The sequence below is a fragment of the Podarcis vaucheri genome (assembly GCF_965113315.1).
Source record: "Podarcis vaucheri genome assembly, chromosome: 9".
NCBI classification, from domain to species: Eukaryota; Metazoa; Chordata; class Lepidosauria; order Squamata; family Lacertidae; genus Podarcis; species Podarcis vaucheri.
This window is the reverse complement of record NC_138767.1, coordinates 55,644,409-55,788,587: the sequence shown is the minus strand read 5'-3', so window position 1 is coordinate 55,788,587 and position 144,179 is coordinate 55,644,409. Positions and strand designations below refer to the sequence as shown.

The following is a 144,179-nucleotide window of genomic DNA, read 5'->3' as shown; positions in this document are numbered from 1 at the left end:
AGGGAGTAGAGAAAGGGAGAAGCACTGATGATGTCTGCAGGAGAATAGCAGAGTCAAAACCAAGAGTGGTTTTCAATGAAGCAGGTATTTTTGGATGCACAATAAAAAAAGAGCGAATATGCATTCCATTTTCTGCATATTTCTGTAGGGACAAACTTGAAAATATAAGCAGCCTGCTTTGTCATAATCCGTGTCACTTGAACAATTAGTGCCTTGCATACACAATCCTGAGTATACAACTAGGGTGCTGGTTCGAAGACCAAATTTTAAATCTGTCTTTTTAGGAAAAAGTTTTAGGGGGGTGGGGAACAACTCCCTTGTGGATTTGCCAGCTCGATTTTGCATGATGTGATCATTGCCCAGTTTAAGTAATTAGTTGAAGAATGTCCCATGTTTCTCAAGTTATCATGCTGAAAACTATTTCTAGACAATGCTTTGTGAGTTCTGCCTGTCAATGCTGCTGCTGCTCTGCCTGTGAGTATTGGGGAGGACTGCTCCCCCTTGAAGCCCATTTTCCACCTTGGGCCTGGGGGCGGGCCCCATACTCACAACCACAGGAAGCAAGCATGGGGCTAGGAATTACTGCTGTGGAAGGGCAAGGGAGGTAGGGCAGTGGGGGCAGATCTTATAGGCAAAGGGGTATGAGATATAGGCTTGTATCCCTTCCAATCAGACCCCATCTCGAGGGACAGGGTGAGCAAGGACTACCCACCTCTGTCACTGGTGTTGTGCACTGCCAGGTCTATAGGCAACAAAACCGCCACCCTGAGGGATTTCTTTACCTTGCAGGGGGTTGACCTGGCTTGCGTGATGGAGAGCTGGGTGCACGAAGGAAACAGTTACCTTACGAGAGATGGCACCCCCCGTTTCTCCATCCTCCACCAGTCACGGACCGTGGGGGAGGGGTGGCATTGTTAAACTGGGAAGATTGTTCTTTCAGGGCTCTACCATTGCTGTCAATCCCTGGCATTGTATGTGTCAGCCTGGTGTAGGGTTCTGAGGAGAGCTTGGCTGTCTGACTGGTATACTAGTGCACCAGCAGCCACCCTGTCAGACCTGCAGGAGGTGGTGACTGGCTGGGCCTCTATTGGTATGCCTCTCCTTTTAAAAGTCAACCACATCCTGGCCTTATTTAAAGAACAAACCTAGTACACAAACCAGGGACAAGCAAGCTACACAAAAAATCACAGATGCATTTGTTTCCACACTCATTAGTGATTTGTAAGTTTAGTCAGGCAGGAGTCATGCCACAGTCTGGGCCTCTCAGTCTGAAGCTCATATAATTAGCTTGTGATCGCTCATGACATTCTGACCCTTAAGCATAATAAGACAAAATAATAACCTTTCTTCTCATCTGTGGCGGGCGAATGGATGCATACATGTGACAGGGGCTTCATGCAGCCGCTAGAATGTGTTTGAATGGCTCCCCACAAGGGAATGTTTGACACACTTCATGCAGTGAAGCAGCAGGGATGTTCGCACCCCTCATAATGTGGGGTGAGGTGATCCATGCAGAGGTCCAGCATCTGAAGGCCCAGTTTGTGTGTCCTCTCCAAAAAAAACGAGGGTAGGGAAAACCATGCAAGAGGGTTTATGAATGTACAAAACTCTCTGTAAAACATTTGTCTCACATGAAGCTTCGGGGTAGAGTGGTAGAGCATCTATTTTGCATGCAGAAGATCCCTGGATCACTGCCTGGTATCTCTAGGTAGGGCTAGAACGCAACCTCAAACCTGGGAAAACCACTGCTGATCAGGGTAGAAAATACTGTGATAAGGATTTTTGGAGAGGGTTAGAGTTAATCAAGGGTTTGATCAAACTGTGCCAAACATGGATTCAGTTTCTGCTAAGGAGCCAGGCTAGCTTTGCAGAGCCAGCTGGATGGGGGTCGCTGGAAGAACCATTAAGAAGGTCATGGACAAATATTTCCTGGGCTGACAGAAAATGGGGAAAGCCCTTCTCTGAGGGGAGAGATACATACCCAAAACCTGGACATGAGTCTTCCCAACTGTGCTCCCTTGTGAGTCACGTGACCTGTGTGAAATCACAGAGCCCCCAAAATGTGCTTTTTTGGGGGGGGGAAGCATTTTCTTCCAGGGTGACACCATGGCACAAAATCGCACGAGATCACGGCACCCAAAATGGCCGCCATGCTTTCATGTGAGAAATGGGATTCCCATTTTTTTCTGCGACATTTGTGGGGTATGTAGTTAGCAGAGACAAAAAAGCAATCCCAGTGTTGGGAGGGGGGAAGTTTCCAGACTTGCATTGGGCAGTGAGGTAAGCGAACAGGAAAAAAGTGCCCTTTTTGCAAGCTGGGGAAGTTTAAAGCTACAGAGAGGGCAGACATGATGTTCGGAGTCTCTTGGAATCCAAGGCTGCAGCAATGGGAGAAACAGGAGCCTCTTGGGATGTGACAGACAGCTTGGCTGTACTCAGAGCAGACCTATTGGAATTAGTCACACCTGTTATTTTCAGTGGGTCTTCTCTGAGTAAAGCTTAGTTGAATGCAACCCTAGGGCTTTCCCCCTCTAGTTTCTGTCAAAGTCTCCCTCCTCAAACTTCTTTTCTTCCTTCCCCCAATGCATGAAAGAGCAGCTTTCTTTCTCTGTGCGTCTGATTGTCACCTAAAGAATATTTTCTTATTAAGTGACTCGTTAATTTAATGAAAAAGATAAATAAATTGTATTTTAATATTCTGTTGGAAGCCGCCCAGAGTGGCTGGGGAAACCCAGCCAGATGGGCAGGGTATAAATAATGAATAATAATAATAATAATAATAATAATAATAATAATAAGTAGCAGCTGGCCAGAGGAATCTTAACCCTCTTCATGCTCACAGTCCTTCCTCTGAAACATGCAGCTTGCTGAGGTCATTTTTGGTGAAAAGCAATGTGGAGGAAAGCATCATAGACCATCTCTGTGTAACATCTAGTTTGGTCCTTCGTAATCTCCACAATTCCACCATAAGCTACAAAGCTGCTTTTAGTTATGCTTGAGAAGGCTCAAACTATTTCTTTTGGACTCATAGAGAGGTTTAGAATGACACAGTTTAAGAATCTCTGGTTTAAAGGAATGATACCAGAAAACTACACCATCCCACAGGGAAAAAGTTTTAATGGGGGGGGGGTCCTCCATTTGTTTGACACAAGTGCAAACTTTGCTATAAGTTCTCCGGAAGAAAGCAACAACTTTTGATGTTAATAAACCAGCAATTTTAAAACCAGCTTCCCCATTTGCTTGTTCAACCATGCTGGATGAGGACAAAGGGCCCATTTGCTCGTCCATCAGTCTGGAAAGCTTGACATGCCTCTCCTCACCACATCAAATGAGGCCCCTTACTCCCATTTTGCTCACCGATCAAGGCGCCTCTCATTCCTTCCCAGGCCTCCCTCCTGCCTCATCCCACAGCAGGGGAGTGGAAGCGAGTCACTGAGTGAGAAGATGGAGAGAGCTACACAAGAGCTTACCCTGAAGATTTTAGAGGCATTGTTTACGCACAATTGAAACTGGTGTACATGAGTGCATCCCCTCCAACATTTCTCTGATGAAGAACGTCCCATTCCATATTGATAATCTTATACCCCACACATCTTACTGGGTTTGCCCAGCTACTCCGGGTGGCTTCCAACATACAGTGGTACCTCTGGTTAAGGACTTAATTTGTTTCAGAGGTACGTTCTTAACCTGAAACTGTTCTTAACCTGAGGTACCACTTTAGCTAATGGGGCCTCCCGCTGCCACCACACAATTTCTGTTCTCATCCTGAAGCAAAGTTCTTAACCCAAGGTACTATTTATGGGTTAGCGGAGTCTGTAACCTGAAGCGTTTGTAAAAATAAGAAAACATTAAACATTTAAAAAAACCCTTCCCTATACAGGATCACCTTCAGGCGGCTCGAGGGTCAGATAACTCAATACCCTCCAACGTTTCTCCAATGAAAATAGGGACGTCCTAAGGAAAAGTGGGATATTCCAGGAACAAATCAGAAACCATGACGGCTTCTGTAAATCTGGGATGTCCCTGGAAAATTAGGGTTCTTGGAGGGTCTGCAAGTGCACTGGAAGTGAAGAGCTGGCCAGGTGAAGAGCAGTGCATGAGAAACTTAGGAGCATCTTCCCATTTGGCCCCCTCACCTCCCTCTGCTTTGCCAAGTCAAAAGAATAAACAGGCCTCTTTTGAGCCTGCTGGCTTGGCCACTGTCTGACTTGACAAGCGCTGCAATGGAGGTGAGAGGTCTGACTTGGCAAGGAGTTTGCTTTTCCGGAAGCATCTACACCCATCTCTATAACTGGTGTGCGTCAATCTGTTTTCTCTTAGGCATGCAGATTTACTGAGGCAGGCGTTGATGGAGTTTTTGCATGCCGAAACTGAACATACAAGAAGCTATCCAACATCCTGATGGGGGAAGGCTGGTAGCTCACTTGCTTTGCCTAAAGAAATCCCCATAATGCCTTTCTTCACACTCACATCCCTTTCCACCATCCATCCAGGAAAGCAAGAGGTCTCAGAGTTCAAGGACACATTCCAGCCTGGCAAAACCACTCATGGAGGGTGCAAAGCAGGACTGGCGAGAGGCATTGCCTGGGAAGAGAGTGGGTGGCCAGGGAGGTGGTGTGGCCTAGAGGGAGACCTGAGGCCTGGCTGGATGCTGAGGAGTGGTGGGAGGCGCCAGCTATGGAGCCCCCAAGGGAAGAAGCCAAGGGGTTGATTGGTGGTGGGATGACAATGAGTAGTCAGAAGGAGAAGAAGGAGCACTTTTCAGGTGATATATTGCTGGCTGGATCCTGACAAGGAGGATGGGATTTGGCCTTTGGGTCTGACGTTCCCCATTCCTGCTCTATGGTCAGGTCTCTGAAAGACAACCACATTTGAGGACTTCCACCACTGCTGCAATCCTATGCACACATACCTGGGGCATAGTCCCAGTCAACTCACTGGGATTTGCTTCTGAGTAGACATGCACTGTGAACAACTGGCGGTCTTTTGGATTTGCCAGTGAGATGGATTGAAATCCCCTATTGACATTTGGAGTCCCGTCCTCCCTTTAAGGGCAGGGTATAACTGTCTAAAATAAACAAATAAGTTCCCGTGAATTGCAGCTAAAGCAATATTTTAAGGTGAATTTGACTCAGGTGACGCTTCTGAGGGATCTCAAGGGATGGAAGTGCAGCTTACACAGGTCTACAGTGGTACCTCGGGTTACATACGCTTCAGGTTACAGACTCCGCTAACCCAGAAATATTACCTCGGGTTAAGAACTTTGCTTCAGGATGAGAACAGAAATCGTGCTTCGGCGGCAGCGGGAGGCCCCATTAGCTAAAGTGGTGCTTCAGGTTAAAAACAGTTTCAGGTTAAGAACAGACCTCTAGAATGAATTAAGTTCTTAACCCGAGGTACCACTGTATTGATATTTCTGATTTAGGGCACTCCCTAAATTGTTGCTGAGGTTTGCTGAGTAGGGCAAGGATGTTCCTGCACAGAGGGCTTCTGAGGGAAGCAAAAAGAGCTTTGATTAGCCATGTTAAATTTGTCAGGAGGGAAATTTTCAGAGAGCAGAGCGTCCAGACTAATCTGAATGAAAATACAGAATGATATACAGCTGAGAAATGAAAGAGAAATGAATTGACCACAAAAAGGGTGCAGCTAGATATTACAGGGAACATGTGCCTCCCACTAATGCCTACTAAAAGAAGTCTGTGATATGATGCCATTGAATTTGTGGTTTGCCCACCCCCTTCGGAGAGCAACCAATCAACTGAACTGGGCTGACTCCAGGTTGGAGGAAACCCTTGGCAAGGTGCCTTCTGATAGGCCTCCTTGGCTGTCGGTGGGCCCCGCTGGGCTTACCTGGTCGCAGCAATGCAGCAAGTAGCACGGGGTTGGCTGAGCGTTGTCATGTTAATTTCCCACAATGCCCCAGAGTGATGCTACATTTAGGGGTATTGTGGGAAAGGGAAATGTCCTCTAGACCCAACTGCTTGGAGCATCAGTCTCTAGAGAAAAGAATCGCAAAGGAGCCCTGGAATCTGCCCAAGAATCCCAGGTGCTGGAACTGGAGCAGGAACAGGGAGATGCTGGATGCAATGACATCATCTCACCACATGCTTCTTTTCCTAGACACTACCAAGGGAGACAAATAGGTTGAAGGCAGCAGCCACGTGCCCCACACAACATCTCCTTAGGACACCGTTTCCCCCCATTTGCTTCCTAGCAACACGTAAATGAATGCTGCTTGTCGAAACCGAGAACGTGGCTTAGGACGTGCACTTCCGTTTTGTGAGAGGCAGATCACGTGGGGGCCTATTTGGCTGGGGAATGATGCCGAGCGATGTGGCAGAAAACTGACATGTGACACGGCTTTCCGCAAAATTGGCAGGCCCGCCATATGCTGTGAAATCTGGGGCTTTCGGCACAAACAGTACCGTTTCAAAAAGACAAGGTTTTGGCAATTAGCAATTTCTCTCACTGATGGTGACGTTTGTCACTCTAGAAATCATTCCTTTTAGATGTGAGCTTGGGCATCGACAGAAAATTGGGGAAAGCTGATCAGAAGGAAGCGGCTTCTGCTAAATGAAAAGAAGGGCACACAAGGCAAACGACAGTTTGGAATATTGAGCTGGGAAATTAAGCAATTTTGCTTTCCCACTAGTATAAAACAATTACTATTACTGGAGAAGCATTGGGACTAATATTTGAGCTGTGATTATGAGCTATATACCTTAGAAAAAAACAGACATCACATCTGATCAATGAACCTTTACCAAGTAGTTTCTAAAACTGTGTATCAAAAGCTCTCTTGAGCTTTCGTATCTGGTGACACCTGACACATATCTCTTAGCTACACATGGCTCTTAAGGCCTTATCATAATTTAAACTAACACTATGGTACTTCTTTTTCTTTCTTGGGAAAAAAATGTTTCTAGCCCTCATTATTGCAAAGAGAAAATTGTGAAATTGTAGAATTATCAGAAAAAGATGTAGAACACGAAGAGTCCAGATATATTTGTGGGGTTTTTTTGCATCTATCTATCATCTATATCTATCTATCTATCTATCTATCTATCTATCTATCTATCTATCTATCTATCTATCTATCATCTATCTATCTATCTATCTATCTATCTATATCTATCTATCTATCTATCTATCTATCTATCTATCTATCTATCTATCATCTATCTATCTATCTATCATCTATCATCTATCTATCTATCATCTATCATCTATCTATCTATCTATCTCTATCTCTATCTATCTATCTATCTATCTATCTATCTATCTATCTATCATCTATCTATCCATCTATATCTATCTATCTATCTATCTATCTATCTATCTATCTATCATCTATCTATCATCTATCTATCATCTATCTATCTATCATCTATCATCTATCTATCATCTATCTATATCTATCTATCTATCTATCTATCTATCTATCATCTATCTATCTATCTATCATCTATCTATCATCTATCTATCTATCTATCTATCGATCTATCTATCTATCTATCTTTCATCTATCTATCATCTATTTATCTAACCAGGGATGGAGAGACCTGTGGTCCTCCTCATGTTATTGGACTTAATCTTCCATCATCCTTTAGTGTTGTCCATACTGATTGGGGCAATGAGAGTTGCAGTCCAAAAACATCTGAAGCCACATGTTTCCTACTGCTGCCTTAGACATTCATAGAATTTTTCTTCTGGTACGATAGATATCTGAAGAGCAAAACTTTTCTATGAGGACATGACTCTTATGCACTGTCTCAAAAGAGATATCTTGTTTTCTATATGGTTTTTTAAAAGGATGATCGTGCCTTCCCTAAGTGGTCAGAAATAATAAGATACAAAACAAAGAAGCAGTCCGCCTTAGTTTGCACCCAGTAGTGTTAATTATACTAGAAAGTAATTAGAATGAGATGTGATTTCAAAACCTCCCCCCCTACAATTTTCTAAGAGCTGGATACTCTAACTAGACCCAAATTTCCTGCGTGTCAGAGAATCAGAATTCCAGGCCCTATTAAATTAGTGCTAAAATTAGTGTCGAGAGAGATGGCAGTGAAAGCAGGACACTTTCAATAGAAACAGAAGGAACTGTGTCATCGTCTCCAAAAGGCAATTTGTAAAGTCCAGCACTGTGGCTCTGCGACTTTCTCTCAGGGAATGTACGTGCTGCATCCCATGCTGTGCAACTTCACAGTGCAGCTGTTTAAAATCAAATTAGGATCTTTGCCATCTACCCTAAAGTCTCAGATCAGGGTCAACAGAGGAAGGCTAAAAGCATTATCCTGTGGCATTTTTCCCCCCTGCATCAATGCAATGCCATGGGAATCTGCACCAATCTCCAAGAGAGAACTGCTAAATGTCCGTGGTTTGCATGTGCCCATGGATCATGTTGAGAAAGGTAACTGTGAAACAGAAGGTGTTCGTGAAGGTGTTTGTCAACCATTTCCAGGATTGCAGCTGCTGAAAAATTTGCAGCCGTGATCCTGGAATTGGAGAGACTATTTCCAGAGGTTAGGAAGCCAAGTTACAGGGAACCAGGCAGAGGGCCTTCTCGGTAGTGGCGCCCTCCCTGTGGAACGCCCTCCCACCAGATGTCAAAGAGAACAACAACTACCAGACTTTTAGAAGACATCTGAAGGCAGCCCTGTTTAGGGAAGCTTTTAATGTTTGATGTATCATAGTATTTTAATATTCTTTTGGAAGCCGCCCAGAGTGGCTGGGGAAACCCAGCCAGATGGGCGGGGTATAAATAATAAATTATTATTATTATCATTATTATTATTATTATTATAAAGGAGTCCAAAAGTGGCACCATCAGAATGCTTGGTTTGGTGTGCTCTATGTCTTCTGAGTTAGAACTGTACCTCTCTAGACTGTTGGCGCTTACCATTCTGCAGAGTTTGCTTAGGCGAAATTCCAAAATACCCTCTCAAATGTACTAGTGGCTGCCACAGGCCAGTGACAAGTGCCAATAGCTGTGTGCCAGCTCTGCTTTGCCACCTCAAAGGACAAAACACCTGTATCAAAACTCCCGTCTCAGCTGCTCCTCGTAACAGGAATGGGTTTGATTTGTCCCATTGACCAGGTCTATGCCATTTTATGGTGGCCAACCACAGCTTTTGCAACAGCCTCTGCCGAGCCACTTGGTATTGGTTAAGGGAGAGCAAGGTTGACAACCAGAGACCACAATCATAGGTTCTCCAGGCATGGGGGGTGGGGGTGACGACAGAAATAATGTGGAGGCTTTTGACAGCATTCATGCTTACTAGCTAGGGTGGCGCTGTGGGTTAAACCACAGAGCCTAGGGCTTGCTGATCAGAAAGTCGGCGGTTCGAATCCCCGTGACGGGGTGAGCTCCCATTGCTCGGTCCCAGCTCCTGCCAACCTAGCAGTTCAAAAGCACTTCAAAGTGCAAGTAGATAAATAGGTACCACTCTGGCGGGAAGGTAAACGGCGTTTCCGTGCACTGCTCTGGTTTGCCAGAAGTGGCTTAGTCATGCTGGCCACATGACCCGGAAGCTGTACGCCGGCTCCCTCGGCCAATAAAGCGAGATGAGTGCCGCAACCCCAGAGTCGGCCACAACTGGACCTAATGGTCAGGGGTCCCTTTACCTTTACCTTATGCTTACTAGCCAGGCTATCATTGCTGATTGCTGAGTGGAAGAGAAACAGAAGTATGAAGCAAGTCATGTGCTTCCTATTTCTCTCTTTGCAGAGAGACTTTGAAATCTACCATTTATACATGGAGAGAACTAGCCTCCTGAGGTAGCCATATTTGACTGTGTGTGGACTGCCTATAGGGCTGTCACTGCACATAGATGGCAGAACTGAGACCTTGTCATGCCCATTTCTGATCCTGTCGGTGCCTCCTGCTGTTCTTCTTGTTGGTGATCAGATTTGCTGCAGGGATAATATAGCAGCCTACTTCACCTTTCCAATAAGGCTTTGGATCAGCAATCCCAGACTCTTAGGAGTTCTGTGGCTATTAGACCCCCAGGCTGCTTGTGTTTCTTTGGCTCTCCACCTTGTCTTGATTCCTCATCTGATGTCTGTCTGCCTGCATTTCCTGTCTGGCTGTTTGTCTGAGCTAGTTGACTGCACTAAGTTTTCTTATCTGTTTCCTGGTCTGTTGATCTGAAGGGTAGGAATGAGGTTCAACTGGTTGTTCTGGTCCTGGATTGACAAACTGGGCTTTATCCTGCAAAGGCTGTTGTTCGAGTGGCCATGTGTCCTACTTTGCAAAGGACAGACCTCTATTTCACACACATTATTGGACTGAGGTCTCATTTCACAGAAGGATTTAGTACTGGATCTTGACCTTTCAACTGATTCCACTAGATGTGGAGTTCAGGTGAGCATTACATGTTTTTTTAAAAGTGGAGCATCGCACTTCCATCGCACATGAAAGCTTATTAGCCACAAATGATACATAATGTCAGAATCAATTACCAAGAGATCAATGATGAAATGGCAGTGAGCATCTGATTTCAGAGGGGTTTAAAAGCTTTCCTAATACGCCTATAATTAAAGCCATCAAGCTTCTCTATGAAGTTGTGTATGACTATCTGCAAAGGTTTGCCAAATATATCATTTTTTTTTCTTGGCAGCTGCCACAAGCTCCCTCTTGTCATCTAACATTTTCTACTCTTACGGATGCGAAATTCTTGGGTAGTGACTGAACTCATACTTAGCTTTGAGAATGCACACAGGAGTCCTATGAATGGTACCCAAGTGAAGGCCTGGAGCCTTTAGTGAGTGATGCTTAACACAGTGTTCCCTGAGGAATAATTTTGGCAGCTAACTTAAATGCATATTTGGTACCCATGCCAGGAGTTTTCTAAAAAGGCCCTGTCTTCTAGACTGGAGACAGATGCACTATTATAAGAGTGGTGAAGGTGACTTGCTAGCACCATCACTGTCTCCAGATGTCTTCTGACCCCTTACTCCATCTCCCAGAAACTCTGCTGAAACAAGTTCGGCAGGTTTTCACCAAGGTTCACAGGAAAAACATTCCCTACTATCATGGGGAGGTAGCTCTCTCAACTATGGTGCATACAGCTGTTTGGGATGCCTTCTTCCTAGCGCTCACAATACCACTAGAGCCATGATACCATCAAGGTAGCTCTCTCCTGCTGCAATGGCTAAGAGTACCTACTAGGTGACACACCTTTGTCACATTGAGTTTCCCTGTCCCCATTCCATGTCCTTTGTTGTCAAAAGCATCTGGCCCCAGCCCTACCATTAGACAGTGTGAGACATTTCAGTTTTATGTATTGTTTCAGCTGGTATAAATTAGGTGGACCTCACTGAGTCCTGCCTGCTAGGTCCGAACCAGGAGTGTTTTGCATCTGGACGCAGACTGTGTGCCAAAATGCACTTTTATTTTTATTCATTTATTTTTGCAAGTAGAACTTCTGGTATTCTTCTGTTCTTTCTTGGTAGTTATTCTGTAAAAGAACTTTAGGATCAAAAGCAGAATGCTTGCAAGTATGAAAGCAAATCTTCTGGAATATGTTGAATACTCTTTTGCATTTTTGGATTGCATAAAAAGTTTGCTTTCAAAGAACAATATCTTATGAATGGGTATGCAATGCAGAACTACCAATTAAGTCAAACAACTGCTAAAAATAGACGATTGACCAGGACATGACTATTTTTGGTCTCAGATAATTAGAGTTCTGAGTTGCTGTTTTTCTGAGAGGGAGGTGTTATCTGTGAATATGTTAAGCAGGATTTTAAAATCAGTCATGGACCATGTAAGGAACAAATCTCTCTCCCCACCCCCACCCCCAGTTCCCCTCATTTAAAAACTGTTTACAATAGTAAACAGTTAGACTTCTCTAACTGTGCCTTTCACATGGAGTGGCAGTTATGTACTGTTAATTATTTTATCCTTTCTTAAGATCCTCTGAGGTAAGTGGTTTGTTATGCAACAAAGAGTCAAATTGCCACATGTCACATGAGAGGACGAGGAAACCAGGCAAAGCCTTAGATAAACTGGGATTCTGCTGGGTTACAGTTGTTGTTGTTGGGCACAGAAGCAGTGAGTGAACTCACCCTCCTTTTGGAGAGGACAATATATTAGCTCAGAAGTTCCCTATAAGTAACCCACACGAGTGCCACATTTCCTGAGCATCTGTGCTTCATGACACCTTCAGGCCTCCTAGATTTCCTCGTGGGGGCCTCCAGCTTCCTCTCTTGTCAACTCAGAACATAGAAAACTACCTACAATGTTGCTGCAAGATTGCAGAAGCCCATGTGAAATGGAATGGTAGCTTCGGTTGGGCCACATTTCACTTTGCAACGTTCAAAGTGCCATAGAAGCCTGATGATGCTGAACCACAAGACTGAACAGTCACCGGTCCAGCAGTTTGACCACTCAAGCATGTTGGTTCTCATGCCATGTGATCATACAACCGTGGGATCAGTTCATGTGACTTGGGGAAGATGATATTTTAATTAAGATGTCCTCAACTACATCATGTGTTTCATTCATGAGTTTGGTTGGCGGAATATTAGCTATTATTTGTATAACCAGTGCTTTTTGTTCTGCTGAAGTGTGAGGAAGCATAGTTCTGGTCTGGCTCCTCTCAGGTGGCCACCATTGTGGGCCGGCACTCTGCCTTCCTCCTTCTTGCCTTTACATACTTCTGAGAAGTGGTAAAGGAGCATTTCAAGTCAAAACAGAAGCTGGCCAGCGTGTGTGAGTCTTGCAGGAGAAATGGGACAGAAGCTGGCATCCAATCCATGGGCTGCCACTTCCTACCCCTTATTCAAACATTTGGCTCCACTTGGTGGATCTCAGGGATCTAATAAAAACAAAAAACAAAAAACCCCAAAACAAAATATATCTCATAAGACAGAAGTCTTACCACTCCTAATACAGTGGTACCTCAGGTTAAGAACTTAATTTGTTCTGGAGGTCCATTCTCAACCTGAAACTGTTCTTAACCTGAGGTACTACTTTAGCTAATGGGGCCTCCTGCTGCTGCTGCGCCACCGGAGCACGATTTCTGTTCTCATCCTGAAGCAAAGTTCTTAACCCAAGGTACTATTTCTGGGTTAGCAGAGTCTGTAACCTGAAGCATCTGTAACCTGAAGCATCTGTAACCTGAGGTACCACTGTGTGTGTGTGTGTGTGTGTGTGTGTATACATACATATATATGCTTTCGTAGATTTTCACGGGTACAGGAATGCAGGTTTTGGTGTCTTCGGGTGTCTTCCCGTGTAAGAGTCGGGGTGTCTGTGCGACGTTTCGACGAGGTCTCACTCGTCATCTTCAGGCTGGTGCTTTCGGCTTCTTGTTACTGGAACAGAGCAGAGTCTGGTGTTTGAGTTCCTATAAATACTGTTGAGGGGTGTGGTGTATAGCCTCCAACGTTCTGGGCAAAGAGGAAGTTCCTAGATTAGTGTGCCTTTTCTTCTTTTGTTCCTTAATTACTTGAGGGATATCTTGGGTGATTTCATGAGTGATATTCTGAATACCATTGGGTGGGTCATTAAGTGTAGATTAGTTGCTAAAGCTTTTGTGTCTTCTACACGAAGCCAAGCCAGAGCACAACTAAATGCAGCACAGCCATCTTCTCAGAAAAACTCTTCACAAGCTCAAGAGGTCAAGACACAAAAGCTTTAGCAACTAATCTACACTTAATGACCCACCCAATGGTATTCAGAATATCACTCATGAAATCACCCAAGATATCCCTCAAGTAATTAAGGAACAAAAGAAGAAAAGGCACACTAATCTAGGAACTTCCTCTTTGCCCAGAACGTTGGAGGCTATACACCACACCCCTCAACAGTATTTATAGGAACTCAAACACCAGACTCTGCTCTGTTCCAGTAACAAGAAGCCGAAAGCACCAGCCTGAAGATGACGAGTGAGACCTCGTCGAAACGTCGCACAGACACCCCGACTCTTACACGGGAAGACACCCGAAGACACCAAAACCTGCATACATATATATATATATATATATATATATATATATATATATATATATATATATATATTACAAATTACTTCACCAGCTACTCAGATAATGTGCACAAATTACATTATCTGCTACTCACATGGAACAGATAAGATCTCTTTTTGTTAAGGAAAGCCCATTTAGGATTCATCGACGAACCAACCAGGCAGCATCTTCAGTTCCCTAAGAGAGAAGGAAAACCAAGGCTCCTAATTTATTACGAAACCACTTGCATCTTGAATGCAGGACTTCAAAGTCAAGCAGCATGGCAAAGTCCATTTGCCTTTGAAGTCTTTGAAGTCTTCAAAGCAGCCGCTTCTCAGATATCAGAAACCGGTGATTTGCGGCAATATACAGCCCAGCGACAGACAGGCAGAGGGATGCTTTCGTGGCTGCTTTTTTGGAGACAAGTCTCATCTTGTCAGGTAGGAGGAAAACCCCAGCAGGTAGCTGAAATAATGGAGATGGAGGTGGTGCAAGGAGATTGTACAGATAGGCGGAGCATAGGATGAGGGCCAGAGCAGGACATTTTGCTGCCTGAGGCAAAGATCAAGATGACATATCCATCTCCCCATTTGATGTACAGAAGTCAACCAGACTTGCCGTTGACTTAAATTATTTAATTTAAATGTTTACAATCCACTCTTTGATAAGTGTGGCTTACAACACGCAAAACAGAATATAAACCAGTCCATAAATATCCATAAAGCATAAAATTGAAAACATCAGTAGGTAAGGTAAGGTAAGGTAAGGTAAGGTAAGGTAAGGTAAGGTAAGGTAAGGTAAAGGGACCCCTGACCATTAGGTTCAGTCATGGATGACTCTGGGGTTGTGGCACTCATCTCGCTTTACTGGCCGAGGGAGCCAGCATACAGCTTCCAGTTCATGTGGCCAGCATGACTAAGCTGCTTCTGGCGAACCAGAGCAGCACACGGAAACGCTGTTTACCTTCCCGCTGGAGTGGTACCTATTTATCTACTTGCACTTTGACGTGCTTTCGAACTGCTAGGTTGGCAGGAGCAGGGACCAAGCAACGAGAGCTCACCCTGTTGCGGGGATTCAAACTGCCGACCTTCTGATTGGCAAGTCCTAGGCTCTGTGGCTTAACCCACAGTGCCACCAGTGTCCGGACATCAGTAGGTACAGGTTGGTTAAAAGGAGAAATTCATATTGGCTGTTTGCAGCCATGCAGCATATTGGCTGTTTCGTGATGCCTCACTGCATTTTGGCTGCATGCTCCTGTTCTCAGCAAGGGAACACACATATGCTTTCAAACTGAGCAGGATTGCAGGGTCTGGGAAAGCAGAGCCTAGCAGAATGGAATCCTCTGCTCACCAGCTGGTTAGCAGAGGGTTCAGTCCTGCTGGCTGCAGGTAACTCTCTGGTAAAGCAGTAGCCAGCATGGCTGAAGTCTTGTCTTCTCTGCAGTGTGCAGGAGGTGGCAGAAGCAGAAACATGCTCTCCTTCCTTTCTTATTCCTGTCCTGACCGTATGTTCAATTAGGTGTAAAAATAGAAAATTTCATCCCACCCTGAATTGATTTGGGGCTGTAACTGGGCTGGCTACTTGGGCTGGCAGGAGGAAACATGTAGAGGGCCTTCTCAGTAGTAGCGCCCTCCCTGTGGAACGCCCTCCCTTCAGATGTCTAGGAGATAAAGAATTACACTTGACATTTCAAGTTCAACAAGAAAACTTTGAACCTATAGATATAGATAGATAGATAGATATAGATAGATGATAGATAGATAGATAGATAGATAGATAGATAGATAGATAGTCTATCAAAGATAGCATTCATGTGCAAGATGCTTCAAGTATCATCATCATGGGCCACTAAAAGAAAAATGCTTTCCTCCTAGTGAGGGCCTCTTTTAGAGTTTCTTTGGTAACCTACATATATCCATATATGACTGTCATTCTGTTTGGGATGACAGTTTGACATTCATATATGGATATATGTAGGTTACAAAAGAAACTCTTTAAAAAACCCACATTATTCAATGAATGACCCTCTTTATACTGGTCAAGTAACATGACATTTCAAGTTCAACAAGAAGACTTTGAAACTATATATATATATTTAAATATATATGTAGTCTATCAAAGGTAGCATTCATGTGCAAGATGCTTCAAGCATAATCATCATGGGCCACTGAAAGAAAAATGCTTTCCTCCTAGAGGACCTCTTTTTCATTAACTCATCAGCAAAGCTCCTGCTATGCTCAGTAGAATAGCAGTTATACCACGACTTTGATTGCTTAACAGTATGTGATAAAAACACTGTTCTGGCAATACGATTTAATGGACAGTGGGGAACCTTTATTCTTGCTCATTCATAAATACCTTGAGTCATTGGAGAGCCAGGTTACCAGAGAAGGGTGACTCCATTAGCATCCAAAAGCCCAGGAAGTGCATTGCCACAAAAAAGAGCAGCTTTGCATAAAATCTGCATATGCAAATATGTGGAGGCTCCCTGTGCAGCTTAGAACCCTGAATGAGCATAGGATAGACACCAATGTACTAGCCTGGTCCACAGAACTGCATTTTCCCAACAATAAAATCCTGTCAAGTTAGGTGCTGGTGTGCAGTATTGTTGGGGAGGTGTGTGTGTGTGTGTGTGTGTGTGTGTGTTATTAAATTTGTATACAGCCCTTCACCTGTAGATCCCATGGCAGTTCACAGCATAAAAATACAAGATAAAAACCACAAAATTCCCAATAAAAGCAAGAACAGAACAGAACAATAACACCCTCTCTCACAAACACATTTAAAAGGATATGTTAGTCAAAAGCCTGGTAGAAGAGGAACATTTTTGCCCGGCACCTAAAAGTGTATATTGAAGGCGCTGGAAAATATTCGCTTGGATCCTCTGCAGTTATCACGCAGCTGTAGCATGATAAAATGGCCGATTGGAAAAGGCATGTGCATGATCAATCCAGATCTATTGTCCCCTCCCTTCCCATCAAATCCAATGGAATTTTAAAACTGAATATGGCAAGATTTCTTCCTCATGTGCCTTCACCTTTGAGGCTGGGCTATCACACATGCCAGAAAAGATGCTTTTACAGAAACATGCCCCCTCCCCCCACTGAATACGTATTAATAATGTATAACCATAATTTGAAGATAATGCAATAATTGCTTGCTTGATTATGTAGCCAAAAGAATCATTTCTGAGACGTTTGATTTCTACATGGTGACTGCATTTTGTATAATTTGGTGTGTCTGAAGGGCTGGGAAGTGGGGTGGAGGAAGGTAAAAAAAAAGCAGATGCTCATCTATTTGTAATGGTCCAGAAAGCAGCGCTAAATTGAACTAGAATTACTTTCAACCTTTCCAAGCACCTAATTTGACTTTAAAAATAATCACAGCATAAATGGTCTTATATCACTTGGAGAAAATCTATGTACCATTTATGGATGAAGAGAACAATTTCCTCTGCTTAATAATCACTGAGTAATGTGGACCAAAAAATAAAATAAAAATCCCATAAATCATAAAGCACCTCATTTCTTCCCACTCCTGCTTTTTACCCTCTCCTCTGAGGACCATGTTTATGTATGCATTTCAGTGCAAGGAAGTCCAATTAAACTCACTGAAACTTCCTTCTGAGTAAACATGCACAAGACTGCAGTAAATCCCACCCATTTCAGCTAAGGAGGATGAACTATGTTTAACTCTACCATGAAACCAATGGGATTTTAAAGTCCTTAACTCTGACAGGATTTCTCCCTGTACTTGAATACATATGTGTTGGGCAGGGAGTTCAAACATGCTAGGGGTATGTTTATTTGGTAACTCCCATTGTGGATTGCAACTCAGTTGTCTGTTTCCTCCAAAGCAGATCTAAATAATAATAATAATAATAATAATAATAATAATTTATTTATAGCCCGCCCATCTGGCTGAGTTTCCCCAGCCACTCTGGGCAGCTCCCAATCGAGTGTTAAAAACAATACAGCATTAAATATTAAAAACCTCCCTAAACAGGGCTGCCTTCAAATGTCTTCTAAACGTCGGGTAGTTGTTTATCTCTTTGATAACTGAGGGGAGGGCATTCCACAGGGCAGGCACCGCTACAGAGAAGGCCCTCTGTCTGGTTCCCTGTAACCTCACTTCTCGCAGTGAGGGAACCGTCAGAAGGCCCTTGGTGCTAGACCTCAGTGTCTGGGCTGAACGATGGGGGTGGAGACACTCCTTCAGGTATACTGGGCCGAGGCCGTTTAGGGCTTTAAAGGTCAACACCAACACTTTGAATTGTGCTCGGAAATGCTAAAGACAGAGGGGGGTTTGCCCTGCCAGACTTAAAACTTTATTATGAGGCAGCAGCTTTCTGCTGGCTGAAAGAATGGCTACTTCTGGAAAATACAGATGTTTTGGACCTTGAAGGGAGTGACAATGTATTTGGGTGGCATGCATATCTTTGGTATGGCAAGGTAAAAGCGCACAAGGCATTTAAAAACCATATTGTCAGAAAAGCACTGTTTAATGTCTGGATAAGGTGTAAAGGTTATGCTTAAAATTCTACAAGGTAGGTTAAAGCAGTATGTGGACCGAGAACTCCCAGAAGTGCAAGCTGGATTTAGAAGAGGCAGAGGAACCAGAGACCAAATTGCAAACATGCGCTGGATAATGGAGAAAGCTAGAGAGTTCCAGAAAGACATCTACTTCTGCTTCATTGACTATGCAAAAGCCTTTGACTGTGTTGACCACAGCAAACTATGGCAAGTTCTTAAAGAAATGGGAGTGCCTGATCACCTCATCTGTCTCCTGAGAAATCTCTATGTGGGACAAGAAGCTACAGTTAGAACTGGATATGGAACAACTGATTGGTTCCAAATTGGGAAAGGAGTACGGCAAGGCTGTATATTGTCTCCCTGCTTATTTAACTTATATGCAGAATTCATCATGCAAAAGGCTGGGCTGGATGAATCCCAAGCCGGAATTAAGATTGCCGGAAGAAATATCAACAACCTCAGATATGCAGATGACACAACCTTGATGGCAGAAAGTGAAGAGGAATTAAAGAACCTTTTAGTGAGGGTGAAAGAGGAGAGCGCAAAATATGGTCTGAAGCTCAACATCAAAAAAACGAAGATCATGGCCACTGGGCCCATCACCTCCTGGAAAATAGAAGGGGAAGAAATGGAGGCAGTGAGAGATTTTACTTTCTTGGGCTCCATGATCAGTGCAGATGGTGACAGCAGTCACGAAATTAAAAGACGCCTGCTCCTTGGGAGAAAGGCGATGGCAAATCTAGACAACATCTTAAAAAGCAGAGACATCACCTTGCCAACAAAGGTCCGTATAGTAAAAGCCATGGTTTTCCCAGTAGTGATGTATGGAAGTGAGAGCTGGACCATAAAGAAGGCTGATCGCCGAAGAATTGATGCTTTTGAATTATGGTGCTGGAGGAGACTCTTGAGAGTCCCATGGACTGCAAGAAGATCAAACCTCTCCATTCTGAAGGAAATCAGCCCTGAGTGCTCACTGGAAGGACAGATCGTGAAGCTGAGGCTCCAATACTTTGGCCACCTCATGAGAAGAGAAGACTCCCTGGAAAAGACCCTGATGTTGGGAAAGATGGAGGGCACAAGGAGAAGGGGACAACAGAGAATGAGATGGTTGGATGGTGTTCTTGAAGCTACCAGCATGAGTTTGATCAAACTGCGGGAGGCAGTGGAGGACAGAAGTGCCTGGCGTGCTCTGGTCCATGGGGTCACGAAGAGTCGGACACGACTAAACGACTAAACAACAACAACAACAAGGTGTAAAGACTTTTTGGAAAATAAAACTCCAAGGTGGCTATCACCTATGGAGGCGAAAGCCTTGAAAAAACTTAACATGGAAGACAAATGGCCAAAATACTGGGAAATTTTAGAACAGGAGGGTGATAAATTGAAATTGCAGAGTTATGACAAGCTTAAGGAGAAGGTGCGGGACTGGCTACATTACTTTCAAATAAGAGAGGTCTATAACTTGGATAAAAAAATTGGTTTCCAGGTGGAAAAATCAAAGTTGGAAACAGAACTGTTAGAACCCAATGTAAAGATACTTTCGAGAATGTATAACCTGCTGTTGAAATGGAATACTGAGGAAGAAACAGTAAAATTGGCAATGATAAAATGGGCACAAGACATAGGCCATAACATTATGTTTGCTGACTGGGAGAAGTTGTGGACCACCGGGATTAAATTTATGGCATGTAATGCCTTAAGAGAGAATATAATGAAAATGATGCATAGGTGGTACATGACCCCAGTCAAGCTTGCAAAAATATATCATTTGCCCGATAACAAATGTTGGAAATGCAAAGAGATTGAAGGTACATTCTTTCACCTTTGGTGGACGTGCCCAAGGATCAAGGCCTTCTGGGAAATGATATATAATGAACTGAAAAAGGTATTTAAATATACTTTCCCGAAGAAACCAGAGGCCTTCCTCCTGGGCATAGTTGACCAATCGGTGTTAAAGAAGGATAGAACTTTTTTTATGTATGCTACAGCAGCATCAAGAATTCTCATCGCAAAGCATTGGAAGACACAAGATCTACCCACCTTGGAAGATTGGCAGATGCAACTAATGGACTACATGGAAATGGCGGAAATGACTGGCAGAATCCGAGACCAGGGAGAGGAGACGGTGGAGGAAGACTGGAAGAAATTTAAAATTTATTTGCAGAAATATTGTAAAATTTATGAATGTTAAGGACATTGAAATGAATTGCAGGGGCCTTAGCAACAAAGTAAAATGTAAGATTGGATTAACAACAGATAAATTAATAAGATATGAATTTGCTGAATTAATTTCTAAAAAGGGATACAAGAATGGGAGACGTGAGGAAGTCGGGAAAATAAGTTAATTAAAGATGAGAAACTAAGAAAGAGGGAATTTTTGTTTTTTGTTATTATAGGTGTTTTTATCTCTTTTTTCTTTTTCTTTTGATGTGTTCAATGTTTGTATTTTTGTATTGTACTGTTTTTTGTGATGTTGTATTTTCTTTGTCTTTGTATGCTTTTTTATTGTGAAAACTTAATAAAATATTTTTTTAAAAAAATGAATTGTGCTCGGAAATGTACTAAGAGCCAATGCAGATTTCTCAGGACTGGTCTTATATGATCCCGGGGGCCACTCGCAGTCACCAGTCTAGCTGCCGCATTCTGGATTAGCAGTCACCTTCAAAGGTAGCGCCACGTAGAGCGCATTGCAGTAGTCCAAGTGGGAGATAACTAGAGCATGCACCATTCTGGTGAGACAATCTGCAGGCAGGTTGGGTTTCATCTTGCGTACCAGATGGAACTGGTAGACAGCCACCCTGGACACAGAATTGACCTGCGCCTCCATGGACAGCTGCGAGTCCAAAATGACTCCCAGGCTGCATACCTGGTCCTTCAGGGGCACAGTTACCCCTTTCAGGACCTGGGAGTCCCTTTACATAGGACAAACTATTTAAAAGGCTGTCAGAGACCAGCCCTGTCTTCGAAGGGTTCCTGTTTTGAAGGCCACCCTGTTAAAGGTCTGATTTAAAGATTAAAAAAGAAAAAGAGAAGAAAGGAGAGCAGGAACCTTGTAGGTGCCCATCAACTGTTAGCGCCTGGAGAGCAGAATAAGCAGGCGCACAGGTCCCCTGGTCTTCCCCACCATGGTGAGATTTCTAAATTTGCACCTGCACTTATAAGTCAGTATGTGAGGATTTTATGATGGCCCCTCCTGTCAACTTTGATGGTTCTTCATCTTTAAACTGGACTTGGGCTAGAGGTTCTTCAAATGGAGAGTATCTTCTCCAAAGTATGACATGTGGCCATCTCGTGCCTCATTTGTTCTGCTTCCCCAGCATTTTGAACACTAAATTGGGTCAAGTCTGCCTGGCACCTAGTTGAGTTGTGGTCACTTCTGATCCCTGAGGAAAGGGAATAGGGAAGATGAGGTCATTAATACCAGTTTGTATACACAAAGACTGTTTGGTTGCGGAAACCTCCTGATCCTTCAAGCGCACATTGGAAGAAGCATTTAAAAGGCCAAAGCTTAGAAGAAGAATTAAGAATACATCAAAGTCCTGTAGTAATTAAAGTCAGAAATGAGCTTTTGTGGTCTAAAGGGAAAATGCTGGGTCCAGGAAGTGGTCAATTTGGTTTCATGAAGGATAGTTCTAAGCCTGTTGCTAAAAAGGAACTTGCTCTGGCCATGTGAAGGTGTGAAGCAGAAAAACAAGCAATGAATTATGGTCAGGCTAAAGATAACGTCAAAAACGAGAAATAATGCATCACAACTGAAGGGAAACAAGTGTTTCTGGTTGAGAAAGGACGGCTGTCTGGGTCGTTTTTTTGAGGGCTTCTGATTCTTGCAGGTCTCTCCCCACTCGGATGTATTTAAAGGAAGGTAGCATATAAACTTAACAGTTTGGACAAAATCCACACACACGTTGCTGTTTTGTAATGGTGGGGTAATGCACTACCACTGCCCTCCACATGCTGGGGGGAAAGCCAGAAGTAGCTGTACATATGTGGCCTCATTGCACTATGTAGAACCCTGCATCATTCATTAATTTTCTATCTCACCTTCCTCCTGAAGGAGCCCAGGGCAGAACTTTCCATGTCAGAACATTCCCTGCCAATGGCCACCAAAGCAGTCATGAAGGAGGAATGAAGCCAGGGAGTGTGGTCGCTGTTGTCTCCTTCACGTGACAGCAATCTCACATATGATGACACCTAAATATGGTCAGTGCTGTTTTTCTAGAAAAAGAGGTGTCGGAACTCACCACGAATATCTTCCTCATTGTCTTAGTATGGCAATGGTGCCCACCTGAGAGGTGCCAGAACAGAGTTCTGGCAAGTTCTGGCTGAAAACCCCCCAACCTGGTTATGGTTGCTATAATTCATTCCCAGTTTCTCTTGGTGGTGGCTGGCGCCTGTTGGGAAAGGTAGGGTAGAAGGCAAGGAGGCCAACAGTAGGTGGAGCCAGAGGAAACGACAGGAAGGAACAACTAGTACTAACAGCATCCCCATCCTCCTTCCTGCTGAGCCCTACAAGGGCAACACTGAGACTAAGATGGAGGAAGCTGACAGGCAGTTGGCAAACCCTGGGCTGGTTATAAGTAACCATTTGCCCGAATGGTTTCACTGGTTTCTCTCTTCTCTATAAAGCCAAGCCTGAGTCATACAAGACATTTGTTTGATGCAGTCATTATAGATCTGTTGATGGTGGCTTCTTAGTTCATACAACCTCCTGAATCGGCTATGTGGGCACATAAGACTTGCACACAGCTGGATTGCACCACAAGTCTATCTCCATCTTGTGTTCAGTTTCCAGCAGAGGCCAGCCAAACACAGGTTAATGGCTCCAGTGCAACACCCCAATCTTCCAAGTTGCCACGACGCAGCAGTTTTTTTTGTCTTCCTCCCTAAACAACTATTTGCTGGTCCAGCAGCTCATAGAATTGGAATGCCAGCTAATGGAATTAATTGATTGAGCAAGAATGGTGAGAAGCACATTAGTACAAAAATTACAAAAAAAAAAAAGCAATTAGAATGCTGGTTTCAGAAGAGAGAGACAAAAAATAAAAAAATCTTTCAGATAATTATTTTCCACTCACCTGTTAAAGTTGGCTTCACTGCCTAATAAAATGACAGAACAAATATTAAAAGAAAAAAAAGAATATCAATAAGCACACAGAGGGGAACAAAATATTGACTCAGAAGCAAGTGTTGGACAGAAAACGAAAGGCATGTGATGACTCCAATGAATCGTGAACTCCGTGGAGGTTTTATACATCAGGACAACCAGAATTCTTGTTAGTAGGCTTGCTGTGGCGTTAGCTGAAGGCAAAGGCCTCATATATACACAGACCAATGTCTGCATTATTACTGCCTTAAGTGTTTGGTCATGTAAAGTGCAGTCTGGGCTGTTGTTGTTTGGGTAAATAAAAATAAAATACACCCTAGTTAATTATGGAGGGCATACACACCACAGTAATAAAAGCCGAGAGGCTCCCATTGGTTGCTTTTTCTGTAGAATGTCCAGAGTGGACTTACCACTTGGTAATATTGTCATGGTGAGAGGGGAGACTCAGAGCATCCCTAAATTGTCACAATTTTGCATGAGGGAGTCAAGTGCATACGGAGAAATTTAAGTTTGCACAGCTCCAATTAGATTAAAGCACCCTGTCCTCCTTGCAAAACAAATCCCAAAAAAAGAAAACAGATTTTTCCGGTTAGGAAAGTGACAACAAAATGCATGGAAAGTGTGGAATGAGCAAGTGATTAACAGGAAACAAAGCAAGCAAATCAAGATGAATGCAGGGTGACTGTTCATTGTCAAATAACTTTTCCACAAGCAAATCACAGCAAATACTCAAAGAAAAGACCAGGTGTAATCTAAACTTGCATAAGGTTAGTACAAGCACATCAGAATGTAGCCCTCTGAGTATATAACATACATTGAAAGCAACCACCCCAAAGAATCTGTAGTTTACCCCTCACAGAGCTACAATTCCAAGTTTCTCAGTAAGAAGCTGAAGAAGGGTGGACAGGCTCCCTTGAGAGACAACTTGCTCACCGCCACTCTTTCCCAGCAATCTAAAATACTGTTATGAGATTGTGGGTGCCAGACCCCTCTAAAACCCCGGATTCAGCAAGAGTTAAAATCTAATATGCCAGGTTATCTTCCTGATAAGGTAATTACCTGGGTGACAAACACGGAAAGCGGCGCTCTGTGCCAGATGGCAAATGGGTGGGATCCCTTCTTCAACTCTTGGATAGTTAACAGGACAAAGCCTGAGTTTTAGAGCAGAGTCTGCTGTTATGTGGAAGAAAAGCTACAGGATAATAATAATAATAATAATAATAATAATAATAATAATTTATTTATTTATACCCCACCCATCTGGCTGAGTTTCCCCAGCCACTCTGGGCAGCTCCCAATCAAGTGTTAAAAACAGTACAGCATTAAATATTAAAAATTTCCCTGAACAGGGTTGCCTTCAGATGTCTTTTAAAGATAGGATAGCTGCTTATTTCCTTCACATCTGAAGGGAGGGTGTTCCACAGGGCGGGCTACCCTCTGTCTGGTTCCCTGTAACCTCACTCCTCCAATGAGGGAACCGCCAGAAGGCCCTCAGCGCTGGATCTCAGTGTCCGGGCTGAAAGATGGGGGTGGAGACACTCCTTCGGGTATACAGGATGGAAAGGCAGAGAGAGAGAGAGAGAGAGAGAGAGAGAGAGAGAGAGAGAGAGAGAGAGAGGATTTCTGCTAGAACCCAAGCCTGCAGCTATGGGAGAAGCAAGATCCTCTTGGGGGTATTAATGCTATGAACCCCTCCATCATAGGCTCATCATATTTATCTTATGTAAATAAAACTGTATATCATAAAGACACCACAGTCTCCAAAAGGAAGCACATGTTTTGAACTCCTGGAATCTTGCACTGACCAGCGATGGGGGTGGTGCACAACAATATGTTCTTCTTTGATATGTCATTAGATGGCAGACTGGCGAAAGAGGTGCCCCACATTAGCTGAGTAGTACATACAATTGAACCCCTACCCCCGAGTTTGTCTACTGTGTTCAGGGGAAAGTTCATAGAATCACAGAGTTTGAAGGGACCGCAGGGACCATCCAGTCCAGCCCCTTGCAATGCAAGAATCTTTTGCCCAACATGGGGCTTGAACCCATGACCTGAGATTAAGAGTCTCATTGCTCTACCATCTGAGAAGAAGAAGAAGAAGAAGAAGAAGAAGAAGAAGAAGAAGAAGGGTAGTAGTAGGAGTAGTTTGGACTTGATATCCCGCCTTTCACTCCCCTTAAGGAGTCTCAAAGAGGCTAACAATCTCCTTTCCCTCCCTCCCTCATAACAAACACTCTGTGAGGTGAGTGGGGCTGAGAGACTTCACAGAAGTGTGACTAGCCCAAGGTCACCCAGCAGCTGCATGTGGAGGAGCAGAGACGCGAACCCGGTTCACCAGATTACGAGTCCATCGCTCTTAACCACTACACCACGTTGGCTCCAGCTCCTGTGGCAGATATGCAAGTGTTCCTCAGCAGACCAACTGATATGGGAAAAGTTTTGTGAAGACCTCTGCCAGAGTCAGCTAAAGCAAGGGAAAAGGGATTCCTGAAGTATTGGGAGGATTGGACAGGAAGTCATAAAAGCATGACTCTTAGTTTAGGGATAGATGGGCAAACAATATAAGCTGTGTGAGAGAGGCTGAATTTTCTGGTAACTATGGAGTGGTGAGCACTGAGAAGTCTAGAAGCATCAACAAGAAGTGACGATCTGAGATGGCCGTGGGTCCAGTTAGGTTTTAGAAAATTCATCTCTGTCAGTAAAAACGTCTAATTGTCTAAGCTTGCTAGAAGCTTCTAAATAAAATAAGGATGCTCCAGGGAAAATTTGCCTAGGAACCTGTTTTCATTCGCCCCTCGTGACTGTGTTTACTGTTGCCTGCCACTTTGTATCCAAAACTCATATTTAATTGCTCACGAGTCTTTTAAATTCTCAAGGCTTTCTCGCTGAGGGCGATTTGCGGTACAATCGAAGCAAAGCCAATAAAAGGCTGTTTTTGATCATGCGGGAAACAAAGAAGCCCCTTTTTTCTCCTTCTGATTTAAAAGCGCAGCTAACTGCTTCTTTGGAACAAGATGGTGGGAGACAAGCAGATCAAGTTTGACAAGAGAAGAGGCTGGCTGGAGGAAAAGCAGCTATAATCATTTTGTAGGATTGGGCTCGTTGTATGGCCTAGTTTAGAGGCAGCCAGTGCGATGATTTCCATGTGAGGTGAGAGACCAACTTCTACCAGGCACAGCCAGCAGGGCCAATTGTGAGGCATGTCCAACAACATCGGGAGGGCATAAAATCATAGAATTGTAGATCTGGAAAGGGACCCAAGTGTCATCTAGTCCAACCCCCTGCAATGCAGGAAGCTCAGCTAAAGCATCCATGACAGATGACCATCCAACCTCTGCTTAAAGACCTACAAGGGTCCACAACTTCCCAAGGGAGGCTGTCCCACTGTCAAACAACCCTTACTGTCAGAAATTTCTTTCTGATGTTTAGTCAGAATCCCCTTTCTTGTAAACTTGAAGCCATTGGTTTGTGTCCTACCCTCCTGAGCAGGAGGAAACAAGCTTCTTCCCTCTTCCATGTGACAGCCCTTGAGATATTTGCAGATGGCTATCATGTTGTCTCAGTCTCCTTTTTTCCAGGCTAAACATATCACAAGGCTTGTTGTTTAGTCGTTTAGCCGTGTCCGACTCTTCGTGACCCCATGGACCAGAGCACGCCAGGCACTCCTGTCTTCCACTGCCTCCCGCAGTTTGGTCAGACTCATGTTTGTAGCTTCAAGAACACCGTCCAAGCATCTCGTTCTCTGTCGTCCCCTTCTCCTTGTGCCCTCCATCTTTCCCAACATCAGGGTCTTTTCCAGGGAGTCTTCTCTTCTCACGAGGTGGCCAAAGTATTGGAGCCTCAGCTTCACGATCTGTCCTTCCAGTGAGCACTCAGGACTGATTTCCTTCAGAATGGATACGTTTGATCTTCTTGCAGTCCATGGGACTCTCAAGAGTCTCCTCCAGCACCACAATTCAAAAGCATCAATTCTTCGGCACAAGGCTTGTTCCACATGTCAAATGACATTGGGAAGACACCACACTGGCAACTGCTGACCTAGTTAAACCCTTCTGGCTGAATAATGTGTATGTGAAAACCCATAAACTCCAAATGCTATACAGTGGTACCTCGGGTTAAGTATTTAATTCATTCCGGAGGTCTGTTCTTAACCTGAAACTGTTCTTAACCTGAAGCACCACTTTAGCTAATGGGGTCTCCCGCTGCCGCCACACCGCCAGAGCACGATTTCTGTTCTCATTCTGAAGCAAAGTTCTTAACCTGAGGTACTATTTCTGGGTTAGCAGAGTCTGTAACCTGAAGTGTATGTAACCTGAAGCATATGTAACCCAAGGTACCACTGTAGTCCTGTACATACATGTTTAAATGCTAACTGGGGCGGGGTGGGGACTTCACATGCCGAACCTACTGCCATTCCCATATTCCCATGTGGGCTGAATGTGCCTACCGTCCTTCCTTCAGTTGGCAATCTGAATTTCCCCGCCCTGGGGAGGTTATAACCATGTTCAGCAGCATGTGCTTACAACTCCCCCTTTGGAAACATCCCACACAAGGTGAGGAGGTCAGATGTGGAAGAGGAGGTATGTGCAGCACTGTGCCTTCTCCACTGACAGAATTTAAGAAACCTGAATAGGTCGTGACAGGTTAAAAAAGAAATATAGAGAGAGTTCTGGTTGGACCTCTGGTCATGTTTACAAGCCTCCACAAATGAAGGCTGGAATTGGAGAGCATCCTCTCTTTGTCAAGAAGAAGAGGAGTTTGGATTTGATACCCCGCTTTATCACTACCCAAAGGAGTCTCAAAGCGGCTAACATTCTCCTTTCCCTTCCTCCCCCACAACAAACACTCTGTGAGATGAGTGGGGCTGAGAGACTTCAGAGAAGTGTGACTAGCCCAAGGTCACCCAGCAGCTGCAGGTGGAGGAGCGAGACGCGAACCCGGTTCACCAGATTACGAGTCCACCGCTCTTAACCTCTACACCACACTGGCTTTCCACACAATTTAGACTCTTGAGTGTGCACAGTTCTGCATCGGGCAAAGAGTTTCCACTAAGTTGAGGAAGCTCCCCACTTCAGATCTTTACCCTCAAACTCATGGAGGGATGTAAATGGTATTCAGGTGATGCATCAGATAGGGTGAGGAGGGGTCCTTATCTGTGGGTCTCTGCCTCCTACTCCTGTGTTTATAGAGATGGAGAAGAAATTCAATTTGGTTTGCATTTTAATGAGAATCTATCTCATTCACGCTTCTCGGAGCAATGCACAAACCAAAACACAGCTATCCTTCAGAACATACACTTTCTTGAATTTTGCAATGCAGTTCTCCAATGAGTACAAAAAATGCATATGCTGAAAGCGTGTGTGCATTACTTAAAACAGCGCACAAAAGTGCATTAGAACAGGGAGCATTGATTGCAAAAATCTGCTAGTCGAAACTGCCTGCAAAAGCATGTACTCTGGGAGAAATTTGCACTAAAATGGTGGCCAATTTTCATGAGGGTGAAAGTGCGCCAGTTGTTGCAGAAATGTGGAGAACTGAATTTTAGCCTGGAAAAATGAGAAACTGGCAGAAACCAAAATCTGCAGATCTGCCCATCCCTGGGTGTTTGCTTACCCATGAGGAGACTGAATGCCCAAACAGGGCTCCTGTGGATTCTCCTCCTGGTTGGCTTCCCACCCAAACTTGTGCTGGAACCAGAGCATTTCCTTATTTCTGCAGCTGGTGGCTTAGAGGCCTAAGAAATGAATGGCATGGCCAAGCCCACAACTGCATCCCAAGAGTTTATGAGACCACACAGGAAGGAAAAGGAAGAGGTGCTGCCTATGACACCATTGCAACATGCAATACTCAAGGCTCTGCCAGTTCCATTTTGTGAGTTTAAGGTGCCCTGGTTTTTCATTTTTCTTTTCTTTTCTGGGGCTGTGTCTTCCTCCTCTCCAGTGCTCAGGTGCCTATGTCACCAGATATATAAAGCAAACCTGTCTTTTCTCCTATCCCCAGAAAAGGCTATACCATCACAGCAAGATTATTTCCGGAAGTGGACTTTGGTCTTTCGAATTTCAGCTGCACCCTGTGCGATGCCAAAATCTGGTTCCGATCTCCTCAGTGGGCAAACTGGTTGCATTGCCCTATACTGTGGTACCTTGTGTTACATACTTAATCTGTTCCGGAGGTCCGTTCGTAACAGGAAACCGCTCGTAACATGAGAAACGCTTTCTCTAATGGTGCCTCCCGCTGCCGCCACGCTGCCGGAACGCAACGTCCACTCGCATCCCGGGGCAAAGGTCACAAGAAGGAGCATCTGCAGTGGTACCTCGTGTTAAATACCATCCCCCGTCTGGCACTCCAATAACCTGGAAGCAGATGCCCTTTTTGCGACCTTTGCCCTGGGATGCGAGTGGAAGACAGAAGAGAGGTGGGTACAGCTATGCCATAGATTATGTATTTTGTGGTTTTATATCTTGATTTTATTCTGTGAACCACCCTGAGACCCCCGGGTATAGGGCGGTATATAGATAATAATAATAATAATAATAATAATAATAATAATGGATCCACAGCTCTCTTTCTCCCAACCTATCGTGGGAAGATTAACAGGATTTGCATTCAGGTGAGCTAGAGCTAAAGTGAAGGCATAAAATGGAGATTAACTCATGAGGAAAGGTTCACAAATAGCAGGCAATGACAAAATCATCATCATCATCATTCAGAAGAGGCAATGGTCTGCTGCAATATTTTCCGCAGAGGAAAATCACAAGGGTTTTTGAATAACGCTAGTACAGTATCAGGAACAGCCCTTAACATTCCTCCAAACTGCAGATGCAACAATTGTTTATTTTACGTCACTTTCCGAGCCCTTATAGCAATGATGTGGCCTCGCTATGCGTATGATAGTCATGTGCATCGATTAGAACTGTGGCACTTTTATCTCTCAAAACAACAACTCGCTCATTTTCTGTCACTCGCTGATGTCAGTTCTTTTTCCTCTAAGCAATGCAAGCAGGGGCCGATCCATATGACGGTGGTTTGGTATTCTTCTAACAAACCTTTCAAAGCAACCACTGTTCAAATGCTCCACTGTCTTTAGATGTAGTGCATGAAGCAGTAGCAAGAGGAAACGAAGAGTCCGTAAACAGAATTGCAGATAAAAACTGCACATCTGCTACCTGCTTGGTTCTCCAATGACTTTTAATTTTTTAAAACAATGTGTAGGGTTGTATTTTGTGTGCATGTGCACATGTGTACTTGTGTGTGTGGTGTGTACAGCAAGACAGAGAGATCCTTGCTCTGAGGAATTAACAGTCTAAAAATTTAATACAGGAGAGGCAGTAGGCAAGATTACCGCCAGATGACGTGTTTGCCTTATTGTGCGCTTCTACTTACCAGTAGCACAAAACTTGAAAAATCCCGATACTGTTTCTTGGCTCTCCAAGACCATGGCAAATCACATATGTAGAACAGGAAGGGTGGCAGACAGCCATGTGCTTACAGTGTTTCCGACTTTCACATGTGTTAAAGCCAAACACAATTTTATACATAGCAAGCCAGAGTCACAGAATTTATAAAATTGTGCAATGATTTCTGAAGAATGTCTGGCATAAAATTGTATCCAGGAAATCCCTGTAGTTCTTGAATAGCTGAAGTTCACAGTAAATATCATTCTGTCCCAATAATTGAGTTTCTATAAGAGCACAAATCTGCTTCTAGAGCGGAGTATTTATTTTTAAATTGCCCAGTTCTGTTGTTACACCAAACCATTGTTTAGTGTTACAAGAACGTGTCCTGCCTCCACTGGGCTTAAGCACTCCCCTTCTTCTCCTTTAGTGCTGCTGCAAGGTGATTGGAAGCTTCCACTTACATTTTAGAATAACAGCAGTTTAGTGTGTCATCCAAATCCTAAACTGTGGTTAACATTTAACCATGGTTAGCGAAAGCAAGATGACTTTATAAATATACCACCAATCAGTTAAGACTAACAGCAATATGTCTGGGTTTTGAGGCACAACAAAGTTCATTTCACCACAGATGGAAGAGAAAGATTCTGAATTCCTCCAGTCAGACTGGAGAAAGAGTAGTAGTATATGAGTTTGGCAAGAGGCTAAGTTCATCCTTGGAATGCTAAGCATTGATTTAGCCTAGAATCCAAACCAGCCCTGCCTTAACTGTTGTTTTGAAATGAAAGAACAAATAAGTGTTTATAATTTAGCAGCAAGAAACTTGAAAGAAAAGATCATTGTGTTAAGCCCACATAGTGAATCCAATGAATTAGGTCCAGTGTCTTCATGCAATATTGTCAAATGGAAAAATGCATCGGGTCAGAGAGAAAACAAAAATATGATTTGCTATATACACGAAGACTGTTGGAGATAAACTGATGTTAAAGATGACCATATGTTTGCGCTAGAGACCTCCAAATCCTATTATATGCCCAAGTTTGGATTAAGTAAAAACCCATGTGCAGCAAAAAAGGAAAAAAAGAAATCAAACAAATGGTAAGATGTAGGAGTAATCATGTATATTGTTTGGGTAGATGATTCTCTTCCAAGCCCTGTTGTTTTGCCCGTCTCATAGCTACTAATCTAATTTTCATGCCTTCTGTCTCCTCCATCACTGTGTTTTCAAGCCCGGATGTCTTAGTGTTTCCCCTTTTCACCCACAAGTAGATATATAGCTGACATATTTTGTAAGTGGCTTGACCTAGTTCTAACAGATTACTATTAAGTAAGTGTTAATGATAATAATTAATTGCATATAACAGTCACCAACGATGGGATATTATTGAGTCATCTGATTTAGCACGATTGCAGCTTTTTGACTCTGGATTTTCAATGTCTTCATTTGCAAAACTGCATTTTTAAAACTCAGAATGGAGTCCTAGTTAACCTGTATCATTACCATAAGATGCTTTCTGAGCCACTGCGTTTTTCAACCTCAAAACAGAAATGAAGTTACTCTCCTTTCACAATCTATAAACCATTTTGAGAGCAATTTTCCTTATTTAATAGGGGTTGCCGTTATGCTTGTGATTCTTTAATTTAAAGTCAAACACATTAGGCTCCCAAATATTAAAAATGATGGCAATTGAGAGAAGGGAAATTGGAAGGCTAGTACAGTGGCACCTCAGGTTACATACGCTTCAGGTTATATATGCTTCAGGTTACACACTCCGATAACCCAGAAATAGTGCTTCAGGTTAAGAACTTTGCTTCAGGATGAAAACAGAAATTGTGCTCTGGTGGCGTGGCAGCAGCAGGAGGCCCCATTAGCTAAAGTGGTGCTTCAGGTGAAGAACAGTTTCAGGTTAAGAACGGACCTCCGGAACGAATAAAGTACTTAACCCGAGGTACCACTGTACAGGCATTCCCAATGTGGAACATCTGTAAGGGATGGAGAAATATGGTACATGACTGTTCACTTCTAGCAAATGCAAGCTGGTATATAGGACTCCTGGCACATCTAAAAGTAGTGCAGAATAAGGAATTCAAGGCAAACTACTCCTGCTGAAATTCCCTCTTCTACACACCCAAAATTCACCAATCTGATGCTATCCAGATGTTGGACCACAACTCCCATCTTCCCTGACCATTGGCTAAGCATGCTAGAGCTAATGGAAATTGGGATCCAAAACACAGTTTGTGTGCACGCCAAAATGGGGGAGACTGTACCCAACTATTAAAAGGTGTGCGAGCCCTGTCCCCATTTTTACTAGGTCCCCATAGCTTATATTCGTCAGGGAATGAATCAGAAGCCTCCACTCTTAAGACTGACTCTCTTGAATCTTAGGTCCAAGTCAACCTCCAAACAGGATCTGAAACAGAAAAGGATGGAAGTCTGGAAAAGGCACCAATCACATGGATGCAGAATCCCCCAAGAAACTTTGAGCGGAGAGACCACAAGGGTGGAAAACGTCATAGAGGAGATTGACTGGAAATTCATTACTTATCATTGCCAACTGTTACTGACGCCTAACTCACATAACAACTTTGTTGTTCCTTTAGACATCTCCTAGTTTTGCATTATGCTGTCTGGCTTACATGGGCCTGCAGTCAACTTTCAGGAGTGGATTGGTGATGTGGAAAACCTACATGCCAGTGAGTGAGGGGTTTTCCTCCTTGTTCTAGTACCTAAAGTACTTCTGGTACCGGGCCTATCCATTCTAGTTCCTTTATAGTAAGAAAGAAAGATACACTGCTCCCTGTATTAGGAATGCAGAGGCCAGTCATGGGGTGCTGGTGAATGAACTTAATTCAAAACCAGATGGTTTTGAGGTGGCTTGCATATAATCCATCTCCATAACTGGTTTGTTGCAGTAGCACATGTGTGCAATTAAATATGGCTTTTCAATCCTTCACACATTTTTCAGTTGATCAACCATACTATTGAGCCTTTCCCTACTCTCTTTCACATTGCAGATCTCCAATATAGGTTTCCAGCAAGCTCAAACAGACCATAAAAAAGCAGGTTGATTAAGTACAGGGCAACGATGGAACTAGCAAAGTATATCACAGCATGGCTATGAATGAATGTATATTATTTACACTTTTATTTAAACTCTTTTAACAATACAACTTTTCAAACATCCACATATTTATACATACAGCTGCTTTGCATATATATATATATATATATTTATATAAAAATATTTTTCAAGAACCTAAAGGAGTTGAGGAGACATTATTGCTACAAACCTGAAAATATCAAGCTGCTGCAAAACTAATTTTTCAAAAAAAATTATAAAAATATAACTTTTCAGAACATTTAAAGGAATAAAGTCTTCCATCTAAGTGCCAATGAAGTACCGCGGTGTGGAAAATTATTATGCCTTCCGACAGCTATAGGAGCTAAAAAGGTGTTGGAAATATCCTTAGAAGTTGGGGTCAGGTGCAGAATAGAAGCCAAAGGCTTCCCTATTCTCAGAACAGGAAGATGACCTGCATGTGCAATGGGAACACCTGGCGCATTTCGGGAGAGTTTCCCTTCACAGAAGAGAATGGGAAACCCCTGCATATGTGGATTTTGGACTGAGCCCTTCTTCCCCCAAACTTCGGAAATGTGCAACAGCGTAAATAACTCCAGTGCAAGTGTCTACTGTGAAGACTGGCTAGCAAACATCTGTAAATAGAGCCCCAAGTGACATGGAGGAAAATGTAGCTATAGATCAGATCATACAGTAAAAGTGAGTGGTATTCAGTGTAATTTGAGGAATCCAGCAGTGTATTTTATTTTTTAAATTATCTTGCATTTGGGTAAATAGCAACTTCCAACAAAACAATGTAAACTCAACAAAAGGAGTGCTGAAATAACAGGGTGCTGAAATGCTGTTGCGCTATAAATAAATAGCTATTTCAAAATTGGTCTATTAACCACATGCCTTCTTCTAGATTTTCGCTCCTTTGGGGAAAACTGGATCTTTTAGAAAAAAACAAAGGGTCTAGAATGATTAAGCATCTTTTTATGGTCTAGGACAATAAGGATGCATTCTGGAACAACAGTAGCAATATCGATATGCCATTCCTAAATCTACCTGCTATACTCCGCTTGGCTCTAACATGAAAATCCACAAACCTCAAGCAAGTTATTTATCAAGTGTTGCCATCCCTGCAGTACATAATGTTACAGAGGGATAAGCCCTTCCCAAGGACGTGGCTATGTGGGCCTCTACAGAAAGCTTTCAAGGTTGTGTAGAAAAATGCAACCAGGAGATACTTGGGGAAGAATAAGGGAAAGAAAAGGACCTTTACAAACAATAATCACGTTGACGGTAATAAAAGCTGTGAAAAACAGAAGGTACCTAGTTCATACCATTAACACCTTGCCTAGTCTCTGATCAGACTACAAGAGCTTTACAGAGAACATAAAACTGTATGTTGTGAAATGCAAATAAGACACATTTCTTCACCAGACTGAGAAGCAGTAGTCAATGGGGACACAATTATTTTGATAACTTGGAAATAGCCACCCAGCAGAGAATTTTCTTCTTCCTGGCATATGCCGTGGAAGAAATGGGATGCAGAGACCTTCGAAAGTAGATGAAGCTATGAAAAATAATTAAAACCAACCACGGGACAGCCACTCACAGGTTACAAAATATAGGTACAGGTACATGAATGTGAACATATGCATTCAAAAATGAAGCATGAACATAATCTTCTCTCTGCGCCCCACCCACCCATGCCCCAACGTATCTTCTACCTAGAATGCAGAAGCAGCAAGAGGGGGACAAACCAGGTGAGAACTGCCACTCAGCTGTTGATAGACTCTTTTCTGCCATTTCTGCCATTGGCTATGATCATAGGAACTGGAAATCTGGAAGGTCACAGGTTCCCCACCCTTGTCCTAAAAGGTGGCCCAACATCTCAGATGCTCAAGCTGAGGTGCTACAATATTCAGGGTCTTTCCCTTCCCTTCTGGTCAAGTGGTCTATTTTGCTCCAGGATTTGGAATGTTATACGTTTGCTTTTTGCTTGCATTTCTAACATTTTGGGGTTGGGAAAGTAATGGAAATCGATTCAGATATCTGCATTTATTCATTTCCAAACATAAACACCTATTTTCTAGAATCAGAGCTCTCGGCGTCTGGCATTATATATAATATATACAGATAGATACATCCAGTGGCGAAGGAAGCAGAACCGGCACCCGGGGCGGCGCAAACCGCCTGGCGGGGCATGTGCACACCGTCCGTACAGCACATGCGCGTGCCGTATGTACGGTGGCGGGATTCTCTGCATGCACCTGCAGCGGCAGCGCAGGGATCCCACCGACGGCACCGCGTGGTTTCTTTGGAGGAAGGCACTCGGAGATCAACATGTCCGTCCGTATCCACCCCCAGCAAGCACGCACACGCAGAAAAACGCCAGGCAAATTCAAGTGCATTGAAATGCACGGGCGCATTCGCCTCTCCTCTACGCCCCCCCCCCCGAGGGAAAGAAAGGGGCAAGACTTTGTACCTATTTTTTAAAAATCTGCAAAAGCAAATGGATCCTTGTTCTCCTATTCCTCCAAGCAATGCCAGTGCAGAAGGAGCTGCTGGCTACGTGAAGGAGTCTCTCTCTTTCCTGTTTCAAGTCTGCAACTCCTCAGGGATGGAGGAGGAGGAGCCTCTTTTTTTGCTGCCATTTTCTCCTGGCCCAGAACTCCCCACACCACCAGCTGCACATGGGAATGACACAATCCAGCCCAGAGCAAAATAAGAATATATATTTTTTAAAAATGCAAACAATTCAGGAAGGACGGAGGAGAATCAGGCTAAAAGCACGGGTTGTTTTTGGTTTGCTTTGGGGTTTTTTGGGTCGGCTACGTTTGCCCCACGTACCATCCACTTTGTCAAAACACCCACCCACCCCCAACCTCAAAATGCAAGCAAAAGGAAGTTAAAACAGCAACAAGGTGCCTCCTCTGCTGCGACCATTTTTACACAAAGAGAATACAATTGGAAATGGATCCAAACGGGGGCAAAAAAGGGGGAGGAGAAAAAGCAGAACAAACATTTCATTTTCTTCCATTTGAATTCAAGCAAGACTTGAAATAAGCAGAGACTTCCTCCCCCCAAAAAGAGGGGTCCCCAGAACCCAAGGGCTGGAAGCAATGGGAAAACAAGAAACGCTCTCGCAAAAAGTTTCTCATGTCTCTTTCACTGAGTGACAGATGCCTAGGCAGATTTCTCTTTGTTCCTAAAGAAACAGGAACTCACCCTCTCTCCCCAATAGCACGTGTTACCCCGGCTTTCCTCCAAACAAATCCATCCCCTCCCACCAAAAGCTGTCATTTTACAAGCACTTGAAATCAGGTTTTATTTCTGTGGTGGGTTTTTTTTAAAGAAACCTAAATTTACAGAGTCCAAAATCGCTAGGGGTTTTTTGTGGGGGGAAGCAGATGTGGGGAGGAGTTTGCAAAAGAGAAAATTGGGAAAGTTGCCATTTTGGGATCAAGAGGGAACAGAAGCATGTAAAAGTAAAAGAAAGCAGGTTTGGGAGGAGAAACCTTCGAAAACTTTTTTTAAAAAAGGTTAGTGTGTGTGTGTCCTTTAAAGAAAGCCAGACCGGGGGGAGGGGGGAAGCAGCAGAAGCACCTCCATTCAGAGAGAAAAGGCAGGAAAGAAGTTGGATCTCTCTCGCAATGTTGCACTGAACGTTACCAGAGAAAAGATCCTTTTCCCAACTCCCTTGCCTCTTGCTTGCTTTTCCATAGCCTGGAAAACACTTCTTGTTCTGCCCTCCTCTCGCTTCTTTCCTTCTTTCCTTGTGGTGCTTTCCCCCCCTCTTCTCTCCCACCCACTCCCCGCTAGAATTTTTAATTTTATTTTTTGGGGGCAAAGTTGAAGAGTTTTTGCAGACACTGATCGGATACTCTCCATGCACACACACAAACCACCCGGTTCTCCACGAGGGCGCTCCATTCTCTGTACAAAAACTATTTCCTCCTCCTCTTCCACTGCCCCTGCTCCTGCCTGCGGCATTTTCCCTTTGAGTGACGGTTTTGCAAAAGGAAAAACCAAACCCCTGAACCTTCTTACAAGTGCTTCCAGCCTTCAGACGCCCCACATGCTTTTGCAAAAAAGAAAATGGAAGAAAAGTAAGAACCAAAGCCGAGCAAATCTCGTCCTCTCCCTGCCTCCTGCCTACTCCTCCAGGCTCCAGCCAGGACTTGGGAGTGGGGGCAATGGCATGCCGACGCCCCCCCCATGACTCCCAAGTATCCAGAGATGGGGGGGGGAGGGAGACGGGGAGAGGATGAGCTGCTCGCTGACAGCGAAGGGTGCAGTCGCGAGGGAGGCAAGGCGCTCTACTCTTTGCTTCTGCCCTGATAGCAAGAATTGGCACTGCACCTTTAAGAGGGAGGCGGCAACGTTGCCAGCCCCACCTCCTACCTAGTGCAAGAAGGAAAAGCCCAATAGGTGGGAGGGGGAGAGCAATGTGACCTAGGCTTGTAGCGTGCAAGAGAGACCAAGAGGCGCTGCTGCGTGGAGGATCCTTTGCCCGCGGCTGCAGGCGCGATGGCAACTCCTTGGGTGCCCTCTTGTCACCCCTTCAGAGATGGCACCCGGGGCGCTCTGCCCCCCCCCCCGCCCCCCTCTTCCTACGCCACTGGATGCATCTCTAATCCATACCAAAGATTTTAAACAGGTTGTTTTCCCACTCCCAAATCTGGTTCTACACTACAAACGCATTTAACATAGCAACTATACACAGATTCTAGCAAACAGTGTAACAACATTGTTAACCGTGATGGATAACCTACTTTTGTTTTTAACAGCATGTGATTTTCAAAAAGAGAGGTGTGTGTGGGGGGGAACAGAGCAAGAATATCATTGCAATGTTCCTACTACCCTCAGCGTAGTAGTGAATACGCTGCGAACAACCAGTAGTCATTTCGAAAACAACAACAGTGGTTTCTTCATCAAGGCTGGACGAGTCTCCTCTCAAGCAACTTCATGTGTGAGCAAGGGCTGAGTCGATGAAGCGCTGCTGCCAACCGAATTTATTCTCACCGAGTGATCTGGAGCATTTCCTTGAGTGCAAACGCCACTTGTAACGTTTGAGTAAATCTGGAGAAAGATACAAGAACGCGATCAGTACTGGACGACTGCAATGACAACAAACTACCTGCCCCATGGATCGCGATTACAAAAACTTGTGTCACGACCAATTGTTTGTTATCAGATTTTGCTCCCATTTACAATTGTAGAGATACAGTGGTACCTCGGGTTAAGTACTTAATTTGTTCTGGAGGTCCGTACTTAACCTGAAACTGTTCTTAACCTGAAGCACCACTTTAGCTAATGGGACCTCCTGCTGCGCCGCCGGAGCCCGATTTCTGTTCTCATCCTGAAGCAAAGTTCTTCACCTGAAGCACTATTTCTGGGTTAGCAGAGTCTGTAACCTGAAGCATATGTAACCTGAAGCGTATGTAACCCGAGGTACCACTGTATCCCTTAACTTACTTTATTATTTTATTTATTTGCACCTTTGCAGGAACTTCCAAGCATCTTGCCTGGATTTCAATTATCGCTTCACTCCATCTGTGAAAGTGTCAGGGGTTTCTACATGGCACATCTCCCCATCCAGACAAGCATTGCCAGGGGTTGGACTAGATGACCCTCGGGACCCCTTCCAACTGTACAATTCTATGAGTCTAAGCTAGAGGCATTTTTGTAATTAAAGGACACCTTCCAGCCACACACGAAAACTGGATCAGAACCAGGGGTGCATTTTGTCCATAGACCCGAGGTTCCCCACCCCGATACAAACCAAAAATAGCTTTCAAATTAGTTCCGTTTTTTAAAAAAACAGTAAGCTTTGGATTTAGTAAAAAAAGCACAGTGAACATCATTAGATGGCAACATTCGTAGGCTTCTCACTTCAGTCTAGATTATTTGATCTCTTTTGATCCATAAGGATCTCCAGTGTGACTTACAAAAAGTTTAAAAGTGCCTTGGAAGTGCTTCCATGCCATCTAACTGCTCTGGGGTCACCACTCCACAAACCCCAATCCTCGTTAAGAAACTGTGGCTGTTCCCTTCCAATTTTATCCCACTTGCTGTCCCTGATTTTTTGGTCAGTTGTCTGGCTGTGTACTTCCCCTCTACTCTGGAATTTCTGCAAGTAGCCAGATCTTCTCTGGAATTTCTGCAAGTAGCCAAGGCTTCTAATTTTGAGCCAAAATCTGCTAAGTGCCATTCCTGCATCAAGATATACAAAAACAGGAATGGTGTTTGGTGACAACTTCTTTTCATTTCTACTCTTTCAAGCAACCGAGAAAGGCATTTAATGCAGAGGAAATTGGGGGCAGGGAGACCCATTTACGGCGCGTAACGACATTAAACAAGGGCACTCAGCACCCATCTCCATCGAGAAGGCAGATTGAAAGGCTCAGTGCTTACATGGTTTGTGGTATCTGAAATCTGCTGCTCAATCAATTGTACAATTTGCTTAAAAGTCGGCCTCTTCACGGGGTCAGCATCCCAGCAGCTCTTCATTATCTCATACCTGCAAATGCGGTCAGAAATTTATCAACTGAGATTTCAGCCAGTCGGTGAAATGTTAAGTAACATGTAGAGCAACGATGAGCAATAAGGCATCAAAATGCATACTATTTTACTGCAGTTTTTAAAGCAAACCAAGTTTACTGGAATAAGTAGAAAGATTAAAAAATATAGTGATCGTGTGTGGAATCCTAAAAAGACAACAACAATCTGGTGCTGTATGGTGGCCTATGTCCTCAGTTCCGATCTTGCCTTGCCATATTTTTGAGAAGACCCCATATTACATTCAACCATGCAGGTGCTGTGAGTTGATATGCCTTTGTCATCAAAGGACATTCTATGGAACATCTCAACTTCTTTCAAAACCTATCTCTCATAGACACCTCGCTTTTCTGCTGTCAAGTAGCCCTAGCCCTTTGTTCCCATCCTTATTCTTTATTTAGTGCACCCTTTCCATTCACGCTCTTTGCTTCTGAGCAGAGATGCTAACCCATCTAGATCTATATCCATGGTCTAGCACACTGTCGGTGGGAAATAAAGAGCAGGACTTATGGGAACATCAAATCTTGAAGACCCTGCTGTCAAGGTCATCTGACATACAAGACGTAACCGGCTGTACTTTTGAATAAATAAGGTATACTATTCATTGTATCAAATTGTAGATTCCAACAGAAGTCTCATAAAGTTCAACGAAAAAAGCGGAAGACCCAGTGGATCAGTTCATTCTCTAGTCAATTCATTCATAAGGTCCATACATGTATAAGTGCCTATTCCACCTGTCTGTTCATAGAGTCCAATAATCCACATGAAGGGTTGCTACAGTTCCACAGAATCCTTTCACAGAGTCTAATGGGTATAGGCAAATAGAAATTTGATTATGAGCACTCTAGAAAATGTCCGGGTCTTCTGCTTTTTTCATTGAACTTTATGAGATTTCCATTGGAATCTACAATTTGATACAATGAGTACTATACCTTATTTATTCAAAAGTACAGCCAGTTACATCTTGTGCGTTTACTGAGTATGTTTCACGTAACCATAGGTTTGTTGTTGTTATTTTGCTAAGGTCATCTGACAGTCATGGCCTGCTGGCTATCAACAACATCCCATCAGCTACGACGAGAAAAATCAAACTGAAACTAGCTAACTTTGGGACACAAAATTCCACAAGTTTGTTTTCTCTGATCATCATCATCATTTGCTTAATTGTTTAGCTGTTGTATAGCCCTAATGCTTCTGTGATCATGTTGTACCAGTTGTAAGTTTCAAGACAGGTCTGGAAGGTCATGAGCAATGGCTTCCAAAATTTCAAAAGGTCATGTGGGGTGTCATCTGGGCAGAACTTCTAGGGGCTGCAGTGTAGTGAAGAGTCCAGTCTATGTCATTTCACCTCTCCAAAATCTAAGTGCAATTGTTCAAAATGAACAAATTTGGGAAGGGGCCATCACCTTAATGCTAGAACATGTGGCCCTAGAGAACTGGACCACTGCTTGGGCTACCCAGATCAAAATTCACAGATAATGTGCTTCATTTACTCACATTGCCAAATTCAGATTTTCTGGGTGCATGCTTTGGGTCATATTGCGGCTAGATTTTGTTTTTCTATTTTTAAAGAAATTTGAGTACAGATCATAATGCAAACTAATATCCCAATCTTACACGCATGTATCTGGGACATCAATAGTACTGATTTCACTGGGGCAAACTTCCAAGTAAATGAATCTAGGACCAGCAGTTAAGGCAGTGATAGGGGATTTTGTAAATATTCAGTTGCAGTTTATTTCATGACTACAACTTTGAGCAGGAGAACACAAATACACTGCTTAAATCAAGAAGCTTAAATCTAGAAGTTTGACATTTTCCACTTCAACGTTGTTATAAATTTGGCCTCTCACATTTCAGCAGGTGCAAATTCTGGAGTAAACATTCTGTATCCTTCCTTAATCCTTTTATAGAACTTGGAATCCACAGGCATTCCAGGATAGGGACTGCTTCCTGTTAACACAGAGCTGTCTGTTAATATATCATATCAGGTTTGGTTAAATGTGAGAAACAAAAGATCCAAGAAGTAATTGTTGCAGCTCTGTATAAACTACAAGAGTTGATAGTCATATGCGTCTTACCTAGGGAAAACAGTTCCCAAAGCAGGATTCCGTAAGACCAGACATCACTCTCAAACGTGTATACACATTCAAAAATGCTTTCAGGTGCCATCCATTTCACAGGAAGTCGTGCCTTTACAGAGAAAGGAAGGGAAAATGGAAAATGAGTGCATTAAGTGGGTAGGCAGGGGCTGAGCCAACCCCACTGCCATCATAAGACTACAACAGGCCTGATTTGGGTCCAGTCTATGTGCTACCTCCAGACTGGTTCAGGGATCTGCTTGCTCCTTCAACTTCTGCCCCATCCGGCTGGGCTGCAGACGCGGCTGCATTGCTCCATTAAGCCCCGCCAGCAGCCAGCGATAGGATTGCACAGCTCATTGAAAGTCATTCCTATTAGAAATAGCAGCTATAGTATAAGATGGGCATTCATTGCCATAAGACAATGTCACCAAGGCACTGGAAAGGGTTCATTTCAAAACCCTTTAGGTTGGAGCTTAATCCAGGTAACAAAGATGGAAGTGATATTATCGCCGAACTCTGAATATAATTGCACGTTGTATTAATTCACATTATTTTTTAATATATTAGTGGCCATGTGATAATTTTAGCTTATGAATTTTATTGTTTAATGTCTTAATTTGTGTATTAATGTACTTTTATAGCTCTGTTTAGAGTAGGTAATGTCTTGATAATACAAATGTTTTAAGTTTTTTGTATCAATCCAGTATATTTTCTTTTAAGTGTTGAATGTTTCTGTGTGCATTGCGGCAGCCTTTGGCTATGTGCAATAAAACTGACTGACTATATTCTGAAATGCATAGAACCCACCTAGAGGAAAATCCCTGGCCTGCTTCTACAAAAATGTAGCCAAACGTCTACATCTTTTGCATTGAAAGGCAGCTAAAGGAAAGACAAATATGGCAATCATGGCAACCAAACATACTCAGTATTGCCTATAGCAGTGGTGCCTTAAAGATGTCTAGGACTACCCCCCCCCCCATCAGCATCAGTCAGCCTGGCCACCACTGAGGGATGATAGGAGTTGTTGTCAACAACATCTAGAGAGCACAACGTATCGATTAAAAAAGAGTCACAACACACTTAGCCATGATGATGATCCTATTTATCCAATTGCTGTTTTATAGTATCCCATGGCTATGCTACAATGTACTTTGTGTTTTTATTTGTACAGAGTAGTTTGGACCGTTTGAAACTGTTTATAAATACAATGAAAAAATCTTATAAAAATAGAAACAACCTAAGGCCAGTATCCCAAGAGTTGTATTACTAGTTTTATGGATTCAAGTGGGTTTTAGGTATGTATCTTGAACAGCAGGGCCCCAGGCACCTGAAGGGACTTTTCAAAACATTTTGTGATATAGCTGAGAACTTCCTGTTAAAAGATAGTAAGTCAGACATCCCAATGGATTCTCCAATGGGCTTGATTAAAGCAGCACCTTGGAAGTCGATCTAACTCTTAATGTTGTTGTAGCCTATATAATTCCTAAATGATTACACGTTTCTAGTTTTCTCATCACAAAGCAGTTCGTTTTCTCTAATGAAACCCCTTTTAAGTTGGTTTTGGGCATTAGAGGGCAATCTTAGGTTAAAATCACCGCACTTCAAAGGATCACGTTTCATCAAATGGCTGCCATTGTATGGTACAACCACAATTCATTGTTTGGGTTCAGGAAACCAATTAGTGAGACTGTTTAGTGTAATTAGATGAAGTGGTAGCCTTGAATTAGAGCAATAATCTAAAAGCCACCATATCTTTGATCACCGAAGGATGATTGAATTGTTTTTTGCTGGAGGCAGAGGTAGGTGCTGTCTGCTGTCACTATTCGGGGTGATTGGAGTTCCCCTAGCATCAGCTTTGATATTATGCCAGAAACAATTATGGCGCATCCCTGGCTCCTGACAGCTGCAGCCAATTCGTCTCCTGACTCTTTCACACTATGAAACATCAGGCAACTCAGGACACGGAAACCCCTTAATCTAGGCAAATGAAATTCAATTACTTACTGCCCCCCTTGCAAGCTGTTGCCCTGTATGTTAAAAATCCTAGATGCAGATAATTAGTCTGAGGCTTCAAAATTAAACCTGGTCCTCACTTAAGTTTCTTCGCACATTTAGAGGCTTTTAAGGGGCTTTCATACTCTTGTTTGCTTCCCTGTGGTGCACGTATTCTGTCATCACACCTCGTGCCTGCATATCACATTGAATTTTTCAAAGAGGAAAAGGAGTGATGGTAAAACTTGAAGGAAAGAATGTAATATTCTTTGCCTGAGCCTCAGATGAGTCAGATTCTCCTTATCTCAGGAGACAGTTTCAACTGCACACATGGCACACAGGAAGAGATTACAGGTTTAATGAAGAGATTTAGTTGAGAGGAAGTTTATCTGAGGGGAGGCCATTTGCAGCAAACGAACCTATGACAGAAGGGACCTCCTCCATACCTTCTGTTCTGAAAACCAGCACGATTTGTTTCCACTGTCCATCTCTCCATTTCTATTCTAAGTTGGCCCCCCTAGGCAAAGGCTATTTGGCACACAGACGCTGAAAGGCATGAACTCCAGCCACTAAGAATCAAATGCAGTTCCACAACACACTTCACAGAGGTACAGGTTGCATTCAAACATACTTACATTTCCTTTGACCACATAATTTGAGTCGTTCCTGATATCTCTTGCAAGGCCAAAGTCACATATTTTTGTAATCCGCCCATGAGTAAGCAATATGTTTCTTGCTGCCAGGTCTCTGTGAATGCACTGAAGGGATTGGAAAAAAAATATACAATATATATATATATATATATATATATATATATATATATATATATATATACACACCAAATATGATTGTTTTGCATTGCACACCACCAATACAACTGTGCAGAACTGCACTTCTATTATATTTGGGCACCTTGGTCTTAATTTACTGGTCAAAGTCCTGTGGCTATAGCCAAATGACTTTTTGAGGATAGGAGAACCAGGATCTTATTGGATAAAGACTGGATTGTACCAAGGTAAGTACAGTAAGATCCTACAGTTAGTAAGCTCGCCTTGCTTTACTTTGTGTCCGTTTCTATTTCCATTTGATTCCACAAAGGGGAGGACAGCTTTCCTTCCCTAGTTCTCTTGATTCTGCCAACTCAGAATGTTGTTCACGGCACAGTCACTTGGCGGAAAGGTCCGTGGAAATCAATGGAATATGCTTCCAAGCAATGTCTTCAGAACTGGAATGTTTTCCGTTGGGGTCTTCACCCACTGCACCTACTTAATCTAGTTCACCATGATCCAAGGAAGAAAGAAAGGGATGCCCTCCACCAAGTGGCTTGGGTTGTTCTATGGTGTTGTTTAGTACAAACATTTAGTATGAAGCAGATAAAGTTAGGTGAGGAGCTTTTTAAAAAGTATATAAAAAGGCCAACTGTACAAAGCAGTTGCCCATAGTATCGCCCCAATTTAAAACACTTCCTCTGACTGATGGTCATAGTACTGAAGGCCAGCTCTGTTAATCTACAGAGATATAGACTCCTCCTGACCTGGAAGCCAAAGCACCATCCCAGGTCACAATATCATCATATATCCTCCTTTCCCCAAGCGACATGATTGGAAAGGGTCTGTTTCTCCAGGCTGAAGAACATAGCTGATTCCCTGCCCATATTCCACAACCTCTTATTTCCCCATGGGAGGTGTACCTGCTGGGGGAGAATTGTTATTTTACTCTCCCAAGGTGTAAAAACATCAAGAGCAGGAGCCAAATGCATCCCACCCGGCGATAGCTAGTTTCCCATCCTTTCAAAAATTACTCAGCAGTGAAAAAGATGCTCAATTTAGTGCTCCTCTAGGTGAACAAATTATTATTTCCCAACTTCTCCACTCACATTTTTGGAGGAAAGGAAGCTCATCCCTTTTGCCACCTGATAAGAAAAACTTAGCAAGTCTTCAATATCCAGAGCCAGTTCATCATCTTCTAAGATGGCAATGGTGACATCCTGATTAGCAAACGATCCTACGCAACACAAGTAGAGACAATACATAAATGGATTAATTATGGACATTTGGGAAGATAGCAGTTTTTCTATTAACAGAGCGCAGCACTTAATTAACACAGAAATACCCCTAAGCTGCTATTGAAACATGAAGCGATTCCGTATGAGCCCACCCAATGGAAAACTGCAAAATTGTTTTCCGTTTTAGTGTAGATTATTAAAGTTCTAATACACTGAATTAGGGATGGTGTTGTTGTTTTTTAATGGACATGTTCTGATAGGTAGGAGCCATTTCAAAAAAAGAACTTTCCTTCTTTCTTTTCCAATCCTGCTTGGCAGCTTACCTGGCCTTCCTGGACTCCTTTTAGTGGCTTTGGTGTGGATGACCTGAGAAACTCCTGGTTTCATGTCCATGTATTCATCAGTGGCATCACTATGTGGAAAACAGAAGAACTATGAGGTTGGATAATAAATATATGGGGAATCTGTTGGCTTGGGTCACTGGACCCCTAGCGGTTTGTATGATGAGGAGTGACTAGGGTTTTCAGCTATGTAGAGAAGATGACCTGAATGAACATATCATTTTTTTATTTGAGAGAGAATTATTTAATCCATATTTTCAACTGTCTCACAGTCTCGCATTCTAGATTGTCGGCTGACAAATTTGTAGTTGTACAGCACATAACTTCGCCAGGCTGCAAGACAACAGGAAGGAATGTCCAATGGAAACAAATATTCATTGGCTGTGTGGTTCCTAATCCCATACCATTCCCATCATCCCTGGCCACTGGTCTTGGTTGCTAGCGATGATGGGAGTTGTAGTCCAAAAACAGCTGGAGATCCAAGTTTGGGAAACACTGATCTAATCCACAGGGAACGGGGAGACTCAAGTCAAAAGTTTGTGAGGAATAATCTGAGCGCTCTCTTAAAAGACAGCCAGAATGGGAGTGCTAGACTTGAATCACAAAGTCCAGGATTGAAATTCCTTTAAAGCTTCTAAGCTTAACTGAGTAGTCCTGGGCAGGCCCCTTATCTTTCAGCCCAGACTACCTCACAAGGTAGTTGTGATAGTAAAATAGGACAGCCTCTATGTACACCTTCCTGAATTCCTCAGCGGAAGCATGAAATAGAAGCAATGTGATAAATAAAAGCTCTCCCCCAAACCAACCCCCACACAAAATGAGTACAAAGCTGTGAAAAGCAACAAAACAACTCCCCTCCCAAATGCACAAGCGCACAAAAGGTACACTGTGATTTCCTGGCAATGACCACAAATATTGGCACCACATCCTTACTACATGTGTTCTTTTTGATAGAGAAGGTTCTTGTAGACAGCTGTTTCTTCATGCTTTGGGCAAATAAAGGAGTCACGTTTCCTTCTCAGAAAATTCAAAAGGTCACCATAGCAGCAGTATTCTGTGATGACCAGAGTAGGACCTGCAGATGCAGAGGAAGTCAAAAGCAGTGGGTGAATTTTCCATTCTGGCTCAGGCATATTTAAAAACAGAAACAAACAAACAAACAAACAGCCCCTCGATTATTTGGCTACATGTACAAAAACGGGCCATTTCAAATCACACTATAGAGTAGTGTTTCAGCTTGAAAAGTCAGGGTGAAATTACATCAGCGGATTCTCTATTCAGGCACTGAGCCTTATTTCCAATTAAGACGATGTCATTCCCAATTAATTATTTTCACACATCAATAGGGCTGCAGTGTTAAGAAACACACATACACACAAATTAAGCAAGTCCTGTGATAATGGTGCAAACCAGACACATCTGTTTCATTCCGGAGCTCTTCCTGAAGGAAGTTATCTGTTCCAAATGTAAGCTTCTAACATTAATCCTTTTGATTCACTCATGTTTACAGTAGACTTCTCGCTCTTATAGTAATGTTTTGGAAATGATATAAAATATTATAGTTTTCACCGTAATTGGGGGAAGGGAGGGAGAACCATTCAGACAGAACTCTCTACTGAGACAGAAAGCTAGAAGCTCCAGACTTTTCAAATGATTAAAAGGGAAATTTAAGGGCAGAATCAAATCGTCTACGGTTCTAAAGTTTTTATATCAAAGATGTGTTTTTCAGAATGCCTGGCTGCCTCTAAGTCATTTCAAGTACCGGATGCCTGAGATTTCAAATATAGGGTTCTGTATCAGTGCTACTTATTCTGGATAGTTTCCTCTCCACTCACACAGAACCGGAACTATTTTCCACAATAGCAATAACTACACTTGTTTATGCTGGGTGAGGTATTATGAAAAGAGCACAAGCCTTCTCTTGGGGCTGTGAGGTCTCCTTTTCAGTATCCCAGTCAAGCTTGCCTTCTTTCAGGACACTCTGTTCCCTTTCCCCCGCACCCCCAGCAGACATCCGGCGGCCACTAAGTGTGCTCAGTCATCAAACTGCCCGTTGCTTCCTGCCCTCCTGTGGGTTTTTCCTTCGGTGGGTTTTGTGTACTTCTGCAAACCTTGGGGTCCCCCTGAGCCTGCGGATGCCTCCTCCTCTTGTGTGTAGAATGGAGCGTTTGATCTCCTTCAGAGTAAGCAAACACATGAAGAGTAGCAAGGATGGGCTGCTCCACCAAGCTCCCTCCAATGTGTCACCTGTACACAGTGTAGAGCAGCGGATCCCAATTAGCTAAGTCCCGTGGACCTCCTGTTTTTCAAGCCATGGACCCCCAACTTTTGAAATTTTTGCTATCTCTATGGTAGTTTTCATTATGTGAATGGTGCCATGGACCCCCTGGGGATCACAATCCACCAGTTGGGAACCACTGGTTTAAAGTTTAAGACTGATGCCCTGAAGCAGGGAAGCTCCCAGTGTAATTTGGAGCATTGGTTTTGTCCTGTGAGGACTATCCATGGGTAGAGGAGGTTCTCTGCTTCACACCTTCTCCCTCAAATTCATGGAGGGCTCTGAACTGCCATATGGGGCAGGGCTTGGCGGCACAGACCACTTCTCCTTTTTGCCGACACACAAGATGCCTGAATGCTGGAATAGGACACCTCTGTGTGAACTGTGTGAACATTACTAGCTTTCCCTCCAAGCCTCCCCAAACTGAGCAACAGGTTGAAAACTGTACCTCCAACTGTACAGGCTCCGAGTAGATTGACAATGTTAATGTGGTTGCCAAGGTAACTCAGGACTTTCAGCTCGGACATCAGGGCTTCCTTCTCAGTGAAATGGGCGCTGGCTGGAGAGAGAAAGATTAGAAATTCAGCAGATTTAAAAGGGGAGAAGGGAGTCGCAAAGGAACATGCCACGAGGCGTTCCATCTTGCTTCCTGGCCCGATGTGCTTTCAGGTCTTCCAAGAAGGCTCTGCTTAAAACTAGGCTTGCCACACTGGTTTCTGATCTTAGGAACATTTACTTGTAAAGGATACAATAACTGGGAGGAAAACTCTCTTTAATCTGATGCGTTACAGTGTTCTAACAAATGGGATACATTCTTATGGTCATACAATGTGCTCCATATTTTGGAGATCCTTGGATGGCAACCCCACCTCAAACTCCCTCCTGAAGTTGGGAAAATGGCTACTGGTGTGTGTGGGGGAAGGAGCGTTCCTGAAGATTCATTATGGAATTTCCTTCCCAAGGAGGTGCTTCCAGGCTCAAACTCTACCAGTTAGAATCACAGAACCAGAAAGGATTCCAGGTCATCTGGACCAACCCAGCATTCAATCAAGTATCTACAATGTTGGAAGCAGCTGTAGCATCCCTGACAGATGCCTGCCCAGCCTCTGCTTAGTGCCTCTGACAAAGGAGAACCCACCATCTCCAAAGGCAGCCTGTATTCCACTCTCAAACAGGTCGTACTATTAGGAAGCGCCTCCTACGTTTAGCTGAGATCCACTTCCCTGCAATTTCCACCCACCAATTCTAGTTCTGTCCTCTGGAACAACAGAGCACTAGTGTCCTAATATTTCCTGCATGGCAGCTCTTCAGATATTTGAAGCTGGCAATTTATGCAGGAATTTGGGGCTGAAGGCAATGTGTAGCGATGAGGTATGGTTTTCAACTTTTGGCGTGTATGTCGCTTTCGGAACCCTTGGGAAGACAAGGCAAGAGAGATATTTTTAAATAAGTAAAACTTGCAACGGAGGTGCTGGGAACTTACGTTTGAGCATCTTTACAGCTACTCTCATTGCTCCATCAGGTTTGAAGAGACCGTAGGCAGTGGCTTCAACCACTTTCCCAAAAGCTCCAGCTCCAAGAGTCTTGCCTAAAGGATTTTCAGAGTGTTTAAAAAACAACAACCAAACATTGAGCTGCTACCAAACAGATTAGCAATGCAACCTGATCCAATTCCTATTTTTTAAAGAAATTTAAAGCAGGGATAGGCCATTGTAAGATCCACAAATAGTGTCCCACCGAGTAGCTGTCAATTCCATTATTTCATGAATCTAGGTAGAGGGTGGGGGGCAGCAAATTTGTTACACAAAGTCCAACACTATTGTTAATATTTTGGGGCCCAAAGTTACAGTTCCTTATTTTCCCTCAGCTCCCCTTTGTTCCGCACATCTGACTTAACCTTTCCCTCTTTGACTCCATCTCTCCTGTCTCTACGTCTTCGCTATTTGACAACAGTTGCAGGTAAAAAAACAGTAACAAAGTACAGTGGTACCTCGGTTACATATGGTTCAGGTTATATGCGCTTCAGGTTACAGACTCTGCTAACCCAGAAATAGTACCTCGGGTTAAGAACTTTGCTTCAGGATGAGGACAGAAATCATGCTCCAGCGGCAGCGGGAGGCCCCATTAGCTAAAGTGGTGCTTCAGGTTAAGAACGGACCTCCAGAAATAATTAAGTACTTAACCCAAGGCATCTAAAAGGCATGCTGGGGTTTAGCTGTATGTGTGACGTAATTTGGAGGTGACTGTAAGCAGAACAACAAATTATGGAAGCAGAGTTACTTAGAACATGGCACAAATAATGCAGAGCTTTTCCTACAGGAAAGTTCCTCACCATTTTCCTCAGCTTGTGACAGGCCGCAGTGTAACACAATGCAAGTCTAGTGGGGGACCAGTCTGTGGGCTAGGGAGAACTCTTGACTGGTTTTATATTGGCCTGGTTCGCACATAACAACAAGCCAAACTATGGCTTAATGTACAAATACCTGAAGTAGAAAAATAAATTAAAAAAATAAAATCTTCCCCTGGTCCTGCTGTTGCCATGCTATCCAGAGCTAAGCCATGGTTTGGTTTGTGTTACATCCAAACCTGGGCTTTTGGTTTGTCTTGCTCCCAACAAACATGAGTTGTAACCAAGATTTGCTCTTGGTTTTCTACTTGTAGTTCATCTGCAGGAGACGTGCTATTAGCTCAGCTTTAGATAGTGCAGGAGCAGCAAAACAAGGGGAGAAGTGAAGTGACTGTGATTTCCCTTCCACACGCTTGTTTGTTCTTGGCAAGCCATGGTTACATGCAAAGAAAGGTCACTTGCCTAACCTTGCTCTGAAGAGGACACAAGCTCCTTACAGGATTTCTTAAAAAAAAGGAGTACTGGTCCTACATTCCCCACCCCCTTCCAGGAACAATGCCATTCTGCTGACACAGAGTTTTATAGGTCAAATACATGTAAACTAACCAAAACTTAGCCGGTTTCTCGGAAACTCCCATTTGTCATCATAAGGAAGCTGTGTGGGATCTATGTAAACATAGTTGTTTCCATTTATTTCGTCAACTACTTTCCACTGAACCTCATATTTTGGTTTCTGGAAGAGAGATACAGCCATGTTGAGTGCATAAAACCGTGAACGGAGGTAAAGGAAAAAATAAGATTGTGGGTGGTATAACCACAAGCATAATTCTTACCTGCAGATATTTGTACACAAGAATGATGACTGTGATGCACATCAGTCCTGCCGCTACTCCAAAGCCAATTAACAAAGGAGTGAAAAGGGTGTGGGTGCTTATTTGTTCTGGAAAGACACACACAAAAGAAGCCTGGCTTAAATTTTTGCATTAAGAGACTTGGCCCTTGACTCATCAAGGAACACAGTGCTTTATGGTATGAGCCAAAAGGTGTGTTCTCCGTCTCAGGGAGATTACAGCATGAACACAGTATGCCGTTTCAAATATCACTCGGGCTGCCAGTTACCTTTAATGGCAAAGTTGAAAAAAGCAGCACTCCTGGCAATGTCGTTGGAAGCTTCACATGCAACAGTGCCATTCTTGAACATGCTGGCATCCACGGTGCTTTCAACAACTATCTTCCCAAAAGGAGGAAAAGACGAATCTTTATAATTGGTCTTCACGTCTACTGGTGAAATGTTTGGTGAATCTGAACACCTGGAAGAAACAATTCACCCGGGTGAGCCAACTTGGTGGACAAGAGAGAAAATATCCAGAATGTTGATGCCAGGAAAATAGCAGCACCCTTTAGGTCAGTGATGGCCAAACCTGGCCCTCCAGCTGTTTTGGGACTACAATTCCCAAACCACTGGTCCTGTTAGCTAGGGATGGTGGGAGTTGTAGTCCCAAATCAGCTGGAGGGCCAGTTTGGCCATCGCTGCTTTAGGTGAAGAAATGCATCTTGTTTATATCTATATTAGCATTCCCTAATGCTGTACTAGACTGTCTAACATTAACATCTATGTACTATACATTTTGTTTTTTATATAATTTTAATTAATTTTTTGTTTTACACTTTAGAATATTCATTTAAACAACCTTAAAATGTCAATGACTTCCCTTCTTCTCTTTCCATGATTCATTTCGCATATCATAAATCCCTGCATATTTTACATAAACTAAACCATTCAGTACTCCATGACTGGATCGAACAAAACTTGTTTGCACTGTTGAATTTATCTTAATGCTGCCAACATTTTCAGGTGTACACAATTCCCCCCCCCCATATATTCAATAAACGTTTTTCAAACTTCCTTAAATTTATGTTATTCTTGTTCTCTTATTCTATATGTTAGGTCTGCAAGCTGTGCATATTCCACCATTTTAAGTTGCTATTCTTCTTTAGTTGGGACCTCACTCGTTTTCCATTTTTGGACTAACAAAACACGGCCCGAGAGTGGCATACATAAATATCCTTTTTTTGACACCCAGGAAATCCTCATGTACTATACATTTTGAGTGAGTAAAACCTCATCTTAAAAAGCTTTGCCCATTCAAAGAGGGAAAATATCTCATACTCTCCAGCATTTCCAAAAAGGTGAAACAAAACCTCTCTCGAAAAAATGTTTTCCTCTAATTTTTTGTCTGTCTCCCCCACCCACATGAGGCCTGAAGTGCATGTATAGCGTCTAACGTCAAATATACACATATTTCTCTAACACAACATGCCCCAAATTATGTAAATCTGCTTAAAAGCCTACTTTGCATCTCCCACAAAGTATGACTTTAGATTTCATGGTCTTATCCCATTTCTCTTCTCATTAATTTTCAGAATACATATAACAGGAAAACAAAGTGTGTCAACAAAATGCTCACAGCCTGTTATGACAATTCATTAAAAACGTTACAATAATCCAAAGGGTAATATATTTAATGTCAGATTTCAAAGTAGCATAAATGGTGGTGCATTCCCTATGGCTATTTTCCCCTTTGTGCCATGTTGCACTTTCAGCCAAGATGGCAGCAGGCACCATTTTCTAGGAAATCTCCTCTCTGAGCAAATTAAGACCGTTCACTCAATGCCCCATTACACTGAGACTCTGACTTTCCCATAACTATGCAGGGCCTTTGTAGAACTAAGATTCCGACAGATGCCCTTGACATATTTAGAGGGGAGGTATTGGGGAATTCCCCATATGGATCGCAAAAGTATACATGGATGCAGTCCGGTAGAGGACATCAAACACTACCTGCTTATTTGGCCCCTGCATACAACGCCTAGAGGAAAATTTATAGCGCCAATTCTTAATTGGCTTCCAGGTTGATTCATGCAAAAAGTGACTGCTGAACTCCTAGCAGATAAACATCTATATATTACACACCAGGTAGCTAGATTTGCACCTGCAGCCAAGAAGTTCTGTTCCACCTACGTGAATGCACTCCAATTTAAGTCTTAATGTTGTAAATTTCTTTTCATGTTGCAAACTGCTACAGGTTATGTGTATTATTTAAGATGAAAGTTTCCTTTTCTTCTCTGTTGTCCATTGCAAAGGCCTCTGGCTATATACAATAAAAACTGACTGACTGTCCAGTCAGCTTCTTTATATATGGATTGGAATCGGGCAGCTGTTTTGTGTCTTGCTGTAGGCAGCAAAATGTCTTGGGCTGGGCCTTAAGACTCTCTGCAGGAACCTCTGCTTCTGATACAGAGAAAACTAAGGCCGTCCTAAAAGTGGTTTTCAGCCAGCAGAATGCTCTTTCTTCATTATCTACTACAATGTCACAATTTAAAATCCTTTTTAGGACGGAACATATATGCAGAGTTGAGAAATGTTGCCCATTGCTGTGGATGAAAAATGCACACCTCAAAATTAAACTTAGGAAAGAATAACTTGTGAAAAATGATTCATATAGGAAACACATTATCTGCTAGCAAGAATGTCTTTAGAACGCTGTCAAAATAAGCAAGTGCTTTATAATCTTGTTTGCAAATCCTCTACCTGCACGGAAAGTACATACAATCTTCTTAGAAACTTGGTAATTACCTTTGTAGTTAATTCTCTTTCCCCCCACAAGCTTACAACACACATTTACCCTATAATCTACTGTGTGTAAATGAAAATCTAATTACCCTGTGTCCTGGAAAATTGTGTTATTACATGATAAATCCAAAAGATAATAGCCATACACGGGAGCTATTTTGTAATTGTCATTCTACGGGGTTAAATCATTAGGGCCAAGAACAGCCCGGCTGCAAGTGGGTGTAAGCCCTCTGAAGTTCATGTTTGGCCCTTAATGTTTAGTCATAAATTATAGTGACTCCTTCAAGAAAAGAGCAAGAAGCGAACCACAGAAAAGTCCTGCCATAAGTAAGGCTACTTAGGATAGTGAGTGTGTTAGAATGTGGAGTCCTCCTAGCCTAAGCCAGTTCGCTGAGAGATGCTGACTGGTCCCTCAGTTGCCAACCGATGGGCAAAGGAAACATGGGACCTATTCCAGTGAACCTTCCCACAAATATTCATGGAGGAACCAGGCCTGTTAGCCCTGCTCCTGACAAATCCATGTGCCATGCTTCTCAAGGGCCATAGGTGCAGTGAAAGGGACCTAAATGTGTACAGCTATGCATGTCCAGGGGTTATCTTTCAGAACTGCTCCCAATTGCAAAGAGTTGTGGTGGATATGTAAAAAAAAATAAGCTAAAGGCTTCTGAGAAATGATATATAATGAAATGAAGATGATGTTTATCCCCCAAAGACCTGAAGCTTTTCTCATAGGGATAATAGGGATGGACATGCCAAGGAAAATGACCAAATCATTTAGGTACGTGACAACAGAAGCTAGAATGTTATATGCACGGAAATAGAAAGAAGAGAAGGTTCCAACGAAGGGGGAATGGCTTAAAAAAATAATGGACTATGCCGAAAAGGCAAAGCTGACAGCAATATCAAGATATTGAAACGATGGACTTTTTATAGAAGAATGGAGGGCTTTTGTGGAGCATTTAAAAAAATAATAATACTGAAAAAATACAGTCAAATGAGCAGGATTCGAGATAGGGAGCAGTGGCAGAAAAATGATAAAAGTAATTGTATTAGACAGATTTTTGTAATACATAAAGAGTTTGAAAGACTGCAGTAGAAAAGGTTTTGAACATAAACACTGTTGAGGCATAGGTGGGAAGTCAATACATGAAATGATGTAACTGTTCCATTTGAAGTTAATTTGTAAAAAAAAAAAAAGGAAATTCATTATAAATTATATTATAAATAAAAACAATTGCAAAGAGTTGTATTTGTGTATGGCTCTGTGCACAACTACTGGAAGGGCATGGCTGGCTTCTGCTAGCAGGGGTGGGTTTTGCTCACTTCTCGTGTTCCCTGAGGATGTGTGTAGGAAGGTTCATCTGACTAGCTCCTACGTATGTTTCCACCTGAACAGCCCTATGGAGAAAGGGACTTTTGGTTAGTCTGTATTGATCTGATATGTAGAGATCTTTCCCATTTCAAGAGGGTTCTGGAAGTTTCTGTATGTGAAAGAAACAAGTAGCAGGTTCATGATGTCTGGGTTATTCTTTCAGAGAAGCTGAGTAGAGCTGGCCTAAACTGGGCCTCTTATCTCTTTCTGTCAAGGTCATGCTGACTATAAAAGTAAGGCCAGAAGGAGCCTGGGTTTCACTTTCTCTTTCTATCTCTTTCCTTCAGGTGTGGTGTTCTGTACATGGTATGCTTAATGCTAACATTTAGACTTATTATAAGTTATTGCAAGTTTAAGTTAAGTCTGCTGCAACTAGATTTCTTATGGACAGTGCCAATCCTGAAGGTATTGGATTTGTGACTATTATGCTCATCTGCCTTCAGTAGCAGTAAAGCTCTGCTGGATAAAACGTAATTGCCTCTGGTCTATTTTTTGGGAATCCTGCAATGTGTTCAAGTTGTTACTCTGCTAATTATACACTGGAATCTACCCTGGATCAATACTGAGTAGAATTTCAATGACACTTTTGTGGCAACACAACTGGCTGACAGCCTCTGTTAGGCACTGGGGGCAGGCAAGGTTGGGAAACCAAGCCATCAAACCCATTCCTCACTTTTCAAGTGACTCTCCAGTGGCTGATTCAGAGCTGTAGAGCACATGACGCACAGGGACAGCATTTCTTTACAGTGGTACCTCGCAAGACGAATGCCTCGGAAGACGAAAAACTCGCAAGACGAAAGAGTTTTTTGTTTTTTGAGTTGCTTCGCAAGACGAATTTCCCTATGGGCTTGCTTCGCAAGACAAAAACGTCTTGCAAGTTTGTTTCCTTTTTCTTAAAACCGTTAATACCCAGGGTGCATTGCTTGAAGAGGTGCAGTTGCAACTTGACTTCGAGGAGCAACTCATAGCACGCGGTGTGGTAGCGTTTTTTGAGGTTTTTTGAAGACTTTGGTGATTTTTGAAGCTTTTCCAAAACTTCTTTTGCAGCCATTTAGTAAGTTAAACTTTTAAAACTTTTTGGGGGGTTTTTGGATTTTGGGTTGGGGTGTTTATAATTCAAGGACTTGGTGTTGGGGAGGGATTTACAAGAATCTGGAAGCTTGTGTGTTTTTTTCTGCATTTTTATGATTTTTTGTGACCATTGGGGCACTCTGCTGTTGTTAAAAAAAAAAGATTTCTGGGTTTGGATTTCTGTGTGGTGGGGGGGTGTCAGGGAATTGTTGAGAAGGGGTTTGCAAGAATCTGGAAGCTTGTGTGTTTTCTGGGAGGTTTGGTGATTTGAATTTTTTGGATGTGAAACACTGATTATTATTTTTTTGGGTTTGCGAAGGTAGGAGCTGTGCTGCCATGGGGCCCAAGAAGACTGCTGCTGCAGAGGCCGGCGAGAGGAAGAAGGAGAAGGTTACGCTGGAAATGAAGAAGGAGATCATCCGGAAGCACGACGGTGGAATGCGTGTGACAGACCTCGCCAGGGAGTACGGGAGGAATCCATCGACCATCGGGACCATCCTGAAGATGAGGGAGAAGATCCTTGCGACTGATGTAGCCAAGGGAGTCACCAGGATCATGAAGAACCGCCCAGCTGTTCTGGAGGAGGTGGAGAAGTTGCTGCTCATCTGGTTAGAAGAGAAGCAGCGTGCAGGGGACACAGTGAGTGAGGCCGTCATTTGTGAGAAGGCCAAGGCCTTGCACGCAGACCTCGTCCGGGAACAGCCAGGAACCTCAGGCGAGCCAGAAGTCGTCAGCGAGCTGGTGGAGGAGCACGACCACGAGCTGACCACCCAGGAGCTGGTCGAACTGCAGGCAGAGGCTGAGCAGCAGCAGGCCTTGCTGGAAGAGGAGGAAGCAACTGAGGAACAGCTGTCCTCCAAAGAACTGAGGGACATTTGCCAGAAGTGGAAAGATGTGCAGGCTTTTGCACAGCAGCACTACCCTGACAAGGACCTGACACGTGACCTTGCGAACACTTTTGATACGAGGGTCATGTCGTCTTTCAGGGAGGTGCTGAAAAGGCGGATGAAGCAGCAGACCATGGACAGGTTCTTCAGCAAGAAGCAAAGAGTGGAAGAGGAACCTTCTCTGAGTTGTCCCCCAGAGTCTTAGAAAATGTGTGTACAGTACACTTTGGTGATTTTTAAATGCTTTTCTGTCGTGTTTCGAAACTTAAATTATTGTTCCTTCAATTTTTGAAATGCTCTTTACAGTATGTGTGACTTTAAAGAGCACTTAATAAACTCTTTTTGTACCAAATTTGGCTTTGTTTGGACTTTTTTTGACCATAGGAACGCATTAATTGATTTTCAATGCATTCCTATGGGAAACCGTGCTTCGCAAGACGAAAAATTCGCAAGACGAAAAAACTCGCAGAACGAATTAATTTCGTCTTGCGAGGCACCACTGTATTTCGTTTTATTAGAAAAATACTATCATTTGTATCGCCCTTGCCCTTCTACCCATATAAACACGACACTCATCTGAACATTTGTTTCTGAGCATATTAATTTATTGCACTGAAGATCTAACCCAAAGACAAAACACGCTGGAAATTATTTGCCTCATATAAAATTTAAGATATTAACAGATGCTAAAGAAACAGGTGGATTTGCCCTGCCAGACCTTAAACTTTATTATGAATCAGCCGCATTTTGTTGGCTGAGAGAATGGATGCTTCTTGAAAACATGGATGTATTGGATTTGGAAGGCTTCAACAATGTATTTGGTTGGCATGCATATCTGTGGTATGACAAGGTCAAAGCACATAAAGCGTTTAAAAACCATATTGTCAGAAAAGCACTGTTTAATGTTTGGATAAGATACAAGGACTTGTTAGAAAATAAAACCCCAAGATGGTTGTCACCAATGGAAGCAAAGGCTCAGAAAAAACTCAGTATGGAGGCCAAATGGCCGAAGTATTGGGAAATTTTGGAACAAGAGGGTGACAGATTAAAATTGCAGAGCTTTGAAAAATTAAAAAACAGAGTACGATATTGGCTCCATTATTATCAAATAATGGAGGCATATAATTTGGACAAAAAATTAGGCTTCCAGGTAGAAAAATCAAAATTGGAAACAGAATTTTTAGACCCTAAAGTTAAGAATTTGTCAAGAATGTATAACTTGCTGTTGAAATGGAATACTCAAGATGAAACAGTGAAATCTGCTATGATTAAATGGGCACAAGATGTTGGACATAATATTATGATGGCTAACTGGGAACAGTTATGGACCACTGGTATGAAGTTTACGGCATGTAATGCCCTAAAAGAGAATTTAATGAAAATGATCTATAGGTGGTACATAACACCAGTCAACCTTGCAAAAATCTATCATCTGCCCGATAATAAATGCTGGAAATGTAATGAAACTGAAGGCACAGTCTTTCACCTTTGGTGGATATGCCCAAAGATTAAGGCATTCTGGGAGATGATCTATAATGAAATGAAAAAGGTATTTAAATATACCTTCCTGAAGAAACCAGAGGCCTTTCTCCTGGGCATTGTCGGCCAATTGGTGCCAAGGAAAGATAGGATTTTTTTCATGTACGCCACAACAGCAGCAAGAATACTTATCGCAAAGTACTGGAAGACACAAGATCTACCCACCAGGGAAGAATGGCAGATGAAGTTGATGGACTACATGGAACTGGCGGAAATGACTGGCAGAATCCGAGACCAGGGAGAAGAGTCGGTGGAAGAAGATTGGAAAAAAATTAAAGTATATTTACAAAAACATTGCAAAATTAATGAATGTTAGAAGGATGCTGGAATGAAGTTATATGGTTTTAGCAGAAATGTAATAAAGAATTAAGTAAAAGCTGATTGATAATGGGCCAAAATGAAAAATTTAAGGTTAGACTGTTAAGATAAATTATAGAACAAAAATTGAGAAAGATGGAAAGAATTTGCTGAAACAACTAATTGAACTAGAATACCAAAAAGGGAGGTGCGAGGAGGTCGATGAAACAAGTAAATGAAAGGTAAAGATGTGTAATATTGGATGTGTGTTTTAGTGTTATTGTTTCTTTTTGCTGTATTGTTGTATTTTTTTATGTCTTTCTTTTTATGTATTGTAATGTATGTCCTGTTAATTTTTTTTTGTTTTTTTCTTTTTTCTGTAATTTTTAAACCTTTAATAAATATCATTTTTTAAAAAAATATTTGCCTCACTCACCTTTGCTCAGCTGCTGTGCAGAAATACCAGTCTATTTTCGGGGCAGGGTAGCCAGCCGCTACACAGTGAAGCATGCCATTGCTAAGCCTGTCTGAAGCAACAATTTCCGGTTTGGCTGAAAATAAAACGGACAGATATATAGTCATTCCTTAGATCTCCTTATGTCTGTGCATTCATACTTTGGCTCAAATACTAGAAATATGTTGACAACGTCTGCCAATAAATTAAGCATCTGCCCCCAAGGCAGTGGCAAATGCTTTGCCTACAAGTAAGCCCTACTGAACACAGTGCTACTTCTGAGTAAACATGTGTTGGACATGCAAAAAGAAACATAATATTCATCTTTGGAAACGCCCATCGTTTTCCCCAGGCATCAAAGCTTTTTGCAGTGTTTACCCCAGCAAGTCTTGCTAGTCAACAGCACTCGAAGGACAGAACTAGGTGTTCTTTGGTGGCTTTGTGTCCTGAAACCATGGGTGCTGCTTCTCTGCAAAATCCACCCCCCTGCCGCCAATATGTTACAAAGAAATCTTGCAAAAAAAGAAGGGGGGGACAACCAAGTCAATCTCAATAGGAATGTAAAGAATTTAAAACAGGAAGTAGAAAAAATACCATTGATATTCATAAACCTATACAGTGGTACCTTGGTTTTTGAATGGTTTGGCTCCCAAACAAATCAGCTCCTGCACACCGCAAAACCAGAAGTGTTCCGGTTTGCGAACATTTTTTGGAAGCGGAACGTCCGACGTGGCTTCTGCTGGACTGCAGGAATCTCCTGCAGCCAATTGGAAGCCACGCCTTGGTTTTCAAACTGTTTCGGGAGTTGAACGGACTGCTGGAACAGATTAAGTTCGAGAATCAAGGTGCCACTGTATAATCTTCCCACAGGTTCATATTGGTCTCAAGTTGACCTCTTGTTTTTACTTGAAACTGAGGTATTGGCGAAAAGGCTGATCCTTGAGACTAATTAAGTCCAGTTTTTAGCATGAGTAGAGCTTAGGTACCTTAAAGAGATTTCGGGGCAACTGCTCAACTGCTTTTTACAAAGAGGCATCCCATGAAGTCAAATGAAGTTTACGGGCTTGCTATGCTGTTACATACCTCACGTAAGTTTCTCCGCCGATTAAGGTTTGTGGCCTTCTGCTTCCTTTTCCAAGACATGACACTTTCTTTTATTACATTTAAGAAATCGCAGCACTGCTGCATTTAAAAGATTATTATCAGAGCCCATGGGGAAGACAGCAGCAATAAATAGGATTTACGGACATTTGTTCTAGCTGTCTTTGAAAAGGCATCCGAAGAACAGGTACACCAAGGAAAAGACTTTTGACAAAACTTTTCCATAACATCCTGTAAGGATTTACTTAATGGAGGACCTGGACAGCTCTAGCAGGAACTGAGGCCAATGCAATTTTGACAGTCCCACTCATTCCAAATCCTCAAGCACAAAACAAAGACTTCAACTTTGGGAGCACTCAGAGAAACACTTGCAAAAGCCCCGGGTTTTTGAGAGCGTTCAATTCAAATACTCGCCAAAAGCCCAGAGGACGCTTGCAAAGTGCCCTTTGCTACTGCCTCGCTTTCCTTCTCAAAAGCTGAGAATCTTACTGGTGCCAGAGGGAAGGTTAAGGTAGCAGTTGAGATTCTTCATGGGCCCTGTTGGAACATCTTCACTGGGCAAGAGACTGGGACTACCGGCCCCAGAATCTCTGTTTCTGTCAGTTCCAAAGGAAGAAGGCCCTCCAACATAGTCCCATCCTCAGTGGGGTAAAACTACTGCCTGTGCCTGAGAGAACCCACTGCAACCCACTGCTCTGCTGAAGGAAGGTTAATGAAGTACAGTGGTATCTCGGGTTACATACGCTTCAGGTTACATATGCTTCAGGTTACAGCCTCCACTAACCCAGAAAAAGTACCTCGGGTTAAGAACTTTGCTTCAGGTTGAGAACAGAAATCGTGCTCCGGCAGCACAGCAGCAGCAGGAGGCTAAAGTGGTACCTCAGGTTAAGAACAGTTTCCGGATAAGAACGGACCTCCGGAATGAATTAAGTACTTAACCTGAAGTACCACTGTATTATGGACAGAGAAAGGAGGAGGAGGCAGCAGAAGAGCTTGAAGGATTCAGGGGAGCAGAGCAGCAGCCTGCTCAAATGCTGTAGCAGACTAATGGCATACGCTATGGGCCAGGAGATCTTCAGCACAACTCTCAGCCATGAATTCATCCATAAGCCACTGTCTGGGCCAATGCATGCCAAGCACACACTCAAGGGAAGTGTTCTTGCCTCCATGGAGGTTACAAATTTTTAAAACTATAGTCGAGACGCAACAGGTCAGCTCTTTACCAGGCGTATAACTTCTAAACACTTGGATGATTTCTACGTCTTGAGATTATGCATGGAGGGGCCTTAGCTTCTGTGTGTATTATGTTACAGGAACTGAAAATCCTTCTTCCCCTCTGTATTTGCATGCAACACGTCAGTCAAAATAGCAAACCAACCAACCCTTTTGCAAAATCGCAACATGACTCAACTGAGTGCCGAACTCGCCGGTCATGCACATCCTGGTCAGAGGGAAAAAACAGCTTCAGGCAAGAGAAGAGCTCTCTTATTTATTCAACTCCCAAGCAATCACATTCATGAATACTGTTCCTCGCAACCCCCATCATGCCTAAGATAACTTGACTGTTCACTGGATTTTGCAGCCTGATCTTATGCTGGGTTGGGAACACAAGTTTACAGAGCAACAACCAAAACTGCCTGCCCTTGACAACAGTTTGGGAACTTCAGCCAGCTCCTCCTAAATGCCAATTTGCTACTGGGCTAAATTCAGGATGCACTGGTGTACAAAGCACTAGGGAGCTTGGGTCCAGGATACCTAAAAGGTTGCCTCTTTGCCTACTCAACCCCGTACCAAAGTGATTACTGCATTCTGCAGCAGAGGGCATTTTGTAGATACTAACCTTAGTGGGGTAGGAGAGCTGGGGGGGGAATTCACATCTGGCAACCAATGCACCCCTTTGGTTTCAGATAGGGCATAGGCAGATGAGTCTAAAAAGTCTGGGACACATATTTTAACGGCCCTGGCTAATTTACCAGAAGTAATGTATTTAGTGTTAACTCTGGAAGTGTATACCTGGGTCATGCTACCCACCCTCCTATTTACCTTTCAAAAAGCCACTGAAATATTGCTAATTGCATGCATAGCATCTCATCCAGTTTGTTCCTTAGTTCCAATGAAAAGCTGATGCAGACACGCCTTGAGGCTATAACTCCTTGATTCAGTTATGCCAGGGTACTTGGAGTGAAACTGACGTGAGACCTGTTTTTATCTATGGGACTAAACAAACTCAAAACCTAGGTATTCCCTTCACTACTTCTTTTTCATTTGCAACTAGCCTTGGTAAGATAACATGCACACAGACATCTGAGATGCAAGTCAATTAAGACAGAATATATATGGATTGAAGGAGACCGCCGGAACTGCATGTTTAACTACTATGTTGAGGTCTGCTGTATTTCACACACACGGTGTGTGCCTGTTTTAAAATTAGTTTTATGTCCTCCATTCCTACCACCAGGATCCAGGTACGACTGAACAAGTCACTGACTGCGACACAGTCCACTTTCAGATACCATTCTACCCAAAAGCAGCTGCAGCCATACTTGATACATAATAAATGTACCTATCTGCATAAGGACTGAGGGCCAAGTTCTGTTTGGCTCTCCTGTTTGTGGAACTGTCACCAAAGTTAATGGGAGTTTTGCAAATATATTCCCAGGAAACCGTTTCAACTGTTTATTCATTGGGCTTTTGGCAGCAAATATGGATTTCAAATAATTACAGAACTGGATGTATTTTCAGGATGAAAAGTCTTCCAAAGTTTAGAATACATTTTTAAATGCCTCATTAAAATTACTTATTGAAGAGCCTCCCCTTTCAGATTTGTTGGTCCTGGGGTGAAAAAGATGAGCCAAGGGAGTTTTGTTTAAGATTACTCAATTCATTTTCAGTCTCTTGATTCGTTCCTGGGTATGTAAACAAACTGGAGGATGAAATGAGTTCAGGATTTGTTGAAATGAGTTCGGCTAGAATTGTAAAGGTCACCTCTCCTTTGAGGTGGGCTTTTATATGCCCCTGAAATCAGTTTCCAAGCCCAACCAAGCTCAAGAGACTTTGGCCAGCATCTCCAGTTGCTCTTGTGTTGACTCAGAGAACGCTGGGGTGAACTCTGCTCATTTCTGAGCTACTTAAAAGGCTTGGCCACGGCTTCTATACGTGATGCGAGCACGAACGGCATAAGGGGACCAGACACTCATCAGTGGGTTAAACCAGGTCTACAACTTTATTAAACAAAACCAGCTAATTGTTTTAATCTTCCATAGTTTTGCACCCACTTGCCAAGCCATAAAAGCCATTTTAATCCTTTGTCAACCACTTTGGGTAAATAAATATTTTAAGCATAGGAATTGTGTGGTTCTGTTAACACCCCTAAGCGAGTAAAATAATATTAGCATCTCTTATTTATTGATAAGCACGATAATGTTGCTGTTAGCAATTGTACCCATTGCAAAAAAAAGTCGTCCCTCTGTTCTAATTAATCAGTATTCCCGTACCAATGCTGCCAAAAGTCTAAGCTGGGTTAACAGTGCAGAAGAAGCAAAAAAACTTAATTCCTCCAGTGCCAACATATTTGGCAGACCAAAAAATAAAAAAATTAAAATAATCCTATGCTGTCACCCAAGGGTGGGTGGACGGATTCTGAGCATGGGCAAAAGAAGGCTAGCTGGAGAGAGACATATATAATGACTCTATCCCAAGATGGCATCTGCTAAACAAGACATGCAACTTCGTGTCCAGTGGGTCCAGCGTCAGGTGTAACCCTGCTTGAACATTTCCACATTGGGCAGATAGAGTAGCTATTTGCCAGAGGGGCAGCACCACAAGCCTGGTCTCCTAGCAGTGACGTCACTGCCACATACTGAGATGGTGTGGGTGCAAGGGAGCTGGCAAGATTGGGGTGGTTTGATGGGAGCATTGGATTGGTTCGGCTGCATCGTCCACCCCTTACCGCCACCTTGAAATGCTCTGCAGTGGTGATGGCCCTGCCAGGAGGCCAGGTCCACTCCACCCACCCTCTCCACTGGTTGCTCCTAGCTGTCACACGAGAGTAGCAGAAGCTTCTGGTGCAACCTTCTGCACCAACTCATGTGCCTCTCTGTGTGCTGCAAACTGGAGTGGCAATGGCACATCCAGTCTTTCTATCCAATGTACACACCGAAGTTGTCAGCCCCACAGTGCATAGCTCTGGGCCTGGGGGTGACAAATTCCTCTCCAGAGTGCGATGGTGAGAACGTACATATTGCCACCGTGTAATCTTAAATATTTATTTGCCTCTAGTAATTAGGAGGGAGAAGGAAACTGGCAATAAAAGCAACGCAAATTGACTCAATGGTGCTGAAGTGACGACTACGGAGATGCAAAAGTAGGAAAGTAACTTCTTTAAGCTCTCTTCAACCGTGCTTGGAATCTGCCTTGCTGGTAGCTCAATAGCACTTAATAAACTAATGAAATTAGAGATTTAAAGCGCTTTATGGCTGATTATTGACAAGAGGATGGAACTATGCAAAACAGCTTAATGAAATGTTCAATAATTAATTTGTTGCAGCTGAAGCAGTGAGCAATACATAGCCATTAGCCTCATTGTTGCTTTTTTCCTGATATTGGGGATAATTAAAAACAGTGGAGTGAATCAAGCCAGTCCTGTAATTTTTTTTAAAAAAAATTGCTCCCAGAATGAGGCTGTGAGAGTAGGGAGTGTCATTTCAGAGGGTGAAACTTTAATTTTTGCCAATTTCTTCAGCGAGGGGTCTTAAAAACATGTTTTTGAGCGTGAGGAATTCAAATCTGCTTTTATTTTTGTGACTGGACAACATTTAGCTTGGTAAGTCTACGTTTGATGAAGAAGCACATAAACTGCTTTTGGGAAACCAAATAATTTTACCTTCTGAAAATGTCAGATAATGCTAAATAATAAAAATTATATTGATATAAAAATACCTGTAAGTACTTGGCAAGCATTTTTAATGATTTCTATGCAATTTTACACACATTTTACTTACCAAGCAAAACTAAATTGTATTAATTTAACCAAAATATATTTTGAAGTCCCCAGTCATGTTACAACTTTTTAGCACCCGTCATTTTTGGAAGTTGAAAGTTGAAAAATGCAATGGTATGGGAGGATATCTCTGCCCATGCTTGCTAGCACTGGTCCATGTTTGGATCAATGTTTCATTACATCCCTTTCACTATATTTGATGATGTCATCAGCAGAGGAAGAAAAGCAAGAAGAAGAGGAAGAGGAGGACGAGGACGAGGAAGAGATTCTAGGACTTGGGCTAGCAGTAATATTCAAAAATCCAATCACCCATGTAGATTTCTAATAATGTTGGGGTACTCGCTATGTCTTAGACCAGTGGTTCTCAAAGGCTGTGTCACACCACCCTGGCGTGGCAGGAAAGCAGGGCAAACGTGGCAGGAAGATTCAATATGAAAGATCAGAAAACAGAAAGGCTTCCTTGTGATCATGCGAAGATGAGTGTTTGTTTGTCTCAAATTAGACCTAATATAAATGAGATTACCTAGCAAAAGCAAGCTCACGCCTCTCATCAAGATTACATATATACTTAAGGTACATGTGCAAGAAGCTTGTTTATCATTATATTTTTGGAATGATTCATGTTCTTATGTATCTGCATTGTTTTATACTTTCTGAATGTCCCATGACCATATAATACAGCAGTTCTATGTTATAAATCAAACACTGCTAGTTGTTTCTCCCCTCACCCCAAAGTATTTCAATTTTTTTTAAAAAAATGGCATGGTGCGAGCAAATTTTTATTCTGAAAGCTGTGGCCCAGAGGAAAAAAAGTTTGAGAACCACAAGACTGAAGTTAAGATGATATAATCCAGTCCTTGGTTGAAGCCTGGGATACAAAGGTGATAATGAACACTAAATATGTGGATATGGGCTGTGTGCACTCTGAAACTGGCTATGATACAAGTGCACCAAGTAATCCTTCCTTAATTTACACGTTGATTCTAAAACCCTGTCAGTCAGAAGAAGCAAGGCAGCTGCACAGGGGAGAGAGACAGCTGCAACCTACAACAACCTTTTAGACCATGTAAGTCTTGCCGGCTGAGAACAGACAGTAGGGTGGTATTCAGCTAAGATGTACTCCGAATAGACCCGCTGAAATTAAGAAAACGTGACTAAGTTAGGTCCACTCATTTCAATGGGTCTACTCTTGGTGACTTCTGTTTCAGTGTATCTGAAGAAGTGTGCATGCACATGAAAGCTTATACCCAAAATAAACTTACGTCTCTAAGCTGCTACTGCACAATTTTTTAATTTATTTCGACTGCATCAGACCAACATGGCCACCTACCTGAATTTAGTTGAACACTGTGCACCATACCACTTCTGAGACTTTTAATCTGCCTACACACTATATCTGTTAAAGGGTAAAGGGGACCCCTGACCATTAGGTCCAGTCATGACCGACTCTGGGGTTGCGGTGCTCATCTCGCTTTATTGGCCGAAGGAGCCAGCGTACAGCTTCTGGGTCATGTTGCCAGCAATGACTAAGCCGCTTCTGGCGAACCAGAGCAGTGCACTGAAACGCCTTTTACCTTCCCGCCGGAGTGGTACCTATTTATCTACTTGCACTTTGATGTGCTTTTGAACTGCTAGGTGGGCAGGAGCTGGGACCGAGCAACGGGAGCTCATCTTGTCGTGGGGATTCGAAGCGCGACCTTCTGATCAGCAAGTCCTAGGCTCTGTGGTTTAACCCACAGCGCCACCCGCGTCCCATATCTGTTAAACTCACACATTTATCTCAAAGAATTCTGGGCACTGTAGTTTAGCCCTCACAAAGTTACAATTCCCAGCAACACTTGACAAACTACAGTGCCCAGAATTCTTTGAGAGAGGGGAATGTGATTCAAATGTTTATAGAGTTATATTGTATATGCAGAGATTGGCATGTTTGCTAGCATCTTATTCTGACAGCAGAACTAGGTTAGGTGGTTGTTTGCTTTAAGTAACCTAGTAGTAGTCCACTACATTTCTGCCAAATATGTAGGAGGGGAGGAATAATGTTTTCTGAATTTTGAAGGCCTTATATCTTGTAAAGTATTTAGTCTAAGCTCAGGAAAACTTGTCCATTGAAAATGAATGAGATATACAGTTGATTCAAGGCAGGGATAGCTAACGTGATCCCCTTCCAGAAGCTGTGGAATACAGCTCCCTTCATCCCCTGCCAGCATGTCCAATGGCTAGAGTTGACTACAATTGTAATCTAGCAACACCTAAAAGGCACCACATTAGCTACCCAATTTGCAGTAGTATATATTTATGAATGTTGAACCTTTTTTTTTTACATTTATAGGGCTAGTCAAGATTTCCTCAGTAGTTTGCAAACCAGAAAACAGTCTTAAGAAACAATGCACACTCTTTTCTGTTTTCCCTTCCCTTCCCTATGGTATCCCTAAAACCACAGTTTGAAACCATGGTCTGGCAAAAACATCACTCTGAGAGAACATGATTAGCCATGTCTAGCTAAACAATGGTTAACGTAAAGAAGTGGAGATAGAGGAGAATCGAAAACCAGAGTTTGGAGAGAACACTGCCGGCACGGAAAACTAAAAGCACGTTTAATGCCAAGAAGGGAAGAGAGGAGGGATTGTTCTTGAGATGAGAGAAAGGAAAGAGCGCTCACACCTGGGGCTAGCTCCCAATTTGCAAAACCATGTTTTACAAGGTGCCCATTAATCACTGTAATGCCTTGCATGTACAATGCGTTTTGTTAAACGCAGTGAACTGTGATAAAGAAATATTGCAGACTGCTCTTTTCTACTTACTGTTCACATAGACATTAAATGCTATAGAGGAGTTGGCATCTGAGTTGGACACAAAAAATGTGTATACGCCTCCTTCTGTTCCCTTCAGTCGAGTAAGGTGAAGCTCACTGGAATACCTAGAGGAGGAGGAAGCAATTTAGTATTATTACTCATATTACTCACAGCGCAAACAGAAAGGCCAGTCCTTAAGCAGAAGGCTGTGTCTCCCCAACTCTGGAAGAGAGTTGATACTTGGAATCTTCAGGGTATAATGGCAGTATGACAGCTCACTTACTTTGTCCAGCATCAGAGGTTGGCACAGCTGCTAACTGTCCAAGCCGTGAGGACCCACCACTAACCCCAAATGCCATCTGCAGCAATCCAGGCCCTGCAGTTGTCTCAAGGCAAGGCAAGGGAAACACACCAGCCACTGAGCACCAGAGCCTAAGTGGTTGTGGCTGGGACCGTTTTAAACCAACTCCACACACACATTGCCTCCGTGGACCTGATGTGACATTGGTCCAGAGAAAAGCTATGTTGGGGCCCCAGAAGCGTTGTGGAAGGATAGATGTGGCGTCAGCAACAGCACGATGACTTGACTGGCTTTTCTGCTGCCGCAGCTGCTGCCTACCATGGCCAGGGGGCCAGATCCGGCCCAATCGCCTTCTAAATCCGGCCCACGGACGGTCTGGGAATCAGTGTGTTTTTACATGAGTAGAATGTGTCCTTTTAGTTAAAATGCATCTCTGGGTTATTTGTGGGGCATAGGAATTCGTTCATATTTTTTTTTCAAAATATAGTCCGGCCCCCCACAAGTTCTAAGGGACAGTGGACCGGCCCCCTGCTGAAAAAGTTTGCTGACCCCTGGTTAAGACCAATGGAGGAAGAGGGTCCAGCAAGCTAAGGAATCAGTAGAAGTCCAGCAAACAAGCCTAGGCACTGGGTTTGATCATTAGGTTTAGTGGTCATCGGTCAGTAAGCTAAGTAGGAAATCCCCAAAACATACCTTCCTGTACATCATATCAAAAGGCGGCTGGGAATTGTCAGAATGATTTAGGGTGCTCTTCTGCTCTTCCCTCCCCAGAAAAGGGGTAGATCCCAGCAGCTTTGTCAAAGCATGCTTCTCTGCAATGTATTACATTACCTGTTTTTGTCTATGTTTGTGACCCGCACATAATGATCGGATGAATTTTGCAAGGTTTCATTCATGTACATCCATACTTCTTCTTCTGGCTTTGGATATGCCTCATACGACACGATTAAATCCAGGTTTTCTCCATCATTTACATTTACTGTTGTGTTTGCCGAAGTTGATAAATTGACATACCCTTTACCTGGTGGTTGTCATACGGAAAGATAAAAGTAATAATAATTATCTGGGTTTCTTTAAAAACGCGTATAATTAAACCAAGGTCAGCAGAGAATAAGCAAACTTTACTGACAAGTATGGTAGAAATTGCAACCTGTGGAAAAGCAGGTCTTATCAGCTAAATGCAAGACTGAGCGTCAATGACATTTTACTGAGTGAGGTGAACAATAACTCTATGCTTCACAAAGGGATCCTGAACTTCTGTACAGGCATTTTGCATGACAGGCCTAGATGTAGCCACTGAGTGGGACGCGAATGTCCACGGGACGTTATTTATTTATTTACTTCTGCATTTATTGGATTTAATTTATAACCTACCCCTTGAAAAATATACAAGACCTCAAGGCAGCCCACAGCACAAAATGTCATAAGAATACAACCAACGTAAATATAAAAAAGTAAACAATAAACACATCTACAACACCAACATGAGTCATCAGTAAAATGAGCTGGGCAATAGTACAAATAAACAGAAAGCTTCTTGAAAGTTATCTTGTTTTGCCATTAATGTTGCTTTATATGTCAAACTTCAATTGTACATTTATATTTTATTTTTCCATATATTTATATGTTTAGAATATTTTATTTTCCTGTTTATTCCACTGCTTTAAATATGGAACTTTATTGTACTCAGTATCAGAGATTCATTCGTCATGTTTTCTGCTGATATTTTGCAATATTCTATTTGATGTTTTGATCTGCTTTGATTTTTTTTTTCTTCAGAAAATGTAAAGCGGGGTATAAATGCTTTAAATAAAAGCTCTTATAAAGTCAGAACCAGCAACATGCATTGCATCCAGCAATCAATAAATCTCTTTTTGCCCAGGTGTGCCGTGTTCCCATCCTATTTCTGGGACAGTGATAATGAATTCGGTCCAGTGGAATATCCACAGAATCAAGAGATGCTGCAATATAACAGCTAGGTTTTATTCATTTCGTGTGTGAAATTAAAAGGTCTACGAAGCAGAGTGGTGGTGGTGGAGGAGGGGGGGTACCCACCCTTTTCGCCAATTACGGATAAAGACATGTTCAGAATACTCCTGCTAATTACAGTACATGAATATGCTCCTAATCAGTTTAGCACTTATGGTAATTTTAATATTTAAAAAGTACTACATGTCACTGCAATCCCACACTCTGGGCTGCTTTTCAGGAAAGTATGTTAATAAACAGGGCAATGTAAGCACCTTTGGTGGCTGGTTGGCAGAACTCATCTAGAGTTCATGAGACACAATGGATCAGGCTTTTTAGCGGGCTTTGGAAATCAAACCTTTCATGCTAAAATGTACTTTTTGGGCACACTCCAGCACACTTTGGGGAGCAGCTTCTCTCTCATATGGTCAATTACCAGATGAGAACTTGTTTCCTGCGTTTTCCATTTGCAGAGTAAAAAAATCTGCTAATGTATAGAAATTGGATCATCTCCGCTGCAGTGCCCATTTTACCAGGTTAGCCTTTCAAAAATTGCTACCAAGTCCTGCCACTGTATACTCTTTGCAAAAACCCTTTCAGACAAAAAGTCACACTGAGTTCAATGGGACGTACTCTCAGGTAAGCGTGTACAGAATTTCAGCCTAAGTACGCAATATGCAAAGGCCGGCACGTAACTATTTTATTGTGTGTTGCCTTTGGTGAAGAGATTTATAAATGGAATCAATCAATCAATCAATCAATCAATCCCCCATTCTGTAATATTACTCAGTGAACTTTACATAAAGATGCAACATGGTTACAATTCTATACTCTGACATAGTAGCGTAGTTCATGTATAAGGTGAAAAAACCTTGGTTATAGCTTGCTTCCCGGAGCAAGACAAACCATGAACCCAGGTTTAGACATAATGCTAAGCCAAACCAAGAGTTTGTCCTGGGTACCGTATCAGCAGCAAGACCATGGGAGCAGTGCTGCATCCATGATATCTGGTTCAGGAACCCCAATGTTCTCTCAATCAAACCAAGTCATGTTTTGACTTAAGTGTTATGTGTGAATCAGGTCGGTATACTACAGGAGAGCCTATCGCAGTGTGCAATTCAAAAAAATGGTTTACACAAAGCTACTTGATTATCTATGGCAAATGAAACTTTGTGAGAGTAGGAATGCAATCCTGGATCACAGATATACCTTTGCAATGCCAAACCCATTTACAGCACAGAGATGGCGTAAAGAATCCGTTCTGTGATTCTCTTTGTCTAGCGGTTTTTTCGTCTTGCGAAGCAAGCCCATTGACGGATTAGCGGATTAGCGCTATTAGCGGCTTCTCAGATCAGCTGATAAGCGGCTTAGCGGCTTAGAAAAAGGGGGGAAGGAAAAAAACCCCGCAGGAACTCGCAAGACATTTTCGTCTTGCAAAGCAAGCCCATAGGAGATTCGTTTTGCGAAGCACCTCCAAAACGGAAAACTCTTTTGTCTAGCGAGTTTTCCGTCTTGCGAGGCATTCGTCTTGCGGGGCACCACTGTAGATGTTTTTCATGTTGACTGAGGACTGACTGACACACTGGCCGAGGCTGACTAACCAAGAGATAAAGTAAAGGTCAGGGAAAAGATGGATGAAAAGATAATGGATGAAATCCACAATTTCCAGAAACAATCCCTCTGACTTCAAGGAGATGTGGAAAAATTAGAATACCTGGTTTGTGGATTGCAGGCTGTTGTAGCATGTAACGCCAAAAGTAGCTATGCTATCTTACTGGTAGGTGGGTCACTGTTGCCTACTGGGAGAGAGAGAAGTGAAGTGGTGGGAAAGCTGGTGTGGTGCAGGAGCACGAAATTGGTTCCACTGGTGCATTTTCACTGCACCAACCTCCCTGTCCACTCCCGGTGAGCAACAGGGACCCATCTGCTGGCAAGCAAGCATAGCAGCTCTGCCCCAACTGTTGAGTCACTTCCGTGTAATGCTTCTTCTTAAACTGCATAGGCAGGCATGAGGCCCAAAACTACTGAAGCTAGACTACCTTACTTAAAAATAGCATAGAGGCTATGACTTAGGAGAAATCAGACTGTACAATGACTGAGGGTTCTGCATTCCTACAATACACATGCATAATATGCTTGTGAATGTCCCAGTTCTTAATTAGGGCACCACTAAGGGTCTGTGTGGCTAATTTCACCTTTGAAAGCAGCAGTACTCTTGCTGAAAGGACAGAAACAATTCCTACACTCACATGTTGTGTCTTAGGTCCAGTTCACACTTTGCATCTTGCAGAGCAGGTGCACCTCCGTAAGACATTCTTATGAGGTCAGGGAACCAGGTTGTAATGGCAAGATAAACAAGAACAGCTCACACAGGTCTACAGTCCCACAATGAAGGGGTGTGCATGCATGGATGCATGTGAGTCATGCAGGGTCAACTGAATGGGCCTTTCCTATGGATTAGCATCCTTCTGACAGGAAGGTGCTGATCCTGTGAGAAGGGTCTATACGATCAACCCTGTCATCACATTATTTGTATTGTGCCAGCTGGGTGTACACACAAAGGACATCCTAGTGGCTTCTTAAAGGGGTGGTAACCACATAGGGAAACCCAAGGGTGCTCTCTTTTGTTGACCAGGAGCAGGACTTTCTGTTTCCACATGCTAGTGCACCCGTTTTCACACTGTAATGTACAGACATTGCAAAACTTGCTATTTGATTTTTGGCATAACATAATATAGTATTATATATATCTATATATTTCCAACCATCTCAGCCTGTATGTTATATTCTCCCCATGGCACAGACATCTTATGTATCTGCAGTATTACTATTTACCTAGTACTTTCAAGGTTATAGTGGAATTGATTGTTCCAAAAGTGTTTCTTCCTTGGCACACAAATGCTCCAGAATCATTAACTCCCACTGAACTGATGTTCAGCTTTAATTTCTTTTCATATCCATAAGCGCCCGTATTCCTGCTTCTCCCTGTAACAGTCTGTCGGCAAGGGGGAGAGAAAAAAATTAACATCCAAGATACAGTGTATACAGCATCTTTCCTAGATAAATTAAAAATAGATGTAATTATAACTTTGCCATATTAATATTCATAACTTAAAACCAGAATAATAAGCCATCATGACAAACCTGTCACTGGAACCTCTCCATATAAAACAACTACGTTCTCAGAGCTCTCTTTAAAAAAAGCTGAACTCACTTCCCCCACCACCACCCTTTTTTCCCTTTTCTTATTTCCTTTCTTCAGATCCACTCCTACATTCTTGGTAGTCTGCCTTCTAATTAGGAGACTCTGTAGACTCTTCCCAGTCTTACCTCAGCAGCAAGAAAAGCATTACAAAACCTTGTCTTTTTCCAATGTTGCTTCAATACACTAGGGGAACATGGGTCATGCGGTAGGGGCGGAGCCTACAACACCGCTCTTTCTCAGCACTGAGATGACATAGCCCCACTTCCCAGAAACACTGCTTTGGTAAGTTGCCGTATCAATGTCTCCTCCCATGTGGTCCAGAGACATTGCAGTGGCTCTTTCATCACCACTGAGGTAGCACTGGAGGGATTTCAGTCTTGGCCTGGCAAAATTCCACATCAGGGAAACCTGGATCTCCAACAATTGACATTTTTGGTCATGTAATTCTGGTCCACCAGCTACTGGTTGGTAGTAACCAGGGTTAGAATTGGGCACCAATGAACTGCTTGATTAACTGTCACCGTAGCAGCAGAGAATGCATGTTCTGGCCAAGGGAGGGAGCATCCATTTTTGAGACCGGCTCCTGGTTTCCTAACCACATTTAGCAGGAAATCCATGTTACCAGCCCACAGCTAAATGCCAATACTCTTTCATCTCTCATTCCAAATTTAGCAGACTGACTCCTCTAACACTATTTCTTAAAAATAGGGCTGAAAGTATCAGCCCTTCCCCAATATTTCAGTAGCTTTTAATTCATGCAAATGTGGGGCGGGGAAATAGAATGAACAAACAAAACTAAAGAGTGTGAATCTGAGTACATACGAAAACAAGCTTTTGTATGAAAAATTTATAATGCTCTTGGAACTGTCCCAGATCTCCCATCTGCAGGTCCCATATTTGACCGCATGCTGCTGAGGCTCAATTCACCCTTGGAGTGGGTGAGTTGCGATTTGCCAACAGATAAGCACTTAAGAGTCAGCAGCTCTGCTGAGAATGGGCTCCAGGGACAGATTACCCAGGACGTATCCCCCCCCCCCCCCGAGGCTGTGCGATTTATCTAGCATTACAGTGCTGCCCTAGTCCTTTTCTGGGTACACATGAATCACTGATTATATATTCTAATCACTGCCATTAACAGTTGACAATTAACCGTGGGATTGTACTCAGCAAGGTTAGACGTGACCTTCTAAGAAGTTTTCCATGCATGCTTAAATTACAAGATATGCCACTACCAGTGATTCAGAGCAGAGTGGGTGTTACCCAAAATAAAATAAAAATGAATTCCACATAGGTAAAGGGCCTAGCAGCACTGGGACCAAATCCCTTGGATGACTCTTCCCGGCCTGCTTGTTTTACTATCTCTGGCCTACTTGTTGCTCATCGACTTCTTACTCATGATGACCAAGCTCAAATTGGAATTGGGCTCAGCTAACAAAGCAATATCCCCTTAAAAATCAGAAAACAGGTCAGTAATTTTTAAGCCCCAAAGAGCTTTTTTCGACCTTCATTAGACACACTCAACAATTGTTATCAGGAGCATTATGGGGTTGGAATTCCTGCTATGAATCCCCATTAGCCTCAATCCCACCATATATTCTTAGCTGGCCGCTGCTGGAGCTATAGGTAGCTCTATTGTCCCCTGGCATTTGGGTCTTTGTTACACAGGCCAACTCTTCTACTATGAAGGGAGAATTGTTGCTGTTGTTTTTTACAACATTACAGTCATACCTCGGGTGGAAGTTGCTGCAGGTTGAACTCTTTCGGGTTGCACTCCGTAGCGAACCAGAAGTAATGGAACGCGTTACTTCTGGGTTTCGCCGCTCGGGCATGCGCAGACAGTCAAAAGGACGTCACATGCATGCGCAGAAGCGGCGAATCACGTCCCGCGCACACGTGGGTTGCTTTTGCTTCAGGATGCGAATGGGGCTCCGGAACGGATCCCGTTTGTATCCAGAGGTACCACTGTATGTATTTTCATGTTTTTATATTGTAAACCACCCCTGTGGTCTTTAGGTGAAGGGCGGTATGGAAATTAAACAAACAGAATAGAAATAAACACTACCACAGCCAGGTAACAGTAGCAGCAGGAGAAAAGGAACAGCCACAGGCAAGTGGGTCCCAAGGGAGTGAATGAGTGTGTGTGTGTGAGAAGGATTGAGGAGCTCTGGAGGCTGAGATTCGGATTATGAATCAGTGAGATCTGTGATTCCTTGCCAAAGAACTGTGGACTTCAAAAGCATTGTGACTTGACATCCAGGCCTTTCATGCGGTAGTAGTGCTGCTTTAGGCTCCTCTCATATGTCTGGCTTTCTCAAATTAAAGCCTGACCTACTTTTCTGCGTTGTTGCTCTTTGGTAAAGTCATGACCACATTCAACAGCAGCCTGCAGTCTTTGCTTGACTTCAAAAAGTTCTTGGCTGGGAACCTCTATGCATTTGAACTTTGCTGGGTTCCACTCCTGGGAATTGGTTCTTGCTCATGAATAACAGGGTCCTGATAGGTGATAACTACTGGATCAGCTTCTCACCTATGCCAGCAATTCACAGAAGAACTACCAGCCTCAGCAACCAGTGAATATGAGTTTGGAGCTTTCTCAACCACTGCCTCGATTCCTAAAGCCATTGTGCTTCCTCTCCCTGAACTCTCATTCCTCCTTGCCTTACTGACTGGCTACATGATTCAGACCTGCCCTTGCCGCCTGCTTCCTAGGCAGCCGCTGAATAGTTTTCCCTCTATAAAATGGTTCCTGGGATGCTAACTAGCATACAAACGCATTCCCAATGCAGTAATTTCAAAAAGCAAAGGAGATTCAGAGTCTAGCCTGCTTTACCTTAACAAAAGTATGTTTGTGTTAGGTTCCTTTCATGTATTAGCATGTAACATGTATTTACCCCTTGAAAATGGAAGTCTCTGTGAGGCCTGGCAAGGTGTTGTTTTTTTTAGCAGTTCTGCACTTGTGACTTCAAATGCACTCAGAGACATGGGCTTATATCAAAACTGGGTCTTTTGTCTAGATAATAATAAAACAAAAAGAATGAATGACAGCAGGGTTGAAAATATGGAAATGCAAGGATGGCCAGAAGGCACAAAACAAAGCAAGAAGTATTAAAGCAGGGAGGAAGAAGGATAAAGCAAGAATGAAATCTGAAGTTGCAAGAGGGCCCATGGTACCTACTGGGAGAGAATGACTTCCTACTTTAAATAAATCCTAAGAAGCAGATGAGAATTTTTGTGAGTAGCGTCCGGTAGCTGCTGTTAGTCAGAAGGAAAGAGACAGATCATGCAATTCCACGTAGGTTGCTGTCATGCCATGTGTGGCAGAAAGGGTAAAAAATCCACTGAAAGGCTAGGAATCCACTGAGGTATCTTATTTGAGACTTGTCAAGGCTACTGCTCTGGGTAACGACACTTCTCAGGAATACTGTTTTGTCATAACTAATGAAGAACGCACCCCCAATGCGATCCTGTGGTGTGTTTTTAAGATTGTTCTTTCAAGTACATTAGTTAAGACTGATGGGGTATAATGAACTCACCGCGCTGCCTTGAAAAATCCAATTAGCTTGCAGAGTGCTATCTACATCCTTGATTGTGCATGTAACTTCAAATTCTTCACCTTCTTTGAGAAGTTGGTTGGTTTTGGATAAGGAGATGGCTGGAAGGGATTTGTGAACTGGAAAACAATTTAGATGTGCATTGTTTTTCATTACATGCAGTGCCTCCAAGAGAGAGGAGGAAAAAAATCAAAAGTTATTAACCTCCTAATAAAATATTAGACCTCCTAGAGGTATTTTAAATTTCTGTAATGTATTTGAATTGTTCTTTCATGCCAAGTACATCTCTTAGTTAAAGTATGAAAACATTTATAGGCACCATATAGCATGCACAGATAAGCATACATAATATTTAATCCTGCAAAGACTGAAGCATAATCAGGAAACTCATTCCATGACTATTTTATAAGGTTACAACCCAAAAGCCTTTCCATCCACTGATGGAAGGTGAGTGTACCATCTGAAAGAAATAATTATCTAATTATTTTACCCTTGTTAACATGCAATCTTGTATAAAGGTATACCAACTATAATGGCTGCCTGAGCTGCAGGAAGAAGTTTGTACACAATAATAGCAGTCATCAATATGGTTTTACTAGATATTCCAGTAAAGAGGAATTACCTGCCCTCACAACTAGCGTGATAAATTCTGACAGCTTCTCCTCTCCATTTTGATACGCCACACACTGGTAACAACCAGAAAATGATCTCTGTACATTTTTTATGGTAATTCCTTTCTGAAGATCAGGAACTAACTCCATATTCCCAGGCAGAGGTTTCCCATGACACCTTTTCAAAGTGAAACTTGAAATGTCTGGATCTGTCACTGGACACTGAATGAGAGCATCACTATCTTCCATCGCGTATGTGACAGGCTCATGAAAAAACAGGACCGCTGGATCTGAAATGAAAACAAAAACATTTTTCCTGAAGACAATATATTAAATAATGATGATGATGATAACAACAACTACTACTACCATCATTCTTCTTCTTCTTCTTTTATCATTTATATGCCCCCATCTGACTGGGTTGCCCCAGCCACTCTGGGCGGCTCCTAACAAAATACTGAAAACAAAGTAAAACACAAATCTTCACACAAGTATGTCCCACCATCCAACAATTTATGCTGTTTCTGATTTTATTGTTTGGTTTTATTTATTTTTTAATTGTTGTAAACTGCTGTGATGTATCTTGATACCCTGGCGTATATAAATATTTCTATAAATAAATATACCGCTTAATATCGAGGTTTCCAACTGGTGTGCAATGAGGTCAAAAATTAAACAGAATAGATAAAATTGGTTAAAATTAACCATAACATCGGAAAAACTTGTTTAAAATCCCTGCTGGAACTTTAAAAAGTTTTCAGATGGCACCTGAAGTGCAGTAGGGAGGGAGCTTGTCTGACCTCAGGAGAAAGGAAGTGTCTACTGTACTCAGTGACTAATGTTGGATACCACTCTGATCAAATTTGGAGCCAACCTTTTTGAGTAAGGCATCTTTTCTGCTTGTTGTGCACCTTGATTTAGGCTAAGAAGATTCAGTTTCAAGCCAACAATAGCCTGCCAGGTGCCAACGGGAATTTCACACACAACGCATAAAAGCAATAGCCACCCAGTGTTGTTTGCTCCCATCATCTGATACACAGGAGGTATATGTATTTCACCCAAACATTGAGAACTGATGAATATACTGAGTGAATAGTCTTGTGCTAGGGTTGGATTCTATTGTCTTGTGGTCCCCTGTAATTCTACTTGTTTGTGAAAATGTGGACTTTAGTCCTTTTACAAGCAGAGCTACAGACTCAGGCAGTCACAGAGTCTGAATTTTTTGGAACTATTGAAATGTCCTTTTTCTGAAATTTAGGCAATTAAAGAATTCTGTACTAAAGAATCCTTATCCATTTTTAATCATCATTAAGATGCTTTCCAGCATAATTGAAAAACAAGAAAAAACTCCTCTGGGACTTATTTTTGCTGGGACTGTCCCAAAAACTTTATAAATTCATCTCCAAGTATACTTCAGACATTCATGACTTGAAAATAACAGAATGAAAATTATGAGGCTATTAAGTAATGGCTTGTCAGCTGAGTGGATTCTAAGCCTCCATGAACATTGCTCCTGATTAGCCTTTCTCAACCTGTGGGTCCCCATATGTTGTTGGACAACAACACCCATCATCCCTGACCACTGGCCCCAGTAAAAGGGGGGTCTTTTACTACCCACTTCATCCTTTCCTCTTTACTCTTGTAAACATCTCATAGGTCTCTGATCTCTCTGCCTGTCTTAGATCTTGATGTCATTGGCTAATCAGTGCTCTGTTACAGTGGGCCTCTTACTGTCACATGTGGTACCCACACATCAGAAGCTGACTGTAATTGGCTCAATTTGTCCTAATGTATTCAAAGGCCTGCTAACTTTAAGACCAGACAGATTTGGGGGAAATGAGAAAAATCTCCCAAAAGCATCCAGAAAGAACTTCCGCAAAATTAAAGTCTTATAACACTGTGATTATGACGAGGGATTTTGAATTAAGTCTATAGATAGATTGGGTTTTTAGCCAGAAACAGACTTAGTTGTTGCTCACTATTGGCAAACTGTGAGGCCAAAGGAAATACTAAAATTGTCTCCTTCTGGAAACTGGTGAGGTATTTTTAAGTTTCCAGGAGAACAGAGCAAATTAAATGAATGGAATTACTTTAGCTATGCTTTCCAGCTCATCCTACTGTGCGTTAGCAAGCCCTAATGGGGGAAATAAGATCACAGAATGTCAGAATTCCTTTCATAGTACAATTTCCTTTTGTTTATTTAGATTTCAGTATGAAAGGGAGCCCACACAGTAAAATTCACACTTCAGTACATTACCATGAATAGCTTTTTCCATCTCATTCACAAACAGAAATTCCTACGGAAAGTGTTACGAGATCCCTCCATAACCTTAATAGAAATTATTTTAACTGGTAGCAAAGGCTTATTCCATCTACTGCAATCCTCAAAACACCTTAACAGACATACTCCTCCCCTCCCACCACAATCCACAGGCTTGAGTCCACTCTGATTGGCACACAGCGCTTGCATGAGCAGGGTTCATTATTCCCATCAAAGGCTTTATGATGCATCTATATCCGTGTGCAGAACTGCCCCCTCCAGAAAACAGGGAAGCCACCTAATGCAGGAAGCATTCTGTGTTCATTTGGGAGTACTTTTTGAGGTAAAACGCTGAGAAAAGTTTGATTCTATGTTACTAATGTGGGGTGGCTATTGATTTCCTATCTGTGGATGGAACCTGCATCACACTGGTCGCATCTGCATGATGAAAACACATGGGACATATCAATGAGATGTAGCACCAACAGAAAATTTCCCATATGATCTGTCCCAACGATGCAGCAGCCATTCTACACTTACCACCTTGCTGAAGCTAAGCAGGTCTTAGTCTGGTCAGAGCTTGGATGAGAGACTTAATGGGAACCAAAGGCCAATTTGGGTTCCACAATGGAATAAATATGGATATAAGTGTAATAAAATAGGACAGACACGCCATACTCCCTGACTACCACCAAATAACAAACAGAACATTTTGCAAAGAAAATAAACTCTCAGTGACAGATGGGCAGCATGGATACATTTTCTTTCTGCGCAACTTCACAGAGCAGAAGAAATCAACAAATTGAAGGCCAAAATTCAAAGACATCAACCAAGCACCACAGAAAAAGTTTTGCAGACAGTGGTGGGAATGGTACCAGAAATGCACTACTAAAAATGCTTCTTGGTTCACACGTATTTCTGTTCATCACTTCCTGTCTTACATATATGAATGTAGTATCATAGTTCTAATACCACTAATCAGATGTTTCAAACCATCTCACATCACGGAAGCAAAGTTTTCCCATGAAGTAAGTTCACACATTCAACTGCCCTTCAGGATTATTGGAAAATCAACTAATGAAAAATTTAGTGATCTGTACACATGTGTGAACCAGTCCTTAAGTGTTACCAGCAGCAGATTATAAAAATTAGGGAAAACATGCACTTTTGGCGGTGCTTCCATAAATCCCTTTAGTAAGATAAAGGACCACAGAACAGCTGGCCACAACTCATTAGAAACTCATACTTCAGATCCCCTTATTTCATGATATTCTGAAGATGTTTGGGCTTTACATGGGCATCTTTCCAATCTGCTCAAGTAAAAAGCCCCAGCCTGAACATCAACAACAGGAACAATTGTGTCTCAAAGGGATCTTTCTGGAGCCTTCTGGCCCAGAACAAATCCCCAAACCAATGTTTCAAAATAGTGTTACTGGACCTCAAGTTTTACTGGTAGTAAAGGGGAAAGCATGCTGCTCAGATGTGCCTCTGATGACTATCATGCAGTATATACTGAGTTTTATCCTTCAAAACAAGTTTCAGCATTGATCCTTAGTTTAAACCCTATAAATACCGAGGTCAAAACTATTGGGCAGGGTTCAGCAGTTTCCACCTGGAAACTTGTTCAGATGTACATCTTCAACACTTGATGGCTACAACCTTACTAGATCATACACATTGGTGAATCAACCATTACAGTATTTCACTGCCGATATGAACTCCAGTACCTTTTGGCGTTACCTCCATTGGAATGTTTGTCAATGGAGTCAGCTCCTTTTGACATCTAGTCAACAAAATATACAGAAATCCCTAAAGTGGCTCACTTAAGGAAATCGGCAGAGCAGATACTTCTCCATAGACACTATGTGGTTTCTCATCAAATGAAAATGAGAAAAAAACTGTGCCTGATTATCCTGAAAGAGAGGAGACACAGCAGAAATAGTGCTGTTATGTAGCCACATGATCAGGAATGATGCATGCAAAGGAGAGATGCAAAGGACTCTGGCCCCCAACTGCAGGATCCAATAATTTACTTGTGGTAGGTGATACTGCAAGTAAATTCACTGATCCTACAGCTCAGGGATGGCTAAGCTGTGGCCCTCTGGATATGGCTAGACAATGATAGCCACCATCCCTTATTATTAGCCATGCTGACTTGAGGCTGTTGGAAGCTGCAGTTCAGAAACATCCTGAGGACCACAGCTTGGCCTCTAGGTGGATCTTCACTGTCCAGTCCTGATACAGGTGGCTACATCTACTCTTCCTTTCCACAACTATGTACCTATGAATATATGTACCTACCTAAACCGTACAATCCAATTTTGAGGCCCAGATCTCAGCATTTGCACTGAATGGAGAGAGTTGGATAACTACCAGGGAGAAGGCTTTTTTGGTGGTGGCACCCTCGTTGTGGAACAGCCTTCTCAGGGCCAGTCACTATCTTTCAGTCAGCAGGTGAAGACTTTTTGATTCACCTCATGTTGTCTGTTCCTCTCTGTGGAACAGAGTTAAATCTGTGTTTTAACTTAGCAGGTGGGGTGAGTTTTTGCTTTGCTGTGAAACTTTTGATTTTCTTGACCTATTTTGCATTTTCATTGTTTCATTACTTATTTACTGTAGGTCATCAAGAGAACTTTATGTTATAGGGCAGCATACAAATGTCATAAGCAAACAAGCATAAACGAAACTGTGGAGCAGGATGGAACGAAAACTGATCCAACTGCTCCCAACCAGTATCTGAGCTCACGTTTTCCCTGCTGGCATAGATCCAGCCACCCATCCTGTTGCCAAGAAGAATAACAATTCAAATTGTCTATCTACTGAGCATGTCTATTTGCAGGCCTCAAGAGCAAAAAGTCTGTGTTTTTTAATGTAAAAATGTGGGAGGATTATTTTTTGTGTGTGTGGAGGGGAGGAATGCCCAAGTTTCATAGGAGGGGGAAGCCTGTGATAGGCAGATGCCCTGAATTAGTATACATGCACACAATCCCAAGCACATTTGCTCAGAAATCCCACCATGTTCAATGGGACATGCTTCCTAAAAAGCGTGTTTAGGATTGCAGACTAAAAGGATCATTTCAATATGCCCTTTGACATGGCCCTAACTTCCCATAAAGACAAACAAAGGTTTTATGCCACATCCATCTCCGGAAGGCTTCTTGGGAGCAGTTGTTTGAGGGTAATGTGGTCTTAGATCAAGACTGCCGCGTCCTAGAATAATGGATAGAAAGTAGCCTATACCTATCAGTTCAGTGACAGTTTAACTGGTACACACCTAAGCATTTGTTCAGACAACCTTGTGGTGCAGCAGGTATCTGAAGGGTTCATCCGATACACTGGTTTCTTAGGTGTGAAAACATCATATCAAAAGCACCAATGTGATCAATATAAATGGAAGCACAAACCAAGTTTTCAGGTAAGGAGGAGGGGGAAAAAACAATAATATTTACCTTTAACAAAAACATAAATTGAGTTGTTCGAACTCTCTGTGTTTGTACATGTATATGTTCCTGTGTGGCTTGCTTCTGCTTTACTTATGTGTAACTCCTCCATTTTTGAAATGAGGGGCTTTCCTGATGGGTCCGAACTCCGAAAATCCCAGGTCACAGTGCCACCATCACTACACAACAGCTTTAACTCTTGTCCACTATTCACAACCCAAGTGGAAACTGCTGGAATAATAGAAGGTCTGGTACCACCTGCCAAAAATAAAATTTAGCGTTTAGTGTTTCGTATATTTCCTTTCATTGGTCTTTAAATAAAAATAAAAAATCATGTTGCACAAGCCTACATCAGTTTGATTTGTAGTTTAACTTCTTTTCAAAACACAATTCAAGTATTACCTCATGGCTGATGACTGAAATTTCTTGACTGCTAAACCAGGCTGTTTTTGGTGCTCCCACAACGGCGGCGGGGGGCTCCATGAAGACAGTCCCCGATATATCAAGAGTTGAAAGAAAGTATCTGATTTTGGGGTGGGATTAAATCTTTTCGGACAAGGCAAAAATTTCAGCATCAGTCTTCATTAACAAACAGATGCCCCGAGGCTACATCACAACATAGTACCATTACTCCGGACATTATGTAGAAAAAGGGAAAAGATGGCTGCCATCATGGGATGCCCATGGGGGCAGCCATTTTCTTTTCCATTCAGTTCCGTGGTAATGATCTTTTTTCATGATGTAGTTATTCCCACTGGGCATCTGTTTACTAATGAAGATGGATGTTGCTCGGCTGAACAATCTTGCCGGAAGTTAAAGCTGCAGAAAAATCTGCTGTTGGTTTCAAAAACTGAAAAGAAACTTATCGTCTGCTGCTTCATCTGGACGGTATCCCCCTTGCCACAAAATCATGAGAATCTCTCCCTTACACTGAAATGTTTTAGAAAGTGCCTCCCCACCTTCACTGTGAAGGTGAGGAAGGACTTTTAGTATAGCTTGATTTTTTTTCTCCAGCTCCTCCTTCAAGGCCAGGTTCTTAGAAATCCAGAAACATAAACAATAATGAGCTCTAAGAGATATAGTCACATCAGCACCATATATTTAAAGCACATGGCATCCCATAAATAACCCTGGGAACTGTACTTTGCACCTAAGAGTGACAATACTCAGCACCTTTAACAAACTACAGTTCCCAGAATTATTTGGGGGGAAGCAATGTGTTTTAAATGTATGATGTGAATCTGAAGGAAAACTGACCTTTTATTAAGCCTTGCTAGTCTTATGTACAATTAAGAGGACCTATCTAGAAAGACATCCAAATTATTGTTCTTTCATCCATTCTTTTTTTGTTTGAATATGGAAGAGTGGTATGTGTCCCTCAAGGTTTTACCTTCGCATTATGCCTACATGCTAACAAAGGAGGAAGAAATCTAGCTTTCCAGCTTCCTCTTCTGGCATTTGCACAGGAAGAGAACATCTGTAAGATATGCTCTCTAATGCTGTGTGGCTTTCCCCCCCTGCCCTACCCAGAGAGGTCAGCGATTGAACCGGGGACCTTTCGAATTCAAAGCATACGCTCTCCTACTAAGCTACAGCTCTGAATCAAAGGGAGTTAAATTAATTCTGGCCATCTTGGCAAGGTCTAAGTTCAGGTACCTGAGTTCAGCTGCGGTGTATGTCTTATCACAGTTAAGCCACACAAACAGTGTATGTTCCCTAGAAGGGGATGCTATGGGAATTCTTTTCTTTTCTTTTCAAGAGATAGTTTAAATCTGACAGCTTATGTATTAGCGTTTGCTTATGATTTGTAGATGCCCACAAAGTTTAAAAAACAAACAAAACCAGTGTAGCCCCATTTGGCTTACAGTGTGCTCATTTGATACCGACGGTAAGAACAATTCAATTAATTAATTATTGAAAAAAAGTTGATTTTTCTCAGCATTAGGGACAATGCCATCGGCTCAGCCTGCAAATGAAGTTTGCATGGATTATAGGGAAGTACCAAATTTATTTAACCGGCAACTTTAGCAGCACTTAGAAGTACAATGGATTAAGAGGGTGTCAGATAAACACTCCAGCTAGTGAGAAATCCAAAGGTAGTTAAATGCAGATGATAAGGCAGAGAGAGAAGGTCAGATTCTCTACAGAATCTAATCAACCCAATCAACAGAGACCCCTCCCAATCAACACAGATTGGGGGCCAAACTACATGTTACACTTAACATGTAGCATGATGCTATGTCTCTATTTTTTCCTTAAATCAATTACAGTTGCTTGGGGTGGGAGGGATTGTGTCAAAAATAACAGCATGCAGGGATGGTAAGACTTCTTCCCTCTTCTGTCCTCAACCCAACCCCAACCCCCCCCCCTAAAAATTCCTACTGGCACCCCAAGGGGGTGACTTTGGAGGATTTTGGTTAGGGAGTAAAGGGAAAAACCTCCTCTCCCTGTGTGTTTCGAACTCCCTCCCCCCAAAAACCCCCCACCTCCATGGCTGTAATTAAGCATGCAACATATTTTAACCTTAAGTATGATATATTTAGTAGCACATTGGATAGGACTAGGTTTTAAATTTCTGCTGAGTTGTAAAGTTCATGGAGCCTGTTCATACGCTCAATAACACATGTGGAATAGCTCCATTACCACAGCTACAATGGTGTGTGTGTGTGTGTGTTGTGAACTTGCCACACTGATGCCAGATCCTGGGAAGCGCCTGCTATTGCAATCTCTCCCTAATATTTAGAGAGGCATCCTGCCTTTTCCATAGGCAACTTCAACAACAACTACAGTGGAACCTTGGTTCTGAAACACAATCTGTTCTGGAAGTCCGTTCAACTTCTGAAACATTCGAAAACAAGGCACAGCTTCCGATTGGTGCAGGCGCCCAGGAAACAATAGCCGACAAACCACATCGGACGTTCGGGTTCCGAAAAACGTTCGAAAACCAGAACACTTACTTCTGGGCTTTTGGCATTCGGGAGCCGAAATGTTCGAGAACCAAGGTACATGGAAACACTATGAATGCATGAATCAGGATTAGCTGAGCCTGGGCCCATCACTCAACCTAATTCACCTCATGGAGTTACCAAGAGAATATTTTTAAAGTCAGTTTTTAAGGGGGCATTATATATATATATATATATATATATATATATATATATATATATATATGTGTGTGTGTGTGCGAGAGAGAGAGAGAGAGAGAGAGAGAGAGAGAGAGAGAGAGAGACAAAAGATGGGAAAGTATGTATCACTCTTATTATTTCTATATTCATTTTAAACTCTTATTCTTTGGAGAAAGTTTAACAGAAGCACATGCACACACTAAAACATTTTGAATCCTCCCCTCCCCAAAAATATGCATATTTGCTTTTATTTCCATGCATGCGTTCCTTTTATTTGCTGCTTTGGCATCCATAGGGAACAATAGCTTTCTTTCACTCTGTGCGGCCGTGTAATTTCCAAGTCATACATTCAAAGGCTTCTGTTTGGCTTACAATGAATCTTCTCTTCCAAGCCACCTCTAACAAGGTACTCTACATACGTCCTCCTGACAAGAATGAATCCAAAGTCACAGGACCGAGAGCAGCATTTGCAGTTCATCATGTGCACGTTTATGATTCCCAAGAAGAGACAGCAACAAAAACCACTTTATGGTATTAAAAGAAACACACAGCGCACATCATGGGAACATAGGAAGCCTCCTTATACTGAGTCAGACCAGTGGTCCATCTACCTCACTAATGTCTACCCTATATGAAAGACAGATGCTCTACTACTGAACTACAGACCTTCAAAATGGCACAAATCACACTTGCATTCATTGGAACACAATGTGTGCCCCACCAAGCTAAACAAAGACATGCAAGTGACCTGACAAGTGTCTGTCAGCTCTCCTGCTTTTGATGTTACAGGCAAACCACTGCACATTCAATGGGTGGCCATTCAGCCTGGGGTTGGAAGCAGAAGTAAAAAGCCACTTCGCTTTAATAAACATGCCCCAGATGAAACACTTTGCTTTCCCCCTTCATCGGCCACCTTGTTTTAGAGGTGGGATGATTATGCCCAGTTTGGTGCCAAAGTTCAAAACAAAGTTCAAAACAAAGTTCAAAACAGGGTAAAAGCAGTACAGCCCTACCTCAAATATAAGCTTGGCCTAGGACACAGAAGGACCCAAACATTTCTAACCCCCAGCCCAGCAGGACCCATAACACACAATGCTCCTGTTCCAACAGCCCCCAAAATGCAAAACCAAGTACTGGCCCAATAGAGAAAGATGGCTGCAGAGGTGAAAAGTCCTCCAGATGACACAAGAGAAACAAGCATACCCCACAATATGATGAAGACTAGAAAATGCAGCACAGGACCACCAATAAACATATTGCACATCTGTTATGATATATACAATATACAACCTTGACAGAGGAATGGTATCTTCGAATGAAAATGCAGTGCAATTATTACATCATGGCAATATAGTGCAGCGAAGAGGAGTAATAGGGCCGCAGTCCCACATGGGGCTTAAAAACTGTATGGAAACCAGCAGAACTTGAGTGCATATACAGTAAATCCCTGTAGCCATACAGACCACATAGAGGAATCTTCCACTCATGGACCTCCAATACCAAAAAGGAAGAGAACACAATGTGATTGAATGAGAAATGTAATTGTCATCAGGGCACTCACCACAATAGTTTGCTGATGGCCTCATCACATTGTTCCATGATCTCATGAGCCATTTACTGCCCCAACTGATACTGGTGACATCAGCTCCTTGCCCATGGGAATGTGCATCCTTAGACAACAGGGAGTTAAAGTTAACTATCCTGAAGAACCATTGATGGCACCAGCTCTTCCTGTGGGATTGCAGCTTTGGCTGCTGCAGTACCTCAGAACTGCGATAGGAGCATTTACTATATTAAATAACACCTCACTATTGAAAAACAGCACGTTGGATATCGGGAACAAAATTACCTTTTTAATCAACATTGAGATTTCTTGCTGTAGAGAAGTGGTGGGGAGCAGATGCTGACCTCCCCCCACTCCTGTGGGTCACTTTGACAGATGGAGTTTGCAGGACAACCCTCACTTTCAACAGAGCTTGTGTTGAGTGTCAAATTTAAAAGGCACCCAATGCAAGCCCTGTTTGCACACTTAAATACTCCTGATTGTGTCTTTGCAGCCACAACTTTACCTGCCGCACACCTGGCATCATATATGGCATCAGGTGCAGGGCAGGTGGCCAAAACTTTGGGGTCTTGTGGGCTAAATTAGGAGTCGTGCTGGGCCAGACTGGGCTTATGGGTCAGGGCTTCCCCAAAACTGCTGTACAGTTTCTAATCCGGTGACACTTTTTGATTTTGCCTGAGTTCTTTTAAGACTACACAGAACAGGCAAGTAATGCAAAGCCAGTCCTTTTGTTAGGTCTCCTATTAGTCTTCCATCAATCATGAAACCCTAAAGCTGGGTAGCTCAAAATTCAGGGCTGTATCCCACCCACACAAGCAAAGGGAACACAACAGTTCCTCAAAGGCCGCTGGGCTGCTTCATGTGGGAAGGCAAATCACCCCTATAGCCCTGCCCTACAATGCGGAGACCCAGCAAGACCCAGCCTAAGCTTCCCCCAGATTGGGGAGGGGTAGGATACCACAAAAGTACTTCACTTCACTGCTCACACCAACAATATAAAATAGCACAGAAGCTGCTCAGCTACACGGATGTCTTTCAGCCAAGCTTCTGAGCTCCCCGTGACTTGACGCTGTCATCCTCTGCTCCACAACTGACACTTGTGGTGCATTTTGCACATGGCTAACCAAGAACAATGTTATCAGAGGTGATTATCACCTGCATTTCTCATTCGAGTCAATGAGGGGCTACAGAAACTTCAGGTCCCTGTTGTTCCTACTTAGATTCGCAACACCAGGGGGAAAACAACAATGACCACAATACCTACTCGTTGTTTACAGTGGCACATCTGTACCTCCGCAAGGTCTCCCGGCAGAACAAAGCACTTTGTTGCCAAAATTAAACACAACTGACACCATAGCCTAGCAAGGCTTAATAAAAACAGGTCAATCATCCTTCAGTTACAGTTCCTGAGCTAAATATCCCAAAGGTTTTCAGATCAATAGTGGTTTCTTTGGAAAGTCTTAAAACTGGGGGAAGATAGAGAGACAGGATTAACAAGGACTCTGTTGTTTACCAAATGGGTTGTTTGCACCATCTGTGGAGATAATGTGATAATGATAATCTCCTTCTCTCTTTTAACATTAATCCTTTTATCTTTAAAAACTCTGAAAAGCAACAAGCCAAAATGCAAAGGGCCCGAGGAGGATAGCTGGGAGAATCGAGGTTTACCTCAGAAAGTACAATTTTTTTAAAAAAAACAATTAAGTAAAATAAAATAAAGGTGATGGTTCTTGCAGGAGGCATCGCTTACGGTGGTTGTTGGAAGAGCTGTAACTCAGTGGAAGAGAATCAAATTTGTATGCAGAACGTCCCACATTCAATTCATGGCATCACCAAGAAAGTCTGGAAAGGGTTCCCTGCCTGAAACCAAGGAGAGCCGCTTCTGCCAGTCAGTGACAGGCAATGTGGAGTTAGATGGACCTATGACAGTTTCTAGTGTTCCTATGATAAAAAAACATTCTCCCAGGGCATGGTGGATGAGATGTGGTCCATGAGGGAGTTTTAATGCAGCCACCAAAGCATGGAGGTTGAAGGGGCAGGTCGAAAGAGGGTGAGTATGGCCACGTTGCTACATAAGGGAGACAAAGCACCCAGAATAAAAAGGACAGAAGGCAGGTGAATGGGAGAACCGACTCCACCAAATTGCAGCTGAAGTTGTGTGCCAGTGTCTGTGGTGTGAGAGCTGCACATGTGTCTGTGGTTGTAAGAGCTGCGATGGCTTGTTGGAGCAAAGCCAGGATCACTTTTCACTTGCACCAGAAAGTCCTCAGCTGTAGACAGAAAAGACTTAGTGATTTTAATTCAATGTGCGCATATATATATAATGTGGTCACAAAAGGCACACAAAACACTCAAATAAATGTCTTTCAATCCTCATGTACTGCATATTCACTTGCACCAGAAAGTCCTCAGCTATAGACAGAGAAGACTTCCATAGTCGTGTTAGCGATTTTAATTCAGTGTGTGTTATATATACCGTATTTTTCGCTCTATAACACGCACCTGACCATAACACGCACGTAGTTTTTAGAGGAGGAAAATCCGTAGGCATGCCACCCGTAGGCATTCCCTCCATAACACGCACAGACATTTCCCCTTACTTTTTAGGAGGAAAAAAGTGAGTGTTATGGTGCAAAAAATACGGTATATAATGTGGTCACAAAAGGCACACAAAGCACTCAAATGTCTTTCATTCCTCACGTACTGCATATTCGGAGTGTGTGGGGGAAACCAACCCCATAGCAAACCTGGAGGAATAGAAAAGGTAGAAGAATTGGCAGTTATTTAGCCAAGGGATAGAATTACAAAAATGGATGCCAAATTGGTTCAACAAGCCTTCCCACACCCATGACATAACTTGAACATTGCAGCTGCTATATTTGACTGAGGATTCTTCTATCTGCCCCTACTGAGAGGAGCTTATAGTGAAGTGAGAAAATTTAATGTGCTCAACTTTATGCTCATTATAGACAACAACTTGTACTGGACACAACTCAATTAAATGTGGCGTGCGGAAGGTTTGTTTGCGCTTTTAATAGTATTGGTTTAAAACTGCTTTTAGCTGCTTCGTCCGCTGGTTTTATTTTGCGGTTTTTACTGATGTTTAGTGTTGATACTGAATTTACTATTTTTATTATGATTAGTTTGAAAGTCGCCTTGAGGGTATTCATGTCAAAAACGGATATACGTAAGCAATAGCAGGTAACAGGATGTGAAAGGAAACGCAAAAGTAGATCTATATTTGGCTAGAGCTCATGAACTGGAAGTAAAGATGAAGCTTTGAATCAAAATGTGAGTTAGACTGATTTCAGGGCCGTATTTATTGACTAGACAATCCATGCTAGATCTGCAACAAAAGGTTGCAGTGGAGCCTCACCTTCTGGCAGGAATGTTCCTGTTCTGGGTTCCTTCCAGACAGGATACTTTAAAAAGCTCAAGGAGACCAATGTACCCACATCCACACATATACACCTGTTTTTACCCTCTCCAATTGACCTGAATGAATATGCTAAACTCTCTTGATTTTTCCACCCCAGACAGAGGGGGGAGGGAGGATTTCCCCATTTGTCCCCATCCACCAAAAAAACCTACTTCTGCAAACCTCAGGTTCTCCCAAACTTGCATCTCTCTTGTTTCTCATAGTCCCCATTTTGGCCTTGCTGACAATCTCTATCTGAGCATTGTGGTGGGTTTTTGCAGCATGACACCCCATGCATCTTGCTCAATCAAAATGTCGCCTACTGAGAACACGTGAAAATTTTTGATCTCATATGAACCTACAAAATTAATGCCACTTTCTGAAATATACTCAGTCTTGTTCCAGATTAATAAAACTGCTAATCAACTAATTGTCCCCCCTCTTAATTTCCTTCCCAACCACTGTACATTTACATATGCAAAATATAAAATAATTAAGTTGCAACAATTAAAACAGATCAAAACTTACACTAATGGAAAATTCATCATTCAAATTTGTTGAGTTCTTACTTTTTCATTCACTGTAACCTTTACAGGAGAATTTGCTTAATGGTTTTGCATTCCCACTCTAGCCCTCAACTTATCTTTGGAGGCACTTTCTAAAAGCGCATTATCTCTTTACTTTTTTTATTTGAAAGAAGTGTTTATTGTAATGTGCCACAAGGGTGTGAGATGATGTTTTCTAGATTTCTTTAAGAAAGTAGCATCAATAAAAGGAAAGGAAATCTGGAGAGCCCCAAAGCTTTCCTCCCCCATAGCACCATATGAATCACCAGCCATTTAGAAAACACCAAATTCAACTGAAGTGCAGCTTTCTTGGTTATATGAATGCTAATTATTTCAAGGGCTGGCAGCAATTTAATCAAGATATTGAAGTTTCATTAAAGATATTCCGATAGTCTCCTAGATAAAGCCTTTACAAAAAGGAAAAAAAATAGCAATAACTACATAATTATTCTACTGTTGCTATTTTGTTATCTCTGGGTTTTTCCCTCTGCAATATATCTCATTTTGAGAAAAATGCAACAATGAATAAAACATGCAGATTAAAATAATCTACACAACTAAACTGAGGGTGAAAGAAAGTTAATATTATATCTCAACTCTAGTTGACAGTGGCTGGCCTCAAAAGGGCCTCCTACGTCTTTAATACCTGCATAGACATTTAGGGAGTGCAGAAGTAGGTAGCCATTTTAGAGTCTGTGTGGGCATCCGAGTCCAAGAACCCTTCAATCTGCAGTACAGAATGGCTGGCCAAAATGGGTTTCCAACTATGTAATAGTCACAGTCGGAGTAATGTTGGACACAACCTCTAATTACTTTACGATCTTCTTTATTTTTTGCAGGAGTAAGGGATTGCTCAGTTTGCCAACCCCAATTTCCAGACATAGCAGTAGCCGTGATTACAGGACTTGCTAATAACTTTATGTTCAATTTATAGAGAACTCTTACTACTTATAGCAAGTCCATACAGCTTGTTACCCAAAGCAATCTGGCCCCAATTATGCCATCAGATCACCAGGGACTTGACAGACCTCCTGTTCTTGCTGCCTATCTGAAACTGCAAAACAACACAGAACAAAAACAGTCATACATGTTTGGTAGGTTACAAGTTGTGAAAGTCTGATTGATAAGGTCCTTGAACACACAGTAAAATGTTTGCTTTGGCCCATATGCCTGATTCCCTTCAAATATCTGAATGGTTTTCCGTTGTAAATAATTTTAAACGTTTTTTGGAAAAAGGAAACAAACTGTTTCAATCTTGTCTTTTAAAATAAAATTCCATATTCAGAATGTTTATATTTCCGGTTATTTGTGGATGTGAAGAATAACCTGTCTGTAAACAGTTCTCTCTTACATAATCAACGAAGGAGTGGGATGAACACCAATCCACATGCCAGTTGCACAATATGTAGGCGCCATTTTGGTTTCGATTGCTCTAAAATTTCACTGAAATAGCGGAGATCGGAATCCAGCCTTTGTCTGCGAAGTGCAACTGAGGAAAACGTAATGGATTCAAACGCTGTTTGAGCCAACTATTGAGGACATCTTCTTTGCGGGGATTTTCTCCTGTCACGTAGTCAAAGGCTACACTCTTTTAGTCTGGGAAACTGACAAGTCATTATTTTGGGAAATGAACAAGGCAGTTCATGGCTCACTCCCAATCTCACCACAACATCTGCAATCTCACCACACTCAGTAGTTTAAACAATAAATACATTGTGGGGCTTGTTTTCTAGGCATAAACTAAAGTAAACCTGGAACATGACTGTCTCTATAGTGATGACGTAGCCAGCTGGAGCACTGATAGCAATTAAACTTCTTGACCAGGCAGTAAATGTAAAAAGAATTTTCTAAGCCTGCACTTTTTATGGAAGCCCCCAAATTGCCTTCCTTATCTTCTGTTTGAAAGCACCCACATTAATGCTGTGATCTCAGCTAGGGCTAAGAGGAACTCCTTGGAGTTTGTTGGAAATGTCAGTCAACCTGGAGCCTAAAGTGAACAGTACAACCTGCAGTAGCATTGCTGGGTTTATGTTTTCATGCCCCAAAGTTTGTTTGTTTATACATACATACATACATACATACATACATACATACCCCGCCCATCTGGCTGGGTTTTCCCAGCCCCTCTGAGCAGCTTCCTAGAGAATATTATAAACACATTAAAAATGCCTTCAGATGCCTTCTAAAAGTCAGATAGTTGTTGATTTTCTTGACATCTGACGGGAGGGCGTTCCATAGGGCGGGCGCCACCACTGAGAAGGCCCTCTGCCTGGTTCCCTGTAACCTCACTTCTCGCAGTGAGGGAACTGCCAGAAGGCCCTCGGAGCTGGACTTCCGTGTCTGGGATGAATGATTGGGGTGGAGACGCTCCTTCAAGTATACTGGGCCAAGGCTGTTTAGGATCTAGACAACAAAGCTGAAGGATAAGGCTAGCCACGGTGGTTATGCTCTGCCTCTACAGCCTGCTTCTGAATATCAGGAAATCACAAAAGGGGAGAGTGCTCGTGCTCAACTCTTGCCTGATGGCTTCCCACAAACATCTGGGTAGCCACTGTGAAAACAGAATGCTGGACTAATGGCAGGCTCTTATGTCCCACATCAATGCCCCACTGCACATACCTGGAGGTTTCTTAATGCAGCAGATAAGGGTTTGTATGTGTAGTGGAGATCTACCAATACTCTGGAGTGTCCTCAAGCCAGGTAGACCCTCGCCTTGCACACAGTTTATGGCGATGACCTTTCTGAGCTTCCCGGTTCCACTGTGGAAAGCGCTCTGTTCCAACCAGAACCCACAAAATGACAATTAAAACCAACCTGAAGGTCAAGCAATACCACCACTTTTGGCAACAATTATCTGAACCAAAGCAAAAAAATAAGTTTTGAATGGGTTCATCCACTGTGAGGACATCATGCTTTAGTGGTTCCCAAATTCCCCACAGAAGTTGCCTCTAAGAAAAGCCACTAATCATTTGATCACAATCCCTTGATGTGGAAGAGGTTTGTCGCTGTTTAGTCATTTAGTCGTGTCCGACTCTTCGTGACCCCATGAACCAGAGCACGCCAAGCACTCCTGTCTTCCACTGCCTCCCGCAGTTTGGTCAGACTCATGCTGGTAGCTTCAAGAACACTGTCCAACCATCTCGTCCTCTGTCATCCCCTTCTCCTTGTGCCCTCCATCTTTCCCAACATCAGGGTCTTTTCCAGGGAGTCTTCTCTTCTCATGAGGTGGCCAAAGTATTGGAGCCTCAGCTTCACGATCTGTCCTTCCAGTGAGCACTCAGGGCTGATTTCCGTGATCAGCCTTCTTTATGGTCCAGCTCTCACTTCCATACATCACTACTGGGAAAACCATAGCTTTAACTATACGGACCTTTGTCAGCAAGGTGATGTCTCTGCTTTTTAAGATGCTGTCTAGGTTTGTCATTGCTTTTCTCCCAAGAAGCAGGGATCTTTTAATTTCGTGACTGCTCTCACCATCTGCAGTGATCATGGAGTCCAAGAATGTAAAATCTCTAACTGCCTCCATTTCTTCCCCTTCTATTTGCCAGGAGGTGATGGGCCCAGTGGCCATGATCTTCGTTTTTTTTATGTTGAGCTTCAAACCATATTTTGCACTCTCCTCTTTCACCCTCATTAAAAGGTTCTTTAACTCCTCCTCACTCTCTGCCATCAAAGTTGTGTCATCTGCATATCTGAGGTTGTTGATATTTCTTCCGGCAATCTGAATTTTGGCTTGGGATTCATCCAGTCCAGCCTTTCGCATGATGAATTCTGCATATAAGTTAAATAAGCAGGGAGACAATATACAGCCTTGTCGTACTCCTTTCCCAATTTTGAACCAATCAGTTGTTCCATATCCAGTTCTAACTGTACTTTTCTTAAAAATCCCTCTGCTTGTTTTGTTAACTACACACCACCTGTGTAGCCTGACAAGCCACCTTCTAAACTGCTGTGATTAAATGCATGGATTCTGAATCACCATTTGGAAATGCCTGCCTTCTTTAATTATCCTTTAGTTTTTTTAAAAAAAAAAAATCAAATCCCAGTGTCTGGCATCAACTCCATATGAATATCATGGATCTCCTTATTTCTCACGAACACGCCTTTTATAATTTCTACTAATTGTGTAACACATTTTTAAATGTTGGCTCATAACGACGCTTTACGTAGGTGGCTGGTAGGTAGGTGAGATTTTGTAGATGGGGGGAGAGGCAGAAACGGGCAAAGCAACTATAATACTAATGCTACCTTTGGACAGGAAACCACTTTTGACAAACACTGACATACTGTGGTACCTCGGGTTACATACGCTTCAGGTTACATACGCTCCAGGTTACAGACTCCGCTAACCCAGAAATATTACCTCGGGTTAAGAACTTTGCTTCAAGATGAGAACAGAAATCGTGTTCTGGCGGCGCGGTGGCAGCTGGAGGCCCCATTAGCTAAAGTGGTGCTTCAGGTTAAGAACTGTTTCAGGTTAAGAACGGACCTCCGGAACGAATTAAGTACTTAACCCGAGGTACCACTATACCACTCTCTTGTTGTTTACCCAGCCAATGAAGAAGCATTATCAAGAGTTCAAGAACACATTCTCCAGGAACAATAATTATTAGGGCTTGTGAGTTGGGGTGCATGAAAAGAGTGGGAGTGGTCTGAGGCCTGTGGGGGCCACATTTGTGGCCCCCCCTGTGCCTGACTCTCCCCATCCCTGTGGAAGAGGGTCCGTTCAAATTCTACTAGATTTGACTTTTACCCAGAACCATGGAAAAGTGAATTATGTGTGTCAAAGATTCTCTCTGCTAGGATGGGAAGGAAGCAACCAAAAGGTGTGTGTGCTTGCAGGAATTCTTTCAACATTCCAATTGTGCCCATGTGTTCTAGGAAATTTCCCAATTCCAGCTTCCTTATCCCAAACAAATTCCTCTGAAGTCATCTTTCCACGGTACAGGAAATCAAAGCAACATGATTCAGCTTCTGCTGTCGTTCATACGAATTTTTTATTTCCTTTTTTTAAAAAAAGAGAGAGGGGAAAAACACTCTAGCCTTCATTAGATATCGGAACCGATGAGATTTGGTTCCTCTTTATTCCCAGCCAGTCTTTGTTTGTAATAGCTCACTTGATGCCATGAGGGACATCCGTTCTCGGTAAGTCGAACGCTGCCAAGCGAAGTCTACTACTCACAGGAAAGAAAAGGCACAACACATCCAAATACCTTTGTTATCTCTCCTTTCAAAGAGCGTTAACTCATTTGTCAGGCTTCCAAAATCAAACATCCCACTGGTGCTGCCAACCACAAAATGAAGCAGATTTGGAGCTGTTAGACTCTAGAAAGCTAAAGTCTTCAGCGACAGTCACAGGGAGCTTGCCATTCTCCGATCAAGTCAGATTTTTTTTTTTTTTAAAAAAGAATATATTATTCACAGTTCCAGTCTCCCAAACTCAGCTGCAGGTGTGACTATGAGATTTGCCTAATGGGATTTTCCCAGTGTCGGGTAGCTCTAAGAATTGTTCAGATAGAGGAAAACAGGAAAAAAGACGTAAACACTTGTCCAACCACCACTCTGCAGGTCCCGGATGCTTAGTAGTAACACTGATTAATTAAGTAAAATGCAGAGCTTGAAATGTGCAACTGATTATGTTACCAACGGAACATAATCAGTACTGTTCATAATCACTTTACGTTATTAAAATCATTTTAGTAAAACTACCATGAATGATAGATCGACATGTTCTTTGTACCTGCATGCGAAGAAAAAGGAAGTTTGAATCTTTTTCTTTTTTATTTTTGTATAATTGGTTCGTTTACAAAGATTCACCATAAGCCGGGAGACGGGAGTATTATTTCAGGTCTACTGTACAACCTGCCTTTGTGAACCCCCCCCCCCCAAATGTAAGCCATAATCATCCCCAAGACTGGCATTCCTATCTTAAACACATCTACTCTGAAGTAGTCCCACTGATTGCAATCAGGGTGCCAAAGACGATGTTTACATATGTCCTTTTCCTGCATTGTTAACCTGTACAATTCCGTCCTACATTATTTTTATACACATAATGTGACTGACTTGCATGAGTATTCTTTGCACACCATGAAAAACTAATGTGTGCGGGGAGGGGGGTCATTCTCACATACGTAGTCAGTTGACTCATGTGTTTTCAGGGTACACTTACACAGATTAGACGGTGTACTTCAAAGTGCCATTGTTAGCCTCCTTCCTATTAGGGAAACACAAGCATACATATCTTTGCAGAAAGACCACAACAATAGTGCTGTCAGCAAAATGAGTAGAGTTGCCAGAATAATAATGTATTAAAATACAGTACAGTGGTACTTCTGGTTAAGTACTTAATTCGTTCCGGAGGTCCGTTCTTAACCTGAAACTGTTCTTAACCTGAAGCACCACTTTAGCTAATGGGGCCTCCTGCTGCCGCCGCACCGCCGGAGCCAGAGTTCTGTTCTTATCCTGAAGCAAAGTTCTTAACCTGAAGAACTATTTCTGGTTTAGCGGATTGTGTAACCTGAAGTGTATGTAACCTGAAGCGTATGTAACCCGAGGTACCACCGTAGCCTGTTAAACATTAAAAGCTTCCCTAAAGAGGGCTGCCTCTTCTCTTTGGCATCTGGTGGGAGGGCGTTCCAAAGGGCAGGTGCCACTATCGAGAAGGCCATCTGCCTGGTTCCCTGTAACTTGGCTTCTCGTAGTGAGGGAACCGCCAGAAGGCCCTTGGAGCTGGACCTCAGTGTCCGGGCAGAATGATGGGGGTGGAGACGCTCCTTCAGGTATAATGGACCGAGGCCATTTAGGGCTTTAAAGGTCAGCACCAACACTTTGAATTGTTCTTGGAAATGTACTACATTGTTTTTACACAGAGGTTACAATATTGGCTCGTATTTATTATTATTAGTCATTACTTATACTTTTATACTGCCTATCCAATAAAGCAATCATAAAAACCCCAACCACAGCTGCTGCCTGAGTGCTGGAAGAGAAGGCTGCTCCCTGCTACAAGGCTCGTTTCCACCTGGCCTAGGGGGCAAGGCCCACACTCACCCTGAACAGCTAAAAGGCTCCTGGGAGGCCACTGGGACATTGCTGGGACAACTCTTGGGTTGGGGCAACTGGCTAAAATGTTTTAAACGGTTCTAATTTTGGTTCCCCTCTTTCATTTTTGTCGGGTTGGTGTTGGTTAAATGTTTAGTTGGGGTTGGCGGTGACTTTCATTTGGGTCTAACTGTAAATTGTTTGTTATTATTGTTATTGGTTTTTATTGAGTTATTGCTTGTGTAAGATTTTTTTTTAAAATGTTTGATGTTTTGTTTTGTTGTGTTGTGTATGTTGTAAGCCGCCCATACAACACATTTGAAACAGTATAAAACAACAGCTAACAGTTTTGAACATGCACAAAACAAGAGGCGTAGTTTTACTGTAAGATGCAAAAGGATGAGGGATATAATTAAAAGGCCAATTCTATACATACCTTGTGGGACATCTTTGGGAGAATGAAAAGACTAGGGAGTAAGCCCTACACAAATACTGAGTGGAGTCCCTAAGATGGTTGGATGGTACCTGGTATGCCTTCTTTTGGCAACTCCTGCAGCCCAGCTAGTGCCAAATATATTGCTTTCCTTTCCTTTGGACCACATCAGCAAGGCAGAGGTAGGGGGATGAGGTCTTGTCATCTAGGCAGCCCAGGACCTCCATACACAATGGCCAGGCTTGCGCCCTGGTACTAATGCATCCAAAACAACTCTGGAGGCAACAGTTATGAGTTACCAGTCTCTGCAGGTGCTGTCATTCTCCAGCGGTTTGACTTCACCCCTGGAGGTGAAGACAGGGACGGGTGCCAACAACCATACATGCCTATTCAAAAGCCAGTCCCAGTCAGTTCTCATTGATTTCAGCAGATTGCAGTCTGATGTGTGGCATCTTGGATACTGGCAGTCTTGTAACTTGAATGACAAGATGGGAGTGGTGATGCAATCCTCAAAGTGCCTTTTCTACTACACCCCTCCAGGTGTTATAGGACTCCCACCTGCCAACAGCCTCAGCTATCACAGCCAATAGACAGGAATGATGGAATTTGTAGCCCACCTGCATCTAGAGGTCCACCCTCGCATCCCAACTATCCAGCAGGGGAGAGGGGAAGAGATGTAGCCCACTGACAAAGTGCATACTTTGAACACCACATTTCCAAGTACAATCCCTATCCCGGGTAACTCCAGGTGTGACTTCTGCCAACCGCTAATAGACTAGTCTTACCAACCTGAACCTGGTGCCCTACTTGATTTACCTCACTTGCAGATATTGTAAACGTCAAAATATTGTACATGCAGGAATTAGCATGTGGATAGCTGATGGTTAGGAATAATAAAACAACAAAAAACTATTATAAGGTTAACTGTAAGGAACGAAATGTTAATTAGAAATAAGTAGGGAAATAATGCAGCAACAAGAACCGACGCATCAAGAACGGAGTGTCAGAAACCAATTTTTGGAAATTTTGTATTAAATTTGTTTTAATGTGGCCGATTTGGTAAAAATGTGGAAAAATCAATAAAAGCGATTTAAAACAACAACAACAACCTGGTACCCTACAGCTGTTGTCATTATTAGTTTCATTTGTGGATCTAGTTCCATGTTCTGGACTGCAACTTGCATCAGAACCCAAGCAGCCTAGGATGATGGGAATTATAGTCCAAAACAACTTGGGAGGGCACCAGGTTGGGGAAGAGTGGTTTAAACAATATGGACCTATATGGACCAACGTTTGGACTGTCAAAGGTAGATTCCTATAAACAACCTTAACCAGGTGAAGGATGAAGAAATGGAAGATGAGGAGAGAAAGGGTTCAACAAATTCACCACAGTCCATGGTGGCAGGCATTGCCAGTTACTTGAAGGAAGTGAGTGGCAAGTAAACAGTTTGATGTGGCTTGACCCCAACACATTAAAGGGCAATACAAGCCAAAACAATGGGACTTTTGTTTAGATACTTCAAACAGGAGAACTCCGGTTGTTTAGATAGTTCAGTTTTCAGAATAGGAAGGCCAGGATAATAGAGGATGAGAATGAATCTGAAGTTTACACTTGGGTTTTTGTCCAGTAGGAATAACAGGGGAACAGAATAAATGTAGGATGTCCCTCTCTTGGATGGGGAAAAAAGAAATATAGGTGGAGGGGAAAGTTGGAAACAAACTGAGATTTCACTAAACTGAGTACTACACAGAGTAAAAAAAAAAAAATCTATCGCTTTCAGGATATTAGAGCTAATTTCCTCTTGTCCTTTTAGAATAGCTGAGAGAGACTTGAGGAAATGAGTCAAAATCCTGGAAGATGTTTGTACTACACTAAAAAGACAAACAACATCTGTAAAACGGTGCTCAAATGTAAAGGGAAACACTGCGTGAGATGGCACTTCTCTAGAGGAGTGAAAATGACAGCAGGAGAAGAAAAGAACCTGCCTAAAGAGGTTTCACCTTGACTTATTAATGCCTCTGCTTATAAAATGCACCTCATAAATTAATGACACAATCCTATACAGTGGTACCATTGGGTTACATATGCTTCAGGTTACATATGCTTCAGGTTACAGACTCTGCTGACCCAGAAATAGTGCTTCAGGTTAAGAACTTTGCTTCAGGATGAGAACAGAAATTGTGCTCCGGTGGCACGGCGGCAGCAGGAGGCCCCATTAGCTAAAGTGGTGCTTCAGGTTAAGAACAGTTTCCGGCTAAGAACGGACCTCCAGAACGAACTAAGTTAATGCTGACTTCAGTGGAACTTAGGTGGGCATGATATTGGAGCCTAACAGCACAATCCTAGACATGTCTACTCAGAAGTAAATCCCACTGGATTTAATGGCGCTTATGCCTAGCTAGCTGCATATAGTATTACAGCCTCAGCTTTATGTCTCATGTGTAAATCCTGACGACCTTTCAGCCCTTCTTTCCTCCAACTCTGTCTATTTCCTCAGATTATTTCTGTCCCATCAAATCCCAGGTTTATTTCTAAATATTTTGAACAGCTTCAGATTCAAAGTATACCATTAAGACCCTCTAAACACAGCTATTTTATGTGTATATAATTTTATTTTTCCAATTAATTGACAAGGCCAGAGGTTTTCAACCTTTTTGAGTCCACAGCTTTCTTGACCAGCTCCATTCTTTCTGCGGCACCCCTGTGGGGCTCAGGAGCCCAGTTATGTCACCCCTTGCCTGCAGAGCTGGCAGCCTCTTGCCCTTTTTCAAACACTTTCCCTTGTGTTGTGTCCCCTCAGACTCCTCTCCTCTTTACTTGGGAGCCACCACCGCCACCTCTGGCCTCTGAGCTGCCCCATCCCTGCCCCAAAGAGAGGTACCTCCTCACACAGGCCCACACAGGCCTGCGAAGCACCCCTAACCAGTCCCAGAGGACCTGGGGAGCTGGTAGCCAGGTCTGCTGCAACAAACAGCTGTGCAAGCCTTTGGGAGTCAGAGATGCAAAAGGGCATCAGAGGAGGGAGGGAAGGCAAGAGGGACAGAGGCCAGTGTTGCCTGTGGCACCCCTGACTATCATTCAAGGCACCCCAGGGTGCCACGGCACGCTGGTTGAAAACCCCTGGGTAAGGCTATATCATTTACAATGGTCACATCCAAAAGATAGGTCGCTGTCCCCAAAGGGTTTACAAAATCGCATCTGGCCTACGGAAAGTAATACAGAAAGGAATCGAGTACAAACAGGGGGAGAGTATATATTCAATTCAGTTATACATACTAAAAACTTGGTTTCAGTGGGGGGAATAAGAGGGGATATGAAGATGGCTTCCTTCCCTAGCATGAAGGCTAAGATGAGGATAACAGTACAGTGGTACCTTGGGTTAAGTACTAAATTCGTTCCAGAGGTCCGTTCTTAACCTGAAACTGTTCTTAACCTGAGGTACCAATTTAGTTAATGGGGCCTCCTGCTGCCACCGCACCATTTCTGTTCTCATCCTGAAGCAAAGTTCTTAACCTGAGGTACTATTTCTGGGTTAGCGGAGTCTGTAACCTGAAGCGTATGTGACCCGAGATACCACTGTACAATCCTATGCAGATCTACTAAGAAAGCCACACTCAGTTCAGAAGGACTTACTCCCAAGCACCTGTGTTGAGGGTTGCAGCCTACGACAATTCAATGGAGGTCACTTCTGAGCAGATGAGCATAAGACTGGTATATTTTATATATCCATAGTTGCTAAAGGTCTCACAAAGTAGTAAAACAGTGGTGGCCAACCTTTTTAGGCAAGTATGTGACACGTTGCGTCTAAAGTATGCAATGCAGTCAATCTAGCATATCCAACGATTCATATAGTTCCCCCAGCTACACTGCCTCTGACTCCACCTAGTGTTGGCCTCCCTGCCTTCCAGCCTCAATGGGATGGAGGAGACCCACCTAAATGGTTTCTCTCGCGCACGCAAGTTTCAGATCCTGTGAGAATCCTCCTACTGCACAACAGGACAGGGAGAACCTTCAAAAACCTGCACATGCAGGTTAGGCTATATGAAAATCCGCCTAGAAGAAACGTAAGACACTCACACCAGGTGGAACAGGCACATGTGGGTACATGATTTTATTGTGGACGAAGGCAGGCAGCCTCAAACCAAGCCACCAGCTCATCGAATAAACTGCTGGCCCTCTTGTAAGAAGGTTGCCCAACAGCACACCTCCCCATGGCTCTCATTTGCAATGAATTTTGGAGCACTCAAGGCACAACAGAAGTCTTTCCCACTTTATCTTACCTTCTACAATCTCTGCCTCTCACCCAGGGCGCTTAGGGCTGGCAGTAGTGAACCCAGCCAAAAAAATAGGGGAGAACTAGTAAGCCAAGTCAATATTTGTGGACAAAAATGATGAGTGGAGGAGGAAGGCGCTGACATTACTGGAAAAATCCCAGACAGGTGGCTGTCTGGATGCCAAGAAATATGATGCTGGTACCTACAAACTTGAAATACTTACTTCGCTTTTTCCTGACATATCAAAACTCTTGACATTGGTTTCTAGATATTTTGAAATATTTTTCCACTATTGGACAGGTAAGGGAGGAAGGGCACAATAATGCAAATATCTCCACCCCACCCAAAACACCTGCCATGCTGCCAGTTCCAAATATTGCAATATTTCTGTTTACACTGTGCTATTCAACAAAGGACTGTAATTCAGAACACCTTCCATGATCATACAGTGAGAAGAGTTGGTAAGAGAGAATAAAGGTGTCTTATGTTGCACTGTTATTTTGTCATTCTTTGCTCTGTGTGGATTATTCAATCCTCTGAACCAGTGTTTTCTTTCCCCCCATAATGTTTCATGAACTACCAGAAAACAGACTGCCTCAGGAAGGGGCAGGCGCTCCTTCCTTGGAAGTAGAAGCTGGACGGTTATCCGTCAGGGATGTTGTAACTGCAAGATTCCTGCCCTGAGCAGGAAGTTGGGCTGGATGACTTCCAAAAACTCTTGCAACTGTAAAATTCTATAATTCTAGGTCATCAAATCTGGGAGATCCTCAAAGCTCAGCATGGCATCGGGTAGGGAAAAAATAAATTGCAGTGTAGACACTGGGTGGTATATTTTTTAAAAACCAGTTCCAATAGTGCAAGGACTTTTGGCTACACCATGGAACTTCTCCTACTTCTCTTCTCCCTGTGTATCCCCACCTTCCAGCAAATCTGTTTTGGAGACGATCCCACGCCCTGGAAAAACCTTCTGTAGCAGATTTAGGGAGGGAAGTTTACAATAAACGACAACAAAATACCATACCCAACTAAAAAAATAAATAGTAAGAGGTATAAGTAGTAAGAGGTAAAATACTGTGATGTTAACATATATGAGAGAGTGCTGGAGGGGAAATAGTTAAATAGGTTGCACAGACAGGACCCAGGGAGGGTGGAGTCAGTGGGACTATAAAACCAGTTCTGGGAGGAGTTCTGAGAGGAGTTAGTTGGTAGTTGGTGGGGGGTAGTTGGTGGGATTTAGTGGGTTGGCTGGTTGGGAAAGGCAGTTGGTAAAAGAGAGACAGTTAGGGCAGTGGGTTCTTGAGTGTGGGGAGGTAGAAGAGATAGAGAGAGGAAAATAAGACTAAGAAAGTAGAGAGCAACAACGTTTGGAATGCTGTAAAAGTTTTGTTTGTGTCTGAAATAAAATACACTCTTCTTTATTAATTGAGAACTTGACTGAGACTGAAGTGATTTTACCAGGGAGGACCTGGTTGGTGGCAGCGGATTAGTGGTGTACGGGTCAATAGTCCATGAGACGACTGGGAGCTCCGTACGAACACCACAAAGACAAGCAAAAAAAATAAATGATTAAAATCTCTCTGAATTCTTTTTCAGAGTGTCACTTGCCATCTAAAAGTCAACAGGGAGGGTTCCAAGCTAACCTCTCTAGGCAGGGACATTCACAGCTGTGGTGAGAAGGCTTGCAATCCTGTACACATAGTTGAGATGATGGAGGTGTTTGCAAGAGAGGCTCCTTGTACAATCCTTGTACAGTGCATGTGGGCAGGGTTCGAAATTAGCAGAGTGCCAGGCTCATTTCGCACCTAAGGATTCTCCATTTGCCAGCACCTCCAAAAGTCTGGGTGCCATTTTTTGGGTGCCTGGCTGACACTCAAGGATTACTGAAATGTATGTTCTTTGAAGCCTTGAAGTACAGTGGTACCTCTGGATATGAACAGGATCTGTTCCGGAGCCCTGTTCGCATCCTGAAGCGAACGCAACCCGTGTCTGCGCATCTGTGGGTCGCCACTTCTGCGCATGCACGTGATGTCATTTTGACCGGCAGCGCACGCGGCGAAACCCAGAAGTAACGCGTTCCGTTACTTCCGGGTCGCCGCGGAGCACAATCCGAAAGCACTCAACCTGAAGCAACTTCTGTATACAGACAATATATGGAGTTTAACAATAAAGAGTAGAGTGTGTTGAAAACTGAAGTATGGTACCTTTATTTTTATTGTAAACACCAAATTAAACATTTATTAACTATTTCTGCCAAAAATGTGGTATTAACAATGTGTCACTTATGTGAATTGTGTATTAATTCATGCTTATCAAAATTATAAATAAAAAGGGTTGCTGTAGCCATTCTGTTTTGGCACCCACAACACAGGTCCCAGAAGCCATCTGGCTCCTAACTTTTCTATCCCAGTTTCTAACACTGCATGTGGGCAAATATACAGGAAAAGGTGATAGGAAGAATTAGGTCATATAAGGCTTTAAAGTGAAAAACTATCCATTTGAATTGGCCCAAGACACGAGATTATGGAGAGAAGAGGCTTCTATATAGCCAAGCTTGAGAAATACTATATTTCTATAATAGAATAGAATAGAATATAACATAACATAATATATAAATATTTCTATAATATGCTTGTGTATTACTGGACAACTTTCCAAAATGCAGCATGCATCTGATGAAGTGGGTCATAGCCTATGAAAGCTTATGCTGTAATAAAATCAGCCTTTAAGGTGCTACAGAAGTCTCTAGTTGTGAATCCTCATTTGCAATTCTCAACCACGTCTCATGAAGCAGGTCGGATGAAATCAAAACAGTAAGGTGGCAGCTACATTCAAAGGTTCACGGAGGTGGCATGCATGGGTTTTTCTCAACCTCATCAGCACAGCCACCCTGCCAGGATGTTAAACAGAGAGACTGCGACTTGATCAAGGTCAGCCCATGAAATTCATGACCAACTGGGAATTCAACGAGTCCGAAATGTCCATGGTTTGAGGGAGAGAGGAAGGCCACAGTACGCAACCTTCCAGTTAAGGTATAAAATGGAAGGGGGAAAAAACTGTTTGGAAAGTTTGGAAGCCCACCCAGCCAAGGCCACAAAGATGCAAAATGTGAAAAATTTGAAGAGTTGAAGGTGTTAATAGCTCAGTTTCATAGGAAGGTTAAAGTTAGGTACTGTGCCAGTTCCCCTCTATTGAAAAGCGTGAAGCAGAACAGTAAACAAAGAAACTAAACCTAATGTAAATGTCTGCGCTATGTTTGCCTAGGTAGAGATCCATTAGGGCAGTGTGTCTCCTTCTGTATCTTCATGCTTCTCCTCCATATTAATAAATTAATCCAATGTGTCACTCAGAGAAAAAACAAACAAACGTTCTCTTCTGTGAGGCTCCAGAGAACACCCAATGCCCGAATATAGTTAACAAAGAAACAGGAGGCAGAAATAATCACTCCAGCAACCTCTTGTCCTTTGCACACCAACGCTTAAGAAGGTGTGTTGACCTTCCAAAGAAGCTGTAAGGCCAACCCTGTTTTCCCAGCTTTTCCCCAAAGAAAAAAAGACACACTATCGGATCCGACAGAAATCATGAGGCACCCATCACACATGTGGGGGGGGGGACCAAGAAAAGCTCAGTTGCCTTATCTCTGGTCTAGTATTTAATCTTTGCAATAATTAAACCATTGATGTCAATAATGGAGACCATGTTTTGAGGCAGAATGTTCAGAAATGCATTAAAAATGGATGTGGTTTTCACTATTAATATGGAGGTCAACAGGTGGAAAGAGCAGGCTTACAGCAGGGTTTGTAGTTGTATAGGGGGTGGTCTGCCCGGTTTAGCTCCATTTGCCTGCTTCTGCTTTTTATCCTCCTCCTTCTTGTTGTCACCACCATGACAGAGAGGCAGCTCTGTTTCGCCCCTTAGTGGGCTGGCTGGTAGGTCTCAGGGGGCAGAACACGGAAGGAGAATTCCAACTCACTGTTTCTCTGTGTTAATGGGACAGCACTGCTGAGATGACGGATTTAAGTAGATCAGCCTTTAGCTCATTTCACCTTAAAAACCTGCTGTCTAGTGACCCTCTTGCACACAGAGACACACACAGTACTGCCATAGGCCTGGCTCACATTTTGGGAAGACTGTGCAGCAATCTGCAGATGTGAATGGCACAGCGACAGATATACACCATTCCTCTCCACAGCAGTGAATACCCACACACAGTGCGAAGTGGATATTCCAAATGGAAGGCTATGTGCACAGAAATCCAATTTGTGTGATTTCTCTTTCACACATGAACACACACACAGCTACACGTGTTGTATATGGAGACTGCAACCCACTCCTCCAACCTAGAAATATATAGAACTGGTCTGTAAACATGTAAACCGGGCCAAGACTTGCACAATATGTTGCTGCACTATGCAGCCTGCCCATGTGGTTGCAGGGACAGAATGTGCTGTAATAGGTGCAGCAGTTTGCCACCTGTATTCCTATCAAGGGATAACTGCTACTTGCTCCTGGTAAGCAGAACATAAGGATGCAAGTTTAAGGTTACAGCTTCTCAGAGATGTACTGATGCCTTCTTAAGAAGTACCCAGCTGATAACAGTAATTCTAAGCAATGTTTCAGGCAAGGAATCAAGACCAATCGCTCCCTGTTCCTGGGTTAAGAATGCCAGCAATTCTTTCTTTCTTTTTGTGAACGTTAACTGGATCACTCTATCGGATGGATTCCATCAACTTTGCTCACAACAAACCACACCTTCTTCTGCGACATGTCCTTTGCCAGGGCAGAAGAGTAGAGATGTCACTAACATACCTCGCATATTCCTGTAGAAGGCATGTACTGTACAACCTTGGGTATTAGTGTGCAACCTGATCTAATATTAAGACTTTTCTTTGTTCGCATGGCACAACTTGAGATCAGCCTGAAACAAAGCATCTATCTCAGCGTCTTTAAGATGTTGTTTCCCGGTAGTTTTGCTCAATCCAACTATTATAAAAGCCTAAAGTTCACCTAAAGTTCAGTTCTAAAGTTCATCAGTAGCCAAAGTGGTCCCCATCAGATTATGTGGACCACAAAAGTCACCATTTCTAAGTCATGCATCAGGAGGGCTACCCATAATGAATACAGTGGTACCTCAGGTTACAGACACCGCTAACCCAGAAATAGTACCTCAGGTAAAGAAATTTGCGTCAGGATGAGAACAGAAATTGTGCTCCGGTGGCGCAGCGGCAGTGGGAGGCCCTATTAGCTAAAGTGGTACTGTACCTCAGGTTAAGAACAGTTTCAGGTTAAGAACGGACCTCTAGAACGAATTAAGTTCTTAACCCGAGGTACCACTGTAGTGCTAAGCCCAACAGAAATAAATGACACATAGATGCTAAAGTGTGTGAATTTAAGCCAATGATTTCAACAGGGCTTAAGTATTGTTTCAACTTCCTCCAATTTGTGTCCCTGGCTTTGTCTTGATTCTAATTACGCAGCTGTTGCTGCCGCACCATCCTCTGAAAGATCAGAATCTGTTCTCCCCATACCACCTGCCAATTGCAATTCAATTATAGCATTTTGCAACAATACAGCAGACACTAAGCAGTTTATCAATGGCTATTAGCCACAATATCTCAACTCCACAGCCCTCTTACTGCAATCACTAACAAACATAGCTGAATGCGCAGTGTCCAAAGACCTTCAGGATATCAGATAGATAAGCCCATTCCCTCTCCTACTTCTAGATTCCACTACCACCAACCACTAGGTCCAATTCCTGGCTATTTATTTGCTTATTGCCATTGGGCGGTTCACATAATCTGGTACTCACAAGATGTATTGCACAAAAACATGAGCCCTCTTCAGTTGTACTCAGCCCTGTACTCAGGTGCAGAGAACACATGGAGGTTCTTCTGAGAAAATGGCAGCTAGCCCTAGATGCATGATTGGTGCCAGTTTGAATGGGGGGGTCCATGCACAGGAGGATACGATCTCAGATGGCCTGGCGTTCTCCTCCTTGTGGGGACAGCTCTACAAAGACATCTCCTTAAAGGCATGCCTCCTTTTCGCATTGATGCCAATCAAACGCCAGCTGTGGATATGGCCAATACGTGTACAGATATCTAGGGTGTGGGGCTAACCAGGCAGCCTCTTCACATTGTTAAGCTATCATGGTTAAAAGCCATATTCAATCACAAAGCTCTTGAAAGGCAGCGGCAGCTTTTGCCAATGTAGAATTGCCAACACTTCTGCCGCACAAATTGTGTTGTGTGCTCATTTATTTATTACGATACGCTGTCTCCCACTGTTTCACCAATGGCGCTCAAGGTGGTAAACAACAATAATGTAAATACAATGCTGGGCTTGTGCAGCAATTTGCGTTACTCCTGCTGTGTGCAGTTGCTCTTGGGATCAAGCTATTAAGATTCTGCTTCGTAAACTGCTGTTTGTGCTCGCAGTCAATGTTACATCAAATAACCAAGTGCACGTTTATGGGAGTCCACTGGCAAAAGACAGGTGAGTGGTAGCTTGGTAAAGACTGGGCAGGTGTCTTTTGCTGCCAAAAGCTGCAGCTGGTCACCAGGTATGCCTAATAAGAAACAGGTGCAGCTGCAGCTGTTTTCAAATCACGTAAGGATCTGAGGTTACCAAAGGTGCCATGCGAGCTGGTTCTTATACCTCCAAGTTAATGGTTTTAAAACTGCAATGCAAACCATGTTTTACCTAGATGGCTCCATGCAAACTGACAGAACAGAGCAGAGGGATTTGTGACAAGGTCAACGCAGAACTGCAACTGGGACCAAAGGAATAAAATTACACTGCTGGGCTCCTTAATTAGCCATTGGGGAAACCCTGAATTAGGTGTGCTGGGTTAGACCACGAAACCATCAATGTATCTGTTGCACCAACAAATGTAGACCCAACAAACCCATTTACATTAACCAAGAACAGATATAAACAGCTTTGGTTTCTCCTTCACTAGAAAAGTGCTGGACACAGCCCTCAATCTCGTGCATTATTTCACCGCTGTACGCTTTGCAACGTTCATTTCAACCGCAAAGGCACGCTGTACTGATTAGGAGATAAGTTAGCCTCAAAAACACTCGCTCCCTCATGACAGACACGATACGGAAAAACCCATCAACTTGCTTAAAAAATAATAATACAGAAGTTTCAAAAGTTGTTCGCATAGGCAGTTTTGCAGGCATTCGGGAGAACTGTATATGGTTGCTGGAGTCTCCTCTCAGTGGCAAATTCTAATATTGCACCTGCGCAGGATGCAGCTCAGACTCCTCGTGAAATGGTATTAAAAGGTGGGGTTAAAAAGGTATTTTAAGAGCAACAAAACCAGCATGTTGGAAGTCTGTAGCTGCAGCCAACATAGAGCAACTTGAGAACATTTAAGCAATTATTCCTGTGCAACCAGCACTGTAAACCACTCTATTATGCCTCTACAATTATATCCAGGGAATACTGTGACTTCTGTATGGTGTTCCTAACCCAGATCCTTACTAATCCCAGACAAGCTTTCTATCTGTCACTACTCTATACGGAAACACCCTCTCCCCCCCAAAAGGATCATCTCAGCACTTCTTTTTGTTGTTGTTGACTAACGTCCTGCTCCAAAACACATTTCAATGTTCCGTATTTCCAGTAAATAACACTCCTAAAAGATCACAATAGCAGGTCTGCAAAGTGAATGAAGGGTTGTTTCTTTACATGTGAGATTGGCACTTCACACAGTTTGTATAACAGAATAATACACCATGCATGTGGCAATCCACGGACCTTTGCTCTGTGGATGTCCAGAGCCATTCAGACATCTCAGTTGATTTCACTCACAGATTTCAGCTGCACTGAGTTTCGGGTAGGAATTAGTGGCAAGGTTTAACAACACATTTCTGCTTAGGTTTCACTGCTGTACGAATACAATTAAGCCTCTTTGAGTGGCTTCTGACATGCACCTACCAGCAACAGGTACGTCCACTGGTAGTAGGCTGAAAAACGCATGTTCACTATATAATATGTCCTTTCTATGTACCAAATGGCTCTCACTGACAGGTGCCTGCAAAGGGTGGGAATCGCCTGACAAAGTCACCTTATGAGCTTGGGGAAAAGGAATGATCCGGCAAACAACGTGGCAGCAGTTGCCACTTTAAGACTCAGTATGTTGGCTCCCCAAAGAAACAGGTCATTTTATATGCCATATGCAGGTTCCGCTCTCAGCACATGTTGTCTGACACTAAAAAAAAAAGCAGTGGCAATAGCAATTGTGTGTGACAGTCAATACACATGACCTGCGGAGACATGGCTTGGGAGTTGGGATGAGCAAGATTCTTCAGCAGTGGCTACACAACCAAGTGGTAGGGGGAATCAACACAAACTATTGCAAGTACCGGCGAGTAGGTCCACTCTACTAACCTAACATGACAAAACTTATTTCTCAATATCAAAAGATTTGTAGAAATTACAACTTGCTTTTTATGCAATAATTAAAAAAGCACCCTGCATTTTCAAAGCAACATTTTTCTATAAATGCTCCGAGTAGACCCACTGAAATCAATGGGACAAACTGGCATGATTCCAAGTCCTATGGGCTTGCTTCTGCTCTAAGGTGCACAGGATGTGACTGCGTTGTCCCCTTGATTTTGCCACATAACTTGATTTTACCTCTAGGACGGGAGTGCTCCTTGCAGAATACCCGTTTCTCCAGAGAATTTAGGACAGGACTCACTGACGCGATACACTAGGGCGGTCATTTGAATCCTACTAAAACACGTTATTTGGAAAAAGCTCCTTCGCAATCAATGAAACGCTGTGTTTTGTTTTGTTTTGTTTTGTTTTGTTACCATCCCGACCCTTCAAAATATCATAACTTTAAAGTTGCGCATTTAAGTATCGCGGCTTGCAAAATAAACCTGCAGCGCCTTTCCTGACGCTTAACGCTCCTGCGGATCGGAGCGCTGGAGCCTAAGGGAAGGCGCATCCCGTGATTGGCACGACTGCAAATACTGACCTACAACTTAAACCGGGCTCGAGATCCCTTCCCAATGGGAAGCGGGTGAAGCTGACCTCGAGCTCCAACTGCCCTTCCTCTGGGAAAAAAGAAGCCGAGCTGTTTACCCAAACGCGCGAAGCCCTCCAAGCTGGTTGCCAAACAATCCCTTCTGCCCCCCACGCCCCCAATTTCCCCACTCTCCGCCTGACCCTCAGGCGTGTGCATATTCTGTGCTCCTCGATCCCCAGATCCCCGGCACGGATCTCGAGGGAGAGGCGCGAAACCCGAGGACGCGCCTCCCACCCGGGCACCGTTTGTGCCTCTCCGCGCGCGCCCCTCGTTCGGCTGCCGTGCGCAACCGTCCTCAGGTGCCGCCGGTGGCTTCCCGGAACGCCGCCGTTAAGAAGGGATCCGACCCGCTCGCTTCCCACCTGTTGATTCGCCCAGAAGAAGAGCCAGCAAAGCGACCGCCCAGAAAGCTGGGGAGCCTTCCATGGTGCCGCAGCCCGGCGTCCGATCCTCCAAGCGCAGAGGCTCTCCAGGCTGACCGTTCGGAAGAAGGGTCCCCTGCGCGCGTAAAGACACAGAGAGAGAGAGAGAGACGCGAGCAAAGCCAGCTCCGCGCGGGGAGCCGGACTCGCGCTGCCTCTCGCCTCCTGCGGCCACGCCTCTGTCTCTCTCTCTCTCCAACAGCCCACTGGCTCCGACAGACAATATTCCCGCGACAAACTCCAGGGGCTGGCGCGGGGTGGTGAGTGGGGGGACTTGCAATGTTGAGGGCTGAAGGGAGCCTATCAGACCTAGCAAATTATCTCTCCTTTTTTTCTGGAAGCGTTCTAATGTACACAGAGGAATCCTTTCCCTTTTCAGTTGAATAAATAAATAAACCGCTTTCTCCCCTCCAAGTCTCCCAGACACTCCAAGGGAGAGGTGTTAATTAAGAAGGTAGTACTGTAGTTGTTTTATGGAAAGGGGAAGAGGCAGAGCAGAAGTAGCTCTCCAACAATGAAAGCCACCATGACTTCCCTTCAAAACTCTACAAAGAAAACATTTATTTATAACAGTTGCTGTTATGGAGTCAGCTGTTCTTTATGAGATATATTGTGCCAAAATATGAACCCTTTTCTATTGTTTAGCACCCAGGTGTGCAGAACACATGAAGTTGTGCAACTCCAGAGGGGGAAAGTCTTGATCTGCCCCAAGTTAAGCATGTCTATGTTGCATTAACTGCAATGGAAGGGCTGAAATCAGTGGACATCAAAAGGGCTTGAGTTAGGCTAAATCATGTGCATTATGAACCATTGCTATTACGTATAATATTTTTACTGACGAATAGCCAATTCACACATGCACCAAATAGGCATATCATGGCAAAATGAGGGAATGGATGCAGAGTTTGGTATGTGATATGATTTGAAGATGTTTGTGTGTATGCATGTGTGACAGCTTCAAAGTGAGGTTTAGATTGTTCCACCTTAGGAAATTAATGTGAGTAACGTTGTGAATCCGGCTCACGGTTAACTATTCTCACACCACTGCACCGCATTCTAGTTCTGCTTAGATCCAGACCCAATTTATGCTCTTTGGCTTGTGCTTGTTCTTACTATTGCTCCAATCGCTTCCAAAGAAGCAGCAAACAAGAAAAGCAGGGATGGGGAACGTGTGTCCTTCCAGGTGGAGAAGCGGAGGCCTTCCATAGCTTAGGAAAACAGCTCCTTTCAACAAACCGTAGTTACGATTAACCATAATTTGAAAGTTAGGATGTAACACTAAACTGTGATTAAGCTAAAATGGAAGCAGAAACTTACGGTACGCAGGCTGAGACCCTACCTGCCTGCGGACTGTCTTGCCAGAGTAGTGCATGCTCTAGTCATCTCCCGCTTGGACTACTGCAATGCGCTCTACGTGGGGCTACCTTTGAAGGTGACCCGGAAACTGCAATTAATCCAGAATACGGCAGCTAGACTGGTGACTGGGAGTGGCTGCCGGGACCACATAACACCGGTCCTGAGAGATCTGCATTGGCTCCCAGTACGTTTCCGAGCACAATTCAAAGTGTTGGTGCTGACCTTTAAAGCCCTAAACGGCCTTGGTCCTATATACCTGAAGGAGTGTCTCCACCCCCATCGTTCAGCCCGGACACTGAGATCCAGCGCCGAGGGCCTTCTGGCTTTATTAGAGCAGGCATTTGTCCAGAGATATCGGTGGCCCTGATAAATAATTCCATGGGGCCTAAAATATGGGGAGGCAGGAATTAACGTACACACCATGGCTCTCAGTTTTATGAATTGGCAGGAGTAGATGGGTCTCAAAAGGCTGTATCAACAATGAGAGAGCAAAGATGTATACAAAAGTCCTATCTTCATTCATAGTATAATATTCCAAAGGTAGCACATTGCTTACTGATGGAAGAATTCAAAACAACTTGCCAGAAAAAAATCCATACAAAGATTGAGAGAAAGACATATTGCTGTTCATAACAATGCAGCCACTATCAGGATAAAAGAGAATTTCTCTTCCTCCCTCTTCAAGGCCATCAGATACTTGAAAGAAATTGCCAGTGGTGAGATGTTAGTTTTGTTGCTGTCCCAAACTGCAAATCTTTTTTCAAAGGTTAACAGCCTTATCCCACATAGTCTGGCAGCATCAGATGAAAGATTTGCCGTGTATGTAGAAACTGTCTGTCTCGCCATTTCTTTGCTCGTTTTCATTTTTTGACAGGGACTCTCTTTTGTCTGGTGGATCCATCCTTCTTTGCAAAGTAAAATATTGATATATTTACATCAGATAGAGTACTTCAAAACTCATTTCACATTAGGGTCAATCTCATCATACTTTTTTTTTTAAGGGGAGGAGAAGAAGAGGGGGATTAAAAAATTACCAAAAAATAAAATAAAAGTCATGACTAGCCCATATTTTGTGGTTATTTGTCCTAGATTCTGCAGAATGGATATGACTTAATCTCTTCAGAAATAAGGAAATCATTCAAAGTTCCTCCATGAGTCCAGTTGCCTGTGGTACACACATCACGATGACACAAATATCTCCTCACAGATCTATTCATTTTGTAAGATTTTAACAAATGCATTTCACTTAATTCTATTTTTGCAAATTCAAGTCAGATGCAAAACAAGAAACAACACGCACAAATCACCATGCAAAACATGGTGTTTTGGTGATTTTGGTTATTTAGAGCAGACCAGCACCACTTATGACCAAACAAGCAAAAAAATGTAGAGTGGGGGGAAATCAACAAACCTCCTTTTCTTGCCTGGTTGGGAATGCAAAGGAAAAGGGTGGGGTTGTCAATCCCTTATAGGTCAATATATGGCTGGTGGCCCACCTGTGAGTTGTAATATGCCTAGTTTAAAGGACTGCAGATTTTTTTTTAATTTTATGGAAGGCACGCATGACCAATCAGATTTCCGGGCCTTAAGGAATTCATTGATGTGGAAAGCGCAACTGGAAACAGACACGCTTATATTGCACACCCTCCACGTGCCCCCGTTTCCCAGGAATAGTCCAGGAATTATGGAAGCCGTCCTGTCTTCTGATTTGATTCCCGGAATGTCCCTATTTCCCCCGCCAGTACCACCACCACCGAGCTTGGGGAAGACGATGAGTCAGTGCTTGTTCTGAGTGGCGGCGGCGGCGGCAGCAGCAGTTGCACTGAAGCATCCTGTTGCACTGAAGCCAGCCTCCTCCCGTGGGCAGCTTGTGGGTCTGAGGAACAGGCAGAGCATAAGCCTGCCCTGGGCAAGAGGAAAGGGGGAGAGGACCAGAGGTGTTGTTGTTTTTTAATGCTTTGCGTGCCTACATCTAACCTTGCCCCTTTCTAAAATTTATTTATTGGTGTGTGCTTTTCTTCTTGTAAATCTACCAAAGAATAAAATCGAGATTAAGGGGTGTTTTCAGGACAGTGGAGGGTGTGTGTGTGTGTCCTGTTGGTTTGTGGTAGTGGAAATGCTCTGGGTAGGGGGCCAAAAATGGTGTGTGTGTGTGTGTGTGTGTGTGTGTGTGTGTGTGAAGGAGGGTCAGTTGTGGGATGTGAGAAATGTCCCTATTTTCACCGGAGGAATGTTGGAGGGTATGATATCGGGTTGTAAGATCTCTTTCCTTAAGTTTTTTTCCATTGTGTACAGGGAAAACATCAAAATAAAGTACTATAACCAGAAAGGTGAGTGGTGGGGAGGGCACCAAAACTTGCTTGGGTGTGCAGCTCAGGCCTGTGAGAGCTGGGTGTGAGACTCATTCTTTCTTAGAGTCCCTCCTGAGGGGATTCATCTGCAGAAGTCTAAAATGAGGTACAACTCACAATATGAACCTAAAGGTAAAGGTAAAGGGACCCCTGACCATAAGGTCCAGTCATGGACGACTCTGGGGTTGCGGCGCTCATCTCGCTTTATGGGCCGAGGGAGCCGGCGTACAGCTTCCGGGTCATGTGGCCAGCATGACTAAGCTGCTTCTGGCGAACCAGAGCAGCAAACGGAAACGCCGTTTACCTTCCCGCTGGAGTGGTACCTATTTATCTACTTGCACTTGGACATGCTAGGTTGGCAGGAACAGGGACCGAGCAACGGGAGCTCACCCAGTCACGGGGATTTGAACCGCCAACCTTCTGATCTGCAAGCCCTAGGCTCTGTGGTTTATGTAGGATTCTGCTATTCTTACTTATTTAAAATATTTCTACTCCACCTTTTTTGCATCTCTGAGATACCCAAGGCTGCTAACAGTCGCTGTTGCTCTTGTCCTTCAAAATATAGTATGCCTCTACACCACTGCAAAATACAGTTCATTGGTCAGATCAGATAAGTAGAATACTAGTTGGTTGACAACTCCATCTTATATATTCCGTAACAAAATTGGTCTGGGATTGTGGATGTCTAGCTTTCAAAAGTCACTGACTCTGGGTAAATTTTGCATTCTATATTTGTATTCTATACAGTAATCTAATGAAAAAGTCTGAGGTAATGATCACATCCATTTTGGATGGAGATGCCAACTGTTCCACAACAAGACTCTGGTGTGCAAGAAGGAGCCATAATGTTACAGGATGCCTTCGTAATCAAAGAGTCGCTTATTGCATATATCAAAATGGCTCACTTATTTTAACGTTGTTTGGTTTTGCTAATTAGCTATAATGATTTGCAGTTCAAACTAATGATTTCAGGGTTCAGAGTAGATAACTATTTTTGCAGCGTGACATCCATGTTGCATGGCATTTTAAACTATCTTGAGCAGCAGCTTAAAAGCACTTCTTTTCAATAAGTGTGTCTCTAATTCCTGTGTCCAATCAAACCGGGCAGCAGTGGATTTTTCTCTCCTTTAAAAATAAAACAACATTTTGTGTGATTATGTAACCCAATACATTGCAGAAAGGTAAGACGCCATTCTGAAAAATCAGTTACTGCAAAGTTATGCCTGAGACTAGAAGCGCGCAACTCTCAGGAAATTCAGAAGTATACTTCCTTCAGCAACTGCTAAATCTATTTTCATATTTTATGTGCTTGTAAATATCAGGTGTGCAGTGGCAATGGATCAGCAGTGGGAACCATTACTTTTTTAATTTCCTGACTGTGGAGTTATTAAATGTTCAGCTTGTGTATTTCATATATACTATATTCCCCAATGGAATTTTAAAACAGCATACAAGAAGACATATCAACAATCTTTAGATTTTATGAGGACTCATTCTACGAGTTTGTTGATGGGCTGACTAAGTTACCCTACTCAGTGGTAAGGAGGAAGAAGTGAGACATCTTTTTCGAGGCAAGGAGGACAAACATCCCATAATACACTCACCTTCCCTCAAATCCACCTATTCTCTTCTCACTGACAAATATTAGCTTTCAAGCCATTATTATTATTATTATTATTATTATTATTATTATTATTATTATTATTACTACACTTATATCCTGCCCTTCTTCCCAAAGGAGGGTGGGGCAGCAAACATATAAATAAAAGTATCATTAAACACATTCTAAAACAGTTTAAAACCGTCACATTCTGTCATCCAATGATTTCACAGCCACCAGGAATTGTGGGTAGTATTCTTACTCAAATTTAGACCCATTGAAAGTCATGAACAAGACTAAGTTAGGTTCATTAAATTCAATGGGTCAACTTTGAGCAAAAGTGTTGTTGTTTTTTTAAATAGCTGATAAATGCCTGGGTAAAAAGCAATATTATTAAATTCTACCCAGAAGTCAATAAGGGGGACAACTCCATCTCATCAGAGAGGGCATTCCACCAATGGAGAACTGCCACTGAGAAGGCCTTGTCATAGGTCAACACCAACTGGGGAGTCCCCAGTGGCAGAACCACCAACAAGGCCTCACCTGCAGATCGTTAGCTTTAGCTCAGTTGGAAGATCATGAGACTCTTAAACTCAGGGTCATGGGTTCGAGCCCCGCGGTGGGCAAGAGATTCCTTCATTGCAGGGAGTTGGACTACATGACCCTCATGATCCCTTTCAACTCTTCATTTCTATGATGGTTGATACTGGAATAGGCACTCTTTTAGGTACTTGGGTCCCAAGTAATTTAGGACTTCTTATACTATGGGTAACACATTGAATAGGACCAAGTACAGTGGTACCTCGGGTTACAGACGCTTCAGGTTACAGACTCCACTAACCCAGAAATAGTACCTTGGGTTAAGAACTTTGCTTCAGGATGAGAACAGAAATTGGGCGGCGGCAGTGGGAGGCCCCATTAGCTAAAGTGGTACCTCAGGTTTAGAACAGACCTCCAGAACGAATTAAGTTCTTAACCCGAGGTAACACTGTACCTCACCAGCAGGCAGTGTGGTGCTTTGAGGAGTGGTCACAAATGGTCCCATAGGGCTGTCTCACTTACCAGCCTAGCAAGGACATTCTGCACTAGCTGCAGCTTCCGGACCATCTTCAAAGACGGCCTCACAGACAGCACATCACAGGAGTCCAAATGGACAACTGAGGACAAGCTATCCTAGTCCATAAACAGTAATAGCTGGTGAATCTGCCTAAGCTGGGCAGAAGTGTCCCTAGTCATAGAAACCATTTGAGACTCTAGTGACAAACTGGAATTGAGGAATACTCCCAGGTTTTGAACCTGCTCCTTCACAGGGAGTGCAACTCTCCCCAACCCCCACCAGAACAGGCCATACACCTAATCCCAGTCACCCATCCACAACACTTCCATCTTATCAGGATTCAACTTCAGTGTATTGTCCCCCATCCAGTTGGTCACTGCATCCAGATACCAATTTGGCGCCTTCAGAGCCTCTTCTGATTATGATGAAATGTACAGATAGAGCCGCATGGACCTCCAAATCCCCAGCTTTGTGGCGCCCCAGAGCCCCGAAGCTATGAAGCTGGACAACAATATCCTCATCCTACTTCCTGGTACTGACCCTGCAGAACCACTGTAGTACAATATGTCCAAGTCCCATCCCTTGGAGTTGCTCCATAAGGACACCATAGTCCATAATGTCAAAAGTTGCTGAGAGGTCACGGAGGACCAGCAAGGTCACACTCTCCCTGTCCCCTCCCCAATAAAGTAGGGGTAGTCCTTGCTTCCTTCCTTCCTTCCTTGTCAATGATGGTGCTATAATAACAGCCACAGTCATGATAAAAAGAGCAACTCAACTGAAAGTGAAGTTCTGAGTGAAACTCTGACACCAGAACAAGACTCTCCACTTTTCTTGGATTCTGAATAGTTTGAAATCATGCTAAGGTGTTTTAAACAATCCTAGCAACACCTAGAGTCCGGTCTTACAAAATCCATTCCAAAAGACTTTCAGGTACCATGCAAATTTGGATGCTAACATCATTGTCTCCTGCTATGTCAGAGTTTTAGGTAATGTTCCACAGACATTATTGTGCCTTGTGATCCCTGGGAAGAGATAAGAAGACCCAGCAGCTGCTACTTGATACCATCAACCCTGAGGTGCTGTTGACAATTGTTGGGAATGGTAAACAAACCCTACTGTCCTTTCAGGTGTGGCCTTTTTCTTTAGTCTTTGAAAGGGCTCTGAAAGCACTCTGAGCTTTCACAAGACATCAACACTGGATATTTCCCTTTTTCTTCCATCTGAGCTGTCTAAAGAAATTAGGTTCTTTAAGAAAGCCCAGTGCTTTTCCCCACCCTGCATAATTGTGCTCTGTTAATTTTGTTATAATGGACATGTTCCTTTGTCTGATTTGAATTTTCTTTGGTAAATACCAAACTGAGCAGTTATGGGATGTTGTTGTTTAGTCCTTTAGTCGTGTCCAACTCTTCGTGACCCCATGGACCAGAGCATGCCAGGCACTCCTGTCTTCCACTGCCTCCCACAGTTTGGTCAAACTCATGCTGGTAGCTTTGAGAACACTGTCCAACCATCTCGTCCTCTGTCGTCCCCTTCTCCTTGTGCCCTCAATCTTTCCCAACATCAGGGTCTTTTCCAGGGAGTCTTCTCTTCTCATGAGGTGGCCAAAGTATTGGAGCCTCAGCTTCACGATCTGTCCTTCCAGTGAGCACTCAGGGCTGAATTCATTAAGAAATGGGAGTTAAGGAAATGGGAATTCCTCAAGAAATGGGACTTAAGGAAATGGGATTTCCTTAAGTCATGGGATAAAAAATACAAATCCTAGCGTGGATTTGCTATGTTCTTCTTCTGAGGCCCTATTTATTTACTTCACTAGTTGCATCCCACCTTGATGGTGAACTTCATAGCAACTTTGGACCCTGGTCTCCCAGGTCTTGTTGGACCATTTTGGTCTAGGGACAGTAGCTGTGGCGGAGTAGTTAGCCGCAATGATCTGCATCTCCAAACAACGAGATGGGCTGCAAGAACTACAACTAAGTGATGGTGCCCTGACCTCACTGCTGCTCTACCCCAGCCCAGCCCCAACCAGGAAAACAGCAGCGCCACTGATGTCCACACACAAACACTGCTGCTCCAAATGGAGACACAAAAGCAAAAGGCTTGTTAGTCCCATAAACCCTCCCTTTAATGTGTGCCTGAACTGCTCACTCTGACTCTGAGATGCTAGCCAAGGGCTCTTTTAACTTTCTACCCAACAGGGCTTCATATTTCTCCTTGTCAGTGTTTGACACAGGTCAGTTTTTATCCATCAAAATATAATAATATCATTGCCAGGGCAGCATTTCTTTGCGAGCAAAATAAATATATGACTGTATTTATATATATATATATTTAATTCTAAGTAAATATTAGGCATTTGGGAGACAGAGGAGAATTATTGCTCATTTGCTTATGATCACTGTGGTAGACATTTTTTTATTCACTGAGAAAATGCTATTTTCCTTTTTAAAAATTTTCAGTCTTCAGTGCCTTTCCTGCTTCGTGCTTCTGTAAGCCGTTACAATGAATAATGATTTCATAATCATCCCCGATCCAGTCCTTTTGAGGGTTCATGTGATTCTGACTACTGAGGAAATTAAAGACTAAGAAGGAGTTTGTCAACAGAGTTGGCTTCTCTTCCTTCACCACCAGCCTGAGGAAATCTAGATCTCTTGTGAAGATTTCAGTCATATTGTCACATAGAGAGTTCTTTAATACCAAAGAGTTTTGTTTTTTCTGATCTGTCGCCACAAGCCGGAATGTCTTTTCTTGTTGTGGGAGAAAATTGATTGTAAAAGTTAGGCTTGGCGCCCATACTTACAACCCATAACTGACTGAGAGCTGATGTAGCATACCGGCTGAGAGAGAGAACTTTGAATCATGAAGTCCCCATTCAAATCCTGACACTGCCATGACGTCACTAGGCAGCCTTAAGCAAGCCACCATCTCTTGGCCTCAGTTTCTGGATTCCGGATTAATTGCAGTTTCCGGGTCACCTTCAAAGTTAGCCCCATGTAGAGCGCATTGCAGTAGTCCAAGCGGGAGATAACTAGAGCATGCACCACTCTGGTGAGACAGTCTGCGGGCAGGTAGGGTCTTAGCCTGTGTACCAGGTGGAGCTGGTAGACAGCTGCCCTGGACACGTAATTAACCTGCGCCTCTATGGACAGATGCGAGTCCAAAATGACTCCCAGGCTGCGTACCTGATCCTTCAGGGGCACAGTTACCCCATTCAGGACTAGGGAATTCCCCACACCCGCCTGCCCTCTGTCCCCCAAAAACAGTACTTCTGTCTTGTCAGGATTCAACCTCAATCTGTTAGCTGCCATCCATCCTCCAACTGCCTCCAGGCCACATCAGCATTAAACAGCAACAAACATTTCAGTCACTATAATATCAAATGCAACACCATATACAGTGGTACCTCAGGTTAAGTACTTAATTCGTTCTGGAGGTCCGTTCTTAACCTGAAGCACCACTTTAGCTAATGGGGCCTCCTGCTGCCACCACACCGCCAGAGCACGATTTCTGTTCTCATCCTGAAGCAAAGTTTTTAACCTGAGGTACTATTTCTGGGTTAGCTGAGTTTGTAACCTGAAGCGTATGTAACCCAAGGTACCACTGTACTGTACTGTACTGTACATTGAACAATTATGGTTCCTTGCTGCCTTGCAGGGTTGTTGTAAGAACTACAACTAGATAACACATATCAAGTGTGCTGGACACTTGAAAATGCTATACAAATGTTATTATTGGACATATAAGCTTAACATTCTGAGTTATTTCCATGAAATACCCTTCAAAAAATAAGTTCTTGGAAGGAAAGGCACACAGAGGAATGGCAACACATACAAACACACAGCAAATTGCTGGAGGCCATTTTAAACTGATCAGCGTAAGACAGCAAGGAAGTAAATATAAATGTCACCGAAACAATAACCCAAATTAAAAGAGCACGCATTGTGTTCTAAATCCTACAGAAAATGTGCTAAAGATTAAGTTGCATATAAATAAATAAGACAACACACATCTGAAATTGGAGATGTGTAAATCATGCCCCGGGGGGGGGGAATGGTATTATGCAGGTTTAGGCATAAATTATCTAACTAGCGGATTCTTCTACTGATGCATTTTGGAAAGCCTAAAAGGGAGATCAATTTAAGGACCACATTTTTGTCAATTTTGTTTGTTTTAAAAAAATCTGGCCTGGGGGATGCTCAGATCCGTTAAGTGAATCGATACAGTAGGATCCAAGCTTGCTTCCAGAGGGATCAGCTATCAGTTACGATAAACAGATTTTGCAAAAAAGCCCAATTTTACCCTGTTGTTTTTAACAAACATTTTGGCTGCAACTTTCATTACTTCTACACCTTTAATAATTTCTCATTGTTGCCCATTAGAATCTTAGCTTTCATCTCAAAAACATCAACAAATATTGTAAAGAGCCACTTTATGATCTCATTTATAAAAGAGATGCAGGATCTGCAACGGCACATTAAGTTGTTGCTCTAAGTTGCTTCAAGTTTAAAATAGCTTTTAACTAAACTTCCCAATAAATATCAGTGAGAGTGGTGAATCATCATACAGTTCTGACATTTTATTTATTTTTTAAATAACAGCAGACCTCTGGCCAGAGGAGACTCCATACCCTCCAACATTTCTCCGATGAAAATAGGGACATCCTATTCTATTAATTAATTTATCATCATCATCACTTATACCCCACCCATCTGACTGGCTTGCCCCAGCCACTCTGGGCAGCTTCCAACATAGTATAATAATACATTAAACATTAAAAAGCTTCCCTATACAGGGCTGTCTTCAGATGTCTTCTAAAAGTTGTATGGATACTTATTTCCTTGGCTCGCAGGTTGCATTAATCCATACTTTCCAACATTTCTCTGATGAAAACAGGGATATCGTAAGGAAAAGCAGGACATTCTGGGATCAAATCAGAAACTGGGACGGCTTCTGTAAATATGGGTCTGTCCATCAAAAATAGGGAAAATTGGGGGGGGGGGAGGTCTGAGACTCTAATATATCTCATACTCTTTCCATTCATCATATTCTGTTCTCCCAGAGAGGACATACCTTACAGATGATCTTTATATCTTCCAGCTTTGAACCAGTAAAAGAGAAATGTAGTTCCCAAAGCCACTTAAGTGAGAACAAAATAAAAAAAAATTCCTTCCAGTGGCACCTTAGAGACCACCTAAGTTTGTTATTGGTATGAGCTTTCGTGTGCCTGCATACTTCTTCAGATACACTGAAACAGAAGTCGCCAGACCCTTATATATGGTGAGGTTGATGGATTTCCATTTCATGCGGCTCAATGTGAGTGCGGTTAGCTTATGTTTCATGGGTCTTAAACTAGTTTGTTCTAGGCTCAGATAATACTCACAAAGCATCACATATCTCCAGTGCCACTACCTATGTAGTGTTTGCATGAGATTCTGATATACAGACCCCAAAGCTGGACTATAATAACACTGAGTTGGGTGAGAACAATCACCACAACAAACTTGCTCTTTTGTAAATTTGTCGACGAGTTTATACAATGAAAAGTTTAGGCTCAATGCCTGTCCAACTCCACATCCTTCTCCAGACCTTCGAAGACATTCTCCATAATCTCACACTCAAGGGACTGATGATTACTCATGGGTGTGATGCACTTTGCACAAGAGCACAAATTATTACTTCACATTTTCAGGGCTGAGCCATGCACTGCAAATATGCTCTGGCTCAAATGAAACAATTGCCTTTTTTTGTGTGTGTGTCTGTTGCTTGAAATCCTTTGCTCTTTTGATTTAGATAGAAAAAAAATTGGTTTAGATAATGAAAAGTTAACTTGTTTTTTGTCGGGATGAATACTGCATGCAACCAGAAGCAAATGTTCCTCACCTTTAAAAAAAAAAATTGTGTGTGTTGTTTAGTTTGGAGACAAAGGTGTAATCAATACACTCATTCAAAAACTTATGTCTTGTGGTGTGACTTACCGTAATTTCTGAATAAGAGGCATGGCTTACAAATCATACGTGGCACCTCTTACATGGAACCTCTTCTGCCGCCCACAGATGTGAAGAGAATAATTTGTGTTTTTTAGTGAGGAGACAAAGGCACACTATTACTACAAGATTTCAATTAATCCTTGTGCTGGCATGTCACCAAAGTGCATACTGGGAACATGTTGTATATAATATAATGTTCTTCTTGTGTCGTGATGTATTCTTCTCTGATATCACATGTGATTTGTTTACAATGGAAGGTAGACCTGGACCTCGAGCAACAGTTGGAGGCAGGAACTGCCAAAGTAGATCAGGTACTAATGTGCATCGCAAATGTGCCTTTTCTGTTTCCTCAGGAAAGTTAGCATAAAATTACGGCAACAAACAACTGAGCGTGTGCAAAGATGGCAGTTTGACTGATAAGTCAAGCTAACCTTTGCCTACTGTTCAGGTACAGGAAATACAAATCAACTTGTAATTGATCTCGGTTTGAATTATGGAACAAACTTTGTTGGACTGAAGTCATGGCTTAAGATACATTCAAGATTTGACTTAAGAGCCAACCAATTTTGAGTTTTGGTAGCACCAGTAGTCTAGTCCAGTATGCAACTAAATTAGGGGCTCATCCCCACTTCCACTTATCCTGTGCACAGGTCCAAGCAGTTTCCCACCTGTCCCACACTTTTCTAGACATGGGTCTGAGTGCGTTTGCTCCTTTCCTTGGGAAAACCCACTATTTAGTGATAAATGGGAGCAAACGTCAGTATGGAGGAAACCTGACTGATGTTGGCTCTGATTCAGCAGTGAAGATTGAGTTTCCTTGGGGGAAAGCAGTGGGGCAAGTACAAGTCTGGGGGAGCCCTAGAATAAGTGACTGGAGATGAAAAGAGAATTTTTGAAAGGGATATCTGGAAAGAAACTACATGAAAGTCCCCTAGAGTTCAAGTGGACAGGTTACCAACCATTAATAACATTTTCCCTCATCAGGCACCATGTCTTGTAACCTGATGGAAATGATTCTTTTGCTTGCTGTTGTACCTTCAAGCAGTTCCTGAGCAGTTGCAATACATAAATCCCCATATTTGTTTGGAATGTGGCTTCCTGACTAATATACCAGCAGAATAGACCAAGCATGAAGCATGACAAAAACATGATTACTTAAAATGATCATAACTTTACGTTGTGCCGTCAACTCTCCCTTCCAAAGAACGCATTAGACAAGGAGACATAGCCTAATTTTCATTATCTTTGGATGCTCAGCAGTGGATCATATGACTGAATCTTAGGCATGCCTATTTCTTTCTTTTAAAGCAGCAGTTGCTTACTAGATACAGTCCATTCCAATCCAAATCTCCAAGTGGTTTCCAAACATCATAAATCACAACTTTTAAAAAAAGTTTGATATTGTTATTGAAAAATGAAATTTAGGAAAAGGTTACTAACGAAACTAGCCTAGTGCCTTGATGGCAACATGATTCTTTATTTTCTTAGGAAAATATTCTAGTAGGTATAGACCCTAATTCAGAGTCAGACGTGACCTGTTGCCCTGAATGTCTCTGTGGTGTCTGATCTGTGATGGCCGTTTAATGCTTTGAACCCCACCATCATAGGCTCAGGTTGTATATATGTGTAAATAAACCATATATCATAAAGACACCACAGTCTCCACTGTGTTTCATTTCCAAAGGAAACGCAAACCCTGACTAAGTGCCTGGAATCTCTCACTGCTCTGAGATTGCAGTGGCATGTAACATTATTTGCTGGAATTAGAATGTGGAATTTGCATTGAAAATTAAGCTTGCACAAGAAACCATATCTGATATCTGATCCCTCCCAGAAAGGTTTTTTTGTTTTCGTTTTACCCCAAATTATTTTTCAGCAAGCCATAGAGATGTAAGATTTGCCAGCAGTCTCCTGGATGATCTGTCTTGAACCTTGAGACCTACCCACTTTGCCAGCCTACAAAGTCATGTCAAGTTTGCTAACCATACAGATCACCCGTACTTTGTGAAACAAAGAACTCTCTCAGGGATTATGTCACTGGACAGGTTGAATGTATAAATTGCAGGATCACCAGTCCCACCCTCCTCTAGTTCTCAATCTTATAATTGTAAATAATTCTTGAGTCCCAAATTTTTTTTGTGTGTGTGTGTTTTTAAAAAAATTAAGATAGTGGTGGGAGAAATCTAATGAATTTAAAGCCAACCTCATGTTATATTGGAGTCTCATTATTTTTCTGCCTTTAGGCTACCTTCTGCAATACTGAATGACTACAAAATGGAAATATAAGCATATGGGTGAAGAAAAATGTATTTCAGCAACGCATGTTATCCTGAGACCTGACAAATGATACGTGTCCTTAGGGCTCTATTTATATAATTGCAAACACTTGGGAATTATGGACATTTGCATATGAAGTAAAAGTTCATCAAAGGCCTCCTAGGAACAGATGGCCAGGCTGGATCTCCGTGGCATAATCAACCCTGGTAAAATGTAGATATAACCTATGACAGAGAAAAGCATACGCTTGCCCTTTCTTTGAATGATCTCTTTGTTGGGTTGCAAATGCAACAATTCAAATTCACAGGGTAGACTGCATCCTAGCGCTCAGATCCTCGTGCTGCATTCCCCAGAAACTTCAGTCTTGCAGCTGAGAAAGATTTCTCCCTGTGATGCAAGAGTGTTTGTCGCCGGCTGCTAACCATGAATGACAAGCTTCAACAAAATGAATAACTGATATGGAATCTTGTGGCCCTCCAGCTGGTTTTTAACATTGCCATATATCACCAGCTAAATATATCACAATGTCCGAAATAAGGATGGGCTGGTGTTAAGTTGTGGGTGAACATATCAGACGACACAGCGATTCTTCAAACAGCTCTTGTTTATTCACAGCCCAGAACAGAACAGAATTGAAGGGTTCAGCCAGCCTGCTTATATAGAGCTCCACTAGAACACAACAGTAACCATTTTCTGTAACTATCCAATCACTGAACGTCACTTTTGATCCCTTATTTGCATATGTGGACCTGAGTGAAAACTATCTACAGTATCCCCCTGCTGGCCCAGGGTGAGAACTTCAGTACATAACAGCTGGTTTCATGGTTTTTCCTGCATCGTGATTTATGCCGGTGCCTGCTCTTGTGACTTGCTGCCCTCTGCAGGAGGCAAGGGACAATTGAGTCGACAGAGTTAACAGAGGTGGCAGGAATCGAGAAGAACATTGGCTGGCTTTATGGTTTTTCCCACATTGTGATTTTTGCATAGTACACGCTTCACGCTACATTGCTAAGTCAAAACTTATGAAACCGATATCGCAATATGGACCTCAAACCAGTTTTAGACAATATATCAATATATCACCCAGTCCTAATCCGGAGGGCCCTAGGTTCTTTATGATGACCATTTATAATATGATATTGCACTAGGTTTAAAAAATAAGTAAAGCATTATGAAAGAGCAGTCACATGTTACAGGGACCAGCAATAGTGCCTCCCCTGTTCCTTGCTAGTAACACATTGCAAAAAATGTGTCTGATGTGAAATCATCCATTAATGTTTCCCTACCCACAGTTCACTTCATTGGCTCTGTTTAAAAGGAAGCTTGATTCTCAGTGGTTCCCACAAACATGGGGCCAAGGGACCAGGGGGCCAAGGACTAGCTGATTATGCCTCACCTTAGCTATTTGCCCACCCTAAATGTGTGGTGTAGTGGTTAGGGTGATGGTCTAGGAACCTAGGAGACCAGGGCTCAGATCCCCACTAGGCTATGATTCTCGCTGAGGTGATCTTAGGTCAGTCAACTCTCAGCCTAAGCTACTTAGGGTTGTTATGAGGAAAAATGTGCATACTACCCTCAGCTCTTTGGAGAAAAAGTGGGATATAAATGTAATCATCAATAAAATAATAATAAATACATTATTGGTTAGCAATATAAATTTTAAAACAGATGGTGAAATTCCATCCCCAACTCTACAATTCCATGGTTCTATGACGCCCCCTCCTCAGTAAAATAAAATAATGAAGTAAATAGTTCCACACATTATTCAAAACTGCCTCTGAATTTCTCTCACATTCTTTAGGTGCAGGTATAAAATCCTTTGCAAGCTGGATAGGAAGCTGAAGAAGGAGGTCTCATAGTCAAGGCAGATTTTTCATTCAAATTATACATGTGAGAAACTAATTTACTTACGTTTATATACCAGCGTCCTTCCATCATGGAACCCAAAGTGGCAAATGTGCAGTTTCCAGGAGACTCCCATGCAGACACTGACCAGACTCAGACCTGCTTAGCTGCAGCAAGGTGGTGGAGATGAGCGCTGCAATCCCAGAGTCGTCCGTGACTGGACCCAATGGTCAGGGGTCCCTTTAGGTAAAGGTAAAGGTACCCCTGCCCGAACGGGCCAGTCTTGACAGACTGTGGGGTTTGTGCGCCCATCTCACATTTATTGGCCGGGGGCCAGCGCTGTCCGGGGACACTTCCGGGTCACGTGGCCAGCGTGACATCGCTGCTCTGGCGAGCCAGAGCCGCACACGGAACGCCGTTTACCTTCCCGCTGGTATTTATCTACCTATTTATCTACTTGCCCCCGGGGGTGCTTTCGAACTGCTAGGTGGGCAGGCGCTGGGACCGAACAGCGGGAGCGCACCCCGCCGCGGGGATTCGAACCGCCGACCTTTCGATCGGCAAGCCCTAGGCGTTGAGGCTTTAGCCCACAGCGCCACCCGCGTCCCTCCAGGGGTCCCTTTACCTTTACCTAATTGAATCTGGCCTCCATTTTAGCTGCAGCCTCACTGGCTGAGTGGGAAAGCCATTCTCTCACAGCCTTTGTTCTCCAGCTGATAAAAGGAGAAAGCAGTGGCTATTTTGCATAATTATTCTAATAATATTGTGCATATTATAATAGTAGTAAACCGATCCTTGTTTTGCCCTTGAGATTTCAGTGTAGCATTTCCATACATAAATATTGCATGCTTATAATTAAGGTTACGTCAGATGCTTATCTGCTTAAAGTTAAAAGTAGTAAACACAAGGAAGCAGAAATATTTTCTGAAGAGGAAAAAATACACCCCAAATATATGAAACTTTGTCTTGTTTTTTTGAAGTGGTTCCTCACCATATCGGAAGAGAAACAGCGGGTATAGGAACCTGCTCTTGGCTTAGCAGGACAGGGAAAATATTTTACACTATTCTGTAACCAAGATTTGAGCCCATACCGATGTCCTGAAAGCAACAAGTCTTATTCAGAGTGCACTAGGACAATACTTTTGTCCCATTTTGTAGAAATTCTCCCCGAATGGTCAAAATGGAAAGACACTTTTTAACACTGACAAAAACAGCCCACTTTCAAATCAGGCCTTATTATGCATCTGTTGAACAATATTGCAAATTTCTTCCTCTCCAGATAATTTTATATCACACGTTGCGCTTTTGTTTTAAGACACAAGAGACACAACAATAGTACGGTTGGTAAGGCTGCCTTGAGATTATTTAGCATGAAAGAATATTTGCATAAGTCAGGTAGGGCTTAATGACAACAGGATCCTGCTGGATATTGGTAGCTGGCAATACCGGCTATGCAAATATACCCAGATCCTGTCAACAGATGAATAAAGGCCAGTAACGGGCAATCTTTGTTTAATCTGTTCTTTCTCACACAGTTTCTATTAAGATGTCAGCCTGTGGCATTCTGCTCCAAAATAAATAGGTCGTGTTTGTCTGTTGCATTTCAGTGATATGCACCAGCTACTTGAAGAGGGTATGTTAAAATTGCTATTCATGCTGAGCTTCGTTACTGAGTAGGGTGGAAACCTTGTATTCCAAATGGGAAACTCAAAAGAATAGTCTACACCCTCCCCAACTATAGGATACATTGATTCCTGAAGCATATGCAGGTAGGATGGACACTTAGCATATCACCCCCAAAAAGAGGACACAGATCTGCATAAAATGTGCTGATTTGTATGGATAGCTAAACAATTACCATACCAAATCATTATGGAACTAATTGTTGTTGTTGTTGTTTAGTCATTTAGTCGTGTCTGACTCTTCATGATCAGAGCACGCCAGGCACTTCTGTCTTCCACTGCCTCCTGCAGTTTGGTCAAACTCATGCTGGTACCTTCGAGAACACTGTCCAACCATCTCGTCCTCTGTCATCCCCTTCTCCTTGTTTCCCAACATCAGGGTCTTTTCCAGGGAGTCTTTTCTTCTCATGAGGGGGCCAAAATATTGGAGCCTCAGCTTCAGGATCTGTCCTTCCAGTGAGCACTCAGGGCTGATTTCCTTCAGAATGGATAGGTTTGATCTTCTTGCAGTCCATGGGACTCTCAAGAGTTTCCTCCAGCACCATAAGTCAAAAGCATCAATTCTTCAGCGATCCGCCTTCTTTGTGGTCCAGCTCTCACTTCCATACATCACTACTGGGAAAACCATAGCTTTAACTATATGGACCTTTGTTGACAAGGTGATGTCTCTAATTGTTAATGGAACTAATTATTATACTTAAAACAGAAATACAATACATGGGGGGAACGCTGTAATCAGGTGACCTGTGTGCCTAAGTCTGCTGTCCAAATCCTAACTGCTGATGGCCAACCTCAAGACCTCCTAGGGGCAGCCCAAGGCACCTCAGCACCTGCTACCCCATGATGGGCGTACAAACTCCACAAGGAGTTTCTCCTGCAGGGTGGGAGTGGGATCCTTTCCAGACCCCCCTCCAGACCACCAGTGAAGTTTTGCACTGGTTCCTCCCTCCAGTAGAAGCTGATGCTAAGCCCCACCTGTCGTCATCTCATGGTGAGCAACAACGAGTGAGCTCAGTGGAGTGGGAGGCCAGCCAACCAACTGGTGTACTTGCCTGTAGGCAGAGTCCGTATCCAAAGTCAGGTCCAGCCATAGGGTTAGGAGAGCAGCAATTCACATGGCTAGGGGTCAGCGAATCTGGTGATCAAAGGTCAAGAGGAGCAAGAAGAAGCAAGGTCAGGCCAGGAACGGCAAGCGTTGTTTCCAGCATCTGACTGCTGCTGAGAACTCTGTTTAAGAAGGCTTCTCATCTTTTTTTTATTTTAATGATATTTATTAAAGTTTCAAAGAAAAGAATTACATGAATTTTAAAAAAGAAGAAAAACAAAAACAAAAATAAAAATAGAAGAAAAAATACAAAATACAAAAAGATAAAAAAACACTTAAGAAAAAATACATCAGTCTTTCCATACCTTACATTCATTTCCTTGTTTCCCTGACCTCCTCACGCCTCCCTTTTTTGTATTTCAATTCAGTTAGTTAATTCAGCAATTTCTTTCCCTCTTTGTTTTTATCTTAGTCCTTTAACATAATATATTATAACTTTGGATTCTCATCTGTTTACAATCCATTTTTACATACACCTTTATAACATTGCTGCTTAAACCACTTAACTTCATTCTGACATCATTCTAACATTCATTAATTTTGCAAGAAGGCTTCTCATCAGCTCCTTCTCCTCCGTGTCCTTGAAGAGACAGATCAGCTGCAGGTAGACTCACTCCTCCTTCTCCACCTTTAGGCTGCTGTTCAGCAGGAAAAGCCCGTGGCGTCACCATACCACTGGATGGTGGAACACCTCCCCTCTTGCCAACTCGGCAGGAGCGGAGGCATTTTGTGGAGTTGGAGGCTGAGGAGACCAGTGGCAGAGCTGGGTGGTGGAACTGGTGTGCCACCCCTTGGGAGGTGCTTCCTGAGGTGACCACCTCACCCAACTTCATGGGTGTGCCAGCTCTGAGGCCTCTACTCTCCCTTCTTCTGGTTCTTTATCTTTCAAGTGGACTTGGACTGGTCTCCTTCAAAGAGAGGACTGTTGTCTTGTACAGTAAGCATTTGGCGATCGTATATGGAGGACATTGACTACCCTGGAAGGAGATTCTTACTAGTGTACTTCAACATTTCTCTGGTGAAAATAGGGACGTCCCGTTCCATAATTATAATTTTACTATTTATACCCCACCCATCTTACTGGGTTGCCCCAGCCGCTCTGGGCAGCTTGCAGCATATATGAAAACATTTTTAAAACTGCCCTATGCAGGATTGCCTTCAGACAGCTTGGAGGATGGATAATTCCATACCCTCCAACATTTCTCCAATGAAAATAGGGACATCCTAAGGAAAAGCAGACATTCCGGGATCAAATCAGAAACCGGGATGGCTTTTCTCAATTAAGGAGGGCCTTGGAAAATAGGGACACTTAGAGGGTATGCTACAATTTAATCCATTAATTCACAAATCCAGCCCCGTGGAGAAAATTAGCAGAGCAACAGGCTTAACACTCACAACTGAGAAGAACAAATGAGAAATGCAAAACACAAGAAGCATAAAGCGGGGGAGGCTGTGTTGTTGAAGAGTGTAGACTGGAAATACCTGTGGCTAAAGCAGGATTTGGTAGGCCTTTCCGTAAGAATAGTCAAGTAAATAGTATTCCAAATAGTATTAGTATAATTCTTAAAAAAAATTACTACTATTACCCTTTGTATACTGTGTTAATTTTATGATGTTAGCCGCCTTGAGGCCAGCTCCGGCTGGGGAGGGCAGAGAACAAATAAAAAAATATTTCATTTGTTGTTGTTGTTTTCCTTATTCCCTGAAATTAACGGATTCCCAAACTACTTTCTATTTTTCACTGGCTAGCTTGTTTAAACTGTAGGATGCTCCAACGGCATATATATTTTCAGACAGGCCCTTAGTCTCCTGGTTGTATATTTTGCTGTCACAGGTACTGTAGCAGCATACAAGCAAAACAACCAATTTTTCAGTTTGCTGTTAGTTATAATCAAAATATTTCTCAACTGCAACACAAGATAAGAGGCTGGCAGTTATTAATTACAGAGGCATATTAAAAATTACAGAACGGGCGGGTTTAGCTTAACTGCCTTGCTATACAGCACTTCACAATAAACACCAGCACAGTTGAGAGAACATTGTGTTTTCAATTAATGGCAGGACATGCTGCAGATGAGTGCTGCTGTCTAGGCTGGGGGTGCCCACTGTTCTCCAGACACTGGTTTTGGAGGGTCATAAATACACTTGCCACACAACTGGCCTCTTAGTCTTTTTGGACTGGGGAAGTGTGTAGAAAATCCATAGAGTAATATGTGGAAATGTGTACTATGTCTTGGATATTAAGATAAATACCTTTTTCAGGGATCATAGGCAGATGCAAGGATGAGAGTACTTCCTTTAGTTAATTGTTCTTAGGACCCAAGCCTATGTCTCGGCCTTACATTTTGACAGATTACTTTTCTTTTTGTGTCTATTGATTAAAATTCGGCAGTCACTCATTGCTGGGATAAAATAGCCGGAAAACTTGATAATCTCCGATCCAGACAATATTGGTCTTTTCCAAGTGAAGAAGGTCAATTCATCAGTGAAATAAATAGGGAAAATAAGCTAAATGTGCACAGTTTCTGGTCTTACACGATGTTGCCTCCTCCCCTCCATTTTTCTGGGTTGTAAGAAGTTTTCAGAGGCAGTCATGAAAGGGATCCATGTCCTTGCGAGGAGACCCCATTGGAAAGTGTATGTTCTATAATATATGGCTAATTACAAATATAAAGGTTAGCGGGAAGGAACTTGGAGAGGTAGTGCTGGCCTTTATTTTATAGACATATTTTCAGCATGTACATGCTGCTCAGTTTTCTCCGGAGCGCTTGTGAGCAATAGGAATACAATTTTAAAATACCATTTTTAAAAAATTAAATAAATCACAGAATAATACAAACAGCATTCAAATTCCAGCAGACAGATTCACCAGAAAATTTTCCATGCCAAAGAGCAAGCTGTTCCAATCTGTGGGTTGCAATGTTCGCAGGTCTCCATGTGGCACTGGAAAGACTACCAAGGTGCCAGGAGAACCTCTCTGGGGATGGATTTCCATAATTTAGGGTGCCACCACCAAGAAGGCCCTTTGCCTAGAAGCTATGTGTCACATGTCACTTGGCGGTTATAGGAGACAGTGGGGCTATGTTGCTTTGTCATGATGCTGCTGCTTACTGAGAGGCCAGGCAGGGGAGGAGGACTGCAGCGGGGGCATTGTGGCAGAGACAACCCAGTGATCCTGCTGCTGTGACCATGCTGCAACCACACCATGCTGAGCCCCACTGCCTTGCCCCCCTCCCCTCTTGCTAAATGGTGTTTGGAAGGCTAAAGAGTGGTGCAGCCCCATGCATGTACCAGCTGCTACTGCTTGGAGGTCTTAGTCTCTCTTTTATTGTGGTAGCCCTTTTTTCAAATCCTTTATTATTTTATTCACATAATATACATTCTTTACAACAAACAACTACAAAATAAACAGACAATTCCAAAATAAAATCATATGTAACAAAACCATGTTTTCATTTACACTGATCTCCCCTCCAATACCTTTACTTCATATTTCTTGCTGCTTTCTGCTTTCCTTATAGGAACTTTATAAAAATTTAAATCTCTTAAATCCTATACCAATCTTTAACAATTTCAATTAATCCCTTCACCTCCCTCCCCCACAGCCCAGTACTTCCCTCCACCCCTGTGTGATCTTCTTTACCTACTATTATTTTTGTTATTGTTGTGTTATTCACTTTATTTGTTATTCCATCCTTAATATATTATATTAATATAATAATTATATATATATATATATATATATATATATATATATATATGTATTATTCTTATTTTATTATCACAGCACTGCACCTCTTGCTAGTCAACTATAAAAGCTCCTGTTAGATGTCACTGTCTTTCTCCCTTAACCTCATGTTCCTTGCCACATGCACATACCCAGGTGGAAGCTGGGAGTGACTTGCATTTTTGGCTCAAGAGACCCAACAGCTTGTTAAGCAAGCACCTTCACCTACCTCACTTTGCAAAATGTGGAGAGGAGTTCGCCCCTTTGCTCTGCACAACAAGGACTGTATATCCTATAACAGTGTGAATGCAGAGAGACACCAGGTACAGGAAACTGATCTTTATGTAGGTCGGTAAACTGGTTCAGTAGCCCACTACTATGGAGTAGTTTAAGATGCAGTAGAACAAGGAGTAATTCATGCCACAGGAACTGTGTGTGCCTCAGGTATCCTATCTGTCCTACCTCCTCTGTTGGTACAAGGTACAAAAACTTTGGACTGAAGGATGGTGCTCTTAAGGAAGTATCAAAACTTGGGGTACCCTATTTGAAAGGTTTCCCAACTTTGTCAGGATCTGCTGCTTCAAAACCAGTCAGGTTCAAGAGAGAGTGCCAAGTTAAAGAAGCAAAACATTGGTTAATAAGCCTGATCATTTTATTTGCTGCAACAAAGTTTCTACTCCCAAGCAAAGCAAAGAAGAAGCACCCAGAACATCTACTTTTAAAAGTTCCTAAAAGGTGGCGCCGCGATGGGGTGAGCTCCCGGTGCTCAGTCCCAGCTCCTGCCAACCTAGCAGTTCAAAAGCACGTCAAAGTGCAAGTAGATAAATAGGTACTGCTCCGGCGGGAAGGTAAATGGCATTTCTGGTTCGCTGCTCTGGTTCACCAGAAGCGGCTTAGTCATGCTGGCCACATGATCCAGAAGCTGTAAGCCGGCTCCCTCGGCCAATAAAGCAAGATCAGCGCCGCAACCCCAGAGTGGTTTGCGACTGGACCTAATGGTCAGGGGTCCCTTTACCTTTACCTTAAAGTTTCCCATAATGCATTTTAAAAAGCATCATCAACATGTCGGAAAATATGTCTGGAAAGAAGTGTGGTGACAAGCATAAATGTGAGTCCCAGACGCACCTCTGTCACTCAAGGCAGCGATTATATACAGTATCTGTTTTTTCACCTTATAAAGAAAGTATTTACATTCCCCTTTATTATCTTGAATCAGTTGGCTCTATCTCTTCTTGCTGTGCCTGGTGAATTGCATACACTATCTTGTGAGTATGATGGGCTTCTGTCTGGCCCTTTCTAATAATAATAATAATAATAATAATAATAATAATAATAATAATAATAATAATTTATTATTTATACCCCGCCCATCTGGCTGGGCCTCCCCAGCCACTCTGGGCGGCTTCCATAAAAACCAAAAATACAGTAAAATATCACACGTTAAAAACTTCCCTGAACAGGGCTGCCTTAAGATGTCTCCTGAATGTCAGGTAGTTGTTTATCGCTTTGACATCTGCTGGAAGGGTGTTCCACAGGGCGGGCGCCACTACCGAGAAAGCCCTCTGCCTGGTTCCCTGTAGCTTTGCTTCTCGCAATGAGGGAACCGCCAGAAGGCCCTCGGCGCTGGACCTCAGCGTCCGGGCAGACTGATGGGGGTGGAGACGCTCCTTCAGGTATACTGGACCGAGGCCGTTTAGGGCTTTAAAGGTCAGCACCAACACTTTGAATTGTGCTCGGAAACGTACTGGGAGCCAATGCAGGTCTTTCAAGACCGGTGTTATATGGTCTCGGCGGCCGCTCCCAGTCACCAGTCTAGCTGCCGCATTCTGGATTAGTTGTAGTTTCCGAGTCACCTTCAAAGGTAGCCCCACGTAGAGTGCATTGCAGTAGTCCAAGCGGGAGATAACCAGAGCATGCACCACTCTGGCGAGACAGTCCACAGGCAGATAGGGTCTCAGCCTACGTACCAGATGGAGCTGGTAAACAGCTGCCCTGGACACAGATTTGACCTGTGCCTCCATGGACAGCTGTGAGTCCAAAATGACTCCCAATGTATGATATTGCCCAATCTGCCAGTCAGAAGGGGAATCCTGAGTCTATGCTGTCACATCTCGAGGATGATGGCTGACCCTAACTCAACCACATGGCTACTCAGGTCTTCTCCCCTCCATCAACAACTTTATTACCTTTGGAACTAAATAAAACCATTTATTTTGCTATTTGGGTTGAATTTCTGGGTTTCAGAAAATGGGGTTCCCTTGCCTTATTCTGGTAAGATGGGTTTCTGATGCTCAGGTCCTGAGTGTTGTTGCTTAGGTAACCAAAACGGCACAACTCACAAATGGCAGGTATTACCAGGCTCCAAGTTTTGCAAAAGTACAAAGAAATATAGGGAAATGACCATGGAGCATAGAGTTGGGAGAATGAATGAAAGGAGACGGCTAGAATCTTGAACAGCAATCTACACTGCAGTGTTTTGTTGGATCTCACACCTGTAGATGCCCAAATGCTACCTTTTTGCATTTGAGCCCAATAACAGCAATTTTCAATATCCAGCACCTTTTCGGCATTGCTTTCCAAATATTTATAGTGCTGCGCTTCACTGCTTAACAAAGGGAACATTCCTAGTTTCTGCTGCGGGGAAGAGATGTCAGGACAGGGTGGGGGCAAGATTCATGTCAACAAATTTGTCAGTGTGTCTGGCTGTGAACCAGAAGGCTGGCTGTGGCAGTATTCTTGCATCGCAGGCGGTTGGACTAGAACTGTAGAATTCTACAGTTCTATGATTCTATGATCAAAGGCCAGTTCAAAGGAAACACTGTTTTTAAAAGTAATGGGCCGGATCCAGGCAAAGGCTACAGTGCTAACCATGGCCAACTGTTCTGGTTGATTTCTGCAGAACCTATGTGCACCTTTGTCTAGATACAACCTAAAGTACTTTAAGAGCATCTGCTGTGGTTACAGATAGAGTTTGCTTACAAACTTCCTTTGTTTTTTTCCCTTGCGTGAGTCTGGCTTATATTTATGGGCAGCCTTGTAGGTTCTCACTTCGCTTAAACAGACGGAGGAAACGAGGAAGTTTAAAAGCATTCATTGTCCACTTGCCCTTGTGACATTATTGGTTGCCAAAGGGCCTGGGAGGATTAAAGTGAAGCATTTATGCCCACCGAGTCTTTCAAATGCTCTTTCGCGTTTTATGTCTCCAATGCCGGAGTCAGAGGCATCAACCATTTTATAAGGATAAAAGGAAGCGGATTCAAAAACACTAAACATGAGGGGGGAAACCGCTAATTATTTAACTTTAGAATGGGGTTAGAGTATTAGGATGGAAAATCATAAGATGAAAAATCACACACACAATCAAGATTGCTTGGTACCAAGTGAAGGCCCTGTGTCCCTCAACATACCTTTGGGATGTCCTATAAAAAAAACAAAGACTATGCTACCCATTTGAACACTTTTAACATGACTAGAGTAAGTCTGCAGCCAAATTCCTTGAGCTTGGATACTCAGTAAATCCTCTTTCAAGTCCACCCCACTATTTTTAAACTAGGGTACATTAAGATGGCCCAGAAGTTAAACTGGAGAGAAGGTTCCCTGGCTTTCCATCTTTTCTATTAGCATACAACTCAGCGGGTGGCACTGTGCCCTAAACCACTGAGCCTCTTGGGTTTGCCTATCAGAGGGTCAGCGGTTCAAATCCCTGTGATGGGGTGAGCTCCCGTTGCTTGGTCCCAACTCCTGCCAAGCTAGCAGTTCGAAAGCACGCCAGTGCAAATAGATAAATAGGTACTGCTGTGGCAGGAAAGTAAATGGCGTTTCTGTGCACTCTGGTTTCCGTCAAGGTGTCCCGTTGCACAGAAGCGGTTTAGTCATGCTGGCCAAATGACCCAGGAAGCTGTCTGTGGACAAACACCTGCTCCCTCAGCCTGAAAGTGAGATGAGTTCCACAACCCCATAGTCGCCTTTGCCTAGACTTAACCGTCCAGGGGTCCTTTACCTTTTTACCTTACAACTCTGCAAAACACTGATTTACTTTGTTGTGAAATAGTTTAGCCTAGAACCACCACTAGATAACAGTGAGGTCTCCGTGCAAACATCTAGCCTTGCTTTATTGTAATTATATAGGCCAAGTCTGAACCCAGGTATTTTGTTGCCAAAGGCATGTTAACGTTCCGTCTCCCAATCTTGTGTTATATCTCATGATGAGCAGCATAACAATAGCACATTCAACAATAAAGAGTTGACTGGGATACAATTTCTTATTTTCATTTTCAATCACATACCCACACTACTCACTTTACAACAGTGGCTCATCCCCAGTGTCTGCTGAGGATTGGAAAGCTCTCAATCCTCTCCTAGGGAATGCGGGGGATATATCAATCCAGCTCTCTCTCTCTCTCTGACATTTTCCTTGGAAGCAAAGTAAGCATAGGGTTAGAGTGGTCACTTGCATGTTATTAAAGAAGAGGGTATGCAAAAGATTCGCATATATTTATTCCTATGCGCAAATGCAAGTGGAGGAGGAGTTGCTCGAATTTTCATGTTGATAGTCAGATGAGACCATCCCTCTGAGCCTCCTGAACTTTTTCTACAGAAGGAGACCCTCATGCATGTTAAAAGTGTTGCCAACTTTTCAATTGCCCTCTGCTCCTCTGCCTGTACATGCCCTGCAGGTTTTAGCAGGAAATCAGAGTTGTTTCCATGAGAGAGCCAGTGTGGTGTAGTGCTTAAGAGCAGTGGACTTGTAATCTGGTAAACCGGGTTCGCGTCCCCGCTATTCCACATGTGGGCTAGTCACATTTCTCTGAAGTGTCTCAGCCTCACTCACCTCACAGAGTGTTTGTTGTGAGGGAGGGAGGGAAAGGAGATTGTTAGCTGCTTTGAGACTCCTTAAAGGTAAAGGTAAAGGGACCCCTGACCATTAGGTCCAGTTGTGGTCGACTCTGGGGTTGCGGTGCTCATCTTGGTTTATTGGCCAAGGGAGCCGGCGTACAGTTTCTGAGTCATGTGGCCAGCATGACTAAGCCGCTTCTGGCGAACCAGAGCAGTGAACCAGAAATGCCATTTACCTTCCCGCCGGAGCGGTACCTATTGATTTACTTGCACTTTGACGGGCTTTCGAACTGCTAGGTTGGCAGGAGCAGGGACCGAGCAACGGGAGCTCACCCCGTCGTGGGGATTCGAACTGCCGCCATAGGCTCTGAGGTTTTAACCCACAGCGCCACCCGTGTAGGGTAGTGATAAAGCGGGATATCAAATCCAAACTCCTCCTCCTCCCCTCCTCCTCCTCCTCCTCCCCTTCTTCTTCTTCTTCTTCTTCTTCTTCTTCTTCTTCTTCTTCATGGAGGGGAAGAGAGAGAAGATATCCTCTCCCAGCTGATTTCTGTAAACTGACAAGACAGGACAAGAACAACCATTATTATAGTCATGATGAAAACTGGGTTCCAAAGAGACAAAATTGAACCTTCCTCCAAGAGACCAGGGTCCTGCCACTGCCTTGAATTGCCTTGGAGCTGCTGCTGTTTCTGCCCAAACTTTGCTGGACAGAGGAGGAGGAGTAAGACATAGGCTATAGCAGCTGATGAACAGTTAACGGCTGCAGGTAGTGGAGCTTTATCACCTTTTCCTTTGTTAAGGGTGCTGGGAATTATAGCTCTGTGAGGGGTAAACTACAGTTCTTGGGGTTCTTTGAGGGATGTGCTTGAAATGTACGATGTGTACACAGCCATTGTCTGGGAACCTGCCTCACACCAGAGCAGAAATGGCAGGCAAGAGCCACGCAACACACACACACACACACCCTGTAAGGATTTGAGGCAATAACTTTATTGATTCTTTCTTAAACACATACAGAAAACTCCAGACTGCCGACGAAAGAAGAGTGGCAAATGAAATTAATGGACTATGCAGAATTAGACAAACTGACAGGAAGGAATCAAAACCTGTGGGATCAGAGATTCTTAGAGTACTGGAGTAAATACCGTATTTTTTGCACCACAACACTCACTTTTTTCCTCCTAGAAAGTAAGGGGAAATGTCTTTGCGTGTTATGGAGGAAATGCCTACGGGTGGCATGCCTACGGATTTTCCTCCTCTAAAAACTACGTGCGTGTTATGGTCAGGTGCGTGTTATA

General features: G+C 42.9%; 1 protein-coding gene across 2 annotated transcripts; it reads right to left on the bottom strand.

The window, feature by feature from the left end:
- Positions 1–38,195: 38,195 nt before the first annotated feature.
- On the bottom strand, positions 38,196–115,298 carry KIT (KIT proto-oncogene, receptor tyrosine kinase). Of its 2 annotated transcripts, XM_082238103.1 has the most exons (21): positions 114,999–115,298; positions 85,175–85,423; positions 79,477–79,755; positions 78,837–78,973; positions 74,934–75,093; positions 70,962–71,151; positions 69,839–69,954; positions 60,917–61,031; positions 52,800–52,990; positions 52,514–52,620; positions 52,287–52,413; positions 50,817–50,921; positions 49,782–49,892; positions 47,989–48,130; positions 47,038–47,126; positions 46,586–46,713; positions 45,345–45,467; positions 42,715–42,826; positions 42,487–42,586; positions 40,490–40,595; positions 38,196–39,154 (listed from the first exon to the last, which is right to left on the bottom strand). In XM_082238103.1, the coding sequence occupies exons 1-21, from the start codon at positions 115,060–115,062 to the stop codon at positions 39,029–39,031; spliced, it is 2,877 nt and encodes a 958-aa protein (XP_082094229.1). In that variant the 5' UTR covers positions 115,063–115,298; the 3' UTR covers positions 38,196–39,028. The 2 variants fall into 2 exon arrangements, with proteins under 2 accessions (XP_082094229.1, XP_082094230.1); XM_082238104.1 differs by lacking the exon at positions 85,175–85,423 and having other exon boundaries at positions 114,999–115,297.
- Between the last annotated feature and the right edge of the window lie 28,881 nt (positions 115,299–144,179).

What these genes read in the sequence shown, in the direction of transcription:
- KIT (XM_082238103.1), bottom strand. Translation starts at nt 115,062, where the DNA reads ATGGAAGGCTCCCCAGCTTTCTGGGCGGTCGCTTTGCTGGCTCTTCTT. An exon ending in AATTTATGTTTTTGTTAAAG is followed by an intron (nt 79,756 to 85,174) that starts GTAAATATTATT and finishes TTTTCATTTCAG; the next exon opens with ATCCAGCGGTCCTGTTTTTT. An exon ending in TTTCAACTTTGCCATTAAAG is followed by an intron (nt 52,621 to 52,799) that starts GTAACTGGCAGC and finishes GTGTCTTTCCAG; the next exon opens with AACAAATAAGCACCCACACC.